We start from the raw sequence: 133,625 nt of genomic DNA, 5'->3' as shown, positions 1-133,625 counted from the left end.
CCTGGCCTTGGGCACTGCCAGGGATCCAGGGGCAGCCACAGCTGCTCTGGGAATTCCATCCCAGCCAGGAATTCCCAATTCCCAATCTCCCATCCATGCCTGCCCTCTGGCAGTGGGAGCCATTCCCTGTGTCCTGTCCCTCCATCCCTGTCCCTAGTCCCTCTCCAGCTCTCCTGGAGCCCCTTCAGGCCCTGGCAGGGCTCTGAGCTCTCCCTGGAGCCTTCCCCTCTCCAGGTGAACATTCCCAGCTCTCCCAGCTCCAGAGCAGAGGGGCTCCAGCCCCTCATATCCCTTCCTCTCTTTCCTCTCTTTTTGATTCTGTTAAAATCCAATCGGCTCTGAGCTCTCCCTGGAGCCTTCCCCTCTCCAGGTGAACATTCCCAGCTCTCCCAGCTCCAGAGCAGAGGCACTCCAGCCCCTCATGTCCCTCTCTTTCCTCTCTTCTTGCTTCTGTTAAAATCCAATGCTTTTGTTCTGGCAATAAAACACATTTCCTTTCACTGATGTTTCCAAAAGCTGGCAAATTATTTTTTAAAGTGCCTAAAAAGGGATTTTTTTTTTTTTTTTTGCCACCTGCTTCCATGCACATCCTTCCTGAGCTGTGCTCTGCTCTTGCAAAGCTTTTCCTTCATTACTTCCATACCATTTCCCAGCTCTCCCAGCTCCAGAGCAGAGGCACTCCAGCCCCTCATGTCCCTCTCTTTCCTCTCTTCTTGCTTCTGTTAAAATCCAATGCTTTTGTTCTGGCAATAAAACACATTTCCTTTCACTGATGTTTCCAAAAGCTGGCAAATTATTTTTTAAAGTGCCTAAAAAGGGAATTTTTTTTGCCACCTGCTTCAATGTACATTCTTCCTGAGCTGTGCTCTGCTCTTGCAAAGCTTTTCCTTCATTACTTCCATACCATCAAAACAGCCCCTCTGAGCAAACCCAGGCAGGACTTCCTCACATGGAAATCACCTTTTTGCTGGTAATTTCATGGAGAATGATGGACTTTATAGTCTGCACCAGAATGCTTTTTAGTACAATTAATCCCAGTGCAAAATCTGGTCGGTTTTGTGTTTATGGCACTCAGACACATCAGCAATGAAGGAATTTTGTGAGGCAGAGCTGCAGGAGGGGTTTTTGAGCTCTGAAGGAGCAGTGCCAAGGAAGCAGGGACTCTTCCCACCTTCAGCCTGTGCTGTAAAACACATGCATTAACCAGCCATTATCTGAGGGATTGCGAGGACAACTGGAAAATTGTCATTTCCTTATGAAAATCAGGTGTAAAAGACAGACCTGGATTTGTGCCCAGGGAGGGAGAAACCCCTGTGTGAGCTCAGCACCTCCTCTGAGCTGATTAATTCTATTATGAAATAGAATTAATATTGAAACCCTGAGATATCCCCCAGCTGTGACGCTCCTGGGCTCATTGGGGACGTACTGGAAGGTGGAAATGCCAAAATTGAGGTTGTGGGGGCAGGAATTGGGGGAGAAGTGAGAGAATCAAGGGTTACAGGGAGGGTAAATATCCCAGTGCAGATCTACAGGGGACCTGGTCAGCTCTACTCCTCCAGGACCTCTTGTTTACCTCACCCTGAGGGTGACAGGTGCCCTGGTGACCTGTCCCTCTGTCTTTAAGGTCACCCACCTCTGTCCCCCAGGGGCTGATGGCAGTGGCCAGGGAGATGCCCCAGTCAAGGCTCTTTGACCTGGAACATACATTAAACCATTTAACAGCAGGGTCCCTGAGGGGGGAGAGGAGATAATGTGAGAAGAAAGGGGGAAAAAGAGTGAAAAAGGGAGAAAAATTTTTAAAAATTTTAAAAAAAGGGGGAGGGAGAGAAAGAAAAGGAAGGAAAAAAAGGAGAAAAAAGGGGGGAAAAAAGAGTAGAAAGTGAGGAGCAGAAGCTGTTTTTCTGGAGTTCAGCTGTCCCTGGCTGTGGTCACTGCTGTCACCTTGGAGGGAGGTAACAAAAACCTCTTGAAATCTCTACAAATTCACCTCTGGTTGAAGTTTTGTAACAGTTTCCAACCATCTCCATTGTCTGTGAGTGCTGCATTCCACCATGGTGCTTTGGGTTTTTTCTTTTTTAATTCCTCTAATTGATTACTGCTCTGATAAAATAATTCCAGCTTAAAAGTCCTCTCTCCATTGGATTCACTGGGAAGGGATATAGGATGTTTGATCAGTTTTTAACACATCAAAGGACAAAAAATGATAAAAATAGTGGATGAGGAGCAGGTGTGGGCAGTGCTTTTTCTCTCTCTTTTTCTTTCTTTTTTATTTTTTTGTTTGGTTGGTTGGTTTTTGGTTTTGTTTTGGTTTTTTAATAATTCATTTTCTGGGAATGGAGATTGCCAGGGAAGAGAAGATATCCAAAAAATCCACATTGAAATTTTGTGGATGGCACAAAAGGTGGGAGAAAATTTCTATGGGGAAAAAAAATGAAAGTATTCCCAAGGCAGGTCCAAAACATCAACAGATTTCCTTGGATATTTCAAAAATATGACCTTTTTGCCTTCAAATTACATGCTGGCTTTAAAAAAAAAAAAAAAAAAAAAATCCCAGTGTGCAAAGGAAAGGCTGGAAAGGGAGGAGTGAAATGCCCTCAGAAGGGAACAAAACTGAGCTCCATGGATGTCCTGGGCTGAGCTAAAGGCACATTTGCTGTTCTCTGGTTTCATTTTTTGCTGGAAAGCCTTGAAAAAAAAAAAAAAAAAAAAAAAAAAGACCAAACTCCTTTGGTGTTTCCCAACTACCTGAACTTCCAGCCTGGTTTTGGGTTCTGGGAGATCAAAGTGTCCAAAGCCACTCCCCAGCAGCTCTTGGGTGGCAGGAGTGTCCCCAGGGATGTGTCCTCCTGTGCTTCTCCATCCTGTGAGCAGCCACACTTACTCAACAAAAATGGGAAATCTGCTGCTCCTCGGTCCTGCAATTCCCAGCCTGAAATTCTGGAGAAAAATTACTTTTTTTTGGGGGGTTTTTTAAGGAATTTCTCTGAAGTTGTTGACAGTTGCTGTGGCTCAAAACGTTGGGATATTTCTAGGACATCTGGGGAGTTATTCCCGTCATCCCTCCAAGCCTTTTTGGGATGAGCAATCCCATTTTATGGAATGCTGAAGGAAAAGGGATCCAGCCAAGAGATCTGGCAACCCTTCAGCTGCAGAACAGCCAGAAACAAACTGAGCAGAAATATTTTTGTAGCCACAACATCAAGCCCACCCATTGAAAGTGTGTCAGGGATTTTTCCAGCCCTGCTGAAAATTCCCTCTCTCTGCTTTTATTTTTGGAGGACGGGTGATGCTGGTCTTGTTATTTCACTTTTTTTTTTGGACGTTCTGTGCTAATAAAAGTGTTTTATTTCACAGTGTTTTGCTTTCTTTGAAGCTGGGCTTATGATTTCCTGCTGGAACTGAAATGTCATTGTCTTGAAGGCTGTCATCTGTCTGGTCCCCAGCCAGAGTGTCTGGGAGCTGGGTGTTGTCACCTGCCTTGGTTGGTGAGCACTGCCAGGTTTTGGCCAAGGCAGAAGAAGGTTCCTGTGAGTGATCCCTGCTCCTGTGAGAAAAACGAGCCTTTTGAAAGAAAGCTTGAGTTCAAAAGTCCTTTTAACAAGGGCCTGGAATGACAAGACAAGGGGGAATGGGTCCAAACTGACAGAGAGAAGGTTTAGATGGGACATTGGGAAGGAATTCCTCCCTGGCTCAGGTTCCCAGAGCAGCTGTGTCTGCCCCTGGATCCCTGGAAGTGTCCAAGGCCAGCCTGGATGGGGCTTGGAGCAACCTGGGATAATGGGAGGTGTCTCTGGGTAGAACTGGAAGATCTTTAAAGTCCCTTTCAACCCAATCTGTTCTGTAATTCTGGAGTTTCTGAGCACAGAGTATTTTTCTTGCTGCTCTACCTGTCTGCTGCCAGTGGTTTTGCCTCCCTGCACAGCCAAAACACAGAAATAATCGTTTTACAAGTTTCAGTTCCTGCTGAATTTCCTGCAAACCTCATCCCAGCCTGCTGCATCCCTGAAATCCTTTCTCAGGATTGTTTCCAGCTAAGCAGCAGAGCAAAAATTCCAGTTCTCAACAGGTAACTCCCAGCTGGGGAAAATCTGAATATCACTGGGGCCTTCTGCTTTTGCTGTTATCTGTCCAAATCTTTGACCAAAGCCAGTTTGGGAGACAAGCTGCAGCCCTGGAATCTTGGAGCATCCCAATTTCTGTGCCCACAGGGCTGGGTGAGCTCAGAGTCCAAGGCTGAGTTGTCTGCTGGATTTTTGGGAGGTGCCATCACCACGTGGGGGCTGTGGATATTTGGGAAGCAGAGCAATGGGAGCAGGGCCCATTCCCAGTGGAAAGCTGGGATGGATGTGCAGACTCCAGGGCAGGATGCTCATCCTAAAGGTACTGGGTCACTCCAGATCTGGCCCAAAAATCTGATTTCTATCATGTATTGGGTTAATCTGACAAGGAATTTTTCAAGGAGTTTGTGTGGGAAAGGAGAGATGAAGCTTGATAGGTAGGAAAGTTCATCCTTATTTTTTTCAAATAAATGGTTTTTTTCAAGTTTCAATTTGGGAAATCACAGAGTCATCAAGGCTGGAAGAGACCTTCAAGATCATCCACTCTAACCATGAACCTAACACCAACACAATCACCCCAAAACTGGATCTCCAAGTGCCACAAAAGCAGGATTTTCACCCATTTTTCACTCTTCTTCCCAGCACCAAAAGAAACCTTTTGTGTTCTGTTTTCATATTCACTGGATTTTCATTCATTTTCATTTCATTTTCATTTCACATTCACTGGATTTTTTTCATATTCAGCAGGATTTTCTCCCATTTTTCACTCTTCTTCCCAGCCCCAAAAGAAATCTTTTCATATTCACTGTACTAAAAAACCTTGGAAATCTGAGTCAAGTGCAGCTCCAAGGATCTCTGCCTTTGGGGGACTTCCTGTTTCAGTATTCCTGGGAAGCCTGAGGTGCATTAAGGAATATTCCATGTACCAAATGTACACATTGCAGAACAGCCCCCCAGGCTGTATCCATGTACATCTGGGCAGGGGCAAAAAAACTGGGAATCTTCCCATCACAGTATCCAGTTTTTGTGTCACGTGCTGATTTTGATGACATCCAGATAGAAGAGTTCCCTCCTTTGTTTTATCACATCACTACTTTTCCTACCCTTTTGAAATCAGAGAGGTGTGAAATGCTTTTCCCTGATTTTCCAGTGGCACCCACCAAGGGGAATGTCAGTATGGGACAGCTGAGCAGGAACAGAGCCAAAATAAATCATGGAACTGGACGGTCTTTAAAACATAGGAATGATGGAATTGGTCATTAAAACACATTGGATGGTCTTTAAAATACAAAAAGAGGGATTTTAAAACACACATCCAGATGGAACTGGGGGGATTTTAAAACACAGGAGTGATGGAACTGGGTGCTGTTTAAGGTCCCTTCCAACCCAAGCCCTTCAGTGATTCTGTGATGGTTTGATTGAGGATGAATATGACAGACTCAGCCAGGATGGGATGGAGCACCATAATTCCCAAAAAAAATTTAATTTGTGATTATTAGCTAGAGAGAAATGATTAATTCTGTCTCATGTGTTCAGACAATGCCTCCAGATGAGTAAATCTGTCTGATTTCCCTGCTTTATTCCTTAGCTCTGTCCAGCCTCTGCTCCAGGTCAGCCTGCACAAGGCATCATTAGGAGCTCCTCAGTTCCCACACAGCATTCCTGCAGTGTGCAAAAGCGAGGCTGGAAAATGAGCACGAGCTCCTAAACCTCCCGAGGTTTGATCCAAAGCCTGGATTTGGGCAAGATCACCTTCCAAGGTCAGCGCAGGGCAGATGGAAACGTGGAGAGCACAGGGTTGGGTGTGTGAGAGCCCAAATTGAGCCATTCCAAGGCAAAATCTGCCCGGCTCTGCCGGAGAGGCACTTCCAGGATGGACAGGCAGAGCTGGTTTCTGTATGGAGCCCATTGTTCAGCCAAGCACAGGCCTTCCTCTCTGGTTAATGGCTCAGCAAAGTGTGTTGCTTTAATGGTTAATCATCTACTTACATTGTTCAGCGAGGAAAGGCAGGCAGATAATGCCCCTGCTGTTCATGTGACAGGCTGACTTCCCAGGCAGCAGGGAAAGGATTTCACTCTGGGGCAAGGAGGGAGAGGGAAAATGACAGGCTGGGAGGCTCTGGTGGCTACAAAATGAGCAAAAACACTCATAAATCCAAAAATCCATATGTGGCTGTAGACACACACATTGCATGCACAAACAGAAATGTGTGTAGAGCAGAGACACACACAGATCCATGAAATGAAATTATGACATTATTATTTCTACCTTTCACTTGCAAGGTTGGATATTTCTCAGGGCAGTGAGATTACCTTGATGATTGATGATTATGATATGATGACTATGATGATGATAATTTTATGGTTTTTTACTATCTATAGTAGTAATTATTGGTATGACTATTATGGTTATGTATTCTGTTATATATTATTCTCATTATTGGTGTGATTATCATTGATGATTATTGATGATGATGATAGCAGTTTATCATCACCATCTGCTGTAGCTGTGCTGCGGGCAATGCCCCATAAGCTCCTCCAGGAATGCAGAAACCTCTGGCACAAGGGCACATGGAGGAGGTCCTGTCTGGTCATTAAATCATTATTTCCATCCCACATGATTTTCCAACAGTTAAATGAGCTGATTATCAGATTGAGCTGTTGGGGCTGGGTTGGACTCGGTGGTCTTGAAGGTCTCTTCTAACCTGGTCATTCTGGGAATTCTGTGGATCAAGTGCAACCATTCATCCAGCAGTGCCAAATCCCCCTGAGCCATGTCCCCAAGCACCACATCTGCTGTGGCCCTGGGACTCATCTAGACCTGATCACCTGGACTCATCCACGTGACAAATCAGAGTTTGTCAGTGTCAAGGAAGGAGCCTCTGGATCAAATTTTCTCCCTTAGTGTATTCAACAAATATCAAACTTCATTACTGCATCCTGACCTAAACATCTCTGTGTGACAGTGACAAACGTGCATTTTCACCCCAAGCACAGGGGCAGCCACTGAGTTTTTCCCTCTGTGACTGTGACAGGACCCAGGGAATGGCTTGAAGCTGTGCCAGGGGAGGGTCAGGCTGGAGATCAGGGAAAGGTTCCTCCCCCAGAGGCTGCTGGCACTGCCCAGGCTCCCCAGGGAATGGGCACTGCCCTGAGGCTGCCAGAGCTCCAGGAGGGTTTGGACACTGCTCCCAGGGATGCACAGGGTGGGATTGTTGGGGTGTCTGTGCAGGGTCAGGAGTGGGACTGGATGATCCTGGTGGATCTCTTCCCACTCAGGATATTCCATGATTCTATGATTCACCTTAATTTGACAGGAGTTTGATTTCACACATAATCAAAATTAAGCATCCAACTCCACTCCCTTGAGCTGGTCACTTCCAGAGCACCTGTCCCTTCCCACAAGGAATTCATAGGAGGAAGAACCACCCTCAATACACTGGGAACATGTCCTTTATTTATTTATTTGTTTATTTATTGGTTTTTATTTATTTATTAATTTGTTATTTATGTCCTTTTTCTTTTTAACTTAATGACTAATCACTCATGTCTTGTAATGCGGATTTTTTTTGTCTAATTACAAAATACTACTGAAACCCTTGAAGAAGAAGGTAAAGAAGAAGGACTAGTTACCACTTTAAAACCTTTATCTTAGCTTTATATCTATTATTATATTCAAAGCCCTTAAACTCTGAGTTTCCCAGCCTGTGATATCACACACTTCTATTCAAACTCCACACCCACAATCCCAGTTCTGTCATTCCATTTTGGAAGCTTCTCCAGGGCCTCAGGTCAGTGCAGTGTTCTCTGGGGGGTCAGTGCCTGGCAGCACAGAAAGTCTGGAATTCTCAGTATCCAGGGTTCCAACACTTCATAACTCCCTTGATCCATTCCCATCACCCTGAGCAGGATATAACCATTTTCCTATCTCCTAAAACACACAGCCTAGACCCCCCCAACACCAGGAAACAACACCCAGGAGGGGAAAAAAGACACATCTGAGCCACTCAGGGCTGACAGACCAGACACAGGACTACCCTCAGCAGCCTTGTGTGACTCAGCAAGGTCAACACACTTCAAGTCCACTCCAGGAACAGCAGCGTTGACTTTTTGTCATCATCCCAGGAGGAAAGAGGCAAGAGGAGAATGGTCTGCAAACACTTGGAGTGTTTGTTCCTCCCCGGAGGACACTTGGCACTTGGGAAGTACTTGCAGCCTTCCAGGGCAGGGATGAGTAACCTTTGAAGTGCAGGATCCCTTCCCACCTGGAGGGCTCCAGCAGCCCCACAGCCTGGCTGGATTCTCCTGCCATGGAGCTGATTTTGTTGTTCAGCAGAGATGTCACCCAGGATGATGGGGAGGGGTCGTGGCCACCAGGCTGGAGAAGAGGATCAGCAGGAGGAATTAGTCCCTGTCTCCAGGGGGAAAATGTGCTGAGGGTTCTAAAGTCAGGGGGAATGGGACAGGCTTCTCCTCGAGGGAATTTAGGGTGAGGTAAACACAGCCAGGCTGAGCTGGCAGGGATCTTTATGGCTGGATCCAGACAGGAACTCCCCCACGTGCCCTTGTGCCAGAGGTCTCTGCATTCCTGGAGGAGCTTATGGGGAAGTGCCCACAGCACAGCTATGCAGATGGTGATGATAAACTGCTATCATCATCATCATCAATAATCATCAATCATAATCACACCAATAACGAGAATAATATATGTGGCATTCACATTCTCTGAAAAATCCCTTTGCCCAGGATTTTTCTCCTAGGAAGCTGGGAAGCCTCAGAAAAAAAAGAAAACAATAAGAACACAATTTAAAAAAACCTAAAATAAAGAAAAATAAAGAAAACAAAAAAAAAAAAAAAAAAAAAAAAAAAAAAAAAAACAAAAAAAAAAAAGAAAGAAAACCAAAAGAAAGCAATAATCTCATTTGTTTCTCCTGTGTTTTACTGCTAGATTGTTTACCAACAGGTGATTGTTTTATTGGTTTCTGGTGTGAGTTATTTTGACTCAATGGCCAATCAGGGTCAAACTGTGTCAGACTCTGGAAAGAGTCACAATTTTCATTATTATCTTTTCAACCTTCTCTAAGTATCCTTTCTGTATTCTTTAGTATAGTATAGTTTAGTATCCTTTAATATAATATAGATCATAAAATAATAAACGAGCCTTCTGAGAACATGGAGTCAGATTCATCATTCCTCCCTTCATCTGGGAACCCCACAAATACAACAATTATTATAATTATTATTATAATTTTATTATAAATATATAATAAAACCATAACCATAATAGTCATCCTAATAACTACAACTACAGATAACCATAAAAGATAAAATCATCATCCTCATAGCCATCATATTGTAATCATCAATCATAATCTGACTGCCCTGACCAAATATCCAACCTTGCAAGTGAAAGACAACGAAGCAAATCTGACATCAAAGAACAGCAGAGATGAATTTTCTTCTGCTCAGGGACAATAAGTCAGAGCCCTCTCACCCCATAGTCCTGAATCTGACCTGTCTCAGGACCCCATCCTCACCCCAGCACAGGAATCCACCTGTTCTTCCCAACAAAAATCCTTTCTGCTGCTCCAGGGAAGGATGTGGCCCCCCTGGAGAGGGTCAGAGCTGAAGAGATGAAAAGAGCTCTCAGAAGATGCCCTGTGAAGGGCAGTGCAGGGACAGCCAGCCTTGTTTGGTCTAGGGGACACCGAGGGGTGAGGGGGTCGCTGCATCCACTGGGAATAAGCTTGTCCAGAGGGGAGGGAAAACAGGCTCTGAATGCAGTGACACAGGCTGGAGTTAAACATTAGTGTGACCTGTCTGCAGGCCTGGCTGGCAGCAGCAGGGACAGGGCTCGGGGGTGGAGGGGTCACTCGGAAATCACCAGCTTGGCTTCCACCCCCAGCAACCTCAGGACACCCAGAAAATTCACTCAGGAGCCAAAATTCACCAAGGCAAACGGTAGAATAACAAAGGGTGTTTTACTCAAAGGAGCAAAGAGAAAATATCTCCTCTTCCTCAAGACAGAAATGCAAAGTAACACACAGAAAAACCTCCCCTGCACAGAAAATGAACCTATTTAAAATAAACACAGTTCTCACCTGCCTGTTTGTCCCCTGTGTTTTAGCCCAGATCCTCTCCATCCAATTCCAACAAACCCTCCAGCCTTTGAGATCTCATCCCTCTGGAAGATAGCTTTGATTTCAAACCTTTGCTACCAGGCTGACTTTTTTTTTTACTGGGAATCCAGGAAAAACCTGTCTGAGGAAGACCTTAAATGCACTTTCATGCCTGGTACAAAATCCCAGGATGGTCTGGGTTGGAAGAAGTCTTGTAGATCATCCAGTTCCAACTCTCAGTTCCAACTCCCTGCCGTGGGCAGGGACATCTTCCACTATCCCAGGTTGCTCCAGCCTGGCCTTGGACACTTCCAGGGATGGGGCAGCAGATGGAAATCACAGGTACTTTCTCCAGTCTGAGCAGCTACACCTTTTTGAGGCCACTTTTCCCTTTCCCAAGGGCACTAACCCATAAAATTCAGTTTCAATTCAGATCCCAACTCACTTTCTGCAGATGGCATCTACAAACTACAGAAAATCAGTGTTTCAGCCATCCATCAGTCACTTCTATATCATTCCTCCCTGCAGATCACTCTGCTGCTTCCTGTAGCCACTCTCCAGTTTCCCATCACACTCTTTTAAAGCTTTTTTTTGGTCTCCTTTTGCACTGTCCTAAAAAAGAAACTGAAATTCCTGGCTGTGCCAGGGAAGAGAAAGGCCGATGATCCCAAAAAAAATGCCCAACACAGATGAGTGCAAACCAATAAAAGCAACCAGAAGCTCTGTCCCCAGCCAGGTTTCTCTCTCCAGCAGGTTTAAATTGTTTGCCACGCTCATTTTCTGCTAAATAAAAACTTCAGGGTTTAAATTTCCAGTCCTTTATGAAGCCATTGCTCTTGGCCACGTGATCCCTGCAAAAACAGCTTGGGTAAAACTCTTGACATTGATCCTCGGGGATTCCCCTTCTGAATGTTCCTGCAGCAAATGGTTTTATTTTATCACTTCCCAATAAAACCTGAGCTCTGGGGCTCTCAGGTCTATGGCCAAAGGAAAATCTGGCAGCAGCCCAGGGCAACTCGTGACTATTGAGGAGACTCTTGGTGCCAGAGTTCATGCCCAAGAAAAGGATGCAGAGGGTGGGAAAGCACCCCCAGGTCCCAGTGACCAGAAATTCACCAGTTTGGCTGCTTTCTTTTCCTTCACCACTGCCCTCAAAGCTCTGCTGGCCACAGCAAGCCTTTGGATTAACCTGCAGACCTTGAAGAAGTGGGATTTGGATGCACATTGAAACATCTAAATCTTGGTGTCTGCACCTCGATGGGGTTTGACCACAGGGCATTCCCACCATCTGAAATCCCCCGTGGGCTGCCCCACCTGCATGCAGGCACCCAAAAGGTTTGATGCCCTGCAGGGGGATGTCCTAGATGCCCCACAGTGTCTCAGACAACATGAAACAGCTACACTGAGGCGGCTGATTTGAGATTTGGGGGCTCCATGTGAGAGGGAATCTGAGGTTTCATTGTGACCTGTGGGGATCTGATCCCGTCACCAAACGTGGGCAATCCCTGGAATGATCTTGGACATCTTGGACTGCTTTTCCCCTGCTCATGTCTGGGCCTTCTCGAGCCACATGGAATGACTCAAATGCAAGGAAAACTGCCCTGGATTTGCTGGATTGAGCAATGCCCTGTTCTGGGAGGTTCCTGGCTCCCAGAGGCCCATAAGTGGATGGATAACTTGCACATCTTTGCCTGATGCCCTCAGCTTGGACATGGAATGAGAATTCCACCTTGGAAGGAGCCACAAACCAGACCAAGTGTGGTTCTGTATTTGCATCTTTCCTTCCCCAGCTGCCAGGGAGGTTTAGGAGACACCTGATCACCAATTTCCAATTGATCTCCATGTTACTTTTAATGCCATTCATCTTCTGGATTTTTGGAATCATTTTCTGAGGCCAATAGCAGGAAAATGTTCTGCTGTGTGCACTGGAGCTGCTGGGCACTCAGGTTTCTTTATGTCCCTCCAAAACAGTCACATCACATCACTGGGCCATGGGCAGGAGTCCCAGGTCAGGTGGGTGGCTTGGGAACATTTTTCCAAGCTTTTTGTGGTTGCCTGAACCTTGTGCACACCTGGAGCAAGGGATAGAGCATGTTTGTATATAAATGTGTATCAACACATCTTTTATTTGAATGGGATCTCTTATTTTCCAGAGTTTTTTAAAGTAAAATGCAATTTCCCAGGAGCCAGTTTGGGGCAGCCACCCTGTTTGGAGAGGGGACACCCCGGAGGGGCCTGGATGGGCTTTGTCCATACTCCAGCTTGGTTTATTTAGTGCCACAGGATCCTGGCTCAGACTTCTGGTTTTTGGGCAAGGACAGGCAGTGTTGTGACCAGCCTGGCACACCTGACTCCAAATGCAGTGAGATATTCTCAAATTGATGCAGGTTTGATGCCCTGTTTGATGGGCAGGGTTCACTCCAGGTTCCTCCTGAAGTAAAGTCCCCATCACCCACCTGTGGGTGATCTGCTGAGAGTTTTTGTGCTTCTTCAGCACAGCGCTGCTTGTTGATGTGAGCCTGAGCCAAGCACAAGCAGACAGGGCGGAAAACACAAAAATCATCACGATCACCTTGCAGCTCTTAATCCCCTTCTTAACCTTCTTATCAGCCCAGGTCTTTTCTTTCTGCATCCACCTCCAGGCCAAACAAGTGTCTCACATCCACCCCCCCAAAACCAGACCCCTCCTGAGGTCCCCACCAACCTGAATCGTTCAGCTACAGCAAATAATAAATTAGCCTTCTGAGAACATGGAGTCAGATTCATCAGTCCTGCCTTCGTTGGGACATCTCCCAGCAAACACAATACCCAGGCTTAGGGTGCAAATCAGGGAAAGGTTCTTCCCCAGAGGCTGCTGGGCACTGCCCAGGCTCCCCATGGAATGGGAATGGGCAGAGCCTTGAGGCTGCCAGAGCTCCAGGAGAGTTTGTACAACACTCCCAGGGATGCCCAGGGTGGGATTGTTGTGCAGGACCAGGAGATGGATCAATGATCCCTGCGTGTCCCTTCCCACTCAGGATATTCCATGATGATGGCATTAATTAACGCTGATTTCAGCCCCAGCCCATCCTAGCTAGTCCAGGGCTAGGCAGGGTCTCCAAGCACCACGGTGGTGGCAGGAGGGGCCGCCCTGGGTGTCCCCAGCTCTGTGTGGTCCCACGTGGAGGAGAGGCTGCAGCTCTGGTGTTTGCTGCAGGGAGGATCCCCTGTGCCCTGGGCTCCTCCACTGGGGCACCTTCAAAAGCCAAAAGCAGCTTCCAAGAGCGTGTTCCTGCTGGCCTGGGCTGCTGGGCAGATAAAAGCAAAATTCCCATCCCATTTAAGCACTCACTTTAAATCCTCCCAAGTATGTGCAAGGCAGCCAAGGCTTGTTGGCACTTTCAGCACTGGCTGGACCTCGTCCATCCTTCCTTCAGGTCCTGTCTTGAAGCAAAGCCACACTGAAAGTTTAAGGGCTCCTGCAAGTTGCAGCAAAGCCTGGGACTGGCAGGCCAAGCTGGAAAAGGCTGGGATAAATCTCCAGTAGCAGCTTTTATGGTGAGTGAAGATTTAGGTGCTGAAGGTGGCCTTGCTACTGGAAGTCAGTGCCTTTAGACTTGGCCTGAAGGAATAGGAGGAGCCTAAATTTTGGGAAGAGGGTTTTAGGTGGCCTTGCTACTGGAAGTCAGTGCCTTTAGACTTGGCCTGAAGCAATAGGAGGAGCCTAAAATTTGGGAAGAGGGTTTTGGTTGGCCTTGGGAGGAGGTGAAGGAGATGGGGACTGGGGTAACACAGCCTTCCCTCAGGCGCAAAGCTGGGGTTTGCATTTTCTCCCTTGTGGTCCCTTATTAAACCACAGTGTGATTTTTGGGCAGGGCCAGGATTTGGACCCGTTGATCCTCATGGATCCCTCCTGGCTCAGGATATTCCATGAATCCAAGTGTGATTGGCAGGAGCCTTGTAAAGCTCCAGGACTTACCTGTGCTGCTGGATTACAGCTGGGTGATTCAGCCTTGTCCTGGGCTCAAAGTGCACCTTGCTGGGCTTTCCTTTGATGTTTGGCCTTTTTCTCTTTGGTTTGGGGGCTTTCTTTCCTTCCCACAGGTTGTGAGTAAGAGCTCAGTGGTTCAGGCAATTAAACCCACACACAGGATGGAAGCTGGCAGGCCAAAGCAAGTCCCAGCACTGCTCTCTTCCACTTGGCAGTTGAATAATATTTTTATTATTATTTATTATTTATTATAATTTATTATAATTTTATTCTTTATTATTTCTATTTAATTTTTAATGTGTATTATAATTTCTATTCTTAATGAGCAGGAAGATTCCTGCTATAAAAAGTTGAATGCTTTTATTTTGCTTCTTACAGGTTGAGGTCTTAACGCACAAGGGATTAAAAGTGTTGAAAATGGAATAAAATTATTTGCTTCTGCAGCAAGTGTTTCTCTGCTTTTCCAGACGTGGTGGGAGAAAAAAAGTTTTTTTCTGCCTTTTTGATGGATTTTTTGCTGGTCCCAGATCCCCAGTCTGGGAATCCTGTGACTCCCTGGTGTGTATCTGACCTCCTCAAAATGCCACGGCTCACTAAATTATGAATAACTGGATTTTTCCCAGGGCAGAGAGAAATCCTGCATCCCTACAAGTGGAAAGTTCAGGAACAGAGATGATGCTCCTGGTGGCTGTGGAAAAGGTTGGGAAAAATCTATTCTGTTCTCCAGGCTGGCAAAACCCTGCTGCTCCTCTGAGGAGCCACCACTGCCCTCGGGGAGTTTTTCCAGGTTTTATTGGCAGAACTGGCAGGTTTTATCATGTGAAAGAAGTAGAGGAACAGGATTTGTTGGAGACTTGCTCCTGCCTGCCTGCTGGTCTTTTCCAAGACCTTTTCCATTGACCTGAAAGCTTTTCCTCAGCACATCCCATGGAAGCTTCATCCCGGGGACTCCGGAGCCACCTTGCTGTGGGCGCTGGGTGAAGCTGCTCCCAGGGCTCTGCAGGTGGAGGATGTGGAAATGGCCCCATCTGTTGGCCACGAACCTGGCCCGGAGCACAGCGAGCTCCAAATCACCTTAAAATCACAACTGTTCATCTATGTCAGAATAAAAACCCTCTGTTTCCCACTTCTGTGATTTCCCTGGGCTTCTGGGAGCTGGAACGGGCAGATGAGCATCTCCAGGGTAGAGATAACCAGCAGTTAAATAAAATAATCATTGCCAACCTGAAGACATTTATTTCAGTGCTTTTTCTCCTTAGGAAACAAGGCTTTGAGTTGAGGGAGTGAAATGCTGCAGGAAAGAAGAAAAAAAAAGTGGATTTTCTATACATTTACCAGGGAGGAACTCGCTCTGCCTGGTCAGTGCTCCTTGTGTAGGAAGAGCTGTGAATTCCACGATATCCTGGGTGCAGATAAAGCTGTCCTGGTGCTCCTGATAAACCCAAAATCTGCGGGATCCCTGAGTAGGGTTTTAAGGCAAGCAGAGAGCAGAAGCAGCTGGGATGGATTGGGATGCACCTGCTCCACAGACGGCTCCATGGAGAACCAGTGCCATCTTCTGGCAAACGAGACCTGGCCCAGCACAGCTCCAGGTTTTAAGGTTTTTTTGGGCAGGGAGCTCTCCAGAGGATGCCCCTACATTGAGCTGCCTCACACTCAGCCCTGCGTGGTGTTTTCCTAGGCTGTGTGCAGGTGGAGGATAAAATATTGTCCCTGGGAGAGCTGGAAATCCAACTCTTTTCCACGTCCATGCAGGATTAGGTGATTGTAAAATGTTCTGCCAGCTCAGTTTGTGCTTCTCAGAGAGTGGTGGAGCTCAGTGACATCGGCTCACTTCAACCCCCACCAGGAATGGCAACACCCAAACCCATGGAAGAGGAAGAAGAGGAGGAGGAAGAAGAGGAGGAGGAAGAAGAAGGACCAGCCTCCACCCCAAAACCTCCATCTTGCTTTATCTATATTACTGTATTCTAAACCCTTAAACTCTGAGTTTCCCACCCTGTGATATCACACACTTCTGTTCAAACTCCACACCCACAATCCCAGTTCTGTCATTCCATTCTGGAAGCTTCTCCAGGGCCTCAGGTCAGTGCAGTGTTCTCTTGGGGGTCAGTGCCTAGCAGCACAGAAAGGCTGGAATTCTCAGCAGCCAGAACTCCAACACAGGACTATTCCTAATTCCAGTCCCTATTCTAATTCCAGTCCCATTTTCCTGATCCACTGAGAGCAAGGCTAAAATCTGGGATCTGAGATGTGGCTGGGGGCCATCCTGAAGTAACTCAGCTCATGGGAAGGTGAGGATGAATAGCTGGGAAGCAGAGCCCTGAAATTACCCTCCTTTGAGCTGTGGGATCCTCCCAGATGGCAATCTTTAATTTAATCACTTTAATCACTTAATTTAATCAATTTAATCAATTAATTAATGCTCTGATAACCGAAACTGTTGCAGCTGGGTGGTTCAGCTCTGGCTGGAGCCACAGGGAGGACCAGAGCAGCTGAAGCAGATAGAGATGGATAACTCCCATCCCCCAGAGCACCTTTTCCATAGACAGGACAGCTTTTCCTGGGAATATGGGCAGGTTGTTGCAGTGACCAGAGTCAGGAGCTATTCAGGTCTTATTTTCCCCTGTACTCAGCCCTGGTGTGGCCACACCTCAAATCTCAGGGTCATTTTGGGTTCATCATGGCCAGAAGGACACTGAGGGGCTGGAGCGGGAAGGGAACAGAGCTGGGAAGGGGCTGGAGAATTCCTGAGGGAGCTGGGAAGGGGCTGAGCCTGGAGAAAAGCGAGCTCAGGGGGGACCTTGTGGCTCTGCACAGCTCCTGACAGGAGGGGACAGCCGGGGGGTCGGGGTCTGCTCCAGGGAACAGGGACAGGAGGAGAGGGAACGGCCCCAGGCTGGGCCAGGGGAGGTTTGGATTTAATATCAAGGAAAATTCTTCCCTGAAAGGCTGGTCAGGCATTGGAAGGGGCTGTCCAGAGCAGTGGTGGAGTCACCATCCCTGGAAGTGTTCCAAGCCGTGTGGGGCCACGGGTTGGTGGTGAACACAGTGGTGCTGGGTTACTGCCTGCGCTTTATGAGCGTAGTGGTATTGGTTTGTTAATTTGAGATTTTTAGGTTAATGAATTAATGAGGGTGGTGGGTTTAGTGTTGGTAAATTGCTAGTGAATTTACTAGAATGTGCCCATGGCCAAGGCCTGGCCTAGCTGAAATGGGGGCCGGGCCAGCCTTGTTACTTACTCCCAGACCAGAAAGAAAATATGAAGTTTCTAAGTTTCTTTCATCTTTAATGTGTGTTTTTCACAAAAGTATACACAACTTTCTCATAGTTAGAAGCTCTACATTACTTCTGTAAATAGCTCCCATTCAGAACTAAGACAATGATCTTAGAAAGTTTCTCCAACCCTAAAAATTCTAGAGATGCTTTGGTGAAGTTCATATTCCCTTCCCACGTGCTCAAGAAATGTCAAACCTGTCGACAATGAAATGACTCCACATAATCTGAAGTCCTTCACCTGGAGCCAGGTGCTCATCTCTTATGAGGATTTTGGAAGGAATTTTGAATGAGTTAGAGACAGGACCTGTGAGGTTTTAGATGATGCAGTTTATTTTCTACAAAAGTAGGAAGGGTGAGTTTGGCTCATGTCATTACAGCATGGTTCAGAAGGTTGCAAGACTCTCAGTTGCAAGACCTTTTAAGGATTTATTAACCAATAAAACACTGCCAACAAGGATATTTATGTTTTTGACTCAATCCTTAAATGTTTAGTCTTATGGACCCATGCTGCAGTGTGAGCTTTCTTAGCCAATCATGTTATGGCACACAAACCCACAGTACTGCATTCTAGACTCCTTGTTTACCTCTGTAACTAATTTTATTTTTTCTGTATCTTAAACTCTAAAACTGTAAACTTTCCTCTACTTAACGTGTCTCTGCTTTAAACTATAAATCCACGTTCTCACTTCCAGCACCTCAGTTTGGGAGCCTTTTCCAAGGTCTCAGATCAAATCCTGGGTTTAATTCTAAGCTTTGGCTTACAGGCCCAAAGTTCTGAGAGTTCCTTGCATTTTGGATTCCAGCAATGTCCTTTCTCAGGTTCCTCGGGATTTCCCTGAAGAAGCCAGAAAAGGAATTTTGGGGAGCCGGGAGCTGCTCCGTGGTCACTAGATGGCAGTGGCTGTTCACACTTGGCACTCTTGGCAGGTGAGGAGCAGCCCAGGTGAGAAGGGCGAGTTTGTGGCTGGCAGTTTGGGAACCACTAAAAGGTTCCAGTGAAGTTCCCGACCCTTCATGTGAGATGTTCCTACACTTCAGTGCTCCACACGTTGTTCATCATGCTGCAAGAGGAAAAAAAAAAACCCAGGTAATAATTTACTTCAATAAATAAACTGATTTACACATTTATCTTCCTTGCAAAAGCAGAGGAGAGATAATGCAGTGATGAGACGAGGGGAATGGCTTTAAGCTGAAAGAGTGGAGATTTAGATGGGATACTGGGGAGGAATTCTTCCCTCTGAGGGTGGTGAGGGGCTGGAATGGAATTCCCAGAGAAGCTGTGGCTGCCCCTGGATCCCTGGCAGTGTCCAAGGCCAGGTTGGACACTGGGAATTGGAGAAACCTGAGACAGTGGAAGGTGTCCCTGCCCATGGCAGGGGTGGCACTGGATGAGCTTTAAGGCCCAACCCATTCCAACCCAACCCATTCCAACCCAAACCATTCTGGATTCTAGGACAACAACCAGCAAAATAAAAAATGAACATTGTGACAAAATGAGGAAAAATTCTCATTCCAGGACAGAAAGGGACCCATTGCTGCTGTGTGCGAGTGGTTCCCCCATGAGATCATTCCCAAGGAGAAGCCTTAATTTGGCTTAATTTGTGACAGCAATTAAGGCAGGTAATCAACTACTCCAGTCAATTTTGCTGACCCAATGTTTGCACTCTCACAATGGGTATTGATCTCCTGAGGGAGAAAAGCCTCAGGTGCTGTGGGGACACCTGTGGGAATCTGGGACACATGTAGGGACACCTGTGGGAATCTGGGACAATGTAGGGACACCTGTGGGAATCTGGGCCTCAGGACATGGAGGAACCTGTCATTCCCTGGATGTCCACACCTGGACACCTTTGCAGAGCTGGTCCGAGGTGCTGAAGGCACATTGACACCCAACCCAGCTGGGTTTAATCATGGAGCTCAGGCAGGTCCTCTCCCAGATTTGTCCTCCGTGTCTGGCACTGTTTTCCCAGCTGTACAAGTGGAATTTCTCGGGGATCTCCAGGGACATCCCTGGGGAGCAGAGAGGATGTTGTCCACTGTGTTGGCTGAAGCATCCTGAGGGATGGAGAGGAGAAGGGGGAAGGAAGGGATCCACTCCCCATCTCTGCAAGCCCACAGTGGTGGTCACTGCCCTGCAGACAGCCCTGGAAAAGCAAAAAACATCTTAAAATAGGCTTTTTCCACAGTTATGGACCATCCCTCCCATTCGTCATTTTTTTCTGGAAAAGCCTGAGATAAAGTTTTAAAAATTTGTCAGACTCCAAAGATTAGTTAGAAAAAACTCCAACAGAGCAAGGCTGTCATGGTGGTTGGGACTGTAAGGGCCTACTCCAATAACAATGAGTAAATTAATTTTTTTTTTCCAAAATTCTGTGGCTAATATATTATTACATTAATGTGATTTTCAGTTGTTGCATTTTCCTGCCCAAATCTTGCCAAGTAGAAAAATTATTTTTAAAAAATATATATGTATATAAAGGATTAGCTGCTTTGGTTTTGTTGGTTTTCTAATTATTAATTTTTGTGGTGGCTGGAGGAATTTTATTGCACTTTTTTGGGATGGTCTGAGCCACAAAATTTTAACAGAAGCTGAGACTGGACCTCTCTGAAGCTGAGCACAGGACAGCAGGTGCTCATCTGGGAGGTGGATTTTTAATTTTGACTGTAATATCCATTAATAATCTATATTATCCCTGGAAGTCAATGAATGTTCATGCATTGAGTGTGTGGGGAAGAAAAATATCTTTATTTGCAAGCTCACCTCAATTTAATCTGTGATTTTGTGACCAAGTGCCATCCCTTTGGGGTCCCAGAGCAGCCTCACAGGTGGCAGAGACCAGATCTGAGGCTGGACATCCTCAAGGGTGAAAAGCCCAACCCAGAGACTCCAGGCCATGCTGGAGCTGTTGTTAAACTTTTCCAAAACATAATCTGGAATTATTGGATTTATCAAAGCATAAAAGTGCTTTTTCACTGCTCCTGGGGCTTGTTCTGTTATTATTAGAACCCCGTGCTGTCTTGTGGCAGTGAGTTGCTGGGTTTAATCATCAGCCATCTGTGGAGAAGTGGCTGCTTTGACCAATTTTAATTTCAATGCTTTCAATTCCATTGGGCTGGATCATGAGTCAGAACAAATTACAGCTTCTTGACTGATTCCTCTGCTGATCATTTTGTCTGCAGCTCTTACTCACCACCTCTCAGCAATGAACCCCTGATATTTTTAACCTGCTCCTCTTTTCTGTCTCTATTCCTCTTCCTTTCCTATTTTGACAGAGGCTGAGTGGAGCTGAACAGTTTCATACTTAGCCAATCTCACGAGGTACCCCCAGCATTATTCCCATTTTCCTCCCAGATGGATTCTGACTCCATTTCTCTATTTTTGGGGATTATCTCTGCACAAGGAGCTGTCCATCAAGGACACAGCTTTTTTTGGAGCAGAAGCCCTGCGTGGTGCCCACCAATCTGGGTTCTTCAAAGGCAGCATCACCTGCTACCTGTGCTTGGTGACATCAGCCAGCCTCATTTGCATTGTGATAATTAAACCCCAATTAGCCTAAGCCATCACCATTTACCACTTTGCTCCCACATCTATTTTTTAACCAAATTTGACCTGATGATTCCTTCTTCCTCCACTTCAACAGAAACTGGCATTTTCCCTCTTGTCCACCTTTTTCCTGCTCTTCCCATCACTTCATCTTTCCATTTCTCTCAGCAGAATTCAGGGGTTTCTTGCTGGTTTTGCTTCTTTTTTTTTTTTTTTTTTTTTTTTTTTTTTTTTTTTTTTTTTTTTTTTTTTAATTCTGGACAGCTGCTGGTTTCTCCATGAGCCACCATCACCCTGAAGCCTGGGAAATCCATCCCATATTCACAGTCCATGAGAACACTTCAGTCTGAACGAGGTGAAAAGCCACTTGTACACCCAAGCTGACACAGAAACCTTGGAAATGCTTGAAAAACTTTTTTCTTTTTTTTTTTTTTTGTTTGCACTTTGTTGGATGTTTTCGTGCTTCCATGGAGAAATGGTTTGTATCTTTTTAGAGTGTTAAGGCTGAGAAAATTGGGATTGTTCAGCCTGGAAAAGAAAAGCTTTGGGGTGACCTCACTGTGGCCTTCCAGGACCAAAAGGGAGGTGACAGGAAGGATGGAGAGGGAATATTTCCAAAGGTGTGGAGTGACAGGACAAGGGCAATGGCTTCAAAATGGAAGACAGTAGATTTAGTTGGAACTTTAGATGGGATATTAGGAAGAAATTCTTTACTTTGAGAGTGGTGAGGGTGCCCAGAGCAGCTGTGCCTGCCCCTGGATCCCTGGAAGTGTCCAAGGCCAGGTTGGATGGGGCTTGGAGCAGCCTGGAATTGTGGCAATTGTCCCAAGGAACCCCAGGATGGACAAGAGCCCTGAGAAGGGTTCTCAGGTAAACCCTAAAAACCTGAGGTCAAGCCACTCCAAAGTTTTGCCGTGGTGGCTGAGGGTGCAAAGGTCCTGAGAGTTCATTTCCTCCACCCATCCTAAAAATTCCCAGAGTTCCAGGGTTTGCCCTGTCCAAAACTGTGGCCCTGGGGGGTCGTGGTGAGCACAGCAGTGCTGGGTTGAGGTTTGGACTTTGTGACCTCAGAGGTTCTCCCCAACTCCTGTGATTCTGGGAGGTGCCAGGCAGCCCCTGGGTGGGGACAGGTGACAAAAAGGCAGTGGGACAAGGTGGCTTCTTATCTTCATCAGCAGCTCCCTCACACCTTCCCTTAACTGGGCTGGACTTGTCCCAGTGGCCTCATTCTCCAGCTCTTCAGAAAGAGCTTCAAGGAGTCTTTAAAATTGCTGGTTTCTTCCAAAAAATAAAAATATTTCAGAAAATTTGCATTATTTATGGCCAAGTTTGCCAACCCCACCTGAAAATACCTGTCAGTCTCTCCATCTTTATGCACTGCTCCCTCAAATATCTGTATCTCCCAATTAAGTTAGGAAATACCTCAATATTTGATGGTATTTTGGGGTTTATTCACAACACAACAGCTTCTGGGTTGTGCTGTTTTGTGCAAATGTTACTTCAATCTCCACGGTGGGCAGAACATTTCAGAAACCACCTTCCCCGCCCATTTTTAAAAATTTACAAACTGGAAAGTAACTGGTGACTCCACATATATTTGATCGTTCAAATATTACAAGTTCTGTGAAAAAGAGGCAGAGGAGAAGGAGAAGATTCCTGATGTCTGGGGTGCAAATTTCTTGGTGTCTTCCAAATTTGCAGGGTCAGACTTGTGCAGCTCCAGCTGCCAGGAGTCCACTGAGAAGGAAAGAAGGTGAGGACAGGATGAGGAGAGGAGCAAACATCTCAGGGAGATGAACTCCATCCATGAACGACCTGCTGGGCTTTCCTACCAGCTGGATGAAGATCCAACCCCAGTTCAGGCAGTGTTGCCACCAACCTCAGGGATGGGAGCACAGCAAAAATCTCTTTTTTGGGAAAAACAGGGTTTTTGTCCAGGGATCAAGTCCTCCCAGGAGAGCCAGGACTGAGCTCACCCAAATATCCCCAACACTGCACAGTCCCTTCCTGCCACAAAGTTCCTTTCTCCTCCTGTCCACTGATTCCTGGGAAGTTCTGCAGGAGAACCTAAAAGGAGAAATAACCTTTTTTGTAGGTGCCACTGCAGCTCCAGGATTTAAGCCTTGCCTTGGTAAATAAAGGCATTTTCCAGACTCTGGACCAGCTCATCCCTGGTGTGACACCAGTAGGGTAATGGCACATGGGTGACCCAGTGCCCTGTGAAGACCCAAACACTTTTTCTACCTGCAGAGAAAGAGTAAAATCCTATTTTTTTTTCTTTAAAAAAAAATTAAATAAAAAAAAAAAAATTCACAGCTTCCAATGGGGCCAAGCCCTGCAGATTTTACTCCACAGAGCCAAGAGGATTTCTGGGCAGGATCAAAGCCAAGTAGGGCTGTTAAGAAGCAAAGTTCATCAAGCCCTGTGATTTCCTTGCCATTCCCATGAAAAAAACCAACTCCAGCAGAGCCCAGCTCTGCTCCTTTGCAGGCTGCAGCCAAATCCAACCCACATTAAGGGAGTTGCTCCACATTCATATTGAAAAGCGGGCGCTTGCCAACCTCGCCGTGCCTTAAACTCCTCGTTTTCAACTCCTGAGCCCTGGCCTGGGGAAAGGATTGTGTGCAGGAATATGTTGGTGCAGTGCCTGGCACTGGGGGTTCTGGCTCATGACTGGGATTTGTAAGCAGCTCCTGCAAGACTTGTGAAGCATTTGAAGTCTGGTTTCCTTGGGAAACTTGGTGGAGCTGATTATGTCGAGCGTCTCCATCCGCTCGTTTCCTCCCCTCCAACTTCTGCACCCCTCGGCCAATCCCAGCCCACGCTGGCAGGAAGATAAAAGTTTCAGTGAGATTAAGTTGTATGAAAATAAGGGCACAGGTAGGGGAGGGGAAAAAAAAAAAAAACAAAAAACCTTATTACTGCATTTGCCTTCTTTCCCCCGGGAGAAAAGGGAGCTCAGCCCTTATCAGAGCCCGCAGAGGAAGGGGGAAGGTGCACCAAGCATCATTAGCTCCGTTTCCCACTGAATTTCTTGCTGCTAAAGCCACGTTGCTTCATGCCCAGGGCTTGGAAACAGCTTTTTAAAAGAGTGGGAAGAATGGGAGGATGTGGGCTTGATTTTGGTCCTGTAAACACGAGGCTGAGAGCAAACCAGAGAGGTGCAGCCCCAGCTTTTGCTTCCAAAATGCTCCAAATTCCGTTGCAAAATTCCTTTAATGGAATCAGAGGGTCAGAGGATAGTTTGGGTTGGAAAAGACCTTAAAGATGATTTGATTTCAACTCTCCAGCCATGGGCAGGGACACCTCCCACTGTCCCAGGCTGCTCCAAGCCCCATCCAACCAGATCTTGGACAATTCCAGGGATCCAGGGGCAGCCACAGCTGCTCTGGGCACCCTGTACCAGGGCCTCACCACCCTCACAGCCAAAAAATTCTCCCTAATATCCAATCTAAACCTTCTTTCAGCTTGAATTCATTCCCCCATAGGAATGAACAGCATCAGATCCATCAACATCCCTGCCTGGGCACTCATCCCTTCCCCAAATCATCCCATGGACATCGCAGCTGCAGGCACTGCCCTCCCCCACTCCTCACACCCGAGCAAAGAACCTGATTCGTGGCTTTTTGCCCCATTTTAATCCGTGGGTTTGGATGCTGGGCCAGAAACCATCTGCAGGTGTCACTCCTGCACACGGAGTCGAGGCAGCAGGAGGGAGCTGGGGACAGGTGGCCACCCGGCAACTGCATGAAGACATCATAACTTGGACTAATTTGTAAACAGGCTGAAAGAACATCCACCCTCCCTGGAAGGGGGAGAAGTGGCTCTTTAAACCCTGGGGATATGACCTCTTGTCCTCTCTGTTTATAAGAGGGAGGGGAAGAGGGGGGAAAGGGAAAAAAAAAAAAAAAAAAGGAGGGAGAAAGGGAGAGAAAGTCAGACTTGTTGCCGTGTTAAAACCTGCCCCCCACCATCAGCTTTTGTGATGAAAATGGTGAGGGACACTCTCCAGCTCCTGCTTCTCGCTCTTTGTCATTCAGGCTTTGCAAGGGAGAGCTCCTTTCTGTTTATTTATCAACTGGGATCCCTTGTCAACACCTCACTTGACTGAGGTTTTAGCACCTTGGTGGGGTTTTGTGGGTTTTTTTTAACAGCCTCAGCCAAATCGTTCAGGTCTTGTCCTCCCCTGGGTGCAGGCAGATCTTTTCTTCCACGAATTTTGCAAGAACTCTTCTCCCCTTGGCACGAGATTCTCCTGCAGCAAAGCACCAGGCAATCCCCAGCCAGCCCTTGACAGGGGATTTTGGGGTGCACGGGAGATATTCCATTATTCATTATTTATTTCATAATTCATTATTTCATTATTCATTATCTCACCATTTCTCCCCTCGTGCCAGAGCTCTGGCCCTTTCCAAGCTCCTCTTTCCCATCCTGTATCTGCCCCACAACTTTGCCACTGTGATATTTCCCACTGAGCTGTTTTAAAACAAACCTAATGCCAAAAAAAAATTTATCTAAAAAAAATTTATATTCTTCACTTTTAAACCACATTTAAAGGTTTGGAGACCTTGACCAAGGCACTAGTGCAATATCAGACAGTAACTGTAGATGCTCCTGTGCTCCCAAATTGTACCCAAGGTTCCTATTAGTGATTTTAATGTATCTTAATTAACTTGCTCTGTGGCTGAAGAGAAGACACTCCAGTCTGGGCAGTTTTTCAGTCCAGTGCTTGTCAGCAGCCCAGAGTAATCCCTGTTTAAAATGCATATTGATTTGCAAACACGAGGCTGAATCCCAACATTCATCTCAGCGATGCTATCACTTGAGTTTCAAAGAGGGGGGTTAGGAGCGAGTTCACAAAGGGATCAAATTCTGGTTTAAAATTTAAATTTGTTTTTTCCTTTGTTTGCACCTGCAGCAGGAGTGTGGCCAGCCCTTTGAAAAGGAGTGATTTGAATTGGGTGTTAGAAAGGGATTAGAAAATTTCAACATCAGTGCATCCATGATTTAATAAATAACTGTTCATCTTATTGTTCTTTCTGTCTCACAAACACTTGGCTTCCCTCTCTTTTTCCTTCCCTTAATCCAATGTATATCTCCACCCTCAAAATAAATAAAGATAAATCAGATGGAGCAGAGTACAGAAACTGCAATTTCAAAGCCAGTCCTTACTCTAAGTGTGAATTTAGAGGAAATCTTTGTAAAATCGTAGAATATTTTTGATTGGGAGGAACATTAAAAATCATCTAATTGCAATTAATGCTGGACTTCAGCTTTCTTGATTTTGGGCATTTAGGTGAAGGTAGTTAACGAAGTAGTTAATGAAAGAGGGGTAAAAAACAAGGGCCCCCAAAGGATGTTTTATTCCACTCGCCAACATCTCTTCACTCCCAAGGAACCCCACTGGAGGTGCATTTTCTGCTGCCATCCCTTCAGAGCCTAAGACTGGGCAGTGGGAATGTGTCCAGAAAGGGGTGCAGGATTTGCCCCCAAGAGCCAAAATACCTGACCCCAAAATGCTTCTCTCAAAGCAAGCAGGCTATTTTCTTTTTTTATTATTATTTTTTTTTATTTTTATTCTCTTGGAAAGTTTTCATTTCCTTAGTTAGTGGCATCCAGCCTCCTATGAATGGCTGTTTCTACACTTCACAGCAGGTTTGGGGCCCTAGAGATTATCAGCTTCCACTGCTGATTAATGGGTTTTTAATCTGAATCTGGCCTGGAGAAGTTGCACACGAGCAAACACACACTACACACGCAGGGCTCAGGTCGTGTCTGCATTTACTGGATTTCCTTAGGCCCAGCTGCCACTGATCAGGGTCCTCAGTTCAAATTTTGGGTTATTTTCTCTATGATTCTGGAGTTCTCAGTGTGCCAGAAAAGCAGGACTGCTCCTTCTGGACTCAGATTTGCCTTCAAATGGTCGCTTTGCCTTCAAAATAAATCGATTTTCCCCAAAGCTCATCCTCTAAGGAAGACCCCAAATTATCCTCTACACGCTCATTTTTCAGAGGATGATCTCCACAAAGTGACTTTGCTGGTGGAGACCACCTGGAAGAGTCTCCCTCACCACCATCCAGGCTCTGATTCCCCTTGCCACACGCCAGGAGGTTGTGGAAAGTTCTGGAGAAGATCACAGAGTGGCAGAATCACAGAAGGAGTGGAAGGAACCTTAAAAATCGCCTTGTCCCATGCCCTGCCGTGGGCAGGGACACCTTCCACCATCCCAGGCTGCTCCGAGGCCTGTCCAGCCTGGCCTTGGACGCTGTGTTGGGTGACAGTGACAGCTCAGTGGGTTTGGGAAGCAGGACAAGGACAAGTGTTCATCTGGACAAGGTCTGGCACTGACCTCTTGGCTTTTTAGCTCTCCTGCGGCCTGGCAGAGCTGGACACCATGCTGGGCTCCCTGCTGCTGTCGCTCGCCAGGGCACACCGGGGTGGAGGCCCTGCTGTGCCCAGTGGCCAACAGAAGGTGTTTCCTAGCCCAGGAACCTGCCCTGCCCCAGGGCACAGGATCAGGGCTGGCTGATGTCCCCATGGCTGGTGACAGGAAGAGCTGCCGGGTGACCCCAGCCCTGAGCACAGGCCATGCACAGAGGAGGCCAGAGAAGAGCAGCGCCCACCATTCCTCTCTCACCTTCCAGGGCAGGTCCCCACAATCCACCAGCTCTCTGAGGGCCCTGTGTCTCCACCAGGGACAAGGACACATCTCCTGCTGCGGTCCCTGCCCCAGGGGTGGGGAAGGAGAGCAGAGGCCGGGTGCTGCAGGTCCCCGTGCTCTGGGTGTGTTTTCCAGCCACCCTTTTCCTTTTCCCTCTGTTCTCCTGCCGCACCACTAGGTGGGCCAAAGCTACACGGGTGACAGTGCCACCCCTCCCGCAGGGGACACAGGGCAGGTGGCTCTGCCTCGACCCGGGGCCCAGGGGACACGAGGTGGAGGAAAGGGGCAGGAAGAGGTGGCAGAGAGCCCCAGGTTTATCCTTGAGTCTCGCTGTCTCCATCAGGAGAGGTGTCCTAAAGCAGCGACCATCCCAGGAGAGGGACCCAGCTGGGACAAAGCCACGTCAGAGTGGTGGCAAAGGCAGGAGCAGAGCCACCAGCACCCATTCAACCCCGTCTTTGTCACCCACTGCCCTCCTAAAGCAGCTCCTGGGTGGCCAGGACGTTTGTCAGAGCCTGGATGGAAGGAAGGTCAGCACTGGTGCCTGTGGGGAAACTGGAGGCACACCAAACACGAGAGGGAACCCTCCTCAAAAGAAGATTTTTGTCACCCGAGGTTGGGTAGCAGAAATAGAAAAGTCTGTGTCTCGAATTCCAAAGGCAAGGATCACCACCCATGGCAGACCTGCTCTGCTCTGCCACAGGTCTGGGGCTGCCCTTTGGCTGCTCTGCCTCCATCCAGCTGAGCTCCAGTCCCTCCTGGGCTCACTCCACCACTGGGTTTTACATTTCCAGTCATCCCCCATTTCCCTTCGGAGCCCTGAGATCAGAAGATAACACCATTATACAGAAATGTTTAAAACGGGAATCCAGGAGCGGCCAAAATTCCAATTACACACAGAATAACCTGGGCACATCCCAGCCCCAGCCGGGGCTGTTTCAATGTCAAATGTTTGCTGCTCCCTTTCATGTCTGCTGAGGACATCTCTTTGAAGGCTGAAGAGCTGAGAAACACACCCCAATTTGCCCTGATTCGCTCAGTGCTATCAGTGCCTCCTCCCATGGGTATCTCAGCCAGCTCCAGCTCCCAGGAGATGGGACCAGAGCAGATCCCAAAGGCAGGAATGCAGCTCCAGGAGGAGCTCACCCCACCTCCACAGGCTCAGGTCACCCCTGAGCCCGGGGACAGCCAAGGAGGAAGAAAAGGTGGAATTATTTTGGGAAAAAACTCCTCTCCAGCAACCTCTTCTTGTGGGCAGAGCCACAGCCAGACCAGCTGGGCCTGCCTTGGCGAGGGGACATGAATCCATCTCCTGCCTCCTGCCCCACTCTGAGGAGCTGGATATTGACCAGATTGTCACTTTTTGTCACTTTCCTGGGCATGGGGATGACATGGCTGAGATGGATCTCAGTCTTTAGGGATATTAAAAGTGAGAGATTAAAAACGGCACAAGTCAACAGGCCCGTGACAAACCCTGGCCTCTTTCACCCCAGCTCCCAGGAATCCAGAATCCCAGCATTTGGATAATCTCATTTAAATAAGAAAAAGAAGTTCCGTTATATATTTTTACAAATAAATAAATAAATAAATAAAATATTATATTATATATTTTATATATCATATATAAACATATATATCCCATATTTATTTTATTTTATTTTACTTTATTTTATTTTATATTTTATTTTATTTTTTTTTATTTTGTTTTATTTTATTTTAATCTGGGTCTCCCATGTGCTCTGGGGGTTCCACAGCAGGGCTGGCTTTAGGGAGGGAGGGTTGCAGAGCTGCCTGGTGGGCATTTCCTCGTGCTCCCAGTGCTCCCCACGAGCCAGTTTGGGTCTCTGGGCACAGCAGGAAAACCAGGCTGTGGTATTCTCCCTCTGCCAGGGTGGCTGCACCATCCCTGGAGAGCAGAGGGTGATGTGAGGGGCACAGAGGGAGTAAATTGTCAGGGGGGAAGATGAACCACAGCCCAGCCAGAAAATTGAAATTTCAGCCCAGCTGAAATTTGCAGAAGCAGCAAAATTATCAGAGTTTACCAGTGGGAATTCAGGTGGGAAGGAGGGAAGGGGTGAATCACTGGTGTCCTCCACTAAAATGAAACAAAACCTCCTTCCCCACAAGGAGTTTGCTCTTCCCTGGTTCTGGCTGGCTCTCCACGAGGGTGATCTTCCCATCCTGCAGCCTCTTCCACGGAGGGCACAGGGACAAGGAGAGCAGCAGAAGTGACTCAGGGAGTATTTTAGAAGTGTGACCAAGTCTGGGTCCCTCCAGAGCTCCCTCATCTCTTCCCACAGGCTCCTCTGGGATGGGAGCAGCCTGGATGTGCCTGTTCTGGGAGCAGCTGCTCTGGGGATCACTCATGTCCCTAAATCCAGCTCTGGACATGCTCAAGTGGCCCCTGGAGCTGCCAGCTGGGCCACCAGGGTGAGTAAGCAGGACAGAAGCAGCGACGCCTCCACGAGACATTCCAGCCCCGTGACAGGAGCCTGTGATGTCCTCCCATCCCCTTTTCCCAGCTGGGGCACTGGAGTTGTGCAGCTCCTGCTCCTGCAGCAGGGTTCTTGTGGGGTTACAGAATCCTGGAATGGGTTGGGTTGGAAGGGACCTTCAATCCCATTCCACCATCCCAGGGTGCTCCAAGCCCTGTCCAACCTGGCCTTGGACACTTCCAAGGGCAGTCACAGCTTCTCTGGGCAATTTCTTCCCTCAAAACTCCCCAAATATTGATGAGCAGGTCCAGGAGAGAAGAAGCCAAAGCCAGGTCCTGCCCATCCCAACGTGTGTCTGAACGATGTGCAAATATTTGGGAAAAATGGACCAACCTGGCCCTAAATCATCCCTTGGGAGAAAACCCTGCAGCTTTTTGGGCTTTTTGCCACCTCCCTGAGGCTGCCCTGCATCCCTAAGGCTGGTGGCAGCTTTTTTACCCATTCTAACACCCTGCAAAACCCGGCCCTTGGAGGTTGAGAAATAAAGCTGCTCACAGATATCCAATGCCAGGAGCATTCCCAGGGCTGGGAATAACCATCAGCCAGCCCAGAACCTTTGGATCAGTGGCATTAAAAGCTGCTGGCATCAGAGCAAGCAGTGGTGCTTGCAATTTCCCAACTTCTCTGGGCAACTTCTCCCCTCCAAAATTCCCTCAAAACTCCTCAGATATTGATGAGCAGACCTAGGAAAGAAGAAAACCCTGCAGCTTTTTGGGCTTTTTGCCACCTCCCTGAGGCTGCCCTGCATCCCTAAGGCTGGTGGCAGCTTTTTTACCCATTCTAACACCCTGCAAAACCCGGCCCTTGGAGGTTGAGAAATAAAGCTGCTCACAGATATCCAATGCCAGGAGCATTCCCAGGGCTGGGAATAACCATCAGCCAGCCCAGAACCTTTGGATCAGTGGCATTAAAAGCTGCTGGCATCAGAGCAAGCAGTGGTGCTTGCAATTTCCCAACTTCTCTGGGCAACTTCTCCCCTCCAAAATTCCCTCAAAACTCCTCAGATATTGATGAGCAGACCTAGGAAAGAAGCCAAAGCCAGGTCCTGCCCATCCCAACGTGTGTCTGAACGATGTGCAAATATTTGGGGAAAAGGGTCCAACCTGGCCCTAAATCAACCCTTGGGGAAAGCCCTGCAGCTTTTTGGGCAGCCAAACTCCAGCAGTGCCACCTCCCTGAGGCTGCCCTGCATCCCTAAGGCCGGTTTTGTCTTTTTTACCCATCCTAATGCCCCACAAAACCCGGCCCTTGGAGGTTGAGAAATAAAGCTGCTCACAGATATCCAATGCCAGGAGCATTCCCAGGGCTGGGAATAACCATCAGCCAGCCCAGAACCTTTGGATCAGCCTCATTAAAAGCTGCTGGTGTCAGAGAGAGGGAAGGCAGCCCATGCCGGGCTGTGTCTGTGTGTCTGTCCGCCCCTGACAAAGTGGATTATCTCCATCCTCCTCCTCCTCCCCGAGCCGGCGGCAGCTGCAGAGCAAAGAGGGGGGGAAAAAAAAGGGAGAGTGGCTGAATTTGTACCTCCAGGTAAAGCTGCCTGCTGCTTCCTGCAGGGAGGGGCAGAGGCTTTGGGAGATGTTTGAGCTCTCCCCAGGAACAAAGGGAGGGGAGATTAGCTGGAAGGGATGTGTGTCCTGCCCCGTCCGTCCTCCCCTTTGGCTGTGAGTGTGTGTGAGTGTGTGAGTGTGTGTGTTCCAGTCTGCAGCGTGAGCAATTCCACTTGAAAAGACAGAGAAATCCCCTCCTTTGAAAGTCGCGGTGTTTGGTTCTTTCCAGTAATGCTATAATTGGATGGGATTTTCTCTAATACACAGGGAAAGTCCTTAAGATGATTTTTCACACACCACCACCCCTCCTCCTTTTCCCTCATCCCACCTTATGCAATAAAATTCCCTCCTCCAACCCCTTGGGCTCCTCCGGGGGGGGAAGCAAGAGAGGATTTACCTGGTCGGGTTGAGTTCACTTCATTTGACTTTTTTTTTTTTAAATTATTGTTATTATTATTATTATTATTAAAATAATCATCCTGGAGCAGGGGGGATGGATTTAATACCCTGGCTATAATTGCAGCATCAACACGGCGGGGATTTGCTGGGAGAGCCTCGCGGAGCATCCGTTCCCCCTCTGGAAGCCGCTGGGATCGGCTCCGCGCAGCGATTAAATCTCGGAGCACTTGCCAGAGCTCACATTTGCAATCGCTTGTCATCCAAGCCGAAAGAAAATAATCAGGGCCCGACCCCTGCCAAATTCCCGATGATTTAAATATCCCCGAATGAACTGCATTTCTAGTATAATTTCACTAGAATGAATATATCTCTCCATCTAGCTCCACACAAACATATCTTTATATATATGCATGTAAAGCCCTGTGTGTGTAAATAGAAATATTCCCTACTAAGGGAAAATATAAATGCGGCTCTTAATGAGGATGAAAGCGCATTTTGATTTGAGCTAATGCGGGGTTGCAAGGCTTCCCCCAACAAAGTCATTAAAAACTGTACCTCTCTTTGTTCCCTGCGAGCCACAGAAATTTTCTGATTCACAGATAAAATAAAAGCAAGTCGGAGAAATAAATAAAATCTCCTGCAGCCCGCTGAATCCTTAAAATAATAACAAACAAAAAAAAGTGACAAAACCCAGAAAAAAAAAAAAAACAGGCAGCAAGCAAAAAAAAAAAAAAAAAAAATATATATATATAAAACTATGGAAAAGAGGATCGTTGTTATTGCAGGGAGAAAATATCTCCAGGCTCAGGCGATGCCTCCATCCCCTCTTTTTGCCTCTCCAGCCCCTTTCAAATGAGCCAGGGGAAGGGGACGCCTGTCAGCTGTGGGTGACACTTGCTCCCAGCCCCAGCCAGCTTTAACCAATATGTTCCAGAGGAGCAGCAAATCCCTCCACGGACCGGGAATCGAGGAGCTACATCTTCATAATAATATTAATATGACCCCCCTCCCCCCTTTTGGTTTTTTTTTTTTTTTTTCTTTCTGCCCCACGGGGGAAAAAAAAAAAAATCCGAATTTTTGGGACGGCAGAAATCACCCCCCACCACCGGCGCTGAAAAGAGAGAAATTGAGACAATGTGTCGAGAGAGAAATTAAAAAAGAGCTCAATTACTGGTGCCCTGTGGGGTGGATCTGGTGGATGAAGTCGTTGCAGCGGCGCCTTCCCAATGTCCGGGGCTGGGATTCCTGGAAATTGGGATGAGCTGAAGGAGCCCTTTGGAGATTTGCATGGAAGAAGTCGGTTTTTTAGCAGATGTCTTCAGTGGAGCTCTTGGATCTGCGGCTGCTTGGACTGGTGGGGAAAGGGGGTCTGCGTGCCTGGGTGGAAATCCTCTTTTTTTTCCATGAAAAAAAGCCCCCAAAAAGAGAGCAACCGAAAGTTTTTAGAAAGTTGGTTGAAATGCATCCCAACCGTCCCCGTGAGGAAATGGGGCTTTGAGGAGAAGACAGAATGGCAAGAAGGAGAAAATTGAGAAAATAATAATTTTTAAAAGAAGGGGGGGGGAAAAAAACTTTTCACACTTTTTTTTTTTTTTTTTTTTTTTTTTTTTTTTTTTTTTTTTTGCATTTTAGTAGCTTCGACCCAGGGAGTGAAATCCGGGCAGGTTGTTATAGCTACCCAAATCCACAGGGGTCCCCCCTGTCTATTTAAACCCCCTAAATCTTCCTTCCCCTTTTTAAAACTACATTTTATCCCTTGGCTTGTGGGCCAACGTGCCCCCTAATGAGTATTAAAACACTATCTCCTTGCAATTAGCTCATTCCTGACTTCACGCTCCTGATTGACAGAACAAGCCAAAGCATCAGAATTCTCCCTTTGGCAATAAGTGCTGATTGGGTCCTTTTTAAGAGAGCTACTTCAAACTTTTTTTTTTTCTTTTTTTTTTTTTTTTTTTTTTTTTTTTAATATTTGCCTTCAGTGTCTTGGCTGAGAGAAGAGTTTTTTACCTCTCTGAGATTTTTTTTTTCCTTGAGAGTAGTAGAGGAAGCAAGAGAGGATTTATTTGGTCGGGTTGAGTTCCCTTTATTTGACTTTTTTGTTTTTAAATTATTGTTATTATTATTATTATTATTAAAATAATCATCCTGCCTCAGAAGAAAGGAAGTTTTTTGGCAACTCTGGTTAAAAAAAAAAAAAAAAAGAAAGACAACTTTTCATCAATGGCCTCTTTTGGATATTTCCTGTTTCTTTGTGGGTTGAGTCAGGCTCTGTCAAGTTACCCAATCTGGTGGTAAGTTTTATTCTTCTTCTTTTTTTTTTTTTTTTCGCTCATTTTCATTTATTTTTCCCCTCCTCTGCTTTCTCTGCAACCCCTGCGCTTAAGATGACTTGAAATTCTCCTTTCGTTGCCACTCAGCTAAAGAGGTGGGATTGTTCCAGCGCCAGCAAGTTCTTAGAACCTGCATTTCACCTCTTTTATTTATGCATTCACTTTGTTTATTTTGACTGGGTTATACCTGATCTCTCCTTCTCCTACTGTAAAAGAGAGAGAGCGAGAGGGAGCGATCGGAAAGTTATTTTTTTTTTTTTTCCTCTGAGCGCTTTGATCCTCTCCTGTGAAGAACAAAAGGCGCTGCCTGAATTAAAGAGATAATGATACTAGTTGACATGAGCATTTCAAGGTGATTTCGAGCTAGTCAGGTGGAAGCGAGGGGGGCAAAGGAGCAAAACTTTTGGGTGGCTTTTATTCCCCCCCCCCCTTTTCGCTTTAAGAAATATTGAGGGGTAAATTAAAAATAATAATAATAATAATAATATAGGGGTGGAAATGGGAAGGAAAAGGAGTGGAGCTGCACAAGCTGGGCTGTGGGAAGGCAGAGCAGAGCCGGGGATGGGCGAGAGGTTCCCGGCGCAAAATCCGCGCTCCTTGCGCGGGGATGCGGCACTTTTTTCGGGGGGGGATTTCGCCGCTTTTTCCTCCTTTTCCGCGCTTGGCACCCTACGCCTTTAAGAGCCTTTTCTCGCTCGCTCCCCCACGAAAAGCAAATGGTGCTGGGCAAGGCATGTAAGTGCACGATCTGCTCTAATTACCCCGCGGAGCTAATTGGGCTCGGGGAAGCCCTAGCGCAGGGAGGCTCCGCGGGCTGAGCCGGGGGGCTCCGCGCTGCCGACAGCTCCCAAACGCCCCCCTTTAAAAAAAAAAAAAAATAATCAACGGGGGTCCTTCAAAAAACGCCCCCGATCATCGCCGTGCTGCTAATTAATTTTGAAATTAATCCTTGCTCCCCCCCCCCTCCCTCCCTCCCGCGGGTGCGGGATGCGCGGTCCCCCCTGTCCGGCGGTGCAGAGGTGAGGGTGTTGAAGGCAGCAGCCTCTCCAACTATTTCAGGTATGTCTGAAAGCAGGGAATTCGTTGGGATGGGAGGGAGAAAGAAAAAAGAAAAAAAAAAAGCCATAAAATGCAAATGTGTTCTTGGGAAGACAGGCAGCGAGAGCACCTGGACGGGAGTCATTAAAAAGCAATCTTTTATTCCCAGCCACCATCTAACTTATAATTAGAAACTCTGCTCGCATTCCTGATTGGAGAAGGAAACGCATTCCTCTAATACCGACATAAATATTCGCTTGTCACCCGGCGAGGGGAGCGCGGTCCCGGCCCCCCTGTCTGTCCCCCCTGTCCCTCCTGTCCCCGGAGCTGTGGAAAAGTGGGAAAAGATGGGAAAAAGGCGCTGGGAAGGGGGGCAGGGGGTCCCGTCCCGAGCCGGGGCATCCTCAGGTGTGCGCGGGGGGCGACACTGCGGGCTTTGGGGTGGCTTTGTCCCGTCCTTCCCCGGTGCCAAGCAGCGCTTCCAGACGCTCCTTTCGCCAGGAGAAACCCCCCCTTAGGCCATGGAAATGCAAAGGAGGCTTGGATTGGGCTGGGGGAGTCGCGGGAGAGACCGGGAGCTGTTGCATTGGCTGCCGAAATTCCCCCCTCGCCCTCCCGTCCCTTCCCCTCTTTATTCCTCCTCAACCTTTCCCCTCTTTATATATTTAATTTCTCGTTTATTTATTTATTCCCCTAGCGAGATATGAACGCACCCCCGTGGCTGGGGATGGGGGGCAGCCCTGGGGATGTGGGAATTGGGGTCTGCCCTGGGCTCCCCGGGATGCGCATCCCGAGCAGGGCAGGGAAGTTCCGTCGCTCCTAGGCCAGCCCAGCTGGTCCCAAAATCCACCCCGCTGCTTGATTTGATTTTCGTTTCGTTTTGTTCCGCTCTTCCTTTTGTTTTGTTGTTGTTGTTGTTTTACTCTTTATTTACTTTTTTTTGGAAGAGAGAACCAGGAATTTTTTTATTCTGGTCACGCAAGCAGCAAAGATCCCATCCCCAGCATCTCCCCTCTGTCAGCTCACGGTGTTTTGGGTGTTTAGAGCAGAAAATCTGTCATTCACCAACCCCAAATTGTGCCCCCTCCTCTCTAATCGTCTCTAATTAAAGCATCAGCTCATCCTAAAGCACACGGGGCTGTGGATGCTTACACTCTGAGAAAATCCCTGCAAAAGGCAGGCACTGAGAAATTATATTTTCCTGTGAGTTTTGTTTAATTGTTGCCCCAAAATCGGGGGAAATGTCAATTTCTCAGGGGGATCAGGTGTTGTGAGTTCTGTCCCCCTCTCACAGCTCCTTTTTAGGCTGAGCTGTTCAAATTGCTGCTCCCACCGTGGCACGGGGCACCTGTTTGAACCAGACCAAGCAGATTCCCACATTCCTGGGAGCTTCAGTGGAGGGAAAAGGAAAAAATCCCTCTGTGATGATGCTGGGGGTGGGAGGGGAGGCTCTGTGATTTCCTTAAAACCTTAAAAATAAAATAAAATAAAAAAAAACCCAGCAAATAATTCATTTACAAACTGGGATAAAAGATGTTTTGGAAATAATGGTTTAAAAATAATCCAAGATTGCTGTTGGGATTGATGAGCCAGGTTTTGGGGATGCACTGGAGGGGTTTATTGTGCCTCAGGAGCCCCACGGGACCTTCTCCAGAGCAGTGCAGCACTGAGCTCTTCAACCTAGAGCAGCTCCTGGGAGCAGCAACAGGCTCTTCCACACCCAGGGGGCCAGATTAACTGCAAAAAATCAGATAGTTTTCGGGTTTTGCTGCTTTTTTTTTTTTTTTTAATGTTGGTGCTGTTCATTTTTTGGTTTGTTAAAAAAACATCATTAAAAAAAAAAAATTTTGGAATGAGTGAAGGGAGGCAGAGGGAATTCCAAAGCAAAATTCATGGGTAAGGGAGGATTAAATGTAACCTGTTCCCTGTCCTGGGGGAGTCTGGGGTCCGTGGGGAGTCACAGAAGCAGCATAAAGAGAATTTAAACTTTTTCCAGCTAGCTTGCACTGCCTTGACTGACTCCTCATAGAATGCGGGGGGGGAGACAAAAACACCTTTTAATTTTATTTATTTTATTTTTCAATCCGTGCTAAGTGGCCTGACTTGGTCTGAACACAGCCAGTGGGGCAGAAATTATTCAGAAGGGAGGAAAAAATAAGTAAATAAAAATTAACACAGAACTTCCATGCTGGGAATCTTATCCTCCTGCAGCCCAGGATGCTGCTCCTGAGGGAGGTGATCCCAGGAGAGGCTCTCTGGGCTGAACTGGAAGTACAGGGAGACCCCTTTGCTGTAGGAAGAAATAACTGGCATCATTTCTCCTGGGTGTGAGGCAGCTTGGGGATGTGTGTGGTTAAATTCTGTGCCTGGAGAGGGATGGCAGGAGGAGTTGTCATGGAGCAGGAGGCTGGGATTTGGTGTGGTGGCATGGCCTTGGGCAGCAGGGACTGTCCCTTCCTCTGCCCTGCTGGGGCTCCTGCCCCTCTGTGTCACACCCAGGGTGGGGTGGGATGGGACCAGTGAAAAGCTGGGAAATATCAGGGTGAGGAGATGCCAGGCCGTGGGAAGAGGGTGTGGAGTTTGGGGGATGTGTGTGGAGATGTTTCCCTGCTGTGGCCTGGCTTTGCTCTATTCCCCAGCAGCTCCATGGCTTTCCTCATCCCTGCAGAGTGTGGTGTCCTGCAGGATCCTCTTTCTGTGAGGGCTGGGGAGAGGGATCCAGCAGCTCTTTCCTCTGTGTTTTTTGCAATTCAGGAAATGTGAGCTCGAGGGAGCCCTGCCAGCAGCAGGGACATCACTCCAGCAGTGCCCAGACGCCACACCTGAGCCTGTCCCTGCTCTGTGGTGTGGAAGAAACACCTGAGTGTGAACATGAAATACTGCCTCAAGTGCCTTCAGTGCAGACCCAGGGAAACCAACAACTGGAACCACCACACTGTGGCATCCCCACAGCAGGAGCAGGGCAGGGATGAGCTCCTGCCTGGTGCTCTCTGTTCTTTCCTGGGATCTGTCCCCCTCAACAGCCCCCATTTCACAGTGAGAGAAACCCAGGCCAGGCTCTGGCTGCTGGGAGAAACCCAATCCTCTGCAAACCCCGCAGGACCAGCGCCAGCCTGGCAGGCTGCGAGCAAAGCTTGCCTTGGGGTGATCATCCCCGTGTGCCAGGAGGGAGGCAGAGCCCTGAGGTCACCTGAGGGCCAGCCCAGCCAGGTGCTGGCACCAGGGCTCCTGCAGCAATCTCTAGAGCTCCGAGGTATGAATTGCATCTCCCCACTTCTCTGCTCGATTGGCCGGGGTGAGGAGCTGGAATTCATCTGTGTCTCCTCCCCTCCTGCAGCAGGTTGTGGTGAGATGTTCAAATCCAGCAGGGTCTGTGGGAATTCTGGATGAGTTAGAGACAGGACCTCTCAGTTGTTTTTGATGATGGGATTTATTTTTCTTAGCTTCTACACAGGCAGGAAGGGTGAGCTCCGCTCACATCTTCACTGCATGGCTCACAAGGTCACAAGACCCTTAGTTACAAGGCCTTTCAAGGATTTATTGACCAATAAAACATTGCTAACAAGGATATTTATGCTTTTGACCCAATCTTTAAATATTCAATTATATTATTTCTTATGGGTCTTATGGACCCATGCTACAGTGTAAGCTTTCTTAGCCAATCATGTTATGGCACACAAACCTACAAAAACTTCTCGTTACCTTTGTAACTACATTTATTTTTTTCTGTATCTTAAACTCTAAAGCTCTAAATTTCCTTCTACTCAGCTTAACATGTCTCTGCTTTAAACTCTAAATCCACGTTCTCACTTCTAGCACCTCAGTTTGGGAGCCTTTTCCAAGGTCTCAGATCAAATCCTGGGTTTAATTCTAGGCTTTGGCTTACAGCCCCAAAGTTCTGAGAGTTCCCTGCATTTTGGATTCCAGCTAGTGGAGCAGTGCAATTGCCCTGCATCCATCCCTGTCCCACCTTTGTCCCAAGCCTTGGAATTGCCTTTTTGTACCTGTACCTACAAGACAGCAGTGTCTGTCCCAGCCCTGTTTTTTCCAGGCAGAGAATAATCACAGAATGGTGGTTTAGGCCCCTCTCAGACACCAGCTCTCCCCTCAGTTTGGATTTGGGATGGGTGCTTTGCACCCAAGCAGCAGTGGGGTAGAAGGAAAAGGGTCCAGGGGATCTTTTTGTGCAGATCTAAGTGGTAAAATCCTGTGTTTTAATGCTGTGCAGAGGATGCTGTGTGCAAAGGGGAAGGGAAATAATTTCCCATCTCCATCTTTTTGGTGGGACTGAAGAAACAAACTCTGATGCTGTTCGTGTTGCTCTTTTTGTCTAGCTGTGCTGAGATTAATAACTGGACCAGGATCACACCAGGAGGTTTTTTTCTCAGCAGGAACTGAAAATTTTGCAAAGTTTTAGCAAGAAGTCCCTGTTTGTAGCATGGAGAGGGCTGGGACTTCCCCAGAGAGCCCAGTGTGTGCTAAAGAAAATCCCAAATCCCTCATCTGCTCAGCTTTCAGACTCATTTTATCAAATTGTGTTGTTCTGCTACGTATTAATTGATTTTTCCTTTCCATTTTAAGAGGACTTTAGTAGAGAAATTAACCTGAAAACCAGCAGTTCGATAGTCAGAGCATTGGCTGAAGGAAGCACATCCAGTAAAAAGCCTTTCCTAACTCAGATAAAGTGGATCTTTTGCTCCCCAGCTGTTTCCAGGTAACCCTGGAGGTGAAACCTGTCCTTTGCAGACATTTGAACACCTCTGAGAATTCTCACTGGAAAAGTTTTGAGCACTTGGAATAGTTTGGGTTGGAAGGAACCTTTTAAAGTTCATCTGGTCCTGCAGTGAGCAGGGACGTCTTCAACCAGGGTAGCTGGAACTGAGGGATGGGAATCACTTTGCTTTCTGTTGGCCAAAAAAAACTTTTTGACCTTTCCTTCTAAAAGGCTGAGGCTGGAGGAGCCTTGATTTTTACTATGGTGTCTCCTAGGGAAGGAAATCAAGGATTGCTGATTGCAGCAGGGGAAATCAGGCTGACTCCATCCCAGAGCTGCAGGATCACTCTCCTGCTTGCATCCCAGTTCCCCCCCAACCTACTCCAGCCATGCAGCCCCTGCACCAATCCCTGCACCAGTGGTGCTCAGCATGAGCACAGGAGGAGAGGATTATTCCTCGTTAGACCTCACGAGGAGCAGATATTTTTCCTTTGGGAGCGCAGGAAAATCTCCACCGGGACACGCAGGGGTTGTCCCTGGGCTGTGCCCGTGCTCAGGATTCCTGGAGTGCTGATTCAAAGCGCCCTGCCGCATTTCAAAGGGCTTTGTTGGGATAATGACAGCACCCAGCACAAGGAGAATCCCGCGGGCACCGAGTCAGGATGATCCCCCGGGAGCTGTTCCCGGCATGGGCAGCGCACCTGGGGCTGACAGCCTCGTCCTGCCAGCAGGGATGGACAGGAACCACCCCATCCATGGGGAAATTCCCTTCCCAGAGCGGGACTGGAGTCATGCTGCTTCCCAAAGACCTCGTGGGGATGAGCGGTGTGGCTGGGAAGAGGGGAGGAGGAGGATGAGGAGGGAGGTCTGGAGGTCATGGGAATTAGAAGGTTCTGAATGGGCACCCACAGAGTCCTGGTGGTGTGGAGCTGGGTGATTTCTGCCCAGACAGGAGGTGGCTGGCACTGGGGTTAAACCCACTGGAATATGGGGGAAACACAGCCTCAAGCTGAGCCAAGGGAAATTTAGGCTGGATATTAGGGAAAAGTTTTTCACATAAAGAGTGGTAAAGTTCTGGAATGGGAATGGAATAGGAATGGAATGGAATGGAATGGAATGGAATGGAATGGAATGGAATGGAATCCTGCCCGGGGAGGTGGTGCAGTCACCATCCCTGGGTGTGTTTAACAAAGCCTGGATGTGGCACTGGGGGCCAGGGTTCAGTTGAGCTCTTGGGGCTGGGTTGGACTCGATGACCTTGAAGGTCTCTTCCAACCTGGTCATTCTCTGATTCTGTGAATTCTGTGAAAGGAAGGGGAAAGAAATGGCAGAGGAGAAGCACACAGGTCTCCTCCACGTGCTCAGCCAAGGCTGCAGCAGGAGTGTCCCCAGCCCAAAAGGTCTCTCTAAACCCATCTCTGCTTTGCTGTCACCACCCAGAGACACAGCCCAGAGCCTGGATGGTTCAGTGGGGTTTAACACTGGAACTGGAGGCAGCAGCCTTCCCATGGAGTGTCCATTACAGCTTTGCTGGATCAGGTCTGGGGTTGGTCTTGCAGAAAAGCCACTCATGAAACTGTCCATGCCAGCTGTTTCCATCTATCCTGTGCCATTCATGATGCTCTTTTCCCCTTTTGTCCTTTTAAAAGGGGCAGGATTTAGGTCCTGTTGTCTTAGCACAACCTCTGAAAATCCAACAGTTCATAAGCTCACTCCAAATTCTACAGCAACTCCCAAAAGCCAAGGGGAGGGAAGGAGAGCTGATACATTAACTCCCTTGTCCTGAACTCCTAACATAGGGCACGGCTTTAAAAGCAGCCTGGGAGCCAGGGGAGAGCGCTCTGCATCACAAAGGTGTTGTTTGTCCCTCTTCCTGGTTTGTCACCTGCATATTCACAGCTCCCTTCCCATCTGGGTGCTGCTGCTACCCAGAGAGAGCTTTGCATTTGTAGAGACTGGGCCATCAAAGGAGTCTCAGGTGCCTTTGGTCTCCTCCTCACCACGGTTTCTGTCCTGCTCTCACACCAGCCAGTTACTCTCCCATGGATTCAGTGATAATTATTAGCAGGGATGCTGTTGCTCTTTTTTATTCCTTCGTGCTGTGAAATTCTTTTCTCCTGCCGCACCTTTGCGCTCTCAGGCTTGGCCAGCAAAGTCACATCAGAGCATGTGGGCTGGTTCCCTTCTCCATCACCTGCCCTGCAAGGGGCTCCAGGTGTCTGGAAGGGTCATTTCTCCTCTCCCATGGGGTTCTGTGGGCTCAAAGTGTGTTGGAGAAAGCTCAGGGAGTGCCTAGGCATGGCAGACCCTCACATTTCCAGCCTGGCCTGGGGTTCATCACAGCTTTGGGAGCTTTCCTGGTCTGCAGGCACCATTCCCAGTGTTCCCAGTTTAAACACGCCTCCCTGGAATGGCATCCAGCCCTCAAATGGAGATGGCCAGGTTCCCACCAGGAGCCCATGCCAGGTTAAGGGGCTGGGTGACACCCTGGTCATCCTCAGAGGCCTGGCAGGGATTGCACACAATCCTCTGGTGACCTGCTCCTTCCTTGGCAGCAGCTGGGGACCAGTTGGGGAAATGCCAGAGCGCCTCAGCACCGCTCCATGTCCATCTGCAGGCAAAGCCTCGGGGTGGAGCTCACTCCACCCATCCCATGGCTGCAATTCCCATGTCTCCATCCAAGCCAGGGGCTCCTGGCTCCTTTCTTTGAGGAGAACTGGGCACTTTCTTCTGGAGCAATTCCTGTCTCAGCTGTTTGATGGAGCTTGGCTGGTGAAATCCTCTGTGCCAGCTGGATCGAGGAGACCAGCTCAGAGGTACCTCCACCAACACCACCCAGGTTTGGTCAGAATATACCCAAAACAGAAGTCTTTGCACACTTGTCCATTTCCTGGTTGTTAAAATCACCATTCCCATTGCCAGGCTTAAGCTCACATGGGTTAAATCAAGCCATGGACTTTTTATCCATCATTTTCCTGTGTTTTATTAACTTCAGTGCTCATTGGTGTATTGGAACATTCATGACATCCAGGCTGGTCCTAAAAACCTCTAGACCACCCCTCTCCTCTGGAAATTCATATTTTGGCCTGTCTCAGCCCAGCTGCTGAAAGCCTCAGCAGTCTGAGGGTTTTGCAGCTTCCTCTGTAAAATATTTAATCCTGCCTTTAATCCAGGACACTCCAGAGAACAAATGCATCCTCCTCGTGCTCTTGGACACATCCAGAGTCTCCCACCGTCCCCCAGTCACGGCCACAAGTCATTACCTCAAGATTGTGGTAGAACTTTATCTCAAAACTTCTTAAGGAGAGATTTGAAGTGATTTCCCTGTGGCCTTGTCCTGACAGTTATCTTGTCAGGGAGACACAGCTACAGATGTTTCTGCATTTCAATAATTCCTCTTTGCTTTGCTCTCAGCTCTCTGAAATCAAGCCCTTTCCCCTTTTCCCAGTCCATGCCTCATAATTTCACTTTCCAGGTTTGTATTTCCTCTGCATTTCTGCTGGAAGATGCAGTTTTACAGCAAAAATTGTGCACACCCCTCTTTCCAGGGCAGCCAGCTTTATCCAACAGAATTCCCACCGTGGGGTGGAGCAGGGAGAAAAGGCAGAGCCCATCCCTGCTGCAGCTGAGCCTGTGAGATAAATCCAAATTTCCCTGAGCAGAGCAGGGGCTCCTTGTGCTTCCAGAGGGGTGCACCTTGTGTGATAGAGATATTCCTGAGGAGTGGGAAGCAGGAATGGAGCTCCTTGAGCAGTTGCCAAGCCTTCCATTCAGTCTGTCCCTCTGCCCCATGAGAACAACAATGGGCCTGTTGCTAGACAGGGCTGTGTGGTGTGACAGAAAACAAAATCCTCAGCAGGCTGAGGGACACAAGGGAGAATTCCCTTTTTTTCCCTGAGCCTGCTGTAGCTGGGAAGAAATGGGACAGTCTGGGCAGGTAGGAGTCCATCCAAAACCCACTGAATGTCAGGGGAATACCACTGGGCATCAGATATGCAGAATTTACTGTGAGAGCCACAACCCCTCCAGAGACACAAAAATCTGGTTAATGAAGTTTTTTGGGAGATCTATGATTGGTTTCTATCCCTCCTGGAGGGAGAAAGGGAGAATCTTCCTGAATATTTTACAGTGAAGTTTCCTTCAGAGTTAGTGGGGAGAGATGAGATACAGCTCATCTGGCATCTGTCAGACATTTACTTTGGGATGAGAGGAGTCCCACCCCGTCCCAGATTCCCAACCATTTCCTGGAAGAGGATCCTGGATGACTGGGACAAAGATATCTCCCTTTAGACAGGTCAGGTTTGGCTTTGAAACACTCCTAAAAGTGAGGAGCATCTGGGCATTTTATGTTCTACAGAGACATGTGGAGTGCTGAAAGGGGATGTGTCCATTGGGGGACCCTTCAGTGTGAATCTTTAGTGACCAAATCACCTGTAAAAAACTCTTCACTTGAAGTCCTGCTGTTGCTTTCCACGGGTGTAGAAGAACTGAGCAAAAATCCCATCTCTCAGAGGGGCTTTTGAAGGGAATTCTTGTAAACTTCCCATTTCTTGCCCGTTCTGGGAGCAGCCATGGAGATTAATTTGATGTGGAATAAGCTGCATCGGTGATGCAGACCAGGAGGGCTGGGTACCACCCTGATCCCATGGATTTGGGATGGTGCAGAGCTGTCCTGAAGGCTCTGAGGGCAGGGCCCTTCTGTGGATCCTGGAATCCCAGAGTGGTTTGGGTTGGAAGGGACTTTAGAGCCCATCCAGTTCCACCCCATGCCACGGGCAGGGACACCTCCCACCATCCACCCTTTTGATATATTCTGTTATTTTCCTGCAGTGAAGGATTCAGGGACTGGGAAGCTCAGCCCAGCCCATGCCCTTTCCCAGCTGGCTGGAGCAAATTGTGCTGATTTTTTAATCTCTAGAGAAAGGACCTGGCAGCCCAACCTCCAGGCCCTGAAGCTGCTGTGCTGCAGCATTAGCAGGGCTGTGCTTGGGTCATCCCCTGGGAAGATTTGCTGCTGGAAGTGCTCAGAGAAAACAAGAGGCTGGGTGGGAAGGACAGGAGGGAAGTGTGGGGGCTACTTGGACACGTAATTTGTGCCAGATTTATTGATGGCATCGCTGCAGTGTGATCAATTAGCTGATTTTATGCAGCTGCCCCTTGTCAGTGGGTTGCAGTGACTGGCCCATGAATACCCTCAGCTCATCATGAGCGTGAGGAAAAGTGGATTAGCTCTGTTGCTTTTTTTGAAGTGCTTATTTCCTCTGACAGAACAGGCTTTAAGCAGCACAGATTTAGCTGTCTAACTCTCCAACACCTTGGGTTAGCTGAGATCCATCCCGCTGTGGGCTTGCAGAAATAGGTGTAGCAGCTTCTACCACCATTAAATCCAGAAATCACCTCATCCATCCTCACGTGCTCCAGGCTGGATTAAATCTGCCTAAATCGGAATTGTGAAGAAGTCGTGGATGTGAGCACTCAGTTAGCTCTGAGTCACTGCTAACAGGAATATCATCTGGAGAAGGAAGGAGCTCACCGGGTCACTGCTCTTTCCTAGCAGGATGGCTCATGGATATTAGTGGATTGATTGCAAAACCTCAAAGTCACTTGCAACAGAAGACTGAGGGCACAGTGGGAACTGGGTTTTGCCTGGGAGAGTACATGGCCCAGACAGATGGGGCAAACAGCCCGGTTGAAAGAGAATAGATAAGACACATTAGCAGAAGATCGGGGCTCAGACAGGGAAATGCTAATTCAGTGGCCACTGAAACCCTCGGTGTAAGTTGCCCACAGGCATCTGGGAAGTCTGTGATCCCGAGGAGCTGCGAGCCCGTTTGTCCTGCTGACTCATGTGTAGTCTCGGGCTCCTGGTGAATGAAAGGGTCAAGCTCAGCCTAACACAAGGCAGGCGCAGCTTCCTGACAGAGCCACTGAAACTGCAGTTGGCCAGAAGAGTCTCCAAATCCTAACAGAGAAACTAATTCAGGGTTTGTGTAGGCTGTGTAGGCTTTATTGTATATATTATTGCATTGTGTTTGTATAGGATTTAAATTTACAGCCAGGGATAGCCTGGGGGTGTCTGCCAGCAGCAGTGAGAGTGGTGGTGGCTCCTGCTGCCCCAACACTGGCACTCAGAATAAATTGAGGAATTCTGTCCTGCAGACAGGCTGCAGAAATTGGGGAAACCAGGCTCTTGTTGGATTCTGGCATGCAAGAGCAAGCTCTGGTACCAGAAGGGCAGGGAAGCATGCAAAACCTTGACTGTCTAATGGGCTGCAGACTTTGTGATTAACCAGGGGACGAGGCAATTCAGGAGCTAAAACACATCCTTGGGAGCTCTGGCCATATTTCTTCTCTGCCCTTCAGAAGCCTCAACAAATAGCTGGGTGTCCTGGTCAGAGGAGAATCAGAAAGGTGGAGAATGAGAGTTTCCTGCAGGGGCAGCTGCTCATGCCCCATTCCGAGGGACACTGTGGGGTCACTGAGCAGAGCCAGGAGGAGAAGCTGGGCCAGACTTACCTTTGACTCACTGTTTTAAAAAAAAACCCAACAATTTTTGGGTGAGGATAAGAGCCAGGGCAGCTGGACACGTGTGAGTCAGAGCACGAGTGAGGAGCTGAGGGCTGTCCTCTCTGTTGCAGGGCTGTGCCGGGTTCATCACCCTGCACTGTCTCAGAGCTGCACATCCCACCTCAGGGAGTGATCCCAGCTCCCTTTGCAGCCCACCAAGGAGGGCTGGCAATTCCTGGCTGGGACTCAGCAGCCCTACCAGTGTCAGTCTCGGGAGGAAAGGGTCTCTCTCTGCTGGGGATCAGCAGAACCAGTTGGGAGCCTGACTCCTGCGTGAGCAAGGTTAGGTCAGATGATTTAATTCCATCGTGCCCAAATCCTTAAGCTCATCCTGCCCTTGGTTCCTATGGACAAGGAATTTGTATTCCTGCAAAAGCCTCTCCTTTTTGGGATCTGTGGTGTTTCAAGGCAGAGGCAGATTCAAGAAAAGTGCTCTTGCAAAAGCATAATTTGTCAAAGATTTGGTCATTTGGACTGATTTTCTATAGCCAGTGGTGAGCTGCCAAGTGGAGGCACTTTGACAGAGAGCACCCTCCAACCCCAATCATGGTTCTGATCCCAAAATCCCTGCAGCTGGACTCACCAGCTCCTGCTGCCTTCTGAGCTTCACGTTTTCATGGTTCTGCTGACCTTGCTGATAAGATCTGTACGAATTTATTCATACGCTTGTGCTGTCTGGTCCTCGAATTCCCAGACTGTTTCTGTAACTGTGAATGAGGAAGAGTTGGGTTTATCTCAAATTTCCTTGATCTTAGAGATGTCAGGAGAGGTGCCTGGGATTTTCTTTGATGGCAGAAGAACACAGTGGCATCAATATAATGGAAGAGTGAGGGAAGTGATGTGAACTCTGAACTGACTAAACTTCAGGTCTCCACACAGGCTTTAAATCTGTCTGGGTGCTAAGTTAGGCATGAACTTAGCCCTGGGCATTACTGTGCTGAGTTAGACTTCATTATTAATCTTAGGAAAGAATAGACAGAGACATCTCAGGTGTAATTTGTGTAATTTTCAGCCACGTTGACCCTTTTTCTGTGAAATTCAGGCCTTTGCAAAGTGTTTTTATGCAGTAAAAGTTGTAATTGCTTGTGTAAAGGGCTCCTTCAGGTCCTGGAGAGGGACCCAGGCCAGGGGCAAGGAGGGGCTCTTGGAAGGGCTCTCAGATCCACTGCTGCTCTAATCCATCTCTCAGAACTGGTTTCTACATGATCCAAGGCTTAAGCAATCCTGCTGCCTCTTTGTCCCCATAATGACATTTAAACCTCTTGGCCCTAAATGAGCTCCATTTGGCAGAGGTTCTGAAAAATGTTAGATCTCACCAAAAAGGGTGGTTAAATGGGGTTAGAAACGTGAGCAGTGTCCTGCCAGGGGCTGCAGGGTGTGAGGATGTGTGTGTGTGCATCCATGTTCCCTGGACATCCTGAATCCAGACAGAAGAGTCAGTGTTCCCCCCGTTTCAGTGCTCACAGAATAACTCCTTGTTCTGTTTTTTTTTTTGTTTTCTTCAATTCACCTTCTTTCACAGGATTACAGAGCACAGAATGGTTTGGGTTGGAAGGGACCTTTGAGGTCATCCAGTTCCAACCCCCTGTGAGGGGCAGGGATGTCATTCAGTGCTTCAGGTGTCTCAGGGCCCCATCCAGCCTGGCCTTGGACACTTCCAGGGATGGGGCATCCACAAGCTGATCCAGTGCTTCACCACCCTCTGACTAAAGAGCTTCCTCCTAACATCCCATTTAAATCTCTTCTTATTTAGTTAAAACTGGTTTTGTTGTCCAATCCCTATCTGCCCACGTAAAAAATCCCTCTCCCTCTTTTTTTTATAAGCCCCCTTTAATTACTGTAAGGCCACAATGAGATCTTCCCAGCTCTCTCAGCCTGTCTTTGTAGGGTGCTTGCTCCAGCCCTCTGACCATCACAGGGTTTTTCCTTCCTTCCTTCCTTCCTTCCCTGAGATGTGATTTCTGAGAGGAGTGGGCCATGCCAGCAATCTCCTCATTGCTTTGTGTGGCTGAGGAAGGGATGAAGAGGAGGTTGAACCTTGTTAGGCTGAAGGAGAAGGAAGGACTCCCATGCTTTGGAGGTCTGTGGTTCCAGTCACAGCTGTGTGTCACTCACTTCTTCCCTGCTGGATTGGTGCTGGCAGCTCCCAGTGAAGTGTCCTGGAGAAGTCCAGAAGGTTGAACCCCTTCTGTGAGAGTTCTGTGGGGAGAAAAAGCATTTATTATGAAGCAAGGTAGTTAAATATATAGGTATGATTATATGTATATGTACAGACAGGCAGATCACATATCCCTCTTCTTAGCTTTGGCTCCTGCTCCAGAGACAGTTGGAAGCCATAGAAAATCTTCCTTTGACTGTAACAAACTTAGGGACAACCTATTGTCTTGTGTCTTGGGCTCTGAGATCCTTCAGGATCCTACAAGTTGCTTCATACCTTGATTCTGGGCCAGGAAAGTTCTGCTTTGGAGCAATTCCTTTGTCTCGTGTCTTAAGACTCCGAGCTCCTTTAGGTCTTGATCCTTCCAGTTTCTTCAACCTTTGATTCTGGGCCAGGAAAGTGCCATGTTTGCTCTGTGTTTATCCTTAAATACCGGGGCAGTTCTGTTCATTTTCTGTGCTTGGGCTCTGGGCTGGGTTGCAGGGGTTGAGGTGAAGCCTGGGAGCAGAGAGAGTTTTCCTCTGCTGGGCTGATCCACAGCACGTTATTATCCCTGCTATCAGGGACACACAGTAATAATATATGGAAATTACAGGCATATCTCAGTCCCATCTCCCCTATCCCAGTGCAGGGCAGAGAAGGAGCCCAGTTAAGGCTTGTACATATCTGACAAGGTGCAGCAAAACTTGGCTTGGAGCTGGATGGGGTTTTGGGGCATGCAAAGGCAGAATTGCAGAACTTTGGTATCCTTCAGAGCTCACAAAATCCATCCATGCACCCTGCTCTCAGCAGGGATGGGTGCTGAGAGCTCTGAGCTCTACTGGCTCCTGGCTGAATCCCCAGTGCTGGCCAAGCCTCAATCAATGTGAATAATTGACTTGGTGGTTCTGGGGAACGGCATGATCCATTGGTGAGGGTGTGCTGCTGACATTTGGGAAGCTTGGGCTCAAAACCCTGCTCGGGATGGAGCAGAGGAAACTGGTGAAGCTCATTTTCCCATCCCATAGCCACGGAGTTGCTGACTCTGAGTATAAAGGGGACATTGCGTCCTCCACCTTCACTTTGGGAATGGCACCTTAGGGGATGGGCACCTGAACAAATTACCACGAGGTAAGTTAGGGTGTGAACTCATCAGATGCCAGTTTTTCTGTGGTAACTGCCCGTGTGAATGCTCTTTCCCTGCAATAAACACGAGATGGTTCATATTTACCAGGGGGTAAGAACGTTCACATGGGTGTTCACATGGCTCACACCCTGGTTTGACTCCCAGTCACTTGGGCCTGTGCCTCTAACCTCAGTACCCTTGAAAAGCCGTCCCAAAAAAGAAATATCAAACTCCTCTGCTTTACATAAACCACAATTTTGCCATTTCTTCATTTCAAACTACAATTATTTCAGTTCGTCTTTGGTTTGCCAAAAAGGATTTGCTGAGATTGACTCCACTGCTCCTGTTTTGGCAGGGAACTTGAGGTCATTGAGGTCCTGGTGGCCAGGACCAGCCAGCAAGGGCAGATAATCCACAGACACCACACCAGCTTTTCTTGCCTCATAGTCAGAGACCTTCTGGGCACTGACAGAATATTAATATTCCTGTTTCTCACAGCCAGCTCCCGAGCCCTGAAGAGATTTAAACATGTGGAGATATGAAGTCAGGCATATAAAAAGCTGTTTAGCCCGTGGAGAAGGGTGGTGTGGCTGTGGGATGAGCGATGCTCCCAGGTTGCCTTGAGGTCACCGGCTGTTTTCCAAGTGCTTTCCATAGATCTGGGAAATAGTCACAAAGTGTTCTAAGGGAAAGACCTGGATTTTCTGAAGGAAAGGACTTGGAATAGTGGTCTGTGAGTCTTCCAGTGCTGCACAGATAGAAACCTTGCCTAGGAGCAGGCACAGCATAACCATGCATGAGCCTGAGGACAGAATGAGGGAAAATGCCTTTAAAATATTCCAAGCACTGGACTGAATGTTCCAGTCAAATCAAAATACCCACCAGACCAACAACCCTCTTGCTTATGGGCTGGGACTTTGTCTCATGATGATCCCAAGGGCTGACTCAAGTTATCTGAGGCATCTCCTTTCAGGTGAGATGGGGAAGATTCAATTAATCCTCGAGGAAGCTTTCCCCCAACGGGGGACAACTCTGCTTGGAAAGCAGGGTTTGCTCAGAATGTCCAAGCACACCTTCGGTCTCCAAGCACACCAGGAGTGGTGTCTCTGCTCTGTTGGGTGACACAACCTTCCCTAAGAGACCTCTGGACCAAATTCACTTAATTTTAGCCATGTAATGCTCAACTATCTGAGCCAACCATCTTAGAAAGTTGGGCACCCTCTGAGGGCGATTCATCCTTCCTGAGATTGGGATCTCTCTAGTGGATGTGATGAATCACTGTCTGGAGTTGCCTATCTTTCTCCATCCACTCCAGAAACAGCCTAAACACCTCCCTTTTAGACAGGCAAAGTTGGGAGGGATGACTGGGTGCCTGAGCACCCCACAAATATCATTGATGTGATGCCAGTTGGTGTCTGGAAGGTTTTTATCCCTATTTTAAGAGAGGCTGATGAGAAACCTGAACTGTTTGTCAGGTCCTTGACCTTCCTTGTTGATTTTGCCTGCAGAAAAGAGGTAAAAGACCCAAATCTTCTTCAGGCTCTTCTGATTTAAGCACAGCGTTTTTCAATACGTTTTTCCCAGTAAATATTTGCAGTTATTGCAAAAAATTCTGGACTGCCATAGTTAATAACAAAGAGTATTTTGGGACTTTAATTTCTCAGCTTAAAGTGACATCTGGCTGAGGAAGACCAGAATAAGACTTTTGCAAGGAAATGATGTTCCATGAAAATCCTGTGTAGGGCACTTACACTTTTTCTGTGGAGCAGCTGGTTCTGGCCACTCTAGGGAAGGGTTGCTGACCTCAGTGTGCAAATTCACATTTTTCTTTAGGACTGGAGCATGGTTACCAGCTCAGGATAACCATTTGTGGCTGTGATGGGTGCAGCCAAGACCTTGTAGAGAAAACAGGCAATTTTTCATCACTGCACCCTTCAGAGGGCAGCTCATGGTTTGTGACTGGCCAATGGCTGGGTAGAGCTTTGTCAGTGAGAAATACTGAGCTGCTGACAGTGTTTGTTAACTGCAGAATCACAGAAATAATAGAAACACAGAAGGGCTTTAATTGGAAGAAAGGGTTTAGTTGGAAGGGACCTTAAAAGTTGTCTTATTTCCACCCCCTGCCATGGCAGGGACACCTTCCACTATCCCAGGTTGCTCCAAGCCCTGGTGTCCAACCTGGCCTTGGGCACTTCCAGGGATCCAGGGGCAGCCACAGCTTCTCTGGGCACCCTGTGCCAGGGCCTCAGCACCCTCACAGCCAAGAATTTCTTCCTAATATCTCATCTAAATATCTTCTCTTTTAGTTTAAAACCAAGCTGAGAAACTTCTCCCCCTGAACTCGCTGTTGGGTAGTTTTTGTGTGTGTCTATGGCTCAGGAGGATGAGATTCATTGTGGCAAGCTTTTGTCACCCCAGATGAAAACCTCTGGTTCATAATTTCCGTGTAGAACCCTTTTTTTAGGGACTAACTTCCCCAGAGGGCAATTCAACCCCACCTACTCTAGCCACCTATCTTAGGACACAGCAAGTTGCTCTTCTGTGTCCCCGATGATTCTGTTACAAGGTCAGAGAGGTTTTGGGTGAAACCATTACCTGAATTCCTAACTTTAAGGTGATCAATAGAGATTAGATGAACTCCATTGAACACTGGTTTCTGCCAGGAGCATGTGTGAAATTCCAGTCCTGGTGAATCCAGAGGGTTTTTTTTTTTTCATATCTATTGAAGTCCTGCAGCCTTGAGAACCTGTTTAAAGCTGGAATGGTGTGAACTGGCACAGCTCCATAGCCTGGAGGATGGGGACAGCAGGTGACAAATGTCACACTAACGATATTACAGCTCAGAGATGAGCCCTCAGCTCCTGAGGAAGCTTGCAGGAGCTGCTGCTTGCACAGAGTCATGGCTTGAGAAGCTTGCTAGTACCTGCACGTCCTCCCAAAATCTAATTTTGCTAATCCTCCAGCAACCCTGACTCCAGGGAACTTTCTAACCATGCTCTGGAAGCTTCCTTCTTGCTCTGCTCTGCTGCAGAGAAAGCCTCTGTCTGCAGACTGATTTCACAAGAGCAAGCCTGGCTGTTTCATTAGGCTTTTGTGGATGTGTGCTCGGAGGAGGTGACCTGGAAACAGGAAGGTTTCCCCAGAACATCCTAAGCAGTTGGGGGATGTCATCACATCTGGTCTCCAGTGACCTCCAGAGTTCCATGGCAACTTGGTTTTTATGATGATTTTCCCATTCTTATCGTTATGCCGAAATTGATTACAATTGAGTTTCTAAGTTAGTACAAAGCTTCAGCTCTGCAAAATTTAAACAGAATTTACCTCATTTTTCTCCAGTTGAAACATCCATCTACTTTCCTGTAACTCCACAATGTATGAACACCTTTCCCTTTGCTTTCCTGTTCTTTGCATCATGTTTCCCCTAGGATTAAGAAACTCTTTCATTTGTTGGTGCAGTGCAATCCATGCCTTGTTTAGAAAGTCAGAGGGAAAGGTGGGAGCAGCAAACTCAGCTCTTCAGCATAAAACAGGTCCATATTTCCAGGGCTTTCTTATAAATGCTGAGAGCCTGATCCCACAGGTGACTGGTGTCCCCTGCAGCCCTGGATGGATAAGGTTTAATCACCAAATATTGTGTGTACAGTGACTTTAGTAAAGGCAGAATTAGCCCTGCTGGACATGTTTGTATCCATCCATCCATCCATCCATCCATCCATCCATCCCTGTGTTTGTCTCAGTCTGTGAACTGAGTCCCATCCCAGGAAATTCCAGCTTTAGTGGTTGATAGTTTGACCCATCTGAAAGTGGAACTGGGATGTAAAAGTGTGTGGGCTCATTTTTTAGGATACCAATGAGGATTCCACCACATTTTCCCCCCTATTTGCTCAAACAAGTCGGGCTGAAATGCATTTTTTGGGAAGAGCTTTGGGTTGAGATCTTGAAGATGTCAACAGGTTGGGAGAATCCATCCTTTCTGTTGGGGGATTTGGCAAGTTGGGGATTCATCAACTTCATCACACTTCAGGTCTGCTTCTGACCTGAGTCTGGTTTCAGTGAACTGGTTCCCATTTCACTTCCAAATTGGAAAAAATGCTTTGTATAATCCAAGTATCTGGTTGGGAGTTTGTCATTTCAAGAGTCCTCGGAGTGGATAGTTCCAGGAGTGTCCTATGGACCCTCTGGATCACTGGAGGTCTGGAATGAAGCATTCCTGTGCTCTGTCCCAGGCTGGTGACATGAGCAGGACCCTGCTCATGGTCAAAAAGCTGCTGATCACGTCTGTCTTGGGAGCAGAGAGCAGAGGTGGGATGGGAGAGTAAAACTCTTGGTGTCTGCCTTGAAAGTTGTCTCTTCTAACAATAAAGAGGTTGAGTTTGTGACTTAGACCTGGCTTAGACCTGACTGGACTAGCATGGCACCCATGACTAAGGATCTTTGGTGACACTCATTTGTTGTTTCCTGCCTCAGAAGCAAAAGTCCTATTAACCTACCTAAAAACTGATTTATTTGTGAGAAATAAATGCTTTTTATTGTTTTCTACTCGGATGGCTCTGTTGTAAGGGATGCTGGCTGCCTCTGATGAAACAAATCTGCTGCTCTTTGATACAAGCAGCTCTTAATGCTTTAAGCTGGAAAAATGAAGGAATTTAAGGGTTATTTTTATTGCTACCACTGTTAGATTTGTACAAAGTGGAGGGGTTTGGTTCAGTACTGAAGTCCACCTTGTTGTGGCACCTCCCAGCACAGAGGGGCATCTCTGTGACCTCTCCCTCTCCTCAATACCACTTTTAGTCAGTTTTGTACTGCCCGAGGCCTTGGGAGAAATTAGAATCCAGGTCTAAGGGTTTGCCTGCGTGTGGAAGTCCTAGCAAATTAAAGTCCTGATCGAGTTTCTTGCGGTGCAACAAGTTACCACACATCAGCTGACCCTTGGTACCTGTCTGTGTGCTCGCGGCTCGCCTGCAGCTAGTCAGGTAATTAGACTTTGCTTACCCACAATAAAAAAGGGTTAATTTAAATCACATTCGCCAGCGTTTGCTGTAGGCTAGGGATTCACATATGTAGGATTGCTGTGGGTCAACTAGCACCAGGGAGTAATTTGAGCTCCTCTTGCTTGACCATGAGATTGAGCCCTAAGTGGGATTTGTTGTGGTGTCTGAGCAGTGATTCCTTCAGGATGTGCTCCAGGACATCCACACTCAGACTTCTGCAGCAGACACATCTTTTCCTGTCTCCTCTGTGGTGGATCAGGTGGAGAAATGGGTGATTGTAGTGAGACATGATTCTTACCCTAAAGATCTCTCTTAAAAAATGGAGTGAAAACACCTTGAACTGTGCCCTCAAATGGTGTTTCTTAATTGCTGAGAGGGAAAGCTGGATGGCTGTCTCAGATGGAGACCACTCCATGCCTCCTGGAGGTGGTCAGCTGGATGAGAAATGGATCTCACCTCCCATTACAGTTTTATCAATCAGTTTTGTCGCAGATGATGAGGATCTTGTGCCATCCACGGAGCCTCCACCTGCCTCTCAGAAGGCCTCAGGTCTCCCAGAGATCCCAGGTCAGACGTGCTGATATCTCAGAATCTACAGCCTAAATATGGAGCACCTTTCCAAGAACGAGTTATTTTGAGGCATTCTGTTGCAGTTTGTTCAATTGCTGCTGACTGTTTGTGTTTCAGGGTTTGTGAAACAGGTAGGAATGTATTTCCATTTCCACTGCTGGTTGCTCTGCAGTGCTGTCCCATGTAGGTAAATCATTAGTGATTTCTATACATTTTATAGGTGTTCACGATGACTCAGAGAGCTGGGAATTCTCTGCAGGGTGCAATTCCTGCCTTCATGTCAGCCAAAATCATAGAACTGGTCAAGTTCCAAGGTACTGAGTGCACAGGAGATGAATGAAGAGGCTTTGAGCTTAGAAATAATGACCCAAGCACTTATTTACTCTTTCAAATCACTATCTTTCAATAGCCTGTAGGATGCTGCAAGTTTCCTTTCTCTAACATAGATAACCTTTTCCAGGTTTCCTTCCTTAATACAGATAGTCCTTTCCATAATCTCAGTTTTGGGATTCCTAATTTCTTGTACAATGCTAAGCAGGGAAAAGGACTAAAAGACTTTAGTCCTGCGGAAACAGTGAATTTCCAAAGAGAACAGTGATAACCTTCCCTGAGAGTTTGATACATTTGGCTGAATGTAGGTGATTAAAACCATTTGAGATTTCCCTGGAGTCCATGTGCAGCTTTCCCACAGGTCCCTCATGGTCTTGTCTTGTGTAAGTATCTCACGGAGGGGTTTTCACATGGAAATATTTAGGAAATATTTCGGAAATATTTCACTAATTTAATTGATTCCTGCGTTCAGATCTAGATATTTTTATTTGGCATTCTACCAGTGCCTAGTGGGTGATCCAAGTCAGGGAGGTTTAAGGCTCCCTGTAGCTGTGTAGGCAGGAGTGTGCAGTGCCATCCAAAGGGGTGCTTTGTGTCACCCCAGGAATCCAGATGTTTCAGGGAGGCAGGCTGGAGCCAGGTGGGTGCTGGAAAGCACCTCAGATGGTACTCAACACACCTGTGCTCAAGCAGTTGAATTCCAGGCTGAGAATTCAACGTGTGATAAACTATGGGGGAAAAAAAATATCCAGAGAATTTCAAGCAGGCGCGTACGTTTTCTCCCAAAAGGCAGCACTTGGGAGGTTTGCTTTGGAATGTCTGCTTCCTGACTGAAAATGGTGTTATGTAAAGGAAGGCCAGCTAACTTCTGTGCAGCAATGAAGATTTATCCTGGGAATAATGGGAATGATGCTGAGAGCTCTGCTAGGCTGGCCATGGAGTTCTTGGCCATCACAGGGAGCTGTTGATCATGGAGACAGGGGGATGAAAAACAGAATTAGGGAATTCTAGAATGGTAAGGGGGTGGGATGGATCTGGAGGATTATCCTCCAGTCCCAGTTCCCCCCACCACGGGCAGGGACACCTCCCACCAGGCCAGGCTGCTCAAGGCCTTTCCATCCCAGCCTTGAGAGCTTCCAGGGCTGGGGCATCAACAACTTCCCAGGGCAACCTGAAAATATGAAAGAAAAGAATGACCAACCCCCTGTGTTTTGGTTCAGCTAATTTGGATAGGGTTCAGCCAATGTTCAGGGAAGTGGAAGTTCACTTTGATGTGTGGAGGTGAAGGAATCCCACAGTTTCCTGATGCTGGAAGCCTACTACCTGCCACTGACCCTAAATTGACTTTAAGTAGTTCTCACTTTCAAGAGTAATCGAGTAGCACTGATTTAGATCTGGGTCTGATTATTGTTGGAGAGGAAAATTAAGGTGTTTGTGTTACCTGGAAGGATAAGTCATGGCGTTACACGGGATAATCTTCAATTTACCACCAGAAGCAGCTGCACTGAAGACAGGCAGGTTATCAAAGCATTGAACTTCCTTTGCAACAAAAAAATGCATCATCCTCAGATGACTGACTGCAGCAGAGCTGCTGTGGCTTGACATGTTCGCAGCCCTCAGCAGCCCTGCAACACCTGTGCATGACCTCAACTTAATCCAAAGTCAAGGGCAAAGGAAGAGATTTAAGCCTCGCTGTCTTGGTGGAGGCTCGGAGCACACGCATGGACAGTTGCAGCAGCTCTGCTGGCAGGCAGCAACTTGTGAATTACTTGCTCTCATTCATTGTGTGCCAATACCTTGCTTCTCGTCACCTTGGTGAGTAAACAGAGGCAGGCCGAGCCCCGGCCTCCGCGTTTATGAAAAGCGTTGCCATGCCGACGCGCGCAACCGCACGCGGACCCGCGGCGGGGAACGGGCTCTGCACGGGCACGCACCCCTCAGCTGAGTGTGGAATGGGAGGTGACAGGCCCCCAGAACCCACAGGAGACACTGCTCCCAGCCCAGCGTGGAGCTGGTGGGGGGATACAGCACACCTGGACTGCCGGGCTCCATCCCATGCCCGTGCCAGGAAGGTATTGACGAACGAGTCAAAGAGCCAGAGGGCTGGAAGGACTGATGCTGATGAGCAGGATTGGCTCTAGGTACTAATCTGGCCCAAAGGATGAGAGGATAATAGCTCTCAAACGTTTGTCAGGTGTATGTGTGGGAAATGGGTTTATGGAAAATTCTTAAAGCTTGATAGAAGGTTTACATGTATGTAGTAGAGGAAAGCAAGGAGGGATGGTTCTGCAGGGTACCAGGAGCACAACTTGGAAAAGATAAAAAAGGAGGATACTAGTGAAATACCAGAGAAAACAACTTGCCTGGATGCTCTAGAATGTAGAAAGACAGTGTAGAGGAGTGATGTTAAAATGATGGAAGTATCATAACTTGATTTATTCAACATGATCCCAGGCAAGACCATGGGAATGTGTGATGGAGGTTTGTATTTTATGGCTGGGTGGTACCAAATGAGTGATATTTTACTGGAATCCAGTCAGGGTTTATCTTCAGCTGGTGAGAATCTCCAGAGGTGCCCTGACTTCAGTGAAGCTATTGCAGAATCCAAAGAAATGGGAGAGGAGATGGAAGGGGTGGGATTCAGGATATGACTGGATGGACTCTCCAGGCATTTATCTGTGCCTCAGCCTCAGGACTTGGACATTCACTTTGTTTAGATACAAAATGGTGAAATTGCCAATTTGTGACTTTGTGTACCAGGGATAACAAACTGTACAATTATAACTTCCCACTGACTGCAATAATTACCCGTGATCAGGTTTGAGTGCCTTCAAGTTAATTATGAAATTTATCTTCCAACCTGATCAGTCACTGTGCCCACACATCCTTCCCTCTAAATTGGAGAGGCGTGGATTGGCTGGGAGGACTGCTCAGTGCCAGGAATTGGTTGGATGGTCACATCCAGAGCGTGGTGGTCAGTGGTTCAATGTCCATCCACATGGAGATCAGTGACCCCTGGGGTCCCTCGGGGGTCTGTGTGGTGTCCAGTGCTGTGTAATTCCTTTATCAGGGACATGGATCAGTGGGATTGAGGGCACCCTCTGCAGCCAACACCGAGCTGAGTGGTGCAGGTGGCACCGTGCAGGGAAAGGATGGCATCCACAGGGACCTGGACAAGCTCCAGAGGTTCAACAAGGCCAGGACAAGTTCCTGGACCCGGGCAAGCCCTGGGATCAATCCAGGCTGGGGATGAAGGGATTGAGAGCAGCCCAGGGGAGTTGAGTTTGGGGGTGCTGGTGGGTGAGACGTTGGACATTCCCTGGCCATGTGCAATGGGACCAGAAATCCAGGGCTGCATCCCCACAGGTGAGGGAGGGGATGCTTCCTCTCTGCTCCCAGGAGCCCTCGCCTGGAATTCTGCATCCAGCTCTGGAATCCTCAGCACAGGAGCAGAGCCAGAGGAGGCCACAGAGATGCTGAGAGGGCTGGGATTGCTCAGCCTGGAGCAGAGATGGTCTAAGGAGACCTTAGAGCCCCATCCAGTGCCTGAAGGGGTTTGCAAGAAAGATGGGCACAGACATTTTAGCAGGAGCAGCTGAGATAGGACAAGGCTCAGTGTTTTTAAACTAGGGAAGGATTGATTCAGAGTAGATGTAAGGAATGCATTTTTTTATGATGGAAGTGGTGAGGCACTGGCACAGGTTGCCCTGAGATGTGGATAACCCATCCCTGGGGGCATTCAAGGCCAGGTTGGCCTGGGCTCTGAACAACCCCAAATGTTTGAAGATGTCCCTGGTCATGGCAGGGGGGTTGGACCCAGGAACTTGTCCTTTCCAACCCAAACTGTTCTGTGATTCCACTAATGGGAATTCTCTCACTTAGGTTGCCATAACTGGGTTATGATTGAGTTGCTGCCTGTAAGAACCTTCCCTTTCATCAGATCTAGGGGTGAATAGTCAGGCTACATTTAGGTAACTACATTTTTAGGTGGTTTATGTTCGGTGAGATGGGTCCTACCTGAGCTGCAGATGAGCTTTTGAGAAGCTCCTGAGTGCATGGGAACAGAGAATTCTTTGTCAGAGCCCCTCAGCTCAGGTCAGTGCTCTCCTTTAGATTCTCCTGAGTGGGGATGAAGTGAGGAATTGACCTTGTGCCACTCAGAGGAGTAGGACACAGATACTGCCCTTCTTTGGGCACACCCTCAATGTGTGAGGTGGTCATTTCTCAACTCCCCATTATTAAAGGGTGTGAAAGGGCTGTACCTACAAGAGAAGTACAAAGAGTCTCAGGATCAACATTGTTTAAGGACTGTGCTACTTCTCTCTTTAGCACCCTGCTGATAAGCAACCAGCATGTTCCTTAATCAAAGATCTGGTGTTTAAGAAGAGGCTCCTCACAGAAAATGGCCAAAAATGCACATAAATGTAGCAAACAGGGTTTATTGATTGACCTGACAAGATACTGGCAGGAGAAGGGCATATGGAACTAGCAAACTAATTTTTGGGGTCTCCATGAGTGTGATGGAATCCCAGTGTGCTCTTGGCTGTGGAGTTACACCAGATCCCTGTGTAGATGCAGCTGGAAGGAAGGAGGAAGGGTTTTGTCATCACAGCCAAGGTGGGGCTGGTATCTTTAGGGACACACTAAATGCTGTTAAGGACCTGAGTCCTGGCTTTCTGAAAGTCCAGGAGTGCTGTTTGTCCCCACCTGAGGCCCTGCCATCCCAGGGAGCTGGTAGAGATCCCTGGATTCCAGCAGCCTTGCCATGGTACGTCCCGTGCTGCTCCAAAACGCCTTGGGATGAGATTTGTAGAGAAAGGACAGAGCAGGGATGAATTATGTCTGTGCTGAGTTCCTTCCAGCTGAGACAAGCTCGGGAGCAGGATCTCACACTTCCCATCCAGCTGGCAGCCAAACCCACCCAGAGATCTCTCCGCTCCTTCTCCCAGCCCTGGCTGCACCTCGTGGCTCGTTGGGTGGGTGAGACGTTGGACATTCCCTGGCCATGTGCAATGGGACCAGAAATCCAGGGCTGCATCCCCACAGGTGAGGGAGGGGATGCTTCCTCTCTGCTCCCAGGAGCCCTCGCCTGGAATTCTGCATCCAGCTCTGGAATCCTCAGCACAGGAGCAGAGCCAGAGGAGGCCACAGAGATGCTGAGAGGGCTGGGATTGCTCAGCCTGGAGCAGAGATGGTCTAAGGAGACCTTAGAGCCCCATCCAGTGCCTGAAGGGGTTTGCAAGAAAGATGGGCACAGACATTTTAGCAGGAGCAGCTGAGATAGGACAAGGCTCAGTGTTTTTAAACTAGGGAAGGATTGATTCAGAGTAGATGTAAGGAATGCATTTTTTTTATGATGGAAGTGGTGATGCACTGGCACAGGTTGCCCTGAGATGTGGATAACCCATCCCTGGGGGCATTCAAGGCCAGGTTGGCCTGGGCTCTGAACAACCCCAAATGTTTGAAGATGTCCCTGGTCATGGCAGGGGGGTTGGACCCAGGAACTTGTCCTTTCCAACCCAAACTGTTCTGTGATTCCACTAATGGGAATTCTCTCACTTAGGTTGCCATAACTGAGTTATGATTGAGTTGCTGCCTGTAAGAACCTTCCCTTTCATCAGATCTAGGGGTGAATAGTCAGGCTACATTTAGGTAACTACATTTTTAGGTGGTTTATGTTCGGTGAGATGGGTCCTACCTGAGCTGCAGATGAGCTTTTGAGAAGCTCCTGAGTGCATGGGAACAGAGAATTCTTTGTCAGAGCCCCTCAGCTCAGGTCAGTGCTCTTCTTTAGATTCTCCTGAGTGGGGATGAAGTGAGGAATTGACCTTGTGCCACTCAGAGGAGTAGGACACAGATACTGCCCTTCTTTGGGCACACCCTCAATGTGTGAGGTGGTCATTTCTCAACTCCCCATTATTAAAGGGTGTGAAAGGGCTGTACCTACAAGAGAAGTACAAAGAGTCTCAGGATCAACATTGTTTAAGGACTGTGCTACTTCTCTCTTTAGCACCCTGCTGATAAGCAACCAGCATGTTCCTTAATCAAAGATCTGGTGTTTAAGAAGAGGCTCCTCACAGAAAATGGCCAAAAATGCACATAAATGTAGCAAACAGGGTTTATTGATTGACCTGACAAGATACTGGCAGGAGAAGGGCATATGGAACTAGCAAACTAATTTTTGGGGTCTCCATGAGTGTGATGGAATCCCAGTGTGCTCTTGGCTGTGGAGTTACACCAGATCCCTGTGTAGATGCAGCTGGAAGGAAGGAGGAAGGGTTTTGTCATCACAGCCAAGGTGGGGCTGGTATCTTTAGGGACACACTAAATGCTGTTAAGGACCTGAGTCCTGGCTTTCTGAAAGTCCAGGAGTGCTGTTTGTCCCCACCTGAGGCCCTGCCATCCCAGGGAGCTGGTAGAGATCCCTGGATTCCAGCAGCCTTGCCATGGTACGTCCCGTGCTGCTCCAAAACGCCTTGGGATGAGATTTGTAGAGAAAGGACAGAGCAGGGATGAATTATGTCTGTGCTGAGTTCCTTCCAGCTGAGACAAGCTCGGGAGCAGGATCTCACACTTCCCATCCAGCTGGCAGCCAAACCCACCCAGAGATCTCTCCGCTCCTTCTCCCAGCCCTGGCTGCACCTCGTGGCTCGTTGGACAGGGACCCTCGTGGTCCTTAGGCAGGAGCTCCCTTAGGTGAGTCAAAAAATGGAGCCTCCACCCCGCTGGCCGAGCTGCTCTGAACTTGTCCCAGCTGGAAGTCACTGTTTGCATGTTTTCCCATAGCTACTGGAATCTGTTTGATTCCAGGCAGAGGTGTGACACACAGCTCCCCAGCTCCTGGATGTGAGCTGGCCTGGTGGATTTGGATTGTCTCCCAGGTGCTGAATTATCCAAGAGGGACGTGCATTTTTCTTCACCTTCGTGGTGTGGTATCCCTAGGGTTGGGGGTGTGTGAGGAGTTAAGATCTCAGGCATGCAACATTTGGGGCTGAAGTAATCCTTTTGCTCAGTGTTGACCCAATACCTGCTCTCAGGTAGGAACTGTGTCAGGCACGTGGCAGGAGCTCTGCCATGCAGCAGCATTCCCCAGATTCCTGGGTCATTAAACAGCTCTGAGAAGCTCCAAGGTTATTATCAATTATGCTGGTATCTTGATTAGTCCCTGCTCTGCCACCTTATCAGTAACAAAGCCATAAAGCTGGCCTTTGGGATTCTTATCTCCTCACCTGGATCAAATCCCCAGTCTTGGTTGCCCACTAAGTTGATCTCATCTGCCCCGGGTATCCAAAAGCTGCCAGCGGCTCTGCAAAGGGCTCAGGGTGTAAAAACATGACCAGAATCCTGATTTACTTTATTCAAAGCCCTCTGAAGCCAGCTCTTTCCAGGAAATACTGATTTCACTCAAAGCTCATTGAAGTGATGCGCTTCCAATGAAGGGAACTGGCAAAATGCCTTCTGATTTCCAATCTTCAGGAGCTGAGCTCCAGGTGGGGACAGCCTGACCACAATTCCTTATCTGGGTGAAAAAGAGGAGAAATAGCAGAAAAAGCAACATAAAGCAACATATTATCCAAAATTAGAGGTTTGACTTGGCTGCCCCAGTGGTTTTTTTTCCACCTATCCTAAAAAAAACCCCACAAACAGAAGCTCCCAAGTGGTTTTAAAGGGGAGCTGATAAAAGCAGACATTAATAATGTGCACACCACATGCAACAGTGGATGAATTCAGAAGTTTAAAGTGAGTATGAGGCTCAGGGATCTGATCTGGGCCAGCTTTGTGTGATTCTCTTAAGGCAAATCTGCACCAAATCTTAGACAGTTGTTGTCTGGGTCTTCCCTGGGTTCATCTGAGCTTCCTACCTGTGCTTTCTCCTGAATTTTTATTGTCTGCCATGCAGAAATAGAAAGAATAGGTGAAAATATGTTAAATACACAGGTTGTGGGAAGACACAACTGTGTCACCTCCCTGCTCTCGTTTCCTATCTCGGTTTATTGTTTTGTCCTCCTGTTTGGGCTCCTCTTGGCATCAGCTCCATCCAGCTGGAGAGGCAGAGGCTTCCTGGAGGTCTTTTTATTGGAAATCTCTTACTCTGGAATAAATTTTGGATCAGGCTATGGATCAAGCCTTCCTCCTGCATGCCCAGTTTTGTCTACTGCTGCTAAAGCATCTCTATAGATTTTTGTCAATTTAGCTACTGATAGGAATAAATAATACCCTTATAAACCAGTTTTTAGTTAAATCCCTCAGTGGATAATTTTAAAGTAGAGCTGAACACGGATTTATTGAAAGTTTGACCTGAGAGGGGTTTTGTTGGTTTTGGTTCTGGTTTACTTATTTATTTATTAAAATTCCTGGAGATTTTCACGCTTTTAAATTGTGGAAGTCTTAAAACACTTGGAGCAGGAATTTCTTCAGAGCAGGGTCCAATGTGAAGCATCTAACACAGGGAAACCTGGGTCATGCGTGGGATTACTCATTTTCCTTGCATTAAATCTAATCCTTATGAAAACTTTCCTTGAGCCAAACACTTAACCACATGTTTAAGCACGTGGGACATCCTGTCCTTACATTCTTGCTTGTGTCTCATTGATCCATCTCTCAGCTGGGGCACCAGGTAAATCAGGAACAAACGGAATTGATCCAGGAGGGGGAAAAGGAAATTTCCAGCCCCTCAGCACCTGCCCTACTAAGTAGAGTGAGTTGAAAGGTTGAAAACTTAAAAAAAAACCTCAGTGATCAGACAAGACTTGAGTGGAAATGCAGAAAACAACAGTGTTTGGTGGTGTTCCAAAGATTAAAAGGATAAAATTTATTGATGAAGTGGGGAGATTCCTAAATAGAAGTAGAAGTGAAGCCTCCCTCACCCAAAATTGTGTTTATAGGTTTATCAGAGTGGAAGTGAGGTTTTCATAACCACTGACAAATACCTGGTTATAGGCAGAGACAGTATGTGCACCTCTGCAGCTCTTCTAAAGAAATCCACCCAGTGATCCATCAGCAGTTCACCACTGAAATACAGCTCATTCATTAATAATCCATCATCTACGTGTCAACAGCTTTGTCCTTAATTCCCTAATGGAATGGCTGTTTCCATGGATGTGGATGCTGATATTATTCCCACTTCACAGGTAGGAAATTGAGGCAAACCAAAATGCCCCCAGTCCACAGTCCCATGCTCACACCTTAATAACTGCATCACCTTCTCTTCTAATTAAGGTAATTTACTGATAGAATTGATCCATGTGCGCACTGGGGTGATTGTTATCTCAAATCTAGTGTTGGGACAGTTTCATAACCCACCCAATCTGTCAGTGCTGAAGGTTCTCCATCTCCAACAAGAGGGCTGAGAGTTTGTGTTACTCAGAGCTCAGGAGGTTCCTATGTGTGCTTAATCCAGAGCTGGGAGCCTGAAATTGAAATTATCACTCTTAAGGTAAAAAACACACACACCAAAAAAAAAAAAAAAAAAAATCTGGGGAAAATCTGCTGCAGTTCTGATTGGCAGTGTTTGATGATTAAAAACATGATTCATCCAAAAACAACCCACGCCTTGCAGTCTGTTCCCAGAGCTCTGGCGCCAACCAAATTCTGGGTACCCAAGAGACATTTCTGTCCTGTCACAGCAAGCAGCATCGGAATTGCAGCAAGGCAATCCCTTCCCCTGCGCTGGCACGGGGTGTCTTTCACAACGGGGACCCGGGGTCCAGTCTCACTTACAGGAAAGCCTTGGGTGCAAAAGCCTTTGTTGAGCAGGATGCTGCCGGACAATGAATGAAAGGGCCACAGCTGAGGTGTTCCCAAATGGTTTTTAGTTGAAGACCCTTGCTGATAAGTGATTAGATGCTCTCAACAAAAGGTGGTGCTAAAAGGATCAAGGAGGAAAGTCGGTGCTGAGTGGGAGCAATTTGCTGGTGAGAATCAACATCTTTATTCCTGTAAGGCTGGAGAAGCCTGCTAATTCCAAGGCATAAATCCCTTTGAGGCTTGCCACATCCCGGTTTCAGCCGACACTGGGATGGGTTAAAAGCAGGAGGGGCAGCATTGTAAAGCCATGATCTTATCCAAGTCTCATCCAGCTCGCTATTTATATGGTTGTAGATATATTGCATCCCATTGTCTAAGGCAGAACCTGGTAGTCAGCCCTTTGAGGGCTCGTGGGGAATGCTCCTCTGATCAGGGAATTTTACAGCACTCGGTGATAGGGGACTTTGTGGCCTGGAGCCGTGCATCATCTCGGGCCTGATCGTGTCAGATTCCTTCCCGAAAACAATGAGGAGCTTGAGTCACTACTTGGGTGGGAAACCTCCGAGGAAATCTTGGTATGACTCTGTATCTTCAGGACCATTAGGACCATGAGGGCTACGCCTGGTGGCTCCTTTGTCAGGTGGAACAAGCCCTGTTTGAGTTAGAGCATTCAAAGAGATGCCCCAGGTGGTATTTCCTAAAATTCCAGTAGCTCACATTCAGACCTCTGCTCCTAAACCTCAGAGGAATTTACTGGAACCTACTGTAATGTCAAAGATCAAGAAAGGAGTGAATAATTCAGGTGAAAACTCTGGTTCTGAGCACCAGAGAGGTTTGGTGATATTCAAAGAATCTCTGTGTGTGACTGACTTGAGTCCTGTGTCCAATATCATCCTCTGTGAGGGGAAGGATGATGCAGCAGATGGTATGGGTCAGTCATTCCTCTCAGGTTTGGATGTCCTTCTGTTTTTCCAGGCCTTCTACAGCTTTTCAGTACATCTGGATGTGGCATTTTGGGTCTTGTCCTGATGCCTTGTGCAGGCTGACCTGTCCCCTGTGCTGAGTTCTGGGTTATTCCCTCCTTCTTTGGGCTCACTCTCCAGCCCTGCTGTGCTCAGCATTCACATCCTGGGGGTCAGTCCCCAAATCCCCACATCCTCCTGGAGATTTGCCACGGCTCCTGTCGCTCCCACAAGCCTGCCTTGGCCCTGGGGCATGGAGGTGGCTTTGGGAGGTGACATCCTGACCCCTGTCTGTGCTGCTGCCCTGCCCGTGTCCTTCACTCTCACCCCTCCAATGTCTCCACATCCTTCAGGCTCTCTCAGTGATGATGTGCTGGAGGTTTTTGGGCTGTTGGTAAGAAAGTTAAATAGCACTGAGATGATCTCAAGGAGTTCCAGTTAAAAACAGCTTTGTTTGATGGCATTGCTCGGCAGAGTGACACTGGAGAGTTGTCAACTCCCCATGTATTTCTTCTGCACTATGCTGATCCTAAATATGACCATTTTGAATTCCTTATTCCCTCTTTTTCTTTATATTCTGACTAAAAATGCTGTACCAACATCACTTTTATCACCTCTGTTTTAACAATCTCATTTAAAAATTGCACAAAATTAGTTTTCCATAGAACTGTGGTTACTACCACTAATTATGTTACAATTTTTTCCATCATCTGTGGGTTCAGTCTTGTATCATCCAATTCCCTTTTGGGCCAGATAACAGATTTACAGTTATCCATTTGCTCTTTAACAGCACAGTGGATTCCTAACCTATTTGGCATTCTCTTGTTTTCCATCATCACTTGGAGATTTATTACAAATGTTAACAGTAGTTATCCAGAAATATCCGAGATTCCCTTCCTTCTTTATCTCCTTGTTCATCTACAGGAGGTTAATACATTATTAGGGACTACAAATGTGTGTTTGAATATCTCTGTATGTTCTCTAACAACACATTAAACAATTATTTATTGGTCATCCTCATGTTCTTAGCAGCACTGACCGTGGATTATCCACTGTGGGCTTTCCTTATCACTTATCTGCCTTTTTGTGTCCTAATTTATATTCACAATTTCCCACTCTTCTCACCTGGTCCTTGAGTGCACAGAGGAATGGGGTGAGTGAGATTCATGAGAGTGCTGGGAGCTGATGGATGGCTTTTAAACCACCCCATGGGATTTCACCTACATTTATTTTCTTGGTTTTTGTAAGAGCAAAGGTGAATTAGGGAATTGCATTCACTTTTCTTGAACTTCTCATGCTCTGCTTAGACAGATTTTTCTTTTTCCCTCCCCCTGTAGTTCAGTGCTCCTGTATCACAGTCCCAGTAGAATCATTTCTAAATAATTCTAAATTGATTTCTTAGAACCAGCAAATACGTCCTTTTGTTTTTAATCATTTACCAAACCAAAAAAAAAAAAAAAAAAAAGCTTTCAAAACATTTTCAGAGCCCTTCCAGCCCCTCTCAGCCAGCCTGTTGTCATTTTGCCTTTCAAGACCTTCCCTGTTATTTATGATTCTGCCTTAGCAGTTGCCAGTTCCAAGGAAGTGGAAAGGTTCCTTGTCCTGAGCACCGTGTGTGCACATAGCAAGAGACAGTCCCTGCCCTGCAGCACTTCAAATCTAATCTAAAGAGACAGAAAAAAAGGTGGGTGAAATGAAGAATTATTAGTATGGCACGATGTTAGCAACTCCTTACCCCGGATCCCTGGCAGCTTTCCAGCCCCCAAAAGGACAGGAGTGCAGGTATTTCTTTTCAAGGTAAGAGCAGAGCAGGGGGTTTTGTGGAAGAAAGTTCTCCACCCTGAATTTGCCACAGAGGAAGGGGTTTTTATTCTGGGAATTTGACACTTTTGAAGCAGGGGTCTCCCGGAGAAGAGGCAATGGCTGTGAGCAGCTGCTGAAGGCTCTCCTGCTGCTGTGTCAAAAAGAAAAAAAAAAAAATTAAAATCCACATTTCTGCAGCTGGGAAACTGAAGGGAGCATTCCCCTTCTCCCTGTCGAGATTTGACATGTGTGGACACAGACAAGGAGCGGGGTTTGCTTAGGCAATGCACCAGTGCTGACTCCTGCTATTCTGCTAACTGCTCTTCATTTTCTACTTACTGCTGCCTCCCATCCTACCTCATTCCTGGCCCCTTCTCTCTTTCTTTCACCCCTTCGTGTCCTGCCTGAGTGCAGAAAATGAGCTTTTTACAGCAGGAATCGTCTCCCTGATGCTTCTCCACCGAGCTCTTAACACAATGGGAGCCCTAATCTCAGACTCAGGTTCAAGGCATAATAGTAATAATTATTGTTGTTATCGTTGTAATAACAATGATGGAAAGATTTAGAGAAAGCAGGGGGAAAAAAAATGTTGCTAACAGCAAGGGAAGATTACCCTGATCCTGGAAAGAGGTGTGTATCAGCAACTTTTAATCACCAGATAGGCTTCCTCTTCCAGGGTGGGGTGGTGCAGGAGTCTGGGAGCTCTGGTTGTGTTCCCTGATGGAGCATGTGCTGGGAGCCGTGTGAGTGGGTCAGTCAGGGTGCAGAAAGGGGTTTTCCTAAATTCAGGTGCTCAGAAAGATGGGGAATGGACTGCAGGCATCTGTCCAGGTCCGTCAGCAGACAGTGGCCAAGACCTCACGGCCAGAGAGGTCAATGCTTGGCTGTTTATGGGGTTTGGAGCTTGGGCTTAACAGCCAACGTGGGCATGTGAGGCTTTCTCCCCCTCTCCTTTCTTTGGAGCACAGCAGATAAATAGCTCCAGGTGAAGGCCTGCACATTCTTTATGAAGCAAAACGTGCTGTCGGTGTAAGGAGGCGAATGTGTGGCCCGGGGCACCATGTGCAATGTAATGTGTCTCGAGTCCCTTGCACGGGCTTGTTTGAAATATGTGTCAATAACACCAGCAGCAGCAGCAGTTTGCTGCTCAGAAAGGAAAAGGTGGTGGGGAGAGAGGGGAAAGCAGCGTGGGGTGCAGGGCAGGTAGGTCCCCATCCTCCCCCACCAGCCTCCTTAAAAACCCCAAAGCTTCCCCTCCTCCCCACCACCCACTTGGTGAGATCACCCTCATTACAGTGAATACCCAGCACAAGCACTTCCAGGAGAGAGCCAGTCTATTCACCTACAAACTCATTTTTACAGCAGAAGCAATAAATGATCTCTTGCAGGGAGAGGGGGAAGCCTCTAATTATTATTTTTAAGGGCGTAAACCAAACCCAGGTTAAAAATTATGGGGGACTGACTGTCTTCCTCTTCTTGCTTCCTGTTCTAGACAGGATTCAGGTCTCAGTGATTTCAGCAGAGTCAAAATTAGCACCTGCAAGTCCCGGGTGTGGAAAGCCACAGTCCTTCTGCACAAACCTCGCTGCCACGAGAGAGTGGCTGCAGCAGCTCTGACAGGGAGGATGGGTCAGCACATCCCTGGGGGAGCTGGTAGATTCCCTGTCTCTGGATATCTCTGGATCAAGAGTGGGCACCTTTCTGGAGGAGGTGATTCAGGCCAGTGGTGCAGAGGAGATGAGTTAATGGGTGGTCTAACTCGGTAATTATATGTGTTGATGAATCCATTAGATTACGGTGTTGTTGGAAGGGAGCTCGGCAGAATTCCTAAGCTTTTGTGACTGCCTCTCAGCAGTTCCCCTGCCCCAGCTGAGGAAAAACCATCTCACAGGGAGGCAAGTGATTGGAATGGTGCTGAATCTTCAGCCCAGAATTTTGTGTCCTAGTGAGGATCTCCCTGGCCTGGTCTGCAGTGGGAATTTCTGGGCTTGGGTCTTTGCTCCTGTATGTACTATAATTCCCATGGAGGGGGTTTCTAGCCCCCTTCTCCTCTCAGCAAGTCTCTGTGGAGCTCAGAGCCAGACCTTTGGCCAAAGGGTTTGGTACAGATGAATATAAACCTCTTGTTCATCACCTGACTGAATAATCCTGAGGTCAAGGTGGGATTCAACCCTTTGGACACCTGCACTGCAGTAACTCACAGCTGAGGTGTCATGGAATGGTTTGGGTTGGGAGGGACCTTAAAGAACATCCCATCCCCACCCCTGCCATGGCAGGGACACCTCCCACTGTCCCAGGCTGCTCCAAGCCCTGTCCAGCCTGGCCTTGGGCACTGCCAGGGATGCACAGGTAGCGTTACATTTTCATGGCCAGTGGAGTCCAGACTAAACTGGACTTAACTCCATGACTTAAATTCTAATTGAAACTGGTATCTCAACTAGGCCAAATTGCTTATCTTCCAGTTGTGTCCAGTTCTTCCCACTGGACACCTGGGACCTGTGGGATGGGTGGCTCAGGTCTGTGTTGTGGCCATCCACAGCAGCTGAGGGACCCACATGGAGGCTCCCAGTCCTGGTGTAGATTCCCAGTGGTGCCTGAGACACCCAGGCAGGGCTGGAAGCCACTGCACGGGTCCTACAGAAAACCTGTGGCACTTGGGAGCCAGGTCTGACCCCCAAGAGACGTCCCTGTGCACTCAACCAAAGTGACCCTGGCACGTCCTGAGATATCTCAGCAGCTTTTGGAGACTTCACCCGCCTTGTCCTGAGCGTCTGATTTCCAAACGTTATTAGTCACTATTAGTAGGAAAAGGAGGTGTAAGAAACAGTTCCTTGAGGGCACCCTTGATGTTTCTGGTCCATGCTTGGGTGCACCAGAGCGGAGAAATGTTCAATCAAGCCTCCAAACACAGGGATGTGTCAGCAGGTGTGTCCGTGCGTGGGTACACGCGGGAAGGGAAAGGAACAGGAGGCAGAGAACATCTGATGGTGGCATTGGGGGTAAACACGTTCTTGTGCTCATGGCTTTGCTTCCACTGCCATTTTCAGCCCTGCAGTTGAGCAATCCCTTCCAAAGGAAGCAATCCCTTCCAAAGGAAGCAATCCCTTCCAAAGGAAGCGTCCTCTCTGCCCTCCTGGTTGGTGATAAATGGGTTGGTGTCCTGTAGGTGAAGAGCTTAGAGACCTTTAAACCCCTGGTGTCTTTGTGCTGTCAAACCTCCAGGTGTTCCTGCTTTGAGTAAAACAGCTGAGCACTTCTTACTGCTGCTAAATCCCCTGCTGTTCCTCTGAACCTCGGTGATAATCTGTGGAACTGAGTTCCATTAATTAATAAGTTCAGCATTGTAATAAACCCCAGAGCTGTGCTCTAAGACAGTAGCTATAGAGACTCTACACCATTTAGGATGTTATTCCTGCAAAATTCCTTTAAAACTGAACTTTCTCTTGTCCAGGTAGTATGGGCAGTTGAAAATTCCTATATTACTTAATAAAAAAAAAAAAAAAAAAGTTGCTAAAATCTTGAATGATTTGTTCAGTTAAATATTTCTGGCCAGTCAAAATATCTCCTTTAGATCCCTACTTTTCCACATTTTCCACATTCTGATGCATTTTCACTGGCACAGGTTGCCCAGAGAGGTGGTGGGTGCCATCCCTGCAAACATCCATGGTCAGGCTGGACGGGGCTCTGAGCAACCTGGTCATGACAAGGGGGTTGGAGTGGGTGACCTTGGAAGTCCCCAGACAAACCATTCTTACACAAGCCATTCCTGGTTCTCTAATTGTGTATTTAGGGTCTAGGAGCATGGGAAAGCTGAAAACCAGGGAGTGAGCAGCTCTTTGGTGAGACAGAGCTGCTTCTGCAGGGGCTGCGTGGTCCCTGTGGCCACTCAGACCCCACGTGAGATCCATGGATGGGTTTGCTTTGTCTGCAGTGGAGCTCCCTTCCCACAGTATGGTTTTGTCACCGTTCAGATCTCCTGTGAAACCCAATTATGAACATTGCATAATCCCCCAGATCCAGCAGTGCTTCAGTTCTGCAGAGAAATCCAAGCTGGAAGGAATCCATCTGCTAAGCTGAGTGACCCTGAAGCTTTATTATTATTATTATGCTGAGGAGGGCTCGTCTCTGGTTTCTAAAGTAAACACAGGAGGTATCTTGGCAGAGGAGCTTGCAGCAGAAAGCTGGGATTGCTTTCCCAAATTCTTGGCCGCTTCCCTTGCTGCATGTCAAAGCTGGTATCTTTGCCTAGCAGTGATCACCCCTCCACGAGCTGATCACGATCTGGCAGCCTGTCTGCAGCTCCCCAGCCACTGTCAGACAGAAATCATTAAGGCTGGGATGCTGCTCAGGTGTGCAGGTGCTGCTCCTGCCACTGGAGAGATTCCCAAATCCTTCCAGGGGGGCTCCGTGCCCCCAGCTCTGAGGGGTCCTTGGCTCTTCACCCAAAATCTTTTTCCATACCCCAAGACAGAGATTTTTGTAGTTTATGCTGCTGCAAGGACAACTTCTGACCCATTTTGTTTCCTCAAAACCTTTCCCCTCCTGCCTGCAATGGGGAAGGTTCAGCCTGGACAAGAGAAGGGTTCAGGGTGACCTAATTGTGGCCAGGACCTGAAGGGAGCTACAAGAAAGATGGAGATAAACGATTTACAAGGGCTGGAGTGGCAGGAGAAGGGGGAATGGCTGCACACTGAAAGAGAATAGGGCTGGATTAGATACTAGGAAGGAATTCTTCCCTGTGAGGGTGGGCAGGCCCTGGCACAGGGTGTCCAGAGAAGCTGTGGCTGCCCCTGGATCCCTGGCAGTGCCCAAGGCCAGGTTGGACGGGGCTTGGAGCAGCCTGGGACAGTGGAAGGTGTCCCTGCCATGGCAGGGCTGAAAGTAGATTTAAGATCCCTTAAGATCCCTTAAGATTTAAGATTCCTTTAAGATTTAAGATTTAAGATCCCTTTAAGGTCCCTCCCAACCCAGGCCATTCTGTGATTCCATGATTCTTCCTCCTTCCCCAGTTTCTTTGCCATTCATCAGCCTGACCCCTTCCAGATGTTTTCCATCCAGGCACTGCCTCACAGTCAAGAAGTTTCCACCCTGGAGAACAGTTCTGTTCCTCTGAGGGACATCAAGGCCCCACATCTGCCACGCCACGTGGAGAAGGAATCTTTGAGCCACGGCTCCTGGTGTGAGAGCACCAGACCCCAGCAGGCTCAGGGAGAGGAGCCTGGAGAGGAAAGCTTGCTCCTGCCCTGTGCTCTCTGGTGCTGCACACGTGGTGCCAGTGCTCTGGCTCTGGTTTTGGAATTTAGACCAGGTCTGGAAGAACTATTCATGTAAATCACCTTTTTTCACCCAAGAGATTTGGAGGGTGGGTGGCCTCTTACTTGAGAGTCATAAAATCATGGAATGGTTTGGGTTGGAAGGGACCTTAAAGCTCATCCCATTCCAACCCTGCCATGGCAGGGACACCTTCCACTATCCCAGCCTGCTCCAAGCCCCTTCCAGCCTGGCCTTGAACACTTCCAGGGATCCAGGGGCAGCCACAGCTTCTCTGGGAATTCCATCCCAGGGCCTCAGCACCCTCACAGTGAAGAATTCCTTTGAACACCTAGTCTAAATGTATAAAATATATATATATATATATATGCCTTCCTTTCTCCAAAACAGATTATGAAACCTTGACTTTAGGTCGTTGTCACTGTTGAGGGGTTGCCAAATGGAGGGATTTTGCTCAGCAACCCAAGAAAATTAAGCTGCCTTATGGCTGAAACCTCCCTGCCTGTTCCCTTCACAGCAGAATGAATTTTGGGCTGAAGGAGATCCAGCACATCCATTTCAGTAAACAGGAGGTAACTGCAGACAATGGTAAAAGTCAGTGCTGTAAAGCAAATTAAACCTTTCCCTTCTTTCTCGACAGCAGGTTTTACTGCGGTTGTTATTCTTTCTGTTGTGAGAGATGATCTCTGAGAGAGAATTCTTCTCTCTCTCAAGGTGTATACAAATGCCAGGACATCCACTGGCATTTTTCCTGTACCTCTGAGCGACTCATCAGTCTGTACCTCTTTAATTTTACTGAGATCTAGCTGAAACATGTCAAGGAGCCATGAGGATTTTTTTCCCATGCAAAGCAGTTTCTTTGCAAAAAAAAAAAAAAAAAATCCAGTTGTTCTGTTGCAGCAGAAATTGCACTTTCACTTGAGGAAAAAATCGTTTTCTAAGCAGTAAAAAAAGTTTTTAGCTTTGTCCTCATGGCAGTCTTGTTGCTGTTTTAGTGCTAAATAAGAGTTGTTTTCTCTTTGGGCTCTGGTGTTCATGTCCTTCCTCCATGTGGATTTTTTGTTGTCTAATACCAGGTCATCTTTTGCTGCAGCTCTTCCCAAAGAGAGGGAAGGAGAGGATAAGGAGCTCTCAGCCTTCTGCTGCTTTCCACATTTTTCTAAAAATACAGATCTGAAATGTATTCCTGGAGGAAAGTTTGTCCTTCCTCAGCAGCTCTCATGTTCCTTTCCCATATAGCAGGACCAGGATCCAAACAAATATTCCCCTTAGTCCACTCTGGGACAGAAATGGTCCTCAGAGAAGGTGTAGGATCTGTTTATTTCTATTTCTGACTCTGGAACAGCTGATTCCCTATTGATCAGTCCTTGAGTCGTTCAGAGGCATTGAATGAGAGAATTGTGACATTTCAGGCCAAAGGAGGAGCAGATTCCATGATGAATGAATGATATGAAAGGAAGCACAACCATAATTTATTGCCAAGTACTTAGAAGGTATTTTGATGGATAGTGCAAGTAGATGAAAAGCTCTTTTGGGTTTGGGATTTTTTTTTTTTTTCAGTTCATTAGTTCAAAGTGAAGCAACTTTTTCATGGTAGCAAAATCAGGCATGTGATCAGAAATCCTTTTTTTTCAAAAAATCAAAACATTTCACTTAGCTTTTGAGGTTCTGAGTATTTTAAGATAAGCATAAAAGATTTTTACACAAAATACAATTGCTTGCAAATCCATCCTCTATGAAACTGCTATTTTTACATTGGTCAGAAAAATTAAGCTTATTGTGAGTGCTTGGCAAATATGCCAAACTCAGAAGATTTCAGGGTGGGTTTTTTTTGTAATGTAAAAAAATTGTGCCCACTCCTAGCTGGCAGTTTCGGTAGAGTTGATAAAGTAATGTAGGAGTTTGCCCTTCCTCAGATGTTTAAGATTTGGACACAGTGACAAAGAGAAATGGCAAAATTCCCGATGAAACTGGAGCTGTGCTGTGGGTCTGCAAAGGAAACAATCCCTGAGGTTGCCCAATCCAAACTTCTAATTTGGTATCGATAATTACATTTTAAAAAAAATTAAAAAGCACATAACAGCGTGACAAGTTCCTTATTGACTGTCTGGGTGCAATAAAAGTCCTTAAACACATGCTCAGTTTTAAATATGTGTTCAAGCCCCACTGTTAACATGAGGCACTGGCTGAAGTGCTTCCCTAAATCAAGGCTTCCTGCATTTTCCTTAGGAGTATTTTATGACCAGAACAAAAAGTAGTTGTAGGATTCATTAGAGGGAAAAAAAAAAGAAAAAAAAAAAAGAAAAGAAAAGAAAAAAAAGAGAGAGAGTGCAAAAGGAAGGAAAAACAAAGAGGAGGAAACTTTATGGCTCCGTAAACAGCTGTAAGCAATGTCTCTGGTCGGGTCAGACCGGTCTGAGTTGACAAGGCAGTGTCTCCAATTATATAGCATGCTGTAGCCTGTAAAAATGAAATCAATTTGTTATTTTTCTGGGAGAACATTATAGCGTGAGTTCACACATTTGGTGAGCCTGATGACTCAGTGAAAGCCAGAGCAGGAGCTCGCAGCCCTGAGTGTGTGTGTGAGGGTCTGTGTGTGCCCAGTGCACCCAATGCATATTCACAGCACCTTCCCCAAGGAACGGGTGGGAAACGCGAGTGATTTGCTTTATCAGAGCAGTGGGCAGTGAAAATCCTGCTGTTCTCACCTAAAACCTCAAAATGACGGCGCTCTCCATCCGCGGTTCTCGTTTCAAAATTGGCTTCATGGCGGAGGAGTTTCAGGATAAAATTCCCCCAAGCACTTAAGCACTTAAGCAATTTAGAAGTCCAAATCCAATCTTTGCAGGGATCTGAGGTCTTTGAGCCCAGTCCTCCAAGGTATTTAGCACTGACATAGCCCAGGCCAGACCTCAGCGCAGGGGGATGAGCCTTAATGAGAGGTTTGAAACCACAATATGTACTTTATATTGCTGAGCATTTAAAAAAGGTTCAAGCTGGGATGCTTTAGGGGTGGGGGGGAACTGGGAGCATTAGGACTAGCCACAGTCCTAATTATTATTGAAATTCAGAGTAGGAGTCTAAATATCTTTGCATTGTGTAGGCATTTTTCATTGCCTAACATGTTGCATTATCCCTTCCCTCCATTCCCCTAATTTAGCACACCTGACCCAGAAAATTAGAGCTATTTTCACCTAAAACTTCATCCCAGTGCCCAAGTTATATAAGCATTGTGCTGGGGAGAAGGAGGCAGGTTCTTTTCCAGGCCAGCCAGTGGTTGCCTCACAAACACACATTCTTTCCATTTGTCATGAAACCCTGAGAGGGGTTAGGCTGGGAGAAGTCAGAAGTAAGGCAGCAAAGGTGTTTACATGAAACTTTAAATTACTCCCCTTTCATTTGCAAGTAACTGTTGTTCCTCGTCCCAGGTAAATTTATCCATCAGCAATATCATTAGATGAGTTCATTATAACCACGAGATTTACAGCGCTCATAAACTGCAGTGTAGGTGGCAGATTAAAATGTTAAGGCTTATACATCTCTAAAACCCTGCGCTGCCATCCTGGCACATTTTGGCAGATAAATGGAGCTGCATGGAGGCAGATCTCCAGCGGGGAGACCTCCAGGGAGCAGCCCCAGATGTAGGATGTGGAATGGAAGCAACACCAGGGTCACTGGGACCCGGATCCAGGCTTGAAAACGTGGTTTGAGGGGCCATTATTCTCCTGCCTGCGTTGTTTTTCAGATGACATGTGTAGCAAAGGAGTTAATTGCCTTGGGTAATTAAAGAGTTCCAAAGACTTTTTCCAAGGAACTGGGTTGTTAATACTTGTATTCTCTCTCCTCCTCTGTTCTGTAGATCCTAAGGGAAGACAAAGTCAAAGCAACATCTCTTGCGCTCAGAGTGGAAGGTGCTGAGTGTTGTGGTGTGCCTTAGTTCCTGTGGGAATTCGCTGTCCTGGCCAAACCTCAGCTCAGGGAATTTTGCTTTCTTAGCACCCACTTGAAGCTGCCACTGAGCTTATTATTTTTCAAATCCAGCCTCAAACCACTCTAAATAATCTGTCGTGCTCCACGTTAAGAGATAGCAAAGACCTTCCTTGGCCTCCTCTTCCAGCTCTCCAAGGATTTCTGAGATTCTGCCAAAAAAAAAAAAAAAAAAAGGGGTGAAATTCCCAATTCCTGCTTTCAGCTTGGGGGAAAAAAAAAAAAAAAGGTGTCCAGTTTATGTTCCTCATTTTTCCACGGCCAGTGCTGCCTCCTGGGCATCTCCAGTGATTCAGCCCACCTATCTGAGGCATCTCTCCCAGGATGGGCCGAGCTGCCCTCTGGAGATGCTGATCTTGCTCCACGGATTCGGGTAGACAGCGAGCTTGGCCGAGATTCCAAACTTTTAAATGGTCAAAGTCGGGTGAGGTGAGTCCCACGCTCAGAGATCCTCTGATGAAAGGTGCTGCAGAAACACAACGCTGCTGCATCATCACCATCACCGTGGTTGTTATTAATACAGGGCAAGGGTGAGGGAGTTATTATGGGAGAAAAGTCACCTCCAAACCTCTGTGTGTTTGCAGGATTGGACTCGGCCGCAAAATTATGTGCATACTTTCGGGGTTAGAGGAGAAAAAAATGGATTTAAATATAGCCATTGTGCTGTTCTTGGAGATGAATGAGGAATTATCCAGCAAGAACAGTTAACCCAGTAGGTTGCAGCCTTTTTCTTTTCCAGGCTGGAAGAAAAAAAATCTGGAAGGCCAGACACCTGCACAGTGAATTTGTGCTGTTTAACAGGCTTAGATTTCTTTTTGTGAACCTCTTTGAAATGCCTTAGTCTTGATAGGGAGATGCCCAGAGCCAAATGTTGAAGACCCCCTGCAATCAATGTTGCAGAGACTCATAATTTCTGAATTAAAATAGGACACTTCTGTAATTAGACTGCTTAGGCCTGAGCTTGATTGTTACTGGTCCATGCAAAACAAAAAACAACCTCCAAACTGAAAAAATATCTTTCATCAGAATCAGTTACTTGATTCATGTCTTCTAGAGCCTAACCTATCATTTTGCTGATCTGTGTTAAGGTGGTTTCCAAGTTTTCAACTAAAACAACAATTAAATTTTTTGTTATTGTCCACATTTTGTAGTTGCTTGGGTTTGGTGTAGTTTTAATGTCACAGAAGAAAACCACTTTGATGCAGGAGGGACATTAGTGAGCAGAACAATTTCCTTTTCCATTTAAAATAATGGGGTATGACAAGTTCCTCTTCTTTTAATTCTAAAATTTCTCTAGGTTTTGTTTTCATAGTAAAACAGGAAAAAAATCAAAGTCTATGCTGGAATATTGTTGTTTTCTGTAAAAAATAAGGCCTTTCAGTGAATGTAGAATTAGAAGTTTCCCTGCCTGTCCACCCACCTGGCCTCTGGGCTGGTGGTTCAGACCATAGAATCATAAAACCATACAATGGCCTGAGCTGGAGGAACCTTAAAGCCCATCCAGTGCCACCATCTGCCATGAGCAGGGACACCTTCCACTATCCCAGGTTGCTCCAAGCCCCATCCAACCTGGCCTTGGACACTTCCAGGGATCCAGGGGCAGCCACAGCTGCTCTGGGCACCCTGTGCCAGGGCCTGCCCACCCTCCCAGGGAACAATTCCTTCCCAATATCCCATCCATCCCTGCCCTCTGGCAGTTTGAAGCCATTCCCCCTTGTCCTGCCACTCTTGTAAATTGTCTCTCTCCATCCTTCTTGTGGGTCCAGGAAGGCCACAGTGAAGACACCCTGAAAGTCTTCTCTTTTCCAAGCTGAACAAATGCAATTCTCTCAGCCTTTCCTTGTAGGAACCATGCTCCATCCCTCAAATCAGCTTTGCAGCTGTTCTTTGGGCTCGCTCCAGCAGGTCCATGTGCTCCCCATGTGTCTACCCAAGAGTGCCATGAACATATCTGTGTCCAGAGTAGAAAAGACACAAAAAACCCCTCCATCTCCTGTTCCTGGTCTCAGGCTCTGGGATATCCTTCCCAGCTTCCAGCTGTCCATGTTAGATGGACACCAGACTCCATCTGTCTTGTGGCAGCCCTGTGTGGTGAGGGGTTTTTGGGAATTGACTTACAGAGACTCTTGACATTAGCCATGCATGGCAGCCCCCATCTTTGGAACCTTCACAGCCTTCCAGCTGCTCATTTCTCAAAAAAAAAAACAAAAAACCCAAAAAGTGGTTTTAGGCAGCCTCAGATACATGGATTTCATGCTTGAAGGTCAACTTGAAGGGTTATGGTGAGAGATGAGGGAGGGTCTGTTTGGGATGTTGTAGGATGGAGTGGGGGCTGCCCACTCATCACCTGCTTCCCTGTGAGCCCCTCTGGTGCCAGGAGATGTGAGACAACCCTTCAGTGTTTTAGGATCATAATACCACAGATGTATTGTGACAATACATCTTTTTAGAGAAACCACTTTTCACAATCTGTCTAAATTTCATCACGTGGCTGAGATTCTTCTAAGGGATGTGGCGCCTCAGAAAGGCAACCAAAGTGAGTTAGAAAGGAACAGGGGCTGAGCTGAACCTCTGGAAACCTGGATGAATTATAAGAAAGGATTTGGAGGAGGATTTTGGAAAGGATTTGGTGGCATCTTGCTGTTTGGGGGTTCCCTGCAAAGGGAGAAGCACTTAAGGTATCTACAAGAGAACAAAAATCCCCTCTGTTATGAGCAGATGGACATCCTTTAATTTGACTTCTTCACCAGGACTAGCTGGACAAAAGGAGTAAAGTCACTCCTGGTGCTCAGTTTTTAATATTTGGTGGGATCAAGACCCCCTCAGGGTCTTACCCCGGGTCATTTGGCAAGTTGCACCCTTGCTGTTCAGCATTAATAAATTAAGTTATTTTCCCTGTGTTCGGGACCCCAGAAGGACATCCCTGGAGGAAGCTCTCAAAAAGCCTCTCCAGGATGAATAGCAAAACAAAGCTCAGGAATGACAGAATCCAGGGAGAAGCAAGCAGCTGTAGGAGTCTCCACACGCTGCTCCTGATGTGTCAAGGACTTTTGACACGCCGAGAAGGTGGTGACCTTGAAAAGTCAGCAGAGTGGTGCTGTACAGTGAGGTCATCCAGAGCTGAAACCTTCTCTTTTTCTGAAAAAACCTCAGAGCAGGTATTTCCTGCATATTTCTCCCTCCTAACCTGGCTGGGGTGTCCATTCCAAGAGGGAGGGTACATGTAATTTATTAAGAAGGTGGCCAGGTACTTATTTACAACGGCTCTGCTGAAGGAGCAGATAGATTGAGATAAGGGAAATGAAGAGCTCTCTAGGTGTGTTGGCAAAGAAAAATGCTCACTGGAGGTTGAATTAAACACTTCAGGGCATGCAAGGCTTAAAGATAAGCTAAGAACTTTGGCTGTGGACATACAGAGCAGTGTTTTCATGGCTCCTCCTGCACTAATGGGAAGAAAAGCCTGATTGGTTTGAAAGGAACAACTCTTTGACCCTTTCCTTTGGTTCAGACTTGAGCAGAGCCTGTTCTGGGCATGAGTGTGTTTGTAAAATTGAGAGCTTCAGGAATTCTCCACGGAAAAGGAGAGGTTGGGGTCAGTGCATCCAGGAAGTGGTGGTGCTTAGGGAATTTGAAGGTGATGCCTGGTTAGACCACAGTAGATGACACTCAGCCCATTTCTCGACACCACATTTTCAAAATTACCCACATGAAGGAGATTGTTTAGGAGGAGAACTCAGGAGAGTGGAAAAATGCAAATGGCAGGTTTGATCATTGGAAACAGTGAGGAAAAAAAATGAATGATGGGAGCTACGAGAGAGTTGAGCAACTCTGAAATGAGATTCCGATCTTTATAGACTTTCCCAATCTTTTCTAAAGGTTTGGTTGTTGGGTTGTTGTTGGGTTTTTTCTGGGTGGAGGAGAAGGTTGGAAGGTTCATAAGGTTCCCACCTGATGATCAATAATAATGACAGGGAGCTGAAAGAACTGGGTTCTCCTAAAGATAAATTGACTTTAGAGAGGGAGAAAGTGTTTACACCTGGAAGCAAAGTAGAAACCAAAAGAGGGTGCTCGGGGAGATGTTATCACACTCCAGGAGCTGCGAGTGAGCCAGGAGCAGGAGCAGGAGGAGGAGGAGGAGGAGAGGAAGGTGCTGAGCTCTGCTCAACAGCAGAGCCACTGCTCACGGGGAGATGCTTTGAGATTCCACCCTGCACCTCCAGCTGAGGGTCAAGTGGCTCCACAGTGCCCCATGAAACGCCAAATTTGCGTTGCACCGTCTCGGGGCCTGATGACACCTTGAGAACAAGGCTCTTGCTGGAGATTGTCTTTTGCAGATTAAACTTTCCAGACTGTAACGCAGATCAAAGTGAGGTGTGACTGTTTCCCTGCTGTACTGAGCAGGGAGCAGTGTGAAAAAGCAATTAGAGGTATTTCTATATGATTTTGGGTTTTTTTTTAATCTTAGATAACCTTCCCAGCAACGGAAATGAATATTTGAGGGCACCAACCTATAAACTCCTCTTCCTATGACTGGTATTTTCATTTTACCACTGTAGTAACCACCAAAAAAACCCAACCCAGAGATAGGCTTGAGTTTGGCTGTTCATATGGTTAAAGTTTATGAGGTTGGAATCCTAAACTCCATCAGGGGCCTACTGATACAGGTCAGAAAATCCTTCTGGCTTCACAGCATTGTGGATGGAGCCTGCAGCGGGTTGATGGTAACTCAGTGGATGCTTTATCTTTGTTGGGAAGTGGGTAAGGGACTTTGGAAAGCTTTAGGAAGGATGTTGGTGACTGTAGTTGATGTGGAAACAAACTCTACAGATGTTCCCACAAAGTTAACCTCAGACACCAGAAAACATCCACATTTTTGACTCCCGGTAGTCAGTGGCTGGAGGATGAGTAGGAACAAATAAACTAATGTTTTTCCCTGGAGACCAATAAAGGAATCTCTCCAGATGGTTTACAGAGACAGGACCACTTACCTCCCAATCCTAAAGCTGGGAATACCTCCTAAGTCCCAGTCTTGTGGGAGTTCAAACGCTTAAAATTCGGGTATGTGGCACCCAAGGTGACGGAGGTAACTCAGCAAGTCCTCTGAAGCCTGAAACAATGTTTTAGAAGGTGTCTTTAGTCCAGAAATTTTGGTCCAGTGCTTTGTATAATATTTAACAGAGAAACAAGAATGTACACTTGGCACAGGCTCCATTTCACAGATGGCATTCTGCCAGCTGTGTACCCTGAATTAATCTAAAGCTCAAAAAACCCCATATCTAGCCACTGAGATGAGGAAAATTAGTTTAATGGGTCCTTTCCTCAGTTTTTTCCTGTGGGTTCCTGCAGAAACTTGTCTCCTTCCTCCAGCTGAGCTCCTCTGCATGGCCTTCAACCCAGGGCTGAACTTTCCTGGGTGGGATAGTTTCAAGGAACTTCTCCATCCTCGTTGTCAGGGATCATGGAGTGATTCACCTGGAGATTTCCAGGGTGCAGACATGCCCCAGCCACCCAGGGGGGTTTGAGTCTCGCCAGCACAGCCTCTGGGGGCCAGGCCATGATTCACCTGAACTGGGCAGGGGAAGTGTGGCCTGGAAATGTCTGCTTCTGTCTGATTGCAAAAGCAGCCTGGGGTCGGCAGATCAGCTGGAGACACCCCAGCAAGCACTGGAGTGTGAGTGACAGGGACACAATTTTGGGTCAGGGTGAGCTCCTTCCTCCCTTTTAATGTGATGGAAAAAAGGGGCACTTCTGGAGGGCAGTTCATGCCATCCGTCTCAGCCTCCCTGCCTGGGGTAGGATGAATTGTCCTCTAATGTTGAGATTAATCATCTCCCAGAAGTCCAGCAGAGCTGGAAAGAGGTATCTAAGTTCAGGAAATCAGCTGGAAATCCTTTGCTTTTCCACAAACCTTCCACCTTGTCTGTCTAAAGTTCATTTAATGGAAGGCACCTTCTTGGCTGAGCTGATTATCCAGGTTCTAAACTCCTAGCTGGAGCCATTTGGGATCCTTATTTGCTTGTAAGGCTTAGTCTGAAGTTGGCAAAGCCCTTGAGATGTAGCTCCTGACCATGTGAATGTCACCTTCTTCTCACTTCTGTCCCCTCTTGACCAGATCCTCTCCAGGCAAGGAGTTAATTGGCTGCAAGGACTCTTCTCTTTAAAACAAAGTAATTTTAAAATAATTTTTATCCTAGCTTAGAGAACTGCTAAAGTCAAGCTAATTTTCTTCTGGACTTTGGCAACGATAGAATTCTTGTGTTATTTTTTAAGTGAGAGCAAAAGAGAGTGAAGGCTTTATTCCCTGACAGCCCTGTTGATAATTCAAACACACCAGGCTGTTCCCTAATGAAAACCACACAGCAAAAAATGAATGTAAACAGAAATACACACTGCCCAGGCAGGTTCCTCTTTGTCATTAATTCAGGGCAGAAAAGACAATCAAGAGATTTAATTAGAAGAAAAGGAAATTATACTCTAAAAATCCCTTCAGTTTTAGTAATCAAGGTTATTATTAGAAGCACCAGTAAAAAACACTTTAAAAATCTATCTAATTAGCTGCATATCTGCTGATCTCCCTGCAGAGCTGACTTGTTTGTCTCCAAGGCTTCACCAACATGAAGGTTTATGGACACTCTTTTCAAGACTTCCACTGGGCTGAGCACTGAGTTTACACTCAAGTTTAATTGGGATTGGTTTTTGGTTGTTGGTTTGGTTTGCCTTTAATTTCACTCCCCTCACTTTAAGCAAAGCCCCACAGAATGATGCTGTTCTCCATCCCAAATTCTTGGTGCTGCATTTCCAGAGACCCAGAGCTCGATGGCTTCAGCTGCTGGAGTTATTCCTTTGGGTAGCTCTGAAAGTGCTTGTGACTCAGCTGCCAAAATTTCCTATAAAACATCTTGTACAGGTGTGCTTGTGTCTGAGAGAAAGAAATGCATGTTTGAACCCCTGATTGCATAGGAAATTGTCTGTATGAGCTGAGTGAGGGAGGGAGGGAGGGAGGGAGGAAGGAAGGAAGGAAGGAAGGAAGGAAGGACATATTTCACAGCACAATGATGAATTAAGGCTTTGGGAGGATAAAGAAAAGGGCAGAGGAAGATACTAAAAGTAGTGTTTTTTGCCTTGCTGGTCATGTGAGGAACTGCAGGAGATATTTTGGGGAACGATAACAATGAAAATGGTGTTTTCTGGTGAGGAGGAATGCAGAGAAACTAAAGATGTTGATATATTCTGTCCCCATTCTTCTTAACCAAGCACAAAGGTAAAACCCAGCCTGACTGCATCTCTTTTCCCATTTTTCTTGCCCAGGTCCCTGGCCATTGGTCACCAGTACTCATCCCTGGGGACTCAGCCCATCCTCTGCGGGAGCATCCCGGGCCTGGTGCCCAAGCAGCTGCGCTTCTGTCGGAACTACGTGGAGATCATGCCCAGCGTGGCAGAAGGTGTAAAGATCGGCATCCAGGAGTGCCAACACCAGTTTCGGGGCAGAAGGTGGAACTGCACCACTGTCAACGACAGCTTAGCCATCTTCGGGCCCGTGCTGGATAAAGGTGAGTGAGGAGCTGCGGGTTTGGGAGGATGGATGTGGCAGCAGAGATCTTGAGAAACCTCCCGTGAGCTTGTTCCCTTCTGAAAAAAATCCTGTGAAATGTGCTGCAAGAGACAGGGCTTGAGCTGGATAAAGGAGTAGGGTTATCTCAGTTCCAGCTGGGAGGATGAGGTTGGACTGGAGACCTCCCTGAGTCCCTTTCAGCATGAGTTATCCCATGATCCTGCACCCCTGGGAATGAGCACAGGGGGTTACTGTGTTCGCAGTGCTCAAGCTGGACCTGGCTCCTTTTCTGAGCCCGTGCTGTGATTTCAGCTCTCTAGAGGATGGCAGAGGGGAAATGATGGGCTGTTGGGGATGGTTCCTAGAGACTGGACTTCTCAGATAATAACAGTTTTTATACTATCATGGAATACAATGAAGATCAAAGGCCTGGGGAAATCACCATCAATTAATGCTTCTGCTTTCCTTGGTTGTGAACACAGTAAATTAGGACAGGGTGCAAATTCAGGCACCTGTTTCTGCACCCTTTGACAGAAGTGGGAACTCTTAAAAATTTTTTTGTCCTAGGTTGTTGAATCTTGTGAGATTTAAGCCCTAAGCTAAGCTTAAGTATCTGATCTTTTCCCTTATAAGTTGGTACCCCCCTGTGAGAACTCCATTATCATCCTTTGAACTTGTTGGGTGTCTTTTAAAATCCAGCCTGCTCCTGCTGGTCTCACTAAGTCTGGGATAAGTTTTACCTTTCCCTTTAGCACAAAAGGGTCCTTCCTTCCTTCCTTCCTTCCTTCCTTCCTTCCTTCCTTCCTTCCTTCCTTCCTTCCTTCCTTCCTTCCTTCCTTCCTTCCTTCCTTCCTTCCTTCCTTCCTTCCCTTCTTTCCCTTCTTTCCCTTCCTTCCCTTCCTTTCCTTTCCTCCCTCATATGAAAGAGGGAGCATCTGGAGTATTTTCATATTGTATATAATTGATCTTTACCCACCTTGGGGTATGCTCTGCAGTGCTTCCCATCTGGTTTATTTTTTAGTTTTCCCCCCACTGCATTACTCAGAACAGATTTGGGCGTTTTCTTCCCCCAGACCAGGTTGCTCCAAGCCCCATCCAACCTGGCCTTGAGGACTCCCAGGGATGGGGAGTCCACGACCTCTCTGGGCAATGTTCTCCCAGAGAGTCTGGGATTTTACACCCCACATCTCCTGTAGCAATTATCCTCATGGATAAACTGCTCCTCACGTCCCTGCTGACCGGAGGAACCCCAATCCCACAATCTGCCAAATTCCCTTATCTCCCACAGTGCCGGCACCAAGGGTCTGTCCCTGCTCCACACTGGAGGCTCTCTGTAGCCAGGCTCGGGGAGGGAGAGGAGACTGGGACGATTTCATAACTGAAGAATGTTGTTCCTTGAGGGAGAATCAAACCACCCTTCAGTTTTGCTTCACCTACAGCAGGAGGGGGGGAGAAAAAAAAACAGCTCAGTCGCATTCTTGTGCGGCAGATCCCCCAGGGTAGGAACATACTTGAGCTCCTACCCAGAAAGAGAGAAGGGGAAAAGGAGACAGAGAAAGCAAGGAAGCAAAAATCTGTTTTGCAGCTTGGATTTTAAGTCACCCAGGATCTGAGTGCAGCTGTCCTGGGAGGCAGTGGGGTTCCCATCCTCCCTCAGTGGCTCCTAAAGCATCTCCCCTTTGCCTCACAGGCTATCTGCACTCCTTTCACTGAAAAGGATCGATTTTAATGCCTTCAGGAAATCCTTTCCAGGCCCAAATCTTGCCGAGGCTGCCTCACAATCTGTGGTAGCTCATTGCTCATTCAGGACTAGGCTTGAGCTGTGATTCAGCAGTGCCAAACTGTCACCAGACTCTGGTCCTGTTAAGAGCCATGTTCTGATATCTCATCTAAGACCAGACTCTTTTTCCCCCATCAGCCTTTTTATGGAAAAAGATCCCATATGTTTTAGCTAAGACTATATTTATGTATATTTTTTTTTTTTAGCCAGGCCTGATCTCCAGAGGTCTCTTCCAACCCTAGCAATTCTGGGATTTTGGAGTGAATCACACATTAAACAGGAATGGCGTTGATGAGCTTAGCTACCAGGGAATGGTGATGTCCAGGGGATCCTGTCCTGCTGCTGTTGAAGGCAACACTTGACCCTAAATCCCTCTTGCTCTTTGTGTGTCACCCAGGGCAGAGGAAGAGCAGAAATCCCTCATCCCACCCTGTTTGAGTACTTCCCTATTCAATTATCCAGAGAGGTGTGGACTCTCTATCCCTGGGAGTGTCCAAGGCCAGGCTGGATGGGCTTGGAGCAACCTGGGAAAGTGGAAGGTGTCCCTGCCTGTGGAATGTGTCCCTGCCCATGGAAGGGGTGTAACGAGATGAGCTTTAGGGTCAGGGCTGTGGGACGGGGTTTTTCTCCTCCTCTGTGGTCTTGGGAGTGTATGGGCAGGAGTGCAGCTTCATGGAGAAACATTCAGACAGGTGCCACTGCTGGGTCTTCCTTGCAAATCCCCAGGAAATGGGAGTTTTGGTCAGTTTGGACTACTTGGAATGCAAAAACCAGGATTCGTGTATGGGGAAAGAATTGAGTCTGATCTCTTTCTCTCTATCTAAACTTATTCTGCTTATTGTTTCTGATCTAAAGACACTACAACTCATTTCTAGTATGCCAGAAACTCAAATCTCAACTTCTGGACAGTAGAAAGAACCTCCCACTTACATTTTTGCAACAAAATAATCAAAAAGAAAAATCCTGTAATATTGAAAGGGAAAATACTGTTATTTGTTTCTCCACCTGTATTTTATGAAGCGGAGAAAACCATGGCAATGGCCACATGACCTGAAGTGACCACTGAGCCACAGCTCATGCTCAGCCACTTGTCTGAGAGGCCTGGCAGTTTTTAATGCAGTTGTTGCACCTTTCAGTTTACCAAAGAGAAGGGAAGATTTTTGAGTTGCCTCTAAAAAGACGCAGGATAAAACTTTAGAGGATGTAGGAGAAGGCCACCTCATCACCGACAGCAGAAAGTGAGCAGTGCAACCTGACAGGCATTTTCCATCTCCAGCTGAAGTGCCATGCATTGGGAATTGTGCCTTTTGCCTTTATTTTAGCTTTTGTTGCCTGAAGAGGCTGTTCATGCTTAAGCTGTGAGTTTAGAGTCTCTCGGTGCCGCGTGAGCTCTCTTTGAAACTCCTCTGGGCAGAAATATGAACCAATCTCCAGAGAAGTAATACAATTAAAGCTTATCATGGCCCTGTCTCTTTAAAGGACCTCAGCACATAATTAAGTCAAAATAAAAGTTTCCTCTCTCTCCTCCCCCCCATTCAATAAAAGTAAATTACCTCCAACTATTTAAGCCCGCTGTTCGTTTAAATTTAAAAAGGGAGCCCTTGTCTATCTATTTCTTTCACTCACTCCCACCTCCTTCTGCTAAAGACTGGCCAGGGCTTTAAACCTGCCAGCTGGGCTGAGAAATGGTTAATAGTTATTGTGGAGGAGCAGCTTTTAATGAACTATTGAAGAATGATACATTGATGGAGTAATGGGAGTTTAAGTCTCTCTGTAATGAAACAGGTTCTCAGCGCCGACCCATTGTGGTGTAAATACGGCACGTCTCTCCCACTGTTTGGTCAGGACTAAATAGCAGAGGCCAGAGGGGGGTCTGCTTATGGGGTCTCCGCTTTAGTTAATCAATCTGATTGGATTAGGGTCACTGCGATCCCTAATAATGTCAAAGGTTACGCCAAACTGGATTAAATGCTTTGTTGGAGAGGGCTCGGATTCTTTCAGCCCCGGCCGGCAGGGCTTGTTTATTAGACTTTAACACTCGTGTGCAGCCTTGGGAAGCCCTTTCTGTGCACACTGGGAGCACGAGGGGGTGGGAAGGAGCCGGGGCACGGGTGTCCCGTGGCTCTGCACCCATGGGATGTGTCCTGTGAGGATGTACATCAAATCCCCCAGCGGACAAATGAGAGCCTAATGGGTGACCGAGGCCCGTGGGGCATAAATTCATTCCGGAAATAATGGCTGGCCACTGACCCCGCTCTGAGGCAAATGTCGAGAGTCACAGCAGTGGTGGTGTGACCCTCTGCTCGTGTCCCTTGGGGTTAATCCTGTCTGTGTCCAGCAAAGCCCTGTCCTTTCACTGAATTCACAGAATTCACAGGATTCCCAGAATGCCAGCTGAGCACAGGCATCTTTCCGGGAGTTGCAGAGAGAGATAAAATCACCCCTGAGTCTCCTTTTCTCCTGAGTCTCCTTTCTGGTGCAGCCCCTCTTTGGGCACCCACCAGGCTGAGCATGGGATGAAATATGGAGTATTTCAGACCACTGCATTGCTTTGCTGTTAAACTGGGGGGTGATAGGGCCTTTCAGCACTTCCATCTCAAATCAAGGTGGGATGGGATCTCCCTGTCATCTTAGCCAGAATGACCACAAAGCCTAAACATTTCCTATTGTCTTCGCTCACCGCGTTCCTGCAGATGACACTGTCCTACAGTGTCCTTCAGGCAGTGACACCAAATAACCCCTTTGAAGGTCCCTGGCAGTGGAGAGGGGCAGCACTAACAGTGTGTTACCGGCAGGGATCTGAAATCCCTGGATCTCCAGTGCCTCATTCCTTCCCACAGCAGAGCACACAATGCCTGTTCATGGCCTGACGTGACTGTCATTATCCAAGCAGGCTTCTTGCGTGATCCAGACTGGAGAATTTCCCCTCGAGACTTCTGGAATGAACCCAAAATCTGAATTTGACTGCAACATCTATTCCCAAAGGACATTTTGCCTTGACATATCACCAAGAGATAGACAGCCTCCTCTTAACAAATCTCCTCCCCTGCTCTGGTGTTGACAACCAGCCCCTCTATCTTCTCTTCTAGCACTGACCATTTTCTTTGCTGCTTAGACTTCCTAAAAAGTTAAAACTGGGGCCTGCAGAAGAGCAGTGGGTCAGCAAAACTTTGAGTCCTTGATGCCAGACAGTGAGACAGGTCGAGGTAGTTCCAGTTGTTGCTGGGGTCCTCCAGGGCATGATTCATCTGATGTATTCCAGACAGTTCGGATTAAATTATTCACACCCTGACGTTTCTACACGTCTCCATCAATCACTGAGGGAATCCAGGGAGACTGGCTCTGGATGAGAAGACTCTTGCTCCCAGGGACTACATGAAGGGCAGAGCAGGCATCTGTCTAGCTCCTGAGAGAGGTGGGATTCAAATCACATCCAGTTTCTTGTGGAATGCTGGGCACTGTCACCTTTGCTGTCAGGCTGATTTTGGGCTCGGCTCATTTGTGAAGTTTGGTTTATTTTGGACTCCAGACATTTTGGGGATAAGCCCCATGTGTTCTTTCTCTCAAGAAACCCCAAACAAAGCTGTGTTCAAGGGCTGACTCTTCACCATTGTGGATGAGGAAGCTCATCTCATGTCTGGTGAAATCCATGCGAGTTTTTCCCCAGATCAGGCAAGAATGGAACAAGACTTTAAAATTCAGTTATAATCCCTTGGAGTCACAAGTCTCCTCCGTATTTTTTTCTTGCTGTGTCATAACAGCATCGCTCCCCAGGCTCCCTGATGGGCCTGATCTCATCTCCCAGAGTTAGCTGTCAAAGTCTGGGCGAGTCACCCCAGGCTCTCTTTGTAGTCAGTGGAGAGCAGTCGGCATCTCCGGGGAGCAATTCATCTGACCTATCTCAGACACCTATCTCAGGATAACATGAATCATAGCAAGATGTTTATTTCTCTCCATTGACTATAGAGGGAGCCTAGGGCTACAGCTTCAGACTTCCATGGGTGCTTATAGAGGCCCATTTTGGGGGGAAAGTTGTTCCCACCCCTCACATTTCTCCTGTTAGAAAGCAATCCTGACATCCAGCCCCAGCTGGAGAGGCCATTTTAATAATGGAACCCCATGGCACATGGAAAGGATCTCCTGGACCACTGAATGCAGCCAGTCCCTTGCTATTCAAGGCCTAACAACATCTCATAATGATTTAAAATTAATACATTTAGCAGATCTCGTCATATTTTCCTGATGGCATTCTGGCATCTCAGTTGTCTCCGAGCCAAACAGAGTTTGGAGACTCCCTCCTCCTTTTCCCTGCTCTGGATCAGCCTTCTCCACTCCTGCAATAAAGTAAGGCATGAGCAGAAAGCCACAAGATACTGATCCATCCAGGAGGTTTGTTACATGTAGGAGGTACTCTCTGCTCTCTCATGAAACTCTTCCCAAGAGGATCTGATTTCCAGCCACACCCCGTCTACCTCCCCGCTAATGGCAATTTGGGCAGCTGCCCTGGTATCAACAACGGAGATCTACAAACTCTGCCCTGTAACTATGGGGAAGGAAACTGGAAGGATCAGGATTGGAAATGTGACTGTGCAAGCTCCGCTCAGCCGGCAGGATGCACGAATCCTGCGGGCCAGAGGTTTGCCAGCGCTGCTGGGGGAAAGGCTGGCACGTCCTGCCTCGAGACGGGAGCTCCAGTTGGGTTTAGTGGCCGTGGAAATTGAGCTTGGAGTGGGGATTGCTGCACAGGGTGAGGGGATGAGCCCATTCCAGCCCAAATTCCTGGCTGCAGCATTCCTCACCTGGGTTTTGGGGAGCTAACTCAGTGCAGGCAGCGTGTTGGAGCTGCAGCAGGCTGGACAAGCAGTTTGGGGAGGTCTGGAGGAGCTGTGGCTGCAGCCCACAGAGTCCTGGGGGGTTTGCAGCTCCCTCTGAGCCTTGGCAAGAGCTGCAGGTCACCAGGGCAGCAAACAGAGATGCTGAGGCAAGGTGCCAAGGTGTTATCCCTCAGCTTTTGGGAGCAGGAGTGCACTGAGGTGGTGAGGAGCTCCTTCTCTTGCTGCTGGAGCCAGGTAGGACCATCAGAGGGGTCGCTTCATCCTCTGGTGACTTCTGAGGTGTCCAAGGACAAGGCCTGGGCAGGGATGGCACCCAGGAGACTGTGGATAACATCACACCTGGCTGCATCTGCCTCTCCATGCCCAGTGCCCTCGGCTCCATGGGCTCAAGCGCTTTTTGGGGTTCCTTAGAGGCTCTGACCTCATCAGCTTCCTACCTGCACAGTGAGCCCGGGATAAAGATCTGGCTCTCGCACATCTGGAGAGGAGACAGCCCACGTAAACAGCTGGAAACAGCTGGAAACAAACAGCCAACACCCAGCACAGGCTGCACACCCTGAGAGGAGCAATGGGGAAAAGGAAATGGCAGCAATTCCAGGAGCTGGTCCCGTTTGTGCTCCCTCCACCTCCCACTCATCTGTCAACCCTGACATGCAGGGGCTTTTTGGTTTGGTTTTTCGTTTTTGTTTTTTTGGTTTTTTGTTTGTTTGGGTTTTTTTGTGGGGTTCTTTTTTTCTTGTTTTTGGTGGGGTTTTTTAGGGTTTTTTTGGGTTTTGTGGTTTTGGGGTTTTTTTTTTTTTTTTTTTTTTTTTTTTTTTTTTCCCTGGCTACTTAACCACTAGAGAGGGGATCAGGGAAGGGAGAAGCAACAAGACAGCCCGTGGCTACAAAACCGGTGGCGTCTCTCCCGGCGGGCGGGAGGCACTGGAACCTTCTGCCTCGGGCTGCGCTCACAATGCGCCGCGCTGGCAGGGAGCGCTGCGCGGAATTATGGATTTATTTCCTTCCCCCCCTTCCCCTCCTTCCCCTTTCCCTGCTGGGTACATTCCCCAAAGCGGGCTCAGGTTGGTGGCAACAAGGAGCTCCCTCTGCCGCATCCCGAGAGTGCCAAGTCCAAGCGTGGGAGCTAGCCCTAGACAAAAGGGAACAGCAGAGGGAGCTGAATTAGCATCCCTTTGTCCCGGGAGAATCCCGGCCCCAAACGGGCCCTTGGCGCGCCACGGGAGGCACAAACACACACACACACACACATGGATGGGAGCCAAGCAGGGAAACAGCGACAGAAGAGGCTTGGTCGCCTTCACCCGGATGCTGGGGGGAAGGGGGATGAGCTGGGGGTTGATTTGGGATGGCTCTGGAACCGTGGAGCGCCGTGCCTGGGTGGGTTTGGCTGGTTGAGGAGATAAATGTGTTTGCTGTGTCCCAAAGGGTCAAAAAGAGTGAAAAACGTGTCTTCTATTCCCTCCTGACAAAGAGGGATCCAAGCCTGGGAATGTGGCTTTTCTTTCCTGGGAGATGCGTTCGGAGCTGGCAGTGCTGAATAGAGGAGGGATTTTAAGGCCAGAAGGGGCTGTGGGATCATCTGGTTGTGATGCCTTGTGCAGGCTGACCTGGAACAGAGGCTGGACAGAGCTAAAGAATAAAGCAGGGATTGATTCCAAGGATCTCCTCCATGGATCCACCTTGGGCAGCACAAGAGCCCAGCCAGGGCTGCACCCAAGATGAACCCAAATGGTCCCAAAATGCACGAGCGCTCACGGGGTCTCTCCCTGGGATCAGCTCTGCTCCATGTGCACATTGCAGTTCAGTGTCCAATTCCAGCTCAGCCCCTGCACTCCCATCCTGCTTGTTTTTCTCTCTCCAGCCCACGGGGTTTGTGCTCTTGGGCTGAGGTTTGGATCATTTGTCCTTGGTGCCCAGCTGGAGCAGGAATTGTTTTGTCTCCCTGCTCTGTGCACAGAGCTCACCATGCCCTGATGTGAAGCTCAGACCCACACACTAAAGCAGCACAGAACCTGAAAATATAAAAGCTAAAACCTGAGGCATCAGTTGGATTCCTGTTTAACCATCAGAGATTTCCCTCCTCTCCATCCTCAAGCAGATAAAGGAAAACCAGGGTGGATAAAGGTGCCCTGCCTGGGTTTTCCTGCGATGGGCTTGCATGGCAGGGGAATGGCAGTGTCTCCTGCAGAGCAGGAGTTTTCCAGCAGGATATTGCTTAACACAGTCCCTGCTGAGCTCTGGTGCAGGAGGAATCCTGTGCCTGGATGGTTCAGCCTCTCTCACTCCTTGTTTCCTGAGCCTAATCTTTCCGGGAGCATCTCCTTCAACATGAGGACTTGCCCATCTGAGAAGATCCACAGGGTTAAGAGAGAAGCAGGGATCAGTCACCAGGAGAGGGAATGGCTCAAGGGGGTTGGAGTGACTCTGGATTTCTGTTGTGCAGGTGAATGATGTGCTCCTAGGAATGATGAGGGCACAGCTGACTCGAGGCTGAGCAGTGAGGACAGGCAGGAATAGAAGGAAAGCAGGTTTTGGGGGTCTCCAAAATCTTGGGAGATGCAAAGGGGTCAGAGAGCTCCACCTGATGCAGGTGAGGAGTTTTCCTGTGCAAAGGAGCTGCACAGAAATGGCATTTTTTTGGAAAACAGCATGAGATGGGTGAAGCTGACCCCAAGACATGAAGCCCTGCAGTGTGTGGTGCTCTGTCTCCTGCCCACCTCCTGTGCTCCCCGGGGTCACAGAGATGCTCCTGGAGAGGCCACTTCCAAGTGGGCCCACAAAAGAGGGATGTGGATATCTCACAGTGTGGAAATGCTCCAGGGAAGGGCTTGAAGGAAACTGTTGTGGGCTGGTTTTGGTCTGGACAGGCTTTTTAAGGAGGTGGAAGGTGACGTGGTGAACCTCAGGGGAAGCTCTGGAGCTTTGGCTGGAGGTGACCCTAAAATCTGATGGCAAAGCCATCTATGGAATGTGAATTCTATAGATGTTGGGTGTTTTTTTACTCAGAGGGTGGAGAGGCACTGGCACAGATTTTCCACAGAAGCTGTGGCTGCCCCTGGATGCCTGGAAGTGCCCAATGCCAGGTTGGATGGGGCTTGGAGCAACCTGGGGTGGTGGAAGGTGTCCCTGCCATGGCACTGGATGATCTTTGAGGTCCCTTCCAACCCAAATATTTGTAGGCTGCTGTGAAAACACAAGGAGAAATGCAGAAAGCCACCAGATCCTGGGAAATGCAGAGCTGTCCTCAAGCCCTGGGAGCAGGCCCTGACTGGAGAAACAGAAAGTGTCTTTCACTTTTTGTTTCAATTTGACTCATCTCACCTTTCCCAGAGAAGAAAAGCAGTCTAGAAAACGCTCAGGAGCAGTTTTGGGGAACAAGGCAGAGAAGAGAGGTTCTGGTTCTGGTTCTGGATCCAGCAGACTCGCTCCTCCTTCCTCTCCTCTCCATTTCCCATGCAGCCACCACAGAACCACCTGGATATTCCAAAGTAGGTCACAAGTAGGGCCCTGAAACACAATTTAGGAACTTTTATTGGCCTCCATGAGCCTTTCTGTGCAGTTTGAAGGACAGGACAGCAACGCTTCCCTGGTAGGGCTGCAGTTTGCTGACTCAGCACCTGGCACGATTTCCTCCCCTTTATTTCCAGGTGCTAAATCACGTTCAATGATAGCTAATAATGATGGTTTATCCTTTCCTAATCACGCTGCTTTCCCAGGGAAGCTGTTGCCACAGGGATGTTGTGGGAGTGTGAATGGGTGGGGAGGACACCAGGAGATGTTCCTGCTCACCCGGAGCCACGAAAAAGTTGGAGACCCCTTAGGCTAAGCACACCAGATTCAGCTTAGGAGATATCGTATCTTGTCAAAAATGTGTTTATTTATTCTTCTGAGCCAGTTTGCCACCAGAAAAAGAAGCTGCACCAAACTACTGGAGATGTTTTGCAGGTTCCCCTTAATTTCCAAGGAAAAAAAAAAAAAAGCACAACTTTGTTTTTTTCCTGACGGTTTTTTAATTATTTTTTTATTTTTGCGCATTTCAGATAGTTCAATTTGAATTATTGAAAATGAGGCATTTTATTTCTTTAATTTAAATGTGATCTTATGCTAAAATAGAAAATCATTAAACCATCATAGACTCACACCGTTAGCATTTTATAGAATATAAAAATGTTTTTTATATCATTGAGGCTGAATGATTCTTGTATTCTCAAAAAAAAAAAAAACCCAGAAAGTCTGACATTAACAAGATAAAACACTTAATCAGCCCAAAAACTCAGACTCTTACATGGTCCATCAGATTTTCAACTCTTAAAAATAAAGCAAAACAGAATTTCCTAGAATATATTAAGGTTTTTTTGGCCCTTGTTGCTAACCTTAGCCATGGTATGAACTCCAAACTCGTAAATCCTGAGTTAAAATTGAGCAGTGGTCACCTAAACACCCTTCTAAATTCATAAAGCCACCTCACAGCTCTGTAAAATGATAGCTGTAGGAGATAAGACCCAAATCTGTGGTTTATTCTCAAGTTACAACTGCTGAGTCCTGACACGAAGATGTTCCCCCAGGAAATTGCACAGATTTTTCTTAGAGAAAAATAAAGGGTGAAAATTTATTTCAGTGCAGTTGGGTTTGGTGGAGAAATTTGGTTTCGTTCATGCAAGATCTCCAATCTGCTTTTCTGATTGGATTTAAGATACAGATTCCTTGAGAGATGAATTTGAAGAATGTAAATGAGTCCTGAGGGGATAGATGGGAGCTCTGTGGAGCCCAGTTTTTATGGGAAACATTCTGTGGTACTCTGGTGAAATTTATATTTGAGTTATAATCCTTGGCCAGTGCCTAAAATTAAGAATATTCTTTGCATTTTGCTCCCCTGAGCAAGAGATCTTCTCCTTCAAGATCCATCACTTGCACCTGAACACTTCAGACATGATCTGGTGACTCTGAAGGCAAATATTAAGTTCTGTAAAGTTCTGTTTATGGCTTTATTAATTCTAACCCTGGCCCAAACACACCCTGATACCACTGGTCTCCATGAATCAGGAAAGAGTGAGCAGAATACAAATGTTTTATCATCAAATTCTCTATCTCATTGTTTTTCCGTTGGGAAAGACAATGGATTTTGTCTGCTGGAGTTGGTTCTCAAGAGGGCAGAACTTCTCAACTTCCCAACCAGCAGAAAATCACCACCTCAGTTCTCAGGTCTGTGCTTCCAGTGTTCTCAGTAACTAAATCAAATAATCAATAACCAATATGTGAGAAGAATCAAGTCAGAGAACCTCAGAATGGTTTGGGTTGGAAGGGGCCTTAAAGATCATTTATTTCCAGCTGCAACACATTTAAAGTTAAAAACTCTCCCTAAAATCTCCTCACTTCAGTCAATGCCTCCAGAACATTCCTGCCCTATCAGTCATCAACACTTTTGTTCATTTATAGGATAGTTTGGGAAAACCACAGGATAGGATGGGAAAAAAGGAGGAAAATTGAGGTGATGTTGGTGTTTTTTAGCAGGAGCAATTTCATGACCTTTCCTCTTTCCTGCCCTTCCCTTTTCCTGCTCTTTCCTTTTCCTGCTTTTCTCTTTTCCCAGCTTTTCCCTCTTCCTGCTTCTGAGCCAGCTGGGCCAGCTGGAAAAGGGTCAGGAGGGATTGGGATGAAAAATAGTAAGTTTGGGAAAAAAGCATGAAAATGGAGGTGATGTCAGCATTTTTTTAGTGGAAATATTTTCCTGATCTTTCCTGTCTTTCCTCTTTCCTGCCCTTCCCTTTTCCTGCTTTCCCTTTTCCTGCTTTTCCCTCTTCCCAGCTTTTCCCTCTTCCCACTCTGGAGCCAGCTGGGCCAGCTGGAAAAGGGTCTGGATCTGAAGGAAAATATTGGGGAAAAAAGGAGGAAAATGGAGGTGATTTTTGGAAGGGATCTTTAAAGGTCACCTAGTCCAAGCCCTGCCATGAGCAGGGACATCTTGGACTGGGTCAGGTTGCTCAGACCCCCATCCAACCTCACCTTGGATGTTTCCAGTACATGTTAAAGCTACTGTGACATCCCTGAAATCCTCACACCAACCTGACATAAAGCCATAAAGTCATTTTTTTTAAAGAAACAGTAAAGTTCAAAAGGTGTTTGTGGGTTGATTTTTTTTTTAAGGATTCCAAACATATTTCCATACTTAACCTGATTTTTCACATACACTTTGCTCCAACACCCACCAGTACAGCACAAGCCTCTTACATTGGTGCTGGCTACAAAATACCAATTATTCCAAGTGTGGAGAGTGAGGTAGATGCAATTTAAAACCATATGGATCAGCATTCCAGCTGGAAAAGAGCCTGTAATCACTGGTGCTGCAATTCAGTGAGGTCACTGCGTCAAGCACCCTGGATAATTCACTACATGTATTTACCCATTTTATGGGGTTGACCACTAATGTGGTTGGCTAAAAGCTGGAAGTATATTGGGCTTTTCTTGGTAGGGATGGGTCTTCTGATATTTAAGAGGCTTGGGGCTCACTGCTGGTTTGTAAATGCAGGGCTGCACCTTCTTTTGTGAGGGTTGTGACTCGTGGTGCTTTAGGCTTTTATTTGGTTCCATGGACGCTGCCATAATAAGGAGGGTGCTCTTAGCTCAGACTGGGCACGTGGGGAAGTTAGCCTGGCTTAAAATGACAGAGGAGCTAAGCTTGGTCTTGATTGGGATCAGACAGCTTGGGATGAACCCCAGCGTGGGATGGTGGCTCCGCTTCCCGCTGTCACCACAGGTGATGCACATCAGCAGGTCCAGGCTGGTGGTGTACCAGGACTCCCTCAGAGGGTGGTGGTGGCTCCTCTGGAGCTGATCTGAGCAGGAAAACCACATCCCAGAGTGACCCAGCCTGGGCTCCAACACCTGCTGGGCACAGCCCTGCTGCTCACAGGCCACAGCCAGGCCAGAAACCATCAACAAAATATTGGAGAGCCACAAGTGATCCAGGAGGTGCTGGGGAGTCATTCCAGCCCTCACAGCTTGAATTCAGCTCCTCACCCAAGATAAAAGGCAAACCTGCCTTGAACCTCACCCAGGCAAGTGCACAAACTGCCCTGCCATAGAAACTGATTTAACCCAACTGAGGTTAACCAGCTTGGGTGAAAGATTTGCCTTCCGTGTGTAAAACTCACCACTTGGGAGATCTTCATCTCAGTGCTTGACCTCTAAGCAGCTCTGTGAGACTGTGGGGATCTGCAGATAGTGGGAATTTTATGTCTTGGGTTAAAAAATGCATTTATTCAAGAGGACTCTGAGCGTGTTATGCTCAGCATTAAAATAAGAGCAAACACGGGCTCTGAAATTCAAAGAAACCCTGCAATTCCTCCCCAAAATCTCTCTCTGCTTTGTTTAGCTGAGCTCTCAGTTCCTCAGCTCTGTGTAGGCTTCCACCAATCCCCAAAATTAGCACCAAGGGTGGTGGTGATGCCCAAACACTATTATCCACAACAGAACAAACATGGAGATTGGAAGGAAAACATCCCAAAATCCCCACTATAACAAGAAACAGCGCAAAAGATTGTTCATATTCAAGAAAGTCAAGAGGATGATGGGACCCAGGAGTGATTTCTGGGCAGGATATAACATTTATAACGCTTCTTATCAGCACTGGCATTGTTCTACTGCAGGACAGGGTTGGGCAGCGTGTGGGTGACCCAGCTTCTGCCTCCTCCACACCTGGAGGCCCAGCAGAGCCACGGCTGAACATCTGAGCAGTAATTCTCATCTCCAGAGCAGCAGTGTGGCCTCCAGGAAAAAGCCAGGAGCCTGCCCTGATTTCCTACACCCACGGACAGCTTTCCACCCTCCCCAGCTCAGATCCATTGTCAGCACAGGCAAAGGCCCCACATCCCATTGCCAGTTCCTTAATCCATTCCTTCCCGCCCCACAGCCCATACAATAACACCCCACTGAGGGGATCCACCTCCCAGGAAATCCTCCTTTAACACCCTCCAAAGGAGCAGCCAGATTTATCTCTGCTGTTGTTCTGGAGAGCTAAGTGAGGACTCATCTGTTCTAATCCCCTCTTTAAGATTTCCAGTTGAGGCCTGTGCTCCCATATTAGCATTCCTGACAGCTCCTACGTGTGCCCTGCAAGGCTCCATGGAGGGAAACCACCTACCAGCAGCTGCCCCAGGTGCCCCACTATCCCTCTCTGAAGGCACAGATGGAGGAGCTTTTGGAATGACCCCATAAAAATTCCTGAAATGAAGACTTGGGCTAGATGGGCCTGGAGATCTTCTTCAGAGTGACTCTCGTGACTCGGCCTTTGCTGGAGAGTTTGGGGACTGCTCCTTCCACCTGGCACATGGCATTTTCATTTGCTTCGTTTTTGGTGTGGCAGATTTTGAGATTTCCCAGAATCAGACTCCTGGAATGGTTTGGGTTGGAAGGCACCTCAAAGATCATCCCATTCCAACTTCCTGCCATGGGTACGGACACCTTCCACTATCCCAAGTTGCTCCAAGCCCTGTTCAACCTGGCCTTGGATTCTTCCAGGAAGGAGCCCCCCCACAAATTCTCCTGGGCAGCTTGTGCCAGGGCCTTACCCCTTCCTCAAATTCTTCCTCAAATTGGCAGAATTCACATCCTGTAGGTGGCTTTGCCATCTGTTCTAGGGTCACCTACAGAGGATGAGACACTCACATGTTAAACAACAGTGGCTTTAAGCTGAAGGGGAAGAGGGTTAGGTGGGATTTTGGGGAAAAAATTCTTCCCTGTGAGGGTGCTGAGGCCCTGGCACAGGGTGCCCAGAGTAGCTGTGGCTGCCCCTGGATCTCTGGAAGTGTCCAAGGCCAGGTTGGACAGGGCTTGGAGCAGCCTGGGATAGTGGAAGCTGTCCCTGCCATGGGTGATCTTCCAGTTTCTCTCCAGCCCTTAAACCATTCCATCATTCTGGCATTCCATTAAATCCAGTACATCCACTGAGCTCCTGAATTATATTGCCCACTGACCAGACTGTTTGGAACATGTGATTCACATGCTCCAGAATTTCCACTCCTCCCAGGTGACCAGGGAGAAGCAATTTGTTTATGGGATGCATTTTCCAGCCTGGAACCATCAGCAGCTTTGTTGTGCCAGGACAAATCCCAATTTCAGTCCTGCAAACCTTTTGCTGGCAAGTCTGGAGCTGCACAGAAGATGTGAGCCACTTGCATGATTAAAGGTTGCTGGACCAAACTGATCAGAAAGATTCAGCAGGTTCTCCCAAGGCCAGCATGAGCACAGATCCACTTGGGAATGGGCTCTGGGCACGGAACTGGCTTCTCCTCAGAGTGGCTTCCACGAGAGCTGGATGTTCTCAGCTTCTCCCAGGATTGATCTCTGCACCTGCAGAGTGAATTCCTCTAAATGTTCTTGTGGTTTTGGTGGCTTTTCCTTTATAATATCAAAACCTGACGCTTTGATTAGAGATGGGGAGGTGGTGGTGGTGGTGGGGGTGAATCTGACAGTGCTTTCTGGTATTTAGTCCCTAATTGAAATGTTACCTTGAGGTATTTATAAAAAAAATATTAAATTGGCCCAGATATTTTTTTATGAATAAGGCTTTAATTAACTTTTTACATATTAAATGTGCATCAGTGGAAATAGTTAGACAAATAGCAGGGGTGTTAGTCATGCAGAAGCAAAGGGATGATTCAGTCAGGGACTGCGTGTGTTGCAGCAGCCTCTCCCTCCGAGGGCACATGTGAGAGATGCTGAGAGGGAAGGGAAATTAGCATGAGAGATGGAAGCGAGCGTGGAGAGGGAACATATTCAAAAAAGGCCAGGAGAAAGGCGAGGCTCCCAGTGGAATTAGAAATTAAGGGCTCCCTTGCTTACGCAGGAATAACTCGCAGAGCCCAGGGAGCTGAGCTCTGTTACACAACTCCGCAGCTCCATCCTCTCCTTCCCTTCGCTCCCACCCCCTCCTTGGCTCAAAGGTTAATTTGACAAGTTCTCCTCCACGTCCAGCCCGGTGGCAGGGGCAGAGTTTGGGAAGAGCAGAGTAACGGTGAGGGCAGCGAAGCGTGAGCAGGGATCGCCCCGGGACGGGGTGGGAGCCCCGACCTGGGAGGTTTTGGAGAACAGGTTAGACAAACATCTGTCAGGATGGCTCAGGCAGAGTGGATCCTGCCTTTGGGCAGGAGGCTGCGAGGTCCAAGTCTGAGATCTGTGATTTTAAGTGCTTCTGGAGCACGGGCTGAGCCTGCCGGTCTATCCAGATATTAGTGCAAAGTCAAAAGTGTATCATAAACAAAGTTTTTCTAGGAAAAAAAGTATTTTAATACCAAGATGCACCTAATTACACTGGCTTAACTTTTCTGCCACTTCCACTGAATTAGATATAAATTACACCAGGCCAAGAGGAGAATCAGGCCACGTGTTTTTCTGCTGATGGCCAAAATATGTATTTTTACTTGATTTATTCAGTAACTGATTTGCATAGACATTTCCAAAGGCTGCTTGGTTGTTCCTTTTTTTTTTTTTTTCCCAGTTTTTTTGCACTTCACATGTCATCTACCCCCCACTCATTACACAGGGCAGCAGCAGTGTTGCCACCAAGGGAGCTCACATTTAACAGCAAGAGAGGAATCTTCAGCAATTCCCATCCCAAGGGACCGCAGGATGCGGAGCTTTGATTTTGTTGCTCTAAGATAGGCAGGGATGAAAGCAATGTGCACTGGCAGGAAATCCTTAAGGTGCTGGGTTCCTCCAGCAGCTTGAAAAATGCCTTTTCCTCCCACGAAAGTCACCAAAATCAGGGTGGGCAGGACAGGTCATCACCTCCCCTCCAAGTTAATATCATGGATAAGGAGCCATGAGTTGCTCTCACCAACTCTGGAGAGCACACACCCAGAGCTGGGGGGTGTGGATGCTCTTCAAGAACCTGAAACAGAACATCAGATGTCAAATCAGGAATAAAATCAGTCAAATCAGGAATAAAATCATGTCCAGTCCTCAAATATGAAGGCAGGGTTGATACAAGAGCAGGCAGGCATTTGGTGAATTGACAACAGCAAGAATGAGAAGCCAAAGATGGAAATGTGGGTTTTCTTGCAATCAGGTTGGCAAAGCTCTGGAAAACCCTCAGAATGTGAATGAGAAGAAGAAAATATAATTAAATTACACATAGGCTGAGCAAGGGAAGGGTTCATCAAAGCACCTGTTATCATTTAGCTTAAAATGGGTGAGCCCAGAGACAGAGATTGAACCTGAATCAAACCCCAGAGCACCTCCCTGCTCTTCCCATTCTCCCACAGCTCTGGTCCCTTCAGAGAGACCCCAATCCCAACCCAGTTTGGGATTGGTTATTCCCATTCTGGCTCCCCAGTGCTTTCCTTGCCTGGGAGGGCAAAATCCATGTGCAGTTCAGGCTGGACGAGATCATCTCCAGAGGAGAGAGGATTGCTGGACATGAGGGCTGACAGTGTGTGGCACAGGGCATCTCTAATTAGAGGTAGTCATTATTTGAGCGTAAGAAATTTGTGTAAAACAAGGGAAGCATCAGAGGGATGAAATTGGTTTGTCCTGTGAATACAAATGATGACTGATTAAGAAAATTATCTGGTGGTGTTTGGTATCCTCTGCTTCTACAGCAGGTTATTTGATTTTTGTGTGTTTTTTTGAGGTCAAGTAGCCCACTCACATTGGTGAGGGCAAGGTGAGAGCTTCACTTGTGTTTTAAATCACAAGCAGATACAAGTTCTGGCTATTTTAGTGCTGTTATTATTATTGTTATTATTATTTAACATCTGTCTATGATTTGACCAACCACAAATCACATTTCTGTGGTTTTATATTCACCAAGAGCACAAGGCCTTATGAATATGTCTTATTCAGGGTGTGACAGATTCCCAGGAGGTCCCCATGCCATGTATCCACTTTCTATGTTTTGCTCAGCTTCCCAAACCCAAACAGTGACATTTTCAGCCCAGCACGATGGCAGGCTGGCTCCTCATGGTGGCTGAAATTAAACATTATTAGGGCATGATGCTTTAGAGGGTGAAGTCTGCTTTGAAATTGTGGTCAGGATAATTTCCTTCCATTTTTAACCTCTAGGACTCATTTCTCCGTATCTGGGACCAGCACCAGGCTGATCACCAGCTCGTAGACTTTTCTCAGCCATGCTGGCAATGCACAACAATGTAAGGAGGAAATTTGGGTTTTTCCACTTCTTCTGTTCTGAGTATTTTGATTGTGTCTTCTTAGGATTGAAAGATTTAAGGGAATGTCTCAGAACACGGCTGTTGGGCAGGGTGAAACAGCAAGTTGTGATAGGACAAGGGGAATGGTGTTAAGGTGGAGAGGGAATGCTTAGGTGGGATTTTGGGAAGGAATTCTTGGCTGGGAGGGTGCTGAGGCCCTGGCACAGGGTGCCCAGAGAAGCTGTGGCTGCTCCTGGATCCCTGGAAGTGTCCAAGGCTGGATTGGATGGGAACTGGAGCAACCTGGGACAGTGGAAGGTGTCCCTGCCCATGGCAGAGGGGTTGAAACCAGATCTTAGATGTCCCTTCCAACCCAAACCCCTCTGTGATTCCGTGGTTCTATGATAAATGTTCCTGCCAAGGGCCATAAAAATCTATGCATGATAAAGTTCTTTATCCACCTGGCCAGCAGATGTGTTCATGGCAGGTGGAGCTGTTTCCTTCTGGAAAGGGAGCTGCAGCTCAGTTTTTGAGGTTCCTGTTTGGGTTGGGTGAAGCAGGGGATATTTTGGTTTTCCCATCTTTAGGAGCTGAGCTCCTTCAGCAGTGTCCTCACATGCACTCCTCCAGTGATGGAGAAATTTCAGACAAGTGTTCAATATATTTAGCTCCCTTTTCTGCTTGAGATTTATACAAGAGCTCCAACTATAATCAGAATATCTGTCATCCCCAGCTTATCTGCCGACTTAAAATTGCTTGTAAATCATCCAGCCTGCATCCGGGGCTTTGCAATTTCCTTGTTCCTTGGTGTCTAAATAGATCTGAAATTCCCCAGCATTGTCCTTGAGTGTTTGGGATTAGAAAGTGGGAAAATAATGATGGCTCTCCATCTCACAGGTGGGCAGCTGGGGCAGAGGAGCTGTTTGGAAGTCGTGTTTTGTAGGACTGAGCCCCTTCTCCCATAGGGACCACAATCCATCCTCCAAACCGTGCTTCCTCTCACGAGCTATTTATAAAAAGGGGCTTTTATGCTGTGGGAGCTACATCAAATTTTTCTGCTTCCCCAACTGGGTGAAACTGAAACCCACTGGAAAAAAAACTCAAAAAACTCCAAAAAACAAAACAAAACCAAAAAACCAGATTGCCCAAGCCTGCTGCAGGGAGGTTAGCAGCTCCTCCAGCACCCAGACCCCCTCCCTTCTCCAAATGGAGCCTGTAAAGCAAAAATTTCTGCAAGCTGAAAAATTGCTTAATTGCCTCAAATTGATTCCATGGTTTTATTAAGATATTTTCCCAGCTCTATTATGGTTAATTATTTGTATTACAGTAGACTCTGAGGCCCCAAGCAGAGATCAGGGCCCCATTGTGCTAAATAGTGTACAAGCACTTAATAACAGAACCATTCCTTGCCCCAGATAGCTTGCAATTATGTGGGGAGCTGCAGTGGAAACACACCACAGCTCATGTGAACACCTTTTAGGAGAGGTTAACGTGGATTTTGGAAGCCAAGAGGGTCCCTCACGAGAGCCTGTGCAGCCCCACTCGTCCTGCTGAGCTCCAGTGGGAAAACCTCGAGGGAGAATCTTGATGTTCAAGCAGGAGACGAATGCCCCACCTGGCTTAAGGCTTTGTGAGGGGAATCAAGAGGAGAGAAAAGTGGGGAAAACTGAACAGGTTCCTGTGCTGCTTTCCCCTTCCCCTTTGGTTTGTGCTCCGGAGGTTCGTGAGGGAGCTTGTTATCCTGGGGATTTCCAGCCCTGTCTTGCAGAGGCAAAGCTTTCCACTGCTTAGGTAAATGCTAAGATCCAGCCTTGCAGGGACCCTGCTTCCTCCCAGCCCCAGTGAGGAAGTGGAGCACAAATGCAGAAGGGGGAACCTTGTGTGTCTCCTTCTCCCTCCTCCCACCCCACTCCACTCCAAACCTCTGTGGCTGCATCTCACCCACCCTGGGAGATCTCATCTATCGAGGGTTCAGCACTGGGGGAGTTTTTCCACACCTTCAAGTGAGTGGGGAGAGTGTTGAGACCTCGAAGCCTTGCTGGAGGTGATGTTTGGGGCTGGGAGTGTGACAGGTTTGGGGTGAATGGGCAGGGTGATTCAAGCCAGGGTGTTTCTTGTAGCCCAGGTGCTGCTGAGCTCCGGGCGACCCTCAGGGGCTGCACATCTCTGCATTGCCCACCTCTCCCCAGGGCTGAGAGGATGTGAAAAGCAGCAAACCGTAGCCCCCAAACCAGGGGAAAATCCAATTGTTTCCAAGCACTAAGCTCAGGTCTCAAGCGGAGCAGGAACCTCTGGAGATAACGCCGTCTCTGTGTGTGTGTGTGTGTGTGTGTGTGTGTGTGTGTGTGTGTGTGTGTAAAACGGCCTCGCCGAATCCCCCAGCTTTAGCAGGGCTTTGAAAAAGATCTGGGTGGTGATTCAAAATCCAGGTTATGACCTGTGACCTTTGGATGAGAAATTGTTGCCATTTAGGATGTGTTAGGAGGTCCATCCTTTTCATCAAATGCGTGTTTCTTCTTGCTGCGGGAGGCAATCACACCGGTATATCATTAACTCGCAGAAAAGGAGGCTGTAAAAGAAGTTGATGGGGGACCTTAGCCCACACCCTGCTGGGGTCTGCTCGGAGCACAATATCCCAGCGACCATGAGATTAAGCTAAAGAGAAAAGTGAAAATGCTTTTCACGATTCACACGCCCTTTAGATTGTTTTATTAAACCATTTGAATAGGGATTTCCCTTTCGGCCGACAACGGGGCCCGGCCAATGCATAGTTCTAGGTTGCTATGACTTAGTTGGTGCTGGCTAATCACAAGTGAGGGCAAATTTCATATAAAATATCTCGGGCCATTGTCAACCTAATGCGGCGTGACAGTGCCAGCACAAAGGGGGATTCATTCACCCCAGCAGGTAATAAGGACGATTTGCCATACCAACCAGGCAGTCTCGAGGGGGGCTGTCAAATACGATCAGAGCAGCGAAATGGAGCCTCGCATTCCATTCTCAGGTGGGCGAAGGAGATCCTTTTGTTCAACCATGTTGCTTCTGATAACAGAATACAATTATATCCTTTTTTTTTTTTTTTTTCGCTTCCCTGTATCCTACTGATCGTTTTGCATAGCGGTTTTTGGGGCTTGCCTTCTTTTTCTTGCCTTATTTTTATTTTTTTTCTTTTTTCCCAAAGCCAGGAGGGACCCCAATGATTCTTTAACCTGGAAGGTGCCCTGGGGAATTTCACCCCAGTCCTTCCCTGCTCCTTTTCCTCCTTCCCCTTTCATTAAGGACCCTGTCCTGCCACAATGAGCGCCCTGTATCTCTGCTAATAACCCCCGATTGGCACACAGCTTCCTTTTGTCCGGAGCCTCCCAGGGATGTTGGGGAGACCAGGGGTAACCGAGAGGACCGTGCTGCTCCAGGAGGATGGAATATTCAGGAGAAGGCATTCATGGGATGGCGGGAGGGGGGGATCAGGGTGTTTCACACATGACCAAGCCAACAGAAAGCCAGATAAAGCATTAAGAAGGGTAGGTAGGGAGACATACACGGTAATGATTAGATCAGCAGAGAGATAGGGCGATAGGGAGGGAGATAAGGGGGTGTTTGCTTTGCAGGTATCAGACTCGGATTACTGATACCAGACCGTCCTGCTGATTTGCCTCTCTCGGGGGTCTGGTTACCTGCGAGATCACCTGGGGTTGTTTTGGCAGTCGCTAATTAACGAGAGCATTCCAGCCTCCCAGCCACCCTGGGCTCGGGCTCAGGGAGCACTGGTCCTGCTCCCAGGGCACAAGGCTTGCAGGCTGCCCTGGCATCGGGCAAGCTGGCTCTACCTGCTCCAGGTACAGCCTGAAAGGTTTGGAAGTGCAAAAAAAGTTTGGACGTGCGAGAAAGGTTTGAGCACCACGCTGGAGGTTTCGGCTCTGTTGTGCAACGAGAACCATGAGCCACCAACAGGGAGAAAGTGAAAAGAAAAAGAATGAGAAAAGACCCCCATCATTCAGATGTTTTGGGGAAAGTTGGCCTTCAGGATTTTACAAGCTGCACTAATCCAAACTCCTTCAATCCAACATTCCCTCTTATCTGTATCGCCTTCATGTTCCCTGGCAGGAATTGCCCATTTAATAATTTCCCTCCAATGAGCTGAATCACAGCTAATCTGATCAAATGTCTTTTTAGGGCCTTTCATCTTCCCAGGGATGTGTTGACACTAGCACAGCTGGTTCAGAGGAAACAAGAACTCAATCAGAACTCCGTTCAAAACACAGATGGGACCCAAACCTAACCTTTCCTTTAAGATATGCAAAAGTGTGGTTAACTTCTTGTTATTATGCATTTGCATAAGTGTCCGGAGCCTCCCAGGGATGTTGGGGAGACCAGGGGTAACCGAGAGGACCGTGCTGCTCCAGGAGGATGGAATATTCAGGAGAAGGCATTCATGGGATGGCGGGAGGGGGGGATCAGGGTGTTTCACACATGACCAAGCCAACAGAAAGCCAGATAAAGCATTAAGAAGGGTAGGTAGGGAGACATACACGGTAATGATTAGATCAGCAGAGAGATAGGGCGATAGGGAGGGAGATAAGGGGGTGTTTGCTTTGCAGGTATCAGACTCGGGTTACTGATACCAGACCGTCCTGCTGATTTGCCTCTCTCGGGGGTCTGGTTACCTGCGAGATCACCTGGGGTTGTTTTGGCAGTCGCTAATTAACGAGAGCATTCCAGCCTCCCAGCCACCCTGGGCTCCGGCTCACAGGGCACCAGGGAGCACTGGTCCTGCTCCCAGGGCACAAGGCTTGCAGGCTGCCCTGGCATCGGGCAAGCTGGCTCTACCTGCTCCAGGTACAGCCTGAAAGGTTTGGAAGTGCAAAAAAAGTTTGGACGTGCGAGAAAGGTTTGAGCACCACGCTGGAGGTTTCAGCTCTGTTGTGCAACGAGAACCATGAGCCACCAACAGGGAGAAAGTGAAAAGAAAAAGAATGAGAAAAGACCCCCATCATTCAGATGTTTTGGGGAAAGTTGGCCTTCAGGATTTTACAAGCTGCACTAATCCAAACTCCTTCAATCCAACATTCCCTCTTATCTGTATCGCCTTCATGTTCCCTGGCAGGAATTGCCCATTTAATAATTTCCCTCCAATGAGCTGAATCACAGCTAATCTGATCAAATGTCTTTTTAGGGCCTTTCATCTTCCCAGGGATGTGTTGACACTAGCACAGCTGGTTCAGAGGAAACAAGAACTCAATCAGAACTCCGTTCAAAACACAGATGGGACCCAAACCTAACCTTTCCTTTAAGATATGCAAAAGTGTGGTTAACTTCTTGTTATTATGCATTTGCATAAGTCTTTGCATTTAGGGGCCTGATTTTTAAGTGGTTAAAAAAGCCAGGCAAACCCTGGAGCTGGATTTTGATGAGAAACTCTGCAGAATCAGCTGGGCACGGAGCTGACAGGGCTCTCTGTGAAGAAGGGGACAGGCTGTGGTGTCACACAGAGCTGTGGGACAGCTCCTGGTTGGCATCACCTGCTGTGCTGTGGGTGCTGCAACTCTCCCAGAGCTGCAGCAGCTCTTGGAGCCACCTCATCCCATTCCAAGGAAAGCCTCAGTTGCCTGCAGCCCCCCAGGACTGCTGTTCTGGCAGTCCTTGGCTTCCCTAGGTTTGGAGATAACCCACGTGGGAATGCTGCTGAAGAGGAGGAGATGAGACACAAGGCAATGGCAGCAGGAGCTTGGATGTCACTGGGGAATGACTCCAGATCGTTCAGGCCAGTCTGTAGAGCAGCACGGAGACTGGAGCTGTGGATTCCCATCTCTGGAAATGGTCAGGGCTGGGCTTTATGGGGCTCTGAGTAACCTGGGCTAGTGGAAGGTGTCCACTAGGGGGTTGGAAAGAGACAATCTTAAGGTCCCTTCCCATCCAAACCATTCTGTGATTCTATAATTCTCTGATTGCAGTCTCACAAAGAGATCTTTGAGGAATGCACTTAGTGATCCTTCTGCATCCAAGGGATCCCAGGCAGCCATTTAGGCTCTGCTCCTTTTCAAAGGCTCCCAAGTAATCAGGATCCTCAGGATAAGATTGATGGGGATTTATGTAACTCTGGGCACATCTTAGTGCAACACAGAGCTGCTCTGGAACATCCTGGAGCTGCTGCCAAGACCTGTAACCAGATGAGGTGATGGTTAGAAAGTCTCCACGTCACAGAATAATGGAGTAGTTTGGTGTGGAAGGGACATTTTAATGTCTCACCCCTTTGCAATGAGGTGACCACAGCTAGCCCAGAGGCAGCTCAAGGTGCTGAGGTTCTTCTGGAAGGCCCCCTGGATAAACAGTGATCCCAGCGCCAGCATCACTCGTGGGGTAAAAAGGCATCCTGCAGCACTGGCTGAGGAGAACACTCCTGTCCTTTGCCCCTCCCCTGTGGAATGCTGCAGGCTGAAAAGGTGCCCGAAGCTCAGGCTGGAGAGGGTAAGATGAGCTTTCTGCCCCATTGATTTGCAGATGGGAAACTGAGGCAGAGTGCTGGAGTCACCTGTGTCCAGAGAGGCCCTTTGTGCAGTCACCAGGCTCTGATCTTCCCAAAGCCTCTGGAGGCTCCTCAGGGTAGCCACAAGGGCTCCCTGGTCGGTGCTGCTGTGGTCAAGCAGAAAATCAGGGTCAGGGCACTTGGTGGTTTAGGCTTGGGAGTGACACCAAGGAAAGAAACAAAAGCTTTAAAGATCTCAGAATCTCAGGATCTCTTCCTTCAGCTTCCACTTAGGGAAGTATTTTCCAGCACATGGAAACACGTTTTCCAACACATCGCAGGATGACCACTGCTCATGCTGCAGAATTTGGGAATGTGCTCTGTGGAATGAGTCTCCCTCCCACCAGGAATCCTGACTCCTTTTAGAGTCCTCGTGCTGAGCACATCCAAGGCCACAGCTTCCATCCTAATGGGTGGAAAGCAAACAGCATGTGTGGGACAGGGAGCCCCTTTTTAAGGAGTAAAGGGGTAATTGAGGAGGTGCCAGGTCTGAGGCTCTGCAGATGGTGAGGATGGGTCAAGGGACATGGGAACTCTGGAAACAGGGACCTCTCCAGAGGGAAGCTGGAGGCTGAGCCAGACTTAGGTAAAACATTTCAGTTGCTTTATCTGAGATGGGATCCTCTCTTGCTACAATCCAGAGGAATGTGGGGTAGCTGAAGCTCAGCTGCCTCCGAGGCTGCAGAGCCAATATTTGGTTTCCAACGTTCCCAGTGTTTTCCCCTTGAGCACTGTCAGGGTCCCAACAGCCATGACACCCCTGTGATCCTCCTTCTCCTCCTCCTCCTCCTCTTCCTCCTCCTCCCCTGCAATGGGAACAGAGCTTGTTGCCCTCCAGCACTTGGGCACAGCCTGTGGATGGATTTGTCAGCCAGCCTGTGCCAAGGAGTTCCCTGTTCTCTGCCTTCCCCTGGTGCTGAGCCAATATTTAATAGTTCTGATTGGCAAATGATTTCCTGCTTGGTGATCATTCAAAAAAAAAAAAAAAAAAAAAAAAGCTTTTAACATTTTTTTTTATTTTTCCCCACCTTCACTCCTTTCCCTGAGGAGAAATATGTCCTGTGAAAATGTGAACCTTCTTTTCTTAGTATGGTTTAGGTTGGAAGAGACTTTTAAAGCTCATCTAGTCCAACTCCCCTGCAGTGAGCAGGGACACCTCTCCAACAGATCAGACTGCTGAAAGCCCCACCTGATTTCACCTTGGCTGCTTCCAGGGATGGGGCACCCACCACCTCTTTGGACAGCCTGTTCCAGTCCTTCACCACCCTCACCATAAAAAATTACTTCCTTATGTTTGGATCCATGTATTTTTAGTTTAAAACCATTGCCCCTCTTTTAGTTCAGCAGACCCTACTGAGAAGTCTCTCCCCAGTTTTCTTCCAAGCTCCCAAAGAGCATTGTGAGGTGGGGGACACCATCCCCATATCCTGAACACTCAGTTTTTGGCTTTCAGGGAGCTGCTGGTCAGGGATGTGCTGATCTGCTGCAAGTTTAGCAGAGCCCAGCTGTGCTGAGGCACTGGAGTATCCTCTGCTGGAATCTGGGGCAGGCTGGGCTGCCCTGCTCCTCCTGCACGTGGATTTCAGGGCCAGCAGGCAATGCCATTGGTGTTGGTAAAAGCCAGCAGTGATGCCCCCATGTGCTTTTGCAAATCCTGGGAGCTCTGACTCACCGGTCCCTTTGGATTTCACTCCTGCTGTTCAGAAAGCAGCCGTGCCTGCAAGGCTGTCAGAGCCTAAAGAAACTCCTTCTCCCAGGAGCCACCAGCTCCTCAACAACCGAGCAGGCTCATTAATCTCTTCTGGGATTCTTCTTTTTCATCCAAAGTGATGCAGTGTGAGCTTTCATTCAAAGCCTTCTGGTTTATCTTCACGGAGATGTTTCTGGGTGGATTCAAGGAGCAGAGTGGGCTCAGAGCAGCTGGGTGGTGATCTTCATACTGCAGTCAAAACCCAAATTCCTCCTCACAGGGCTTGTGCTTCACCCCACCTCAGTCTAAGGCTGGGCTTCCAAAGCTTTTCACAAATTCCTCACCACCTTTTTCCATTGGGCAGCACTTTCCAATTCCCAGGATGCCAAAGGTGCAGAAGAACCACAGGAACCAGGGAAAACTGAGCTAGGATGAGCCCTCTATGTAAAAGGCTGAGTTGCGCTGCTCCAAATACCAGAAACACCAGGTTGTTCCCAGCTTTATTTCCAGTTTCTTAGTTCTTAGGGTTTATTTAGTTTATTTGGTCTGTTTTTTTCCATTTTAATCCAGAGTCAGTGTAGTGTCAACTGTTGTGAAAATCTTAACTGACAGCTGTGGGTTTATATCCCCTGGAGCCAAGGAGGGAATTGAAACCCTTTCTCACACTCCCTCCTGTACCAAGGGAGTCTCCCCTACCACAGAGATGTTGGAAAGCCTTGGCACCTTCCACCCCTCAAAGATGGGTGTCTCAAGAAGCTGGAGCTAGAGGTACCTTTTTGTAGACTTTAAGCTTTGAAAAATGAGGCTCAGAGGAGCCAGCATGACTGCTCCCCACAGTCCTGCTAAATAGATAAATCATTTCCTCTATTCTACTCAATTTTTAGCAAAATGCCTCTCCCAAGGGCACTCCAGAGGTCTGTGGTGTCAGAAATTCAGGGCTCACAGCCACACATTTCCAATGTCTTTCAATCATGGAACAGGAGCAGGATCCTCTCCTCAAGAGCAGACATGGCTGGGAATTATTTTCTTCATTGTCTGGGACATTTCTGTTCTTTTCCCTGTTGTTTATACATAATCCAGCCCAAAAAGGCACTAAGTCAGTGCTTCACTCCAGTGACTCTGTTTCAAAAAGGAAAGATTTGGGGTTTCAGGAATGGGGATGGCAGGGCTAACTGTTGCAGTATAGATGTGAGAAAAAGGGATTTTTCAGAGCAAAATAAGCCATTATATTCACCCTACTGCATTGCCACAGTTCCATCTTGCCACATATCTGAGATACCTACCTGACCTGGGGTTAATCATTTCATCATTCAGGGAAAATAAGTCACTGTCTGGGCAGAAGAACACACGAGAGCAGTTCCCACATATGGGACAGCTGAGATATTTATGCAGTTATTCATTTGCCTTCCTCATCCCACAATGTGAGAACCCTCTGCTCGGCTCCAATCCCTTCTGCCTGCAATTCTGAAGCCATCACTGAATTTAGCATTGCAGGCTCCTGGGGAGATAAGCAGGATTGTCCTCGGGTGTACAGATAAGGAAGCAGAAGCACAGAGTGACTAAAGGATTTGCCCAAAGTCACATAAAAAAGCCCTGTCACAGCAGGAAAGCAAATCTTGGGTCACATCATCCTCAGGCCTCTGGATTATCAAAATTAAACTACTCAGCCAAGGGTTTTTGCATCTCAGGATGGGTTTGGTGCTGGGACATGTGGTGAGAGAGGTTCTGCACAGGATATTCAGGGGACATTCATTTTCTAAGATTTCAGTCTGGGCTTCTTAGGAGACCCTTTCCAGTGGCTTGGAGACCTGTGCTTTAGGGGACACCCCTGAAGGCCCTCTGTAAGTCACTTTTTCACTGCTACTCAGTCCCCCAGAATGGAGAGGGAATTTTGGAGAAGCACCAGGGGAAATGCAGGAGCAGGCAGGAATAAAGCGAGCTGAAGCCAGAGCTTTGGTGACCAAAAGAAGGTGCTTAAAATGCTCTGAAGTCAACATCCCTGTGAGAAATTGGTCCCTGCAAACCTCCTCCTGACAGGTGACTTTCCAGAAGCTCTCCTCAAGCCCCAACCAGCTGCTGCCTCCTGCCACCAGAACCACCCAGAGAGGAACGAGGCCACCCGACAAACACACGGCACTTTCCTGCTATCTTCGCCAAATCTCTTGCATTTTTATATGGCACCTTAATAACCCCTCATTTCCATTACAAGTGCATGCTTTCCTTCTGCTTATCTCCATCTCCATGCGCTCCTTCTCCATTCCTGCAGCCACACCGCCTCCGGCCACGACCCGGGGAGGTTTTTGGGAGCCCGGTTTGGGGGATGCTCGGCGAAGGCAGGACATGTCCCGTGGCTTGGGAGGTGGCAGGACGTGACTCACACGATGGCACGGCTCCATCTGCGTCAATCTTGAACCCGCTGCCTTAACTTAGGGGGTAGGAGATGTTAAACCCAGTGCCCTAATTTCGTGGAGTCATTAAGAGACCGGCTGCGACTTTCTCAAGAGACAAACTCCTCACCTCGGTGCCCCGGGGCCAGATCGGAGCTCCTTTGCCCTGCCTGCCTGCATTCCCCAGGTAGTTACGATCAGATACAAGGCGATTTGCTTCCTGTTGTGTGCTCTTAAGTGGTGGCTGCATTTCAAAAGCAGGGGAGTGATTGAGTCCTATCCCGGCTGTAAAAGGCACCGAGCCTTTCTGGGAAAAGCAGAGCTCCCTGTAATTGGTGCTTCTTAAGGCAAATCCCATCAATACCCTCCTGGCTTTCAACAAGGGCTAAAAACTGCGGAGAGTTCAGGTGATGGACCTGAGATTTAGGGTTTGGTCTCTACAGCCAAAGAACTGCTGGAACGGCTTGTTGGGCTGTGGCCAAGTCCTGGCAAACACGGGAATTCTCCAGGCTGTGCTGCCTGAAGCTCCGTGGGGTTTGAGCTCTGCACCTGGACAGAGCCACTGGATTGTAGAATCCTTAAGGCTGGAAAAGACCAACAAGGTCACTGAGCCCAAACCCAGCACTGCCACATCCACTGGTAACCCATGTTCCCAAGTGCCATATCCTTTAAATCCCTCCAGGTGACTCCACCACTGCCCCGGGCAGCTGTGCCAGTTCCTGACAACCCTTTCAGTGAAGAAAATTTCCCTAATATTCAACCCAAATATTCAATTTTCCCTAATATCCAATCCTTGACACAACTTGAGGCTGTTCCCTCTCCTCCTGTCCCTGTTCCCTGGAGCACAGCCCGACCCCCCCCCGGCTGTCCCCTCCTGGCAGGAGCTGTGCAGAGCCACAAGGTCCCCCCTGAGCCTCCTTTGCTCCAGGCTGAGCCCCTTCCCAGCTCCCTCAGCCTCCCCTGGGGCTCCAGACCCTTCCCAGCTCCATTCCCTTCCCTGGACACGCTCCAGCCCCTCCATGTCTTTCTTGTAGTGAGGGGAATGCACAGGGAAACACCACTGAGCTGGTGGCTCCTGCTCAATCCAAGCTGGGATCCACAAGCCATGGATTCCCCAGCTGAGGCCACCCCTCTCACACCCACACAGGAGAAGTTTTCCTGCACAAACACCACAGCTGTAGACATTTTCTTTTTGGTCCGAGCTTGGCAAGGCACAGGGGGTCGCCCCAGGGTTTGCAAACACCAGTTCAGCTCCTACAGCTCCTTCCCAATAAGCCAAAGGCCTGGATCAGATCTCTTCTGGGCAGAGGGAAGGGTGATTCCCAAGAGATGAGAGCTGGCCTGACCAAGGAACGTGCTTTAGGGAAGAACATCATCCTAGTCTCTGAATTGGAGATACCTGGATTTGATGGATGGGCCACTTGGTGGGTCAGGAATTATCTGTGTGGTGGCACTCCAGGAGGTGCAGTGGTGTTCCTTGGGGTTGGGGCTGCCACTGCTTGTTGGTGACAAGGACAGTGGGATCCAGGCACTCTCAGGGGGTTTGTTGGTGACAAGGACAGTGGGATCCAGGCACTCTCAGGGGGTTTGTTGGTGACAAGGACAGTGGGATCCAGGCACTCTCAGGAGGTTTGCTGCTGACCAGGCTGAGTGGTGCAGGCACATGCTGGAGGGAAGGGATGGAGATGTGGGTCTGTGCAAACCTCATGAAGCTCAGCAAGGCCAAGTGCAAGGTCCTGTGTTGGAAAATCCCAGAGACAGGGCAACTGAGAGGCCTTTCAAAAGATTTTATTCCATTACCAGTCTCGATGAAGGGTGAGACATAAGAGATGTAAAACTCAGCACCAATCCATCAGAAGCCAACCTATTTCCTGGTTGCAATACCTTATAAATGTTTTTCAGCCTATTAGCTTTTGCCAGGCAATGCTGCTAATACTTCTAACACCAATCACCTATTATTTTAATCACCTATAATCACCTATCATTCTGCCCCACATGGTCTCGCTACAATGCATCTTTCACAGTTGTAATCCTCTGAAATATCTGGTCTTTTTGCAAGGCCATCTTTTGAAACTTGTTCCTAGCTCAATCTCTCAGCAATGTCATCTCCATTCCATGGCCTTCCTAAGCCAGCACACCTTATTTCAGAGTTTGCATACAGGTGTGCAAGGCTGTGTGAGCTTTCAGTCAGTTTTGAGAATCCTTTACCAAATCCAGTTCTCACAGTCCTGCACAAGGGTCAGGCCAATCCCAATCCCAAACACAGGCTGGGTGGAGAACGGGGTGAAAGCAGCCCTGAGTAGGAAAACTGGGAATGCTGGAACCACATGACCTTTAAGGACCTTCCAATCCAACCATTCTGTGATTTTATAGGAAGGTTTTAAGATCACTGGGAGGATGTGGGAGGTGTGTCAGCCTTTCTCTGGCCAAACACTGCACCTTCCACCACCCTACAGATTGTGATGGCATCCACCCCACCACCTCACCTCACTGGCTTTTGTGAGAAGCCTTTCATTCTTCAGAGACTCCAGGGCTGGTCAGAAATGTTCTTGGAGACCTCATATGAAGTGCTCCACCCCCAAAATCTGGTTTCTGGATCCCACCTGGACTTAGGCAAGCTCAAGATGCAGAGTCGCCAGTCCTGTGTGAACGGGACTCTCCTGTTCATGCTCTAAGCTGAGCTTTCACAATCAAGAACTGCATGGTCATCATTTGCAGGATGCTGAACAAGGGTTTTTCAAAATCACACTGGGGACCTGAGGGTTCCTACATTTTCCTTTTCTTTTTTTTTTTTTTTTTGGTTGTAGCCCTCAGTGACTTAATAACCTCCCCAAGTGCCCTGACAAACATGTTCCAGGACATTGCTCATCCCTTCAGCCTGTAAGTTCATGCACGTTATGGGATTTGCATATTGTTGTATTTGGTAGCCTTCCCAAAGCAAAGCTTGAGTTCTTGCTTAAGCCTAAAATCCAGCCAGGATTGCTCTGCAGTTGTGTTTGCTCCCCGTAAACATGTTGGCTTTTTGGCTTGGTGCATGAAACTCTCTTCACATTAGTAAAGCCTGGAAGCATCTGGAAGGCAAAGGTTAAGCCAAAATGCCCAAGGAAAGCTCAGATCAGCAAAACACGGTGCAGGGAAGGTTTGAGTGGTTTTTGAGTAGTCAGGTGATACAAAGCTCAGAAGAAGCTTTGGTGAAGTTGCATCAACTGAAAATGTGACCTTGTGACTTTATGGATCCATTAATATTTCAATGTCTCAGTGGAATCATCTGAAAAGTGTCAGGGACAACACAATTTCTAGGATAACTGCTCTATATGCACAAGGTGAGTGGGAAATAATACATGAGGTTAAGGGAGGCCTGTCGTCAGAGTCTTTGTACCTGCTTAGAATTGCCCCAAGGATTTGAGAACAGCCCTCTTCATGGTAAAAATCCCATTTTACTGCAGCCAAAAAGCACTGGTGTTTTCTGAGGTGTGGTATTGAGCTGCGGGGTCATTTCTTGTGAGTGGAGAAATCAAAACTGCAAGGAGAAAGGGAAATAAAAATTGATGTCTTGGGGTACGCCCCACTTGCAAAGCAGTTGGAAAAGTTTGGTTTTCATTTTGGCACAGTGTGGAAAAAGCTCTGGCATCCAGGAAAGCGTTCCCTGCTCCCCTTCCCTGCCCAGCTCTCCGTGGGATGGAAGGCTGTGAGAGAAGTTCTCCACAAAGACCAAAACTCTTCAGTCCTTAGCCATGACATCTTGTGGCTGATCCCACCTTCCAGCCCGAGGCAATGGGCACAAAAGGAAAGCTTATTCCCAGTCCCCTCGGCAGTTACCTTGATTAGGCAAGTGAGGAAAACTGGGGGCAGGTGCAAGGTGCTCCTGTCACCCAGTGAGGGGCACAGCCTCAGGGAAAAAGGGATGGAGGGAGGGGACAATGTTTGGTTTGCATCCTGAGGATTGAGGCATTTTCCTACCTTCCAGCCACCATCATCTCTCCCTGTCAAGGAAGAGGAGCTTTACCTGGTGCTGGCCCCACCACCAGGTAAAGCATGAGGCTGTTGTTAGGTGTAAACCTGTATTTTTAATTTTTTTGGGAACATACCCAAATTCTGAAGCGAAGCCCACGGCTCAGGCTCTGGCTATGTGGTGCGTTGGCTGCACAGTACCACATAGAATATTCCATGTGCCCCCTGAAATTCAGGTTTGCACAGCTGTCTGTGGTGCCATGGCCCTATCCAAAGACCTGAGGATGACCCTAGTCAGAACTTTTTGGCTGACTTCAGTGGCCTTGAATCAAGCCTGGTCCTGTCTGTGCAGGAGCTCGTTTCCTAGCAGAAGAAAACGTCTTTGGAGAAGGTCCAAGCCAGACCACAGGGAAAAGGAGGATTCCCTGGCCTTCTGCCATGCCCTCCGGAGAAAATGCTCACAGTACTGACCAAATCCATCCTTCACTGGCCCTTCCTCACTGACTTCTCTCTCTCACAGCCACCAGGGAGTCGGCCTTTGTCCACGCCATCGCCTCCGCCGGGGTGGCTTTTGCCGTGACCAGATCCTGCGCCGAGGGCTCGGCCACCATCTGCGGGTGTGACACGCGCCACAAGGGCTCTCCTGGCGAGGGCTGGAAGTGGGGCGGCTGCAGCGAGGACGTGGAGTTCGGGAGCATGGTGTCCCGGGAGTTCGCGGACGCGCGGGAGAACAGGCCCGACGCTCGCTCGGCCATGAACAGGCACAACAACGAAGCTGGAAGGACTGTAAGGACATTTCAGTTTCTCCTTTCCTGTTGCTGTTTTGTTACCTCATAGGGTGGATGGTGGGAGGGGATTAAGGAGGCTCGAAAGAGCTAAATCTGGGCAAATTTATGTCACAAGATGGTAATACCTGTCCTGTGATAGTTCTAAATCAACGTGCCTGGTCTGGTCCACATAAATTCACCCACACAGACGTAAACGCCTGCCTTGGAGTCAGCTGTCCAGATCTCTTTTATAGAGGATGGATCAAGGCAGGCTGAGGATGGGATTTCATCCCATTTTATAAGGATATCTACCCCCAGAAGTTGTGGATGCCCCATTCCTGGTAGTGCCCAAGGCCAGGCTGGACAGGGCTAGCAGAAGGTGTCCCTGCCCATCCCAGGCTAGTTGGAACTGAGCGATTTTTAAGATCCCTTCCAACCCAAATCATTCTGTGATTCCATTATTAGAGTTATTAATTTAGTTAATAATGTCCTAATTGTGCCTGTTCCCTTCCATTGACTGTGGGGCACCTGAAGTTTGAGTGCAATTGTCCATTCCCCTTCTCTGCCGCCTTGAGGGAGGAGAAGAGCAGGAGAGCATTTCCCACAACCCATCTTCTCAACCCTGTTCTATTTCCCAGGAAATATTTAAGCAAAATTAGAGGCAATATAACTCTGGTGCCTCCTGATTAAACTTGGATCATGCCCTGAAGCTGTTTTTACTTCAAACAATTCTGGAACAAAACGTGTAGGGGAAAAGAAAGCACAAAATCTGCCTTATACACAATATTTTCCCCAGGTGGAATAATCCCAAAAGGGGGACATTCCTTTTTTTTCTTTTTTTTTTTATCTCAGGAATAGCCCATAAATCCAGAAGAATGTAATTGGGAAACAGTTGTAGAAACTGAGGGAAACAATTTGTAGAACTGAACCACAAAGCCCTTTCTAACAGAGATTATGCCACAGCTTCTCTGGGAAAAGAGAGAACAGGTTAATGTGGTCTTGTCCCAACAGCAGGTCTTGCACATATCCAGGAGGACATTTGTGCAGTGAGCTGTACCAAAGCCACCACAGTTGCTGTGCTGGGACACATCCTCAGGCAGGCTGGGGTTTCTTGAGGGCTCCTGAAGTGAATACTGTGAATTCCCAGTGGTGTTATCCCACCTCACACCACAGCAGAGCTGCTGGAATACAACTTTTGAAAGGGAAATACCACCAGAAACCAAAATTGTCTGCAATGGAGATGACCACAAGCAATAATGTGGTTTCCTCCAGCTCTGGCCTAAATTAGCCCAGGCACCCCCAGGGATGGGGCAGTGCTGGTGGCAGTTACTGGGATAGATGGTGGGAAAAAGAGGGCTGAGGAGAAGCTGTGTGGACTGGAAAGGAGGGCTTTCCTTTAAAGTGAGAATTTGTTTTAAAGTGAGAATCCTTGTTAAAAAAACAAACATCCCTGTGTTCACAGGCCTGCAAAGGTCTTTTTACTCTAAGCCTTGTTCCTTAACTCTTATTTTAGGACATTTTACAGGTGTCAGAGGTTAGAGGGCAGATGTCACACCATTACCTGTTTTAGAAAACTGGGGGTTTTCCATTCTCACCACGCCAGCACCCATGGGACAGCTCTTCCAGGCCTCCATACTCGAGTGTTCCCAGCTAAACCTGAGCCATGGGCAATGTTTCAGATTAGTTCCCATTGGAACTCCAACCCTACCGCTCTGCCAGGAGTTTTGATTAAGTTCAGCGTGATTATACGAACCAAACCTTCTGCGGTTCTCTCTCCTCGCTAATTGCAACCTGCTATGTGGAAGGTGATACTCCGTAAATAACACAGGAAAACACCTGGTGAGCACCAAGGTGCTGATTCATGGCAAATCTCTTGGACTCAGGCTGGCACTCGCCTGTTCACGTACCCAGAAATTTGCTGATCGCTCTGAAAATGCAGATTATCAAGCTGTTGCATAAGGTTGTCTCCCACCTCAGAGTACTGGAGGGCAACACCTCTATTTATTTAACTTGTTATATAAGAGGTAAAAACAAGTAGCGAGCTTCTGGGATCAATAATCACCATTTATCCCAGGAAAGTGCTTTGTGTTGAAGCCTGAGCCTTTGAAATCAAAAGTAGGGCTCTTACTTTTTTTTTCCTTTGAAGTGATTTTAGAAAAATCATAACCCTGGCTTTAAAATAAAAACAAATCCCTTTTCAGTTTCTGAAAGGAGCCATAGCAAGGCTTGAACCTTGTTTGCTTAAGTAAACACGAAACATATGTAAAGGATGGAGTTCTGGTCTAGATAGTTAGGACATTTCATCTTCCTTTTATTTCCAACAGAAAAGCTGCTGTTTTCATTTATGAAGGCATTGTTTGAGTAGCTTTATGTGTTCTTTGCTTCTCTGCCTAGATGTGTTTGAATTCTTTTCCTGTGTGACAGCACTGTAATATACCCACATGAGCATTGATAAGGCAGAAGTTAATAAATCTTCTTGGTGAAAGTTTTTGGTAAATGCTTAAATTTGAGCTGGGAATCAGAACCAGTCACTGAAAACCATAAAGTACAGAAGTTTTATGGCTTAGACCCAGCAGTGAGCGGGGGATAAGGGGATTTTTGTTCACAAGAGTATAAATATATCTATGAAAACATCCATAATTCCTTGGAAAATCATGGCCAAGTGGCAGAATGTCATAAGAGTTTCAATTACAGGTTAATTATGTGTTCCTTCTCCTTTGCCTTTCTTCTCTTTTGCAGTCTATCATTGAGCTCATGCACCTCAAGTGCAAGTGCCACGGGCTCTCGGGCAGCTGTGAAGTGAAGACCTGCTGGTGGTCCCAGCCAGACTTCAGGGTCATCGGCGACTACCTCAAGGACAAGTACGACAGCGCGTCCGAAATGGTGGTGGAAAAACACCGGGAATCCCGCGGCTGGGTGGAGACCCTCCGGCCCAAATACAACTTCTTCAAGGCCCCCACTGAGAAGGACCTGGTTTACTACGAGAACTCGCCAAACTTTTGCGAGCCCAACCCTGAGACAGGCTCCTTTGGGACCCGCGACAGGATCTGCAACGTCACTTCCCACGGGATTGACGGTTGCGACCTTTTGTGCTGCGGCCGCGGGCACAACACGAGGACTGAGAAACGGAAAGAGAAGTGTCACTGTATCTTCCACTGGTGCTGCTACGTCCGCTGCCAGGAGTGCATACGAGTCTACGACGTCCACACGTGCAAATAAATCAGGCATAAAACCCTTGGCCCGGGCTCCGAGTGGAGAAATGGATTTTGAGCCTACTTCCTCTGAGGTTGCAGACGTGAGAGAAGTCTACTTTTTTTGATATTAAAAGAATAAAAACTGGACAAAAAAATAAAAAATAAAAAGGCTAAAACTGGTTGGATAGAATAGGTCTAATGACTTCTGGGCTATCCCGAGGTACATCTGGCAGTCACACAAGTTCTGCCCCGACGCCAATGCCTCCGGAAGGAGAGCAGCTTTTTCCACCAGCCCACAACACCGAGCTGGAAAGAAGAGAACAGCAAAAGCATGGATTTGCTCTGCTCCCACCCACCTGAAGTGACTCATGTGATTAAGTGTCCTTTGAAAGACTTGCATCTTCCTCAGCATCTCCTTTTCCCTCAGCCAGGCAGAAGCTGTGCTGAACAGCAGCATTGAGCTTTCTGAGAGATCTCTCTGCAAACCCAAATGGCCAGACTGTGTAATATGAGCAACAGCAGCAAAAGAAATAAAAGTGGATAAATTAAGGAATTTTTTTTTTTGATATAAAGAACATGACTACTTTTTTGCTTTTGCCTTGGAACCAGAGAAGTCTACAAATATTTAACAGAGCTGGAGAGTGGACAAGCTCTTGATGTGAACTTCTTAGCATAGTAGCTTCTGCCAGATTTGACGTAGGATCCCGTGACATCTGTGGAAAGGAAAGGAGGGAGAAGAGGAGGGAGAGAAAGAGAGAAAACTGCTGATGACTTCCTGTAAGCGCCCTGTTGGCACACAGGTGATGTGCACAGTGTGGAAAAGTTCAGTGTCTTGTGTGTGAAGTGAAGAGGACTCTGTGTGCATTGAGAAGGACACAGTCCCACAAGTGGGAATGCTGCTCCAGCTCTCCAGCCTGGGACGTGGCTCAGCCAGTGAGTCTTCCTTGGAAACATGCGGTGCAGTGATTCTCTGGGGCTGGACACTCACTCCTGAGCACAGGACATCCATCTCCTCAGCACCCCAGGGAAAGGATGGGAAGGGAAAGTGTTCACCCTTCCTGCCTGGTCAAGGAGGTGTGGCACCAGCAGTGGGAAGGGCACTTAGTTCTTCCACTCTCTGCGCCTGATGCAGGCTTCTCAGGCACTTGGCAGCAGCCTGAGCCCACAGGTCTCTCGGGAACATGGATCTGAAGGAGCCATTGTCACCCACTGACTGACATGAGGGTGAACCAACCCACCATCACCACCACACCCCTCAAGCCAGAGCAGTCCCAGACTCAAGCCAAACCTTGTTCCACAGCTAATTCCTACAGCCATTCCCACCTGTAAAAGTAGCACAAATTAAAGTGGACAAAACCCAGAGTCTGAACCAGCCCAGAATTTGGGTAAGTTTGGACACAGAGCCGAATCCCAGCTTTGCAGTGCTGGCCCATCTCTGCTGCTCACCCCTGACTCCTCATCTTTGCATGTTGCTCTGCTTCCAATTCCAGATCAGGATCACAGTTTACAGAAACAGGTCTCACCTCCTCCATGAGCATCAGGACTTCCTTCAGGATATCAGGCATGAGCTCAGCCCACCACCTTGGTATTTACAGCACGGTAACCCTGCTTGGGTTATCCCTAGGCAATACTGGGATAAATGAGGGGTGAACCAAGCATGGAGTTGCAGCCTGTTTTAGCTCCAGATGTACTTGCCCTGTGTCCTCTTTGCCTTACCCCTGCTTTTGGGTTCCTGTCCTGGAAAAAGGACAACAAATGGGTGTTTATTCTGTCTCTTCAGCACAGGAAGGGAAACAGGGCATGAGTTAATTCCCATTTCGTGGCAATGTAATCACGGCCACTGGCTGGTTCACTCCTGGAAATCTCTGTAGAGAAATCAGAGCGCTCCTCTCTGCGTGTCAGACTTTTCCCAGGAACCAAAGGAGGGAGTACGCAGAAGAAGAAGGGAACAAACAGAGCTTAATCCCATCAGAGAGAAAACAGGAGGAAATGATGCCTCGGAGGGCTGGCTCTGAGTCACCGCGTCTCCTGGGACTACTCCTAGGCTGGTTATGCATCACCCATTTGTCTCAGGGCTGTGCCCACGGGCACAAGCAAGATTTGCTTATTGATAGAGGCACTTCTATCAGTGCTTTGCAAAAAAAAAAAAAAAAAAAAAAAAAAAAAAAAGCTGCAGTGAAATGAGAGCAGAAGGAGAGAGGAGATCAAGAGAAGCAAAGAAAATATGGGGAGAAAATCAATGTGACATCAATGTGACATCTGTCCATGTAAGCACTGCATCCCATCGATGGCCACACACCACGTGGAGAAGGCAATAAGTCACTGAAAACTTAAATAAAGATAAGTTAATGGATGCATGACTGATTTTCATAGTGCAGTCTTGGAGAAAAGGAAAACTTAATCATGGGAAATAGAGAAGGAAGCCACTGCAGGGGGAAATTGGACCTATAACCAACATTCAAACACAATCTGTCAAGAAAGCAAATGCTTCAGAAAGCCACATAAGGGGTGGAAGACATTGATAAATTGGAGAAGATGGGATAAGGGAAGATACATCTGATTTACTTAATATGATGCAGTGCAAGCAGCCACTTGCAAGCAGCCAGTGAGAGATGTCAGACACGTCCTACCAGGAACTTCTGTCAATAAATGGTGACACAACAGTGAAAATTCAAATCATTGCAGGCCACAGTCCCTTCAATCCATTGACTTCAGCGGGGTCACATCCACTACTGGTTTTACCCTTAGATTTTTAAGCCAAGTGGTTTCAAACTCCTTCTTTTATACCACACCAGTGAAGAAATGGGTTGGAGGATTTGGCTCCCATGTGTGGGAGCTGGAATCTGGCCCCATCCCATCCACAGCATGTTCACATCCACCACTTCTGCTTTTGCACCAGAACAAGCCCAGCATCACCAGCAGGTGAAGCTTTTTGGGAAGCAAGGGGAAAAAAAATTGAAACTGGGCATTTGCTGAGCAATTGCCTCTAGAGGTGAACAAATTTTGACTGGAACAGTGGGAGTTACTTCATCCGGTCTAAGCTATTTATCTAATTTTCTGCTGGGATCAATGGCAAGAAACAAATCCAGAAGGTGATTCATTGTACTTAGGATGGTACCTAGGTTGTGTTTGGTTAAATGCCCTCTGGGTGTATCTCTGACTTCAGCTGCTGAGCTCACAGTAGACGATGAGCTCTTCCATGGGTCCAGACTGATGATGTGAAATCCACCATGAGTCAAGGAGGTGAAGCTACAACCTGATCATCATCTGAGATGGGCTGGAAGCTGTGCTCCTTCCCTCCAAAATGGGGTCAGGCTTGAACCAGCTCAGTGGCTGGGGACTCCTCCCCCCTCATTCAAGGGGATTTTAACGAAGCCTGTGGGTGCTTGTTTGGGTTTGTTATGTAATTAATCATCTCTGTGATGATACGATGTAAGGGGTTGAGCAGCTGCTACTAAAGTCAATGAAAAACGCCTGCGTGAATTCTGTTCATCACCCCAAGGGCACCCGGGGGTTCCAGTCCTGGGTCTGACTCTGCCCATCCCTGAGGGGGGAAAAGAGCCTGTCAGGGGTCTGGGAGCTGGGCCTGTGGCTGACCCCAGGGTTTTGGAGAGGGGGCTTGGGCCATTGCTCACTGCTACACATGAATTTGGGAGGTGTCTTTGGAAAACTGAGATCCCTCTCTGCTGCCTGCACCGGGTGTCTCGAGTCAGGGTTTCCACTGCACCAGTGAGAAAAAATTCAGTCAGTGGTGAGTGAGGTGCCTTCCTTCCCTACAGGAGATGGTCTGAATACCACCCAGAGCTGCCTTCTGCCTCAGGTTCTCCTGGGAAAACTGTAGGATATTACTCATGGAAGGGTCTTGGCATTTCACTCAATAATATCAACATCTGGTGACATATTACAGGTGCCCTACAATGTCCTATTGGCCAGATGTTGTTTCAATGGCCTAAGACCCACACAGATCATAAATCCCACAGATTTATGAACCACAGATCTTACAGACCCACAGATCTGGGCAGTCAGAGACCGCTGGGTGTCCAAAATGACCCAAGATATCTTTGTGTAGGCAATTGAATTGGGCACTTCTCTGGACAAGGTTTTCTGTCAAACCTTCTCCCCCACCTTGGTGTAATGCTCCAGTTTATAATCAAAAGGAAAACAGCATTCATTTCCCACAAATGGGAGCTATCCATCCTCACCTCCATGCTCCCTGGTGTCCTTCCCTTCAGTGTCCACTGGTGAGGTTTGTCCTCAGGCAGATGGTTTGTACCAGGGGTGTGTCTGGCAGGACAGGGGAAAAGGGACAAGACGTCACCCAACAAAGTAACAGATGTAAAAAATACAAGTGAAAAAGGACCTTAATTCCATCCTCTCACATGCTGCTATCCAACCTCTCCTTTAGCTGAACAGATGGTTCAGATGGGCCCCATCAGTTCCACACCCAGCTTCTTAAAGACAGCGGTGTTACCTGCCAGGGGTGAATTTGGCCTCATCTCTTTTCTTTCTATGAAAGAAATAGAAAGTTTAGCAGTTTTGTTGTTTTGTTGGTTGGTTTTTTGGTTTTTATTTTTTTTTTCCCCTTGTTTGGTTTAGTTTTAGAATTTGGAGGCTTCTCTTTCTCTGAGAAAATGAAAATATGGGGAGGGAAGAACATTTTTGTTGCTTGACCCCAGTGTATCTCTCTCAGCTGGGTGTCATACCCAGCACTGACTGTCTTCTCCAAAGCATTTTGAAATCTCCAAAATTGCTTCCACTCCTTATGGGAAGCTTCACGTGCAGAACTAAAGCAGTTGGGATTTAATTTTTCGAGGGGATTGCGGAGACAACCACACCACAAAATGCAACATGGCACAGCAATCCCTGAGTCAGCACCGACCACGTCAGCCCTGCAGTTCTGTCGTCTAAGCATTGCAGATTTTCTGTATTAACAAACCTCAGAAAAAAAATTTCTTCTGCCTCTCAGTCTCAAATATTTTTGGTGTTTTCATTGCATTCAGAGGTATTGCCACAGAAATGTCCCTGGATTATGTTACATTTGTCATGTGTGTTCATATTCTTATCACGCCCCCATCCTTAAATTCATATACAGGAGAAACACGCTGAGCTTTGGGTCACTTTTTTTTTTTAGCTTCAAAGAATGGTTTCAGTGCTGAAAATCTGGTGTTTGATGTTGTTGGGGATATTCAGGGTTGCAGCATGAGCACTCTGCAGGAGCTGGGAGTTGTGAATCCAGTCCCAGGATCTGCACTATGGAAATTACTCCAGATTTCCCTTGATGCTTTAACAAAATCCATTTGGGAAGATGAAAACAGGGCCATGAAAGGCACCAAACCCAACTGCCCTGCAGATATCAGCCATTGCTCCATGGGCTGCCCACAGGGAAACACCCCCTGGCTGTTCCAGAGTCCTGCTCCAGGGCTGAGGGGAAGGGATCACCCTGCTGGCAGTGGCAGAGTCAGGGAGGTGTTTGCTCAGATCTGTCATTCCTGAGCTCCAGCAGTTGTTGGGATGAGATGTCAGAGGGTGTTGGATGATGGGAGAGAAGGTGGGCTGGGCAGGACAAGACCTCATCTCTTCTTCATACCTAGAGTTTCCTGTTTTCTACCTCCCTCCAAGCTAAATCTTGGCTGCTTTAGTTGTGACTTCTCATTATGGGAGTATCTCTTTTTTCTAGATTTCCCTGGAAGCAGCGGTGGCATCTGGCTGAATTGTTTTCTCCCTGGCTTAACCCTTCCATCCTCCTGTTTCCTTCCCTCCCTTGTGTTATCCAGCAAAGTTCCTGCTCTGCAGCTTCTCACCCCCCAGCTCAGGTCTCCATAAACATCTGTGGGGTGCAGATTCCTCAGCTGGGTGGGAAATGGAGGCTCCTCAAAGAAGGGGTGTTTAGTCCTCATCCCTGCTCTTCCCAGTGTCTTTGTGGGCTTGGGCAAGTTGTCTGCTCCCACTTTGCTGCATTTTCCAGAGGGGTCTTTGGAATCCTCCACTTTGGAGGAAGATATTTTTTCTCAAGAACAAGAGGCCAGGAGCTGATTCCCAGGCAGTGGTACCTACAGTGGGATTTGGAATACAAAGTGAGATGCTTAAAGGCAGGTATCTACATGTGTCCTAGGTGCCTAAACCCCCATACAAGCCAAATTATGGGCTCCATTTGCCTAAACTCAGCGTTTAGGGCTGAACTAAATTATTGAAATAGGTGTCTAGAGCCATCTGGGATGCTCCAGGGTACCCCACTGGCTCCTAAAAGCTACTCTGGAAGAATGTGGGCTTCCCTTGAATCTCAGGGCATATCTGGCAGACCCATGCAGATGCTTCTCCATCAGAGATGGGTGTTTAGATGTCTGACTCCCATGCAGACGCAGGCTTGTGTGTGTCTCCATCCATGAGCAGGATCCCACTCCAGATTCCAAACTCTCTTTAGAACCTCTGAGGTGGAAAACTGGTCATGGTCTCAAATCTCTTCTCACTTAAACCGACAAAAATCAGGTACAAGTGTCTCAAGGGGAGCAGAAGGTGGACCTATCCTGTAAAAATAATTATTTTAATCCACTTTACTGCCCAGTTTGTCATGGCTTTGACCCCAAGGGAGCATCTCTGCTCTTCCTGTTGAGGAGAACATAATGGGAATGGACAGGTCCCACCAGGTCATCCACGGGCAAAATCCTGCTCTTAGGTGGACACCACCCAGATAGAGAAAGTTCCTGAAGCCACGAGGGTCTGTTCCACATGATCTCCTCCTCTGTCTCTGTGGACCTTTCCTTACACATGTTCTGCACACCAAGGGAGGTCTTGGACAGCCCTGCATGGAAGCAGGGAAAGCATAAGGAGAAGCTTTCCCTGTTTCCCTTTCTTTTCCGAGTTTCTTCTTATTATTTATTAGTATTTATTTATTTCTCTGCATTCATTCCACTCCACCAAAAATCCTGAAGGCAGGCCTGCTACAGACACGGGCTGAGCAAGCAGCTGAGTGTCACCCATGGTTTTGAGGGATGGCACCATGATGTCAGAGCTCCTTCCCAACACTTGCCACCTGCTGCTGCCCCTTGGAAAGCACAAGAGGTCTGAGTCTTTCCAAGTCAGCCTCCCAAAAACTCAAAGAGACTTCTGTACAGATAAAATCCTCCTGAGTCTCTGTAGTCCTGGTTGTCCCACTGTCCCTGTCCCCGGCTGATGGCAGCTCAGCCTTCACCTCCTCATCCCAGTGGGGATCCACTCCATCAATCCCTTGTGGCATCACTTTTGTCACTCCCAGGACCAAACCTGCCTGAACAAGACCTGTTGTAGCTTTGGACTCTCTGACAAGCCCACCAGCAGCGTGGAAGACATAAAACACAAACCTGTAGCACCCCAGGGGATTCCCCCACGGTACAAAACATGCTTGTCCAGCAGTCAGGGACAAGTATCTTCTTGTGAGTGGGTTTTTTCGCTGTTGCTTTCCCTTCCCACAGACTGTCTGCCTGATTACATCGCCTCCTTCAAAGCTCCATCACTGTCTGTAACCCCTGCCCTCACCCCTGTGTACAGATTGCATGTATGATACAACCTGAAATTCCAAAGCTATTGTACAAAGTAGAGTTGTCACCTTTTTCTTTTTTTTTTTTCTCCTCCTCTCAGTATTTTGTTAAGTCTGATGATTTTTTTATGATTATTTATTTTATGAATAAATGTATATATTAGTAAGAGTATATATTTGCGGAAATAACTCATCGGGACAGTGTTGTTGCTTTGCTGTTGTGCTTGTGACCTCATTGGCTTTTTACCCCATTTACTACTGACAGCACATTAGCAATGTCTTGTAACTGTTTTTTGTTACCAGTTAAGTTTGATAGATGTGTTAACTTTATAATGAAAATTAAAAAAAAAAAAAAAAAAAAAAGCAAGCGCATTAATTTTAACCTGCGTTTGGGTGCTTTTTCCCACTGTTCCGTAGTTTTGACTGGATGGAGTTTCATATCACAGGCTGAAATTCAGCTGGGGAGAAATTAGAAATAAATATGCTTTCCTCTTGTAGGGCAGCAGTTGTGTGCTTTGGAAGAAGAGATGTCACCTGTGCTGTCACCATTTAACCCATGCACAGCTTCTGTGGGAGGTGACAACACAAAAATGAATAAAACAAATCCACTTAAACTGCCACGAGTCCATTTCTCAGCTGAGCATCACCAGGACAGGGACCCACCTTCTTCCTCCAGAGCAGTAAAAACCCAACATGGGAAAGGGATGAGTTCTCACAATTTCTCTGGAAGGCCATAAGAAATTTCATGTTGGTTTTGCCAATTCAAATCACTCCTTCCTTCCTCTGTTATTACTTGTTGAGAGCCTCGAACCTCCTCTAAAACCAAGCTTGATGGCTTCTTTATAACTGACAGAGAGATTTAAGCACATCCAAAGATTTATCCCAATTATTTAAACCACATTCCTGAGCTGCTATAAATCACCCTTTGGAGAAATCTGTTTTCTTACTGAGGCTCTAAATGAACACATCTATAAATGCAAAAGAGCTTTTCCTTGGGAAGGGAGGTGGGCAGCATGCTGGGACACCCCAGACAAAATATCCCCCTCCCAAAAACACCCCCCATGCCTGGCTTTGAACGACACAGGTCAAACACCACGGAGAGCTTTCAGCATTCCGGGCTCAGCATATTTTCCAGAAATAAATGATAAACATTCTTATTAAAGAGCCCTTGAGATAAGCCTATTTGTTAAGCTGTGTTGCTTGCTTCGCCAGGTTTGAGCAAGAGTTTTTTTTCTCTCCTTTTTTTTTTGAACATAAATAGGGAAAACTAAGACATGAGTGGACATCTCAGTTACTCTCAGCTTACACTCTCACGCTTTTAGCCCCTCCAGACCCTTTTTGGAATGAAAGAAAATATGCTCTTGTTAACTTATTGCTGCCTCATGACCTGGACTTTTCATTATTAGGGAAACTCCTGAAATTTCCTTTTGTTTTGTGGAAGAATTATTGCCCCATGGGAAGGCAGCACAAACTATGGCCACATTTAGCCATGGCAGTGGCCTTTGCTCAAGACAACCCAGGTCACAGAAATCACCTAAAACTGCTCCACAACCAAGTGGGAGATATTTGACACTAGAGCCAAGAGTCAAACCTCATCCCCAGGCATCATTTAAGGACTGGTGTGCTGCAGAGGGGTCCCAGGTACCTGACAGAAGAGTTGAGAGCTTCATGTTCCTTTGAGAAACACTGCACTGAACTTGGTGAAGCTTGGTCACCAGCAAAAAAAAATCATAGAATTAATTAGAATTAGAATTACAATTACAATTATTAGACTGGTTTGGATTGGAGGAAACCTTTAAGTTCATCTCATTCCAACCCCTTGCCATGGCAGGGACACCTTCCACTGTCCCAGGCTGCTCCAAGCCCTGTCCAGCCTGGCCTTGGACACTTCCAGGGATCCAGGGGCAGCCACAGCTGCTCTGGGTACCCTGTGACAGGGCATCACCACCCTCACAGGAGAGAATTTCTGCTGTATCTCACTTAAAATCCTCCTCCAGTATGAAGACGTTTCCCGTTCTCCTGTCACTGCAGTTCCTGATGAAGAGTCCTTCTCCAGTTTTCATGCAGCTGCTTCAGATCCTGGAAGGTGCTGGGACCTTCTCCCCTCCAGGCTGAGCAGCCTCAGATTTCTCAGTCTTTCACCTCAGCACTGACTGAGTTACTCCTCAGCAAACCATGGCCAGGTTCACATTTCTGGTAGCACTTCATCTCCTCTCCTGACTGTGTTTCTGGCACAGGCTTCCCAGTCCTGCACAAGCAGGGCCTCAAACCAGCCTGGGATGTGCCAGATCCATAGGAACTGTGCAGATTGTTCTGTACCTGAGGTTTTTTGCACCAGTCTGGTAGAAACCCACCACCCCCAATGTGAGTGGTGCCTCAGGTTTCAGCTTTTATATTTTCCTTTAGCTTTATCTAGTCTCTGTCCTCAGTCAGCCTGCACAAGGCATCATGAGCAAGGCACCCAAAGCCTCCATGAAGTCACAGCCTTGCCCCACAGGCTTCGTGGACTGCAGGGAGTGGGGCTCAGCTCACAGATTCACTCACCCCAGTGAAGGTGCCTACAGAACCACACACAGGCACAGGGATGCCCTCCAGGCTCTGCCTGTCCTCTGGGTGCTGCTCCAGGAGAACCACGGGTCTGTGTCATGTCTGGGAGCTCCAGGGAGATGTCTCAGATCCCTCAGGGTATGTCACCAGGCATCAGACACTTCAGCCAAGTGACTGAGCCCAATTTGCCTGAACTTGAGGTCTGACTTTCAAGTTCCTGTTACTGTTCACAATGAGTTGAGGGATTCATTTCACCATAAGGGCTGAGTGCTGCCTGTATCCCTTTGGAAATCTGGATGTCATATGGATTTGGCACATACAGACCCTCTGGGAGGTCTGTGTCCTTCTGGATTGGCTGGGGGATACCCAGAGGAATTACTGAGACACCACAGATGGCCCTGGACACCTGTTTTCAGTCAGGCACGTGGAAAATCCCATCTCCACTGGCTGTAACAGGAGCTCAGAGCCTTCAAGCACATGCAGGCAGCACTTTGCATCCTGCCACCCAAATTAGGATGTCTTAATCTGCAAGTTGAATCCCGCTTGAGCAATCAGTCCAATCCACCATCCTTTGAAGCTGCGAAATCCAGCTGAAAGCAGCTCCTGACCAGCAGCTCACCAGGCCATAAAGAAACACACTGTGACCCAATAAAATCTGAAAGCTTTGCCATCTCACTGCTACCCAGCCGGCTTCGGAATTTGCTTACTGATGTCTTTTATTTGCAGGTGTGGAAGGGTTTTTTTCCCCCCACCATGCAGTCATTTGGAGGCACACAGCCAGATTTGCATTCCACAGGGCTACAATCCGGTCTGGGATTTGCCTGCGAGTGTCAACAGGTGAATGTTCACTAATGAACTTGGTGGTGGTGTTAAGGTGAGGTCAGCTCAGTTCCTCTACAAGTTGGTTTAGTGCAAGGGCAGCAAGGTTAAGTCACTTTAATGGTGATTTGAAACAGATCTGTGGTCTGGACCTGACCCTCTGAATCCTTGTGCTATTCTTCCTGGTTCAGGAACATCCCAACACCCTAAATTTCATCGACTCCTTTGGCAGACAGGAGGCACAGCAAGGCTGTGTTGACCACATCTCAC

The 133,625-nt window shown here is 47.6% G+C and overlaps 1 protein-coding gene across 1 annotated transcript; it reads left to right on the top strand.

Moving 5' to 3' along the window:
- Window positions 1–34,178: 34,178 nt before the first annotated feature.
- Window positions 34,179–122,509, top strand: LOC121354231 (protein Wnt-3a). The gene is made up of 4 exons (XM_041468670.1): window positions 34,179–34,366; window positions 84,957–85,198; window positions 119,036–119,301; window positions 122,022–122,509. Exons 1-4 carry the CDS (start codon window positions 34,296–34,298, stop codon window positions 122,499–122,501), a joined length of 1,059 nt encoding a protein of 352 aa, XP_041324604.1. The 5' UTR covers window positions 34,179–34,295; the 3' UTR covers window positions 122,502–122,509.
- The last annotated feature ends 11,116 nt before the right edge of the window (window positions 122,510–133,625 follow it).

This window comes from Pyrgilauda ruficollis, unplaced genomic scaffold (genome assembly GCF_017590135.1).
Source record: "Pyrgilauda ruficollis isolate IOZ18807 unplaced genomic scaffold, ASM1759013v1 scaffold225, whole genome shotgun sequence".
Classification (NCBI taxonomy): domain Eukaryota; kingdom Metazoa; phylum Chordata; class Aves; order Passeriformes; family Passeridae; genus Pyrgilauda; species Pyrgilauda ruficollis.
This window is presented reverse-complemented; position numbering and strand designations above follow the sequence as displayed.

What these genes read in the sequence shown, in the direction of transcription:
- LOC121354231 (XM_041468670.1), top strand. Translation starts at nt 34,296, where the DNA reads ATGGCCTCTTTTGGATATTTCCTGTTTCTTTGTGGGTTGAGTCAGGCT. An exon ending in CGGGCCCGTGCTGGATAAAG is followed by an intron (nt 85,199 to 119,035) that starts GTGAGTGAGGAG and finishes TCTCTCTCACAG; the next exon opens with CCACCAGGGAGTCGGCCTTT. An exon ending in ACAACGAAGCTGGAAGGACT is followed by an intron (nt 119,302 to 122,021) that starts GTAAGGACATTT and finishes TCTCTTTTGCAG; the next exon opens with TCTATCATTGAGCTCATGCA.